At 47.7% G+C, this 141,343-nt stretch overlaps 3 protein-coding genes across 4 annotated transcripts; all 3 read left to right on the plus strand.

The window, feature by feature from the left end:
• The first annotated feature begins 4,027 nt into the window (after positions 1-4,027).
• Impdh1 (inosine monophosphate dehydrogenase 1) lies at positions 4,028-21,166 on the plus strand. Of its 2 annotated transcripts, none has more exons than XM_051151847.1 (15): positions 4,028-4,269; positions 8,265-8,366; positions 11,932-11,980; positions 13,713-13,814; positions 13,939-14,013; positions 14,255-14,461; positions 14,613-14,700; positions 16,193-16,392; positions 17,013-17,103; positions 17,257-17,352; positions 18,155-18,298; positions 18,426-18,570; positions 18,838-18,981; positions 19,128-19,211; positions 20,380-21,166. In XM_051151847.1, the coding sequence occupies exons 1-15, from the start codon at positions 4,100-4,102 to the stop codon at positions 20,399-20,401; spliced, it is 1,719 nt and encodes a 572-aa protein (XP_051007804.1). In that variant the 5' UTR covers positions 4,028-4,099; the 3' UTR covers positions 20,402-21,166. The 2 variants fall into 2 exon arrangements, with proteins under 2 accessions (XP_051007804.1, XP_051007805.1); XM_051151848.1 differs by having other exon boundaries at positions 8,268-8,366.
• Positions 21,167-52,922: 31,756 nt separating this feature from the next.
• Positions 52,923-63,919, plus strand: Prrt4 (proline rich transmembrane protein 4). Its single transcript, XM_051151834.1, is given in 6 exon segments — positions 52,923-53,158; positions 54,414-55,130; positions 55,247-55,351; positions 55,709-55,834; positions 61,586-62,445; positions 62,448-63,919. Coding segments are annotated over 5 exon segments (2,709 nt in total). The 5' UTR covers positions 52,923-53,158; positions 54,414-54,475; the 3' UTR covers positions 63,411-63,919.
• A 4,645-nt stretch (positions 63,920-68,564) lies between these two features.
• On the plus strand, positions 68,565-102,777 carry Rbm28 (RNA binding motif protein 28). The gene is made up of 19 exons (XM_051151846.1): positions 68,565-68,742; positions 73,027-73,185; positions 73,468-73,562; positions 74,301-74,376; positions 74,920-75,012; positions 76,112-76,183; positions 78,402-78,576; positions 78,735-78,874; positions 81,066-81,135; positions 87,516-87,625; positions 90,743-90,816; positions 91,902-92,037; positions 93,031-93,095; positions 95,034-95,192; positions 97,420-97,569; positions 97,850-97,924; positions 100,083-100,324; positions 100,482-100,584; positions 102,610-102,777. The coding sequence occupies exons 1-19, from the start codon at positions 68,625-68,627 to the stop codon at positions 102,742-102,744; spliced, it is 2,247 nt and encodes a 748-aa protein (XP_051007803.1). The 5' UTR covers positions 68,565-68,624; the 3' UTR covers positions 102,745-102,777.
• Positions 102,778-141,343: the final 38,566 nt, after the last annotated feature.

Genomic DNA, 141,343 nt, shown 5'->3' on the forward strand with positions numbered 1-141,343 from the left:
CACCTTTAATTCCAGCACTTGGGAGGCAGAGGCAGGAGGATTGTTGTGAGTTCAAGCCTAGCCTGGTCTACAAAGTGAGTCCAGGACAGCCAAGATAACATAGAGAAACCCTGTTTTAGGGGGGAAAAAAAGAGAAAGAAAAAGAAAGAAAAAATTAAAATAAAATCTCACTCTATAGCTCAGGCTAGCCTGGAATTTATTATGTAGCTCTAGCTGGCCTTGAACTCTCAGTGGTTTTCTTCCTGGGCTTCCTAAATACTGAGATTGCAAGGTTGAGCCATATGGTGGTTTGAATGAGAATGGCCCCAGTAGGTCCCCAGTTATTGGAACTGTTTGAGAAGGATTAGGAGGTGTGGCCTTGTTGGAGGGGTGTGGCCTTGTTGGAGGAGGTGTGTTACTGGGGGAGGGCTTTGATGCTTCAAAAGCCCATGCCAGCCCTAGAGTCTCTCTCTGCCTGCTGCTAGCAGATCAGGACATAAAGCTCTCAGCCACTGCTCCAGCACCATGCCTGTTTGCTTCCTGCCATGATGACAATAAACTAATGTTGCAGGATATTTTATCTCAGTGTGGTCCCTGAGATTGTGAACTGTTAAAACCTGTCTTTGGTCCCATTGTGATCCTGAGATTGTGAAGTGTAAAAATCTGTGGTTGGTTCCATTGTAATCCCTGAGACTGAACTGAAATCCCTTTTTCTTGTGGTTGAGCCCTAACCCACCTTTAATCTAAGAACTTCCTGTTTATTATAAACAGGTGATTAAGGTGTGGTTCAGCCAGCCTTACACACACCTTTAATCCAAGAGCTATGTGTACACAGGATTTAATAAAGTTAACCCTAGGTCAAGAGGCAGAGCAAGGGATTACAGAGTAGCAGGGCTTTGAGTTGAGAGGTATTTAAGACAGCTGTAGAAGTAGAAGGGGTTTTTGGCGCTTTAGCTCTTTAGCTTGGGATTTTACCTTCGTTCTCCAGCTCTTGAGCTCCTCAGCTCCTTGGCCTTTGGCTGTTTGAGCTTTGAGCTAGCAAGCCTTTGGCCTTGGGTTTTTTGGCCTTTTTCTGCGTTGTCAGCTGAGCTAGTAAGCTTCTTGGGCCTTCTCCATCGGGATGTGAGCTGAATAGGAAATTCAGCTGGGTGCTTGCTTCTCTGAACTAGCAGATTTTTCACCACAACATTTGGCTTCTGAGTCTTTATTGGTAAAGTAGACCGATCCGGGATTTTTAATTAAAACAACAAACTAACTTTCTAAAAGTGTATGCACTGCCCCCCCCCCTTGAATGCTTTCTTTTATGTGAGTTGTTTAGGTCATGGTGTCTCTTTACAGTAGTAGGACAAGCCGCCACCTTCTGATCTCTCTCTCTCTCTCTCTCTCTCTCTCTCTCTCTCTCTCTCTCTCTCTCTCTCTCTCCCCACACCCCCCCATCAGAAACACAAATACCTGCATACTTTTCTCTCCTATGCAGATTCTAGATACATTTATAAGTGTGTGTTACTTTGTATTGTAACTTTTTTGTTTGTTTGTTTTTCAAGACAGGGTTTCTCTGTGTAGCCCTGGCTGTCCTGGACGCACTTTGTAGACCAGGCTGTCCTCGAACTCACAGCAATCCTCCTGCCTCTGCCTCCCAAGTGCTGGGATTAAAGGCATGCGCCACCACGCCCAGCTTTGTATCCTAATTTAACAAATACTAAATCTGGACATGCACTCATCTCTTTTGTGAAACAGACTGAAAAGTCTGCCTTAGACAGGCATGGTCCTGTATGCCTGTAATCACCGCAGAATGGGGCAGTGGAGGCAGAAGGATTGCCAAGTTTAAGTCTGCTTTCTTTCTTCTTTTGTGGTTCACAGGGTTTCTCTGTGTAGCCCTGGCTGTCCTAGAACTCACTCTGTAGCCCAGGCTGGCCTCAAATTCACAAAGATCAGCCTGCCTCCTGAGTGCTGGGATTAAAGGCATGTGCTACCACTGCCTGGCTGTTCTCACTTTTTAATTTTAATTTTTTAAAGATTTATTTTATTTATGTATATAGTGTTTTGCCTGCATGTACACCTGTGTGCCAGAAGAGGGCACCAGATCTCATTCTAGATGGTTGTGAGCCACCATGGGGTTGCTGGGAATTGAACTCAAAACATTTGGAAGAGCAGCCAATGCTCTTAACCACTGAGCCATCTCTCCAACGTCTCTTCTCACTTTTTTGTTTTGAGACAGAATTGCCTAGGCTAGGGTTGTACTCTTATTGCCTCAACCTCTGGAGTAGTTAGTTTACAGTCCTGAACCACCAAGTGTGGTCATAATTCTCCTTTTTTTTCTTTGTTTCTTTCTTTCTTCCTCCACCTGCTCTTCCTCCTCTTCCTTTTCTTCTTTTTCTTTTTCTTTTTTGAGACAGGGCCTAACTGTATCCCTGCATGGACTGGAACTTGATGTACAGTCCAGCCTAGCCTTGAACTTACAGAGTTCATCCTGCCTCTGCCTCCTGAGTGTTAGGATTAAAGGCTGTCCTAGTTAGCGTTATTATTGCTGTGATGAAAAACCATGGCCAAAAGCAAACTGGGGGGAGAAAAGGGTTTATTTGGCTTATACTTCCACATTGCAGTTCATCACTGAAGGAAGTCAGAAGAGGAATTCAAGTGAGGCTGGAACCTGGAGGCAGGAGCTGATGCAGAGGCCTTGGAGGAGTGCCACCTACTGGCTTGATGGCCCTGGCTTGCTCAGCCTTCTTTCTTATAGAATTAGGGCCACCAACACAGGAATGGCACCACTGGCAGTAGACTGGACCCTTCTCCATCAATCACTAATTAAGAAAATGCCTCACAGACTGATCTTAGGTATGCACTTTCCCCTCGAGTTTTCCTCCTTTCAGATGGGGGGTGGGGTGGGTGGGGTGGGGAGAGGCCCAGAGTGTGATGCTAAGGGTGGAGCTAGCTTGTGTCAAGTTGACAGCATGAAGGCCAGGATTTTTGCTTTCTTGAAATGGATCTTAGTACCAGCAAATCACCCAATGTTTTTTTAAGTTTATTTATTTATTTATTTTATTGTATGTATGTCGGTGTTTTCCTGCATTTATGTCTGTGCAGCATGTGCATGCAGTGCCTGCAGAGTCCACAGAGGCATCAGATCACCTGGAACTGGAGTTACAGCCATGTGGGTACTGGGAATCCAACTAGGGTCCTATGGAAGAGCAGCCAGTGCCTTAACCGCTGACCTGTCTCTCCAGCCCCAAAGCATCCGTTTGTTTCTCAGATTGTCAGGTTTTGAAAAGGATTCAGTGTAGGAATTGTCATCTGTTTGTTTTCTATCTCCTTGGCTTCTTCAAACAGACTGCCTGAAGGCATTAACTCTTTTTCTTGCTTTCCGGGAGAGTTGCTCTATGAAAGCTGACAGCAGTAACAAAGCTGAAATAGAAAGCGGTTTTTAGCTGGCAGATGAGCAAATGTGAGTACCTTGTATGCTCAGCCCTATTCTCTTGAAAGGGATACTGAAAGCAAGACAGGACTAGGGTCTTTTCCTCTCAGGAGCCAGTAGCCTGTTGTTTGTCTTCTTTGGGTAGCAGTTGAAAGAAATCTCTCTTCTCATACATGGTGGGATTTGTTGAATAGGTAGGGTTTGTTAGAGTGCCCCCCTCCCCCCGCCCCTTGCCCAGGACTGCAGGCCGCGGTTGGAAGCGCTCCAAGAGGCCATGCAACGGTTCCATGGAAGGCCTAAGAATTCCTACCCTGCCATTTGCACACCTTTTCCTCAGATGAAGCCAGGAGAAACTAGAAGGTCCAAGAGACAGGGTACAGCGGAGGTCCTCTTCAGTTGAGTCTTTGGAGAACACAAACCTCGCTCCACCTCGCCATCTGCCCATCTACTCTGAGCCTGAGTGGCACTCGCAGGGGAGGGGCAGAGTGTGGTGCCAAGAGCCAAGCCCGATGGACTCCAGGACCCCCACCCCCACTCGCAGCTCCGCCAGAGCCCCGCCTCCAAGCACACAGCCACGCCCCTTGCAGAAGGCCCCACCCACGGCCCCGCCCCCTCTTGGGAAAGATTGGTGCTCTTATTGCCCGACCTGGTCCGGGAGCCTCCACGCGGAGAGGCTCCCGCCGCCCAGAGCTGCGGCCTCCGCATGGCATGGAGGAGCTTCTCTCACCCGCACCGGAGTCCGGGCTGTTCTCGCCGCTGCTGCAGGGAGGCGGAGCCGCTGCTGCTCCGGAGCCCGGAGCCCGGCAACACTCGGGACATGAGACCGCGGCGCAGCGGTACAGCGCCCGCCTGCTGCAGGCCGGCTATGAGCCGGAGAGGTGACGCCCAGGGCAAAGCGCGCGGGCGCATCCGGGGCGGGCGGCAGAGAAGGGTGCGGCAGCACCGGGAGACCGTGTAGCGCTGCGAGGGAGGCCAGGGCCAGGTCCCCTCCACCGTCTGCACGCCTAACTTCCCCAGACGCAGTTAGACTGCCATACACCCGACTCTGGCTGGCGACGCAAGCAGGCATCGTGCAAACAGTTCGGTGCTATGTTACTCCTGGAAGCAGGGGAGAGGGCGCAGGCTGTAATTTCGCTCCCTAAAATTTCATATCGGGATCCGAACTAGACTACACACTCAGTGACGCTTGGTGCAAGTGGCTCCAACCTGTGGGGTATAAATAGTGCGTGTTGGAGTCCCGGGTCCAACGTTGCTTCTTCCTCGGCTTTTTCTTCTCCCTTGAACTGTCTTCAGTAGGTGTGGGTGTCCGGATTGAGTGTCTCCCTAGGACCAGGTGAAGGGACTTGCTCTTCCTCACTAGGCACTGAGATCCAATGAGGCTGCAGCTGTTCACTCCCTTGGAAGAGTCAGGACCCCCGTGCAGGGGTATGAAAGGCAGTGAATGAGGATCTCTGGAGAGAGAGTGGGGGGAAGTGAACTGGGCCTCAAGGGAACTAGCTGAAAAAAGAGACATCGGCTAATCTCTAGATTGTATAGCAGTTTGAAATGCAATCCTACTGTCCTTCCGGTCCAGGGGATTTGGACTTCTTTCTCTACCCATCTGCTGGTGCTCAGCAGCTTGGAGAGGTGACCTGGCAGCTGGGCCCTGGGGGGAGGGGGGAGTGGTCTGGTGAATTAGCCAGGTAGTTCCTCCCAATGTCTAGTCGCTTATGTAAGAACTCGTAAAGGCTTTAGGGGCTACCGAGACCAGCCCCTCTTGCCATTGCAGGCTGACTCTTAGAACTGACCTAGGCTTAGACAATCCCCCGTCCGGTTTTGTTTTGTTTTGTTTTTTTGTTTTGTTTTGTTTTGTTTTCTATCATAGAAATCTAGGTTGGAGGGCTTGGGGTTATAGAGAGGCGCCACTATTTGGGAGGAAGCAGGCAGCGGCACTTGTGTGCTTGAGGGAAGCAGTGCTAGAATTGTAGAACGTTATTTCCAAGGCTGGGCAGAAGCATCCCTTCACCAGATGCTGCATCCAAGGGACACTGCCAACCCCACACCCTCCTGTCCCCAAGTAAGCTCGGAAGAGTCTGTGTAAACCTGAGCCCCGGCTAGGCAGTATGAGATTCAAAACCTGCTGGCTAGGCCTCCATCTGCCCCCACCAACCTGGAGCTGTAGGAAGAGGCAAGGTTTCTAAGAGAAGAGCTAGGCTTGAGCCCAGGGCTAGTGGTCTCTGGCTTGAACTCTGGCGATCCCTGCCCACTTTATGCCAACCTAACAACGCTAATGTTGTCATTACCTTTTCTCCCCTAAAAGTGTTTTTGAAGTTGTGTTCCTCTGAACAACCTCAGATCAGATAGAGTCCTCTGGGCCGCCTGCCTGAACTTTGGTGCCCTGCTGGACATAATTCCCCTATTCCCCTGAGCAGCTGGCTTGGACCTGCCCCCTGCCCTTGAAGCTGTGAGGTGGGGAGTCTCCGGGGACCAGTTGCCCTTCCTTGCTGTGGAAGAGGCCCACTGGTTGCCTGGTGTCTCCTCCCAGTGGAGGAAGCAGCTGGGGAATTGCAGGAAGAGGGAGGAGGGAAGCCGGAGGGGGGTGGGGGGGTGGATTAACTCTCTAGAAAAGGACAGCCTAACCCAGCCTTGAGCCCAGCAGCTTAGAGTAATGAAGAGCTCTGATATCGGTCAAAGCAGGAGGGAGAACCGGGGCCCTGAGGTCTGTAATCACCAGGAAGGTGACCCTCCCCATAGCTCAGCCTGCCAGTCTGCTCTCCTGAGGCCCAGACTCCTAGGGATGGGGCAGATGCCACATTAAAGTTATGTGAGGTGGTAGACCCCAGCTGCTCTCCTGGGCCCCAGCCTTGGCTGAACCCTGAACCAGAGCCAAATTTTGACTCATGCGGGTAGGGAACAGCGACCAGCAGCAGGCTCCTTAGAAACCCAGAGAGACCACTGAGGCGGGCAATGCTCACAGCCTATGGTTGACACGGCTGTTTCTTCTGTGTCCAGGAAGGGCAGTTCAGAATGACCAGTGTGTGTCCTTTAGCTATGGCTGGTCTCACTTCTCTGACTCTTGGTAGCAAGTGAGAGGCTCAGATGCCTGGCTCCCTATATGGCCTAGGTATCTAGAGTGAATCTCTTGAGTGTTGGAGAGCCAGAGGGCACCCCAGCAAGCAGATACCAATCCGTGCTTTGGCGGGAGCTGTAGACGTCTCTTCTCCTTTCTGATGCTTTCAGAGCTCACACTAGACCCTGTCCTCTAGGCTCCACTGGTGAAGGGGGCAAACTTGGGGTCCGTTGTACAACCCCCAGCCTCCCAAGAGCCGAGAAGACATGTGCAAATCTTCTGTAATACTTTGAACTCTGTGGGAGACTTCCTTTTCCCTTTGCACATGGCTGGAACCGCCTGTGTTTTCCTGGCAGGGTCCCGGGGGCACCACTGGGGAGGCTGGGTACCCCAGAGAGCCTGGTGGCTTGGAAGCCAAAGCTCCCCAGGGCCTGGCTGTCACCACACAGTTGAGAGGTAAACAAAGCCAGCCTTCCTGGGATCGGGAGGAAGGGAACCACAGGGCTCTCATGGCAGGGAGAAAATTGTCTCTGCCACCTGGTTTTCTTCCCAAACTTGTGGGTAGCAGTAGCAGGTCCTGCCACCTCCACCTTCCTCCATGTCAGTGGATTCGCTCCCTCAATATATTGTCTCTCAGACTGCAATCTGGGTCTTGCTGGCCACTCAGAACTGACCACCAAAGCTCTCCCATGGAGGGTGGGGAGGGGAAGGCTTTAAAACTGCCTGCTTCTATGCATATTTGTTTATGCCACTGCCTCAAACCTTTGAACCTCCCCCCACCCATGACATCCCACCCCACCCCACATGACAGTACCAAATAAAAACAGATTTTCTTCTCTATGGTAACCTTCCTGGTCTCTAGATCTTTCAGGACTGAGGATGAGTGCTCTCTCTCTCTCTCTCTCTCTCTCTCTCTCTCTCTCTCTCTCTCTCTCTCTCCCCCCCCCCCCCCCGTGTGTGTGTCTCTGTGTGTGTGTGTGTGTGTGTGTGTGTGTGTGTGTGTGTGTGTGTAGTCTGGGACCAGGAATTGCCTTTCTCCTTCTGAACCTTTGCACCTATGCATGAGGAGACCCAGGAATTAGATTTTGGTGTATATATGCTCATTTATGAAAAATGTTTTGAAGACTGCAAAGGACTCCAAGGCCTCTCAAATGTCAAGAGTGTCATTGTGGGGAAAAAAAAAAAAGCTTGCTCCTTAGGAATTGTGTAGGGTTGGGGCAAGAATAGGGTCTAGGGGCCATCTCCTATGTGTTGAGGAATTCTGAGTTCAGACTGATGGTTCGGGATTCTGGGATTTTATCAGGGTTGGGAGAATTAGGAAAAGCCAAAATAATGTTGGAGGGACCCCTTGGGTAGCTAACAGGGGACTAGGGCTCAGTGGCCAGAGGGGACCCAGATTAGAGGTGAACCCCGTGGGGTACACTGCTGGGGTTTGTGGGGAGCACGTTGAAGAGCAGTGAAGGGGGCGTGTCTCCTTTTGGCTTGAGGTCCCCTCTCTCTGGTCTCACATCCTCCCCGCAGCCCCCGCCCTGGTTGCCAGAGTGGAGGTGCCATTGCGGGTGATCGGGGCGTGTGTGCAGCGGCGGTAGCTGGGAGAGCCAGGCAGGGCCTTTGTGCGGCGAGGGGCGGAGGCAGCGGTTCTCGAAGGAGGGGCTGGAGGAGAGGGTGGCGCCCGGAGCCTCCCTCGGCAGCCGCAGCCCCCGCCCCTAGCCCACGGCGGCAGCGTGGCCTCGGTGCGCGTCAGCAGCAGCGGCGGCGGCGGCGGAGGCAGTGGCAGCGGGGCGGCCCGCGCGGGTGTTTATGTCGGGTCGCGGTGTCTTCCAGCAGCATGGCGGACTACCTGATCAGCGGAGGCACCGGCTACGTTCCCGAGGATGGGCTCACCGCCCAGCAGCTCTTCGCCAACGCGGACGGACTCACCTACAAGTAAGCTCAGGGATTGGCCCCACCTAGGTGCACGCACCGCCGCCCGGCAGTCCCTGGCCCCAGCCCCACACGTGCACGGCTGTCCCTTGCTGACGCCCTAATGCCCTCGCCCAATAAGAGTGACTTGGGGCCAGTGGGGGGCTGGGCAAGGGAAGGAAGGAGGCTCGCACCAAGAATAGAGAGGGACGTGGCACAGCGACATCACTGCCCAAGGAGCCTGGACCGATAACTGACTAGATCCGAGGCCAGCCTGCCCTCTTTGCTATTCTCCTGGGCGTCTTGGCCTCCCTGGGGAGGCCTGGGGACATGCGGGGAAACAAGAAATGGTCATTCTAGGGAGACTTTAACCAGCATGATCCAGGATGCCTTCCTTCCTCAAGCCTCACCGTGAAAGCAGGGAGATCCCAAGATCCCATCTCAGGCAGCTGGTTGAATAATAATCCTCAGAAGGGGGTCCCATCTGGCAGTAGGATGGCCCTTTCTTTCCCTGTCCAGTCTAGCCCACCTTCCACTTGTGCGTCTACCTGCCCACAGGTCAGGGCTGGTGCCTTCCGTGGATATTCTGTGCCCACCCTTCAAGTCCACTCCACGTGGCATTTGGAGAAAGGTAGAGACCTACCTGTCTGCGTTACGCTTAGTTCGCATTTTCCTGTGGGCCCTAGGCCAGATCTCCCTGCAGACCTGGCACTAGCTGTGTCTTCTGGCTGCAGGATGATGTCCCTGCCAGGAAGGAGCGTCAGAACCCTTGATTGGGGCAGAGTAGTGGTGCTGGATCGGCAAGAGCATCTGGCCTGTCATCTCTGCCTTGGCTCATAAGCATCCCTGTGTGTCAGGCAATTTCCCAGTCACTCTCGAGGAGGGTGCCCCCCTGCCTGCCCCCAGATGAAAGTGGGCCCAGACGCCAGTATTTCTTTTTTGGTCTCTTAAGTGAGCCACAGAGGGAAATGGGCTGCCAAGGGAGGCCAAAGTGGGATAAAAATTATTTGCTGTTGCTTTGGTAATCTTCAATGATGAAAGAGGGGCTACTATATCTTTGATAGAATTTTTACTGCCCTTCTAGGGAAATTTCAAGGAGAACTCTTAGAAGTTTCTTTTTAAGCCAGGAGGGGTGGCTCATGCTTTTTTTTTTTTTTTTTGTTTTTTTTTTTTTTTTTTTGGTTTTTATGAGACAGGGTTTCTCTGTGTAGCCTTGGCTGTCCTAGACTCCCTTTTGTAGACCAGGCTGGCCTTGAACTCACAGCAATCCGCCTGCCTCTGCCTCCCGAGTGCTGGGAGTAAAGGCATGCGCCACCACGCCCGGCCTCACGCTTTTAATCCCAGAACTCGGGAGGCAGATGTCTGTGATTTCGATGCCAGCCTGGTCTACAAAGACTGTCCTGGACAGCTAAGGCTACACAGAGAAACACTGTCTCAAAAAACGAAAAAACAAACAAAGTTTCTTTTTAGAGGTAGGGGGTTGTGGTGCAGGCCTTTAATCCCAGCACCCGGGAGGCAGAGCAGAGGCAGGCGGATTTCTGTGAGTTCTAAGCCATCCTAGTCTACAAGGCCAGCCCAGGATAGCCAAGGCTACACAGAGAAACCTCTGTCTTGAAAAACCAAAAAAAAAAAAAAAAAACCAAAAAAATTTAAAAAAAGTTTCGTTTTTAGGCCTGGCAATACATTAATCACAGTACTCCTATCTGCCCTGTGGCTTTTGTTTCCTGCACGGAAGTGCCTCCTGCTAAACTGGGCTCAGAATGTTTCTGAAGTCATGGCATTTGCTTTGGAGTGTGTCTGTCAAAGCTTGCTGGGACTTCAGCATCAGTGGTCTGTGACAACCTGTGCCTAGAAGTACCACGCAGGCCTGTTCTTCCTTCCTAGGTGTCACTTAACTCATGTTGACAGCTGCTGTGCTCTGGCTGGTCCCCAGCCGTGTGGACTTCTGGCTGTGCTTTCCCATGTGTGTTGGTTGCTCCTGTCCCAGTGCCTACCCTGTCAGAACATGCCCGTAGCTCATCTCTCTGGGGTTCCTCCAGCTGCTTTGAACCTGTGTGACTCAGCAGCCCCAGGCCCTGCGTGGCCCTGGCTTGTGCTTGGGTCATGTTGTATTGCAAACTTGTTTTCAGAGTCTGTGTTTTCTTTTTATCTTACAGTGCTGGGAACCAGACCTAGGACCTTACATGTAATCGGCAAATGCTGCATTACTGAGTTGTCCTCTCAACCCAGATTCTCTGTTATTTTGCTGTTCTTTCGTTGTTTGTGTTTTTCGAGACAGGATTTCTCTGTGTAATAGCCCTGGCTGTCCTGAACTCTCTTTGTAGCCCAGTCTGGCTCAAACTCACAGAGATCCTCCTGCCTCTGCCCCCCAAGTGCTGGGATTATAGGGATGAGCCACCATGCCCAATGTAGGTTCTGTTTTCTGTGTTGAATTATTGTTTGTTTTTGTCAGGACTAAGAACCCTCTCTCTCTCTCTCTCTCTCTCTCTCTCTCTCTGAGACAGGGTCTCTTTATTTTATTTTATTATTTTATTATTTTTATTTTTTTTTCAAGACAGGTCTCTCTGTGTAACCTTGGCTCTCCTGGTCTCATTTGTGGACCAGGCTGGCCTCAAACTCACAGTGATCTACCTACCTCTGCCTCCCGAATGCTGGGATTAAAGGCGTGCACCTGGCACCCTGGGTCTCTGTATATACTATTGGCTGGCCTAGAACTTGCTCTGTAGACCAGGCTGCCCCCAAATTCACAGAGATCCACTTGCCTTTATCTGGGTACTGGAATTAAAGGCGTGCACTACCACACCTGTCAAGGCAGAACTCTTAAACCTGGCACAATGGGACATAACTATAATCCCAACTGGCGGAGGCAGGAGGATCATAAAATCACAACAAAGCGAAACACTGTTTCAAAAGGGAAAAAGGAATCCAGGTATAGTGGCACATGCCTGCAATCACATCACTTGAAGCCAACGGATGAGTTCAGTGTCACCCTTGGCTATACAGCAGATAATCTGGCCAGCCTGGGCTACACAAGACCTGTCTATAAAAAATAAATAGATTAAGTTAAACAACAACGGATGTTGTTGTCTTCAACAGCACGCATTGTATCTACTGAGTGTGACCATCTAGGGCACCTCTGTGTCCGTTCACAAATGCTGGGGATGACCTCCAGATTGCCTAGACCTTCTGCCATTTTTGACTCTAGTTCTTTTTTGTTTTGTTTTGTTTTTTGTTTGTTTTGTTTTGTTTTTAGAGACAGGGTTTCTCTGTGAAGCCTTGGCTGTCCTGGACTCACTTTGTAGACCAGGCCAGCCTTGAACTCACAGCAATCTACCTGCCTCTGCCTCCCGAGTGCTGGGATTAAAGGCATGCGCCACTACGCCTGGCTTGACACTAGTTCTTAAGGTTGAAGCCGGCAGAACATTATGGGATGTGGTGAGGAAGACTCCTGATGATGTGACAGTAGGGTCAGTGGACCCCAGCCTCTCTGCTCCTCTACCCACCCCCACCTTACTGCCAACCCTAGAACAGCAGACCCTGACCCTTTCGGACATCCTGCTCACCACTCTTTCTTGTTCTGTCTTCACAGCGACTTCCTGATCCTCCCAGGGTTCATAGACTTCACAGCTGATGAAGTGGTAAGCGCCTCTTCCTTTGCCTCAGGGAGGGGACTGAATTCTTGTTCAAGGGCAGGCTATGGGAGAGGCTTTCCTTGGGAATGTGCTGTTGCTTATTACACTTAATAGCGGGAGGCTCTGGCAGAGTTAGGCTTCTGGGCTGCGGGAGGTACTGGAGAGTCCTGAGTGGCAGCCTCGCGTAGGCTTAGAGGATGCCCTGTCCATGAAGAAGTTGGAGGGTAGGCTCAGAAAAGGTCTTGTGAGGAGAAGGACTGGGTGTGGCTGCTTTATTATATGGGCAATCAGGTCTGAAATGCTGAGCAAGGACAATGCTCCGAGATTACGAGCACTTGGCGTACGGTGTGCAGTGGTCGGGCGCTGACCCGTAATGGACAAGACCTGGCAGGAGGGTTTGAAGGAGTAGGACTGGGGGTTGGGGCATGGTCAGGGAGGACTTTGGACCGATACAAGGAAACAATGCTTTGCTTTCCCGTGAGGGGCTAGTGCTGAGCCAAATCAGTGAATGGTCAGGAGGCTGGGAAGCCCAAGAAGAGATGAAGGCGTCTAGGACAGTTCAGAAGTGCAGTGATTCAATCTTGAACTCATGCCTGGTGAAAACCGCTCATTTCTGCAGCTGTGTCCATCTTCACAGATGGCCTGAGCGCCTATGCAGGCCTAGACCATTTAAGTACTGAGGAAACTCAGGTTTAGCCTGTGTGTAGAGAGCTGACCCAGGCAGACTTTACTTAGGGGAAATTTGGGTTCTTCTGGTTGTTCCGTCATGATAGCAGTCAGGAAGTTCAACAGGGTTTACTGTGCATCCTGGCTTTGTGCCAGACTCTGGTCTGCTTGCTAGGAAAAGAGGGGCTAGAAAGATCTGCCTAGTCATGGAGGGTCTCCTTGTCCTGTGGCCTCTGTCAGGAAGGTGTGGTGTATAGTGTGACATCTTGGGAATGGGCCTAAATCTGAACCAAAATTAATTTATATTGCATGTACACCTTACACACTGCCTGAGGGTAATTTTATACAGTACTTTTTCTGCATTTGAGGGCAACTTGTCATATGAGGTCATGTGTGGAACGTTGTAGTTGTGATCGTGTCTGTACTCAAAATACTTTAGTCTTTGTTTTTTGCTTTTTCAAAGCAGGGTTTCTCTGTGAAACAGCCCTGGCTGTCCTAGGCTGGCCTTGAACTCACAGAGATCCACCTGCCTCTGCCTCCCAAGTGCTGGAATTACTGGTGTGCACCACTACGCCCAGCTTTTGGGTTTGAAAGCATTTTGAATTTGGGATCTTCAGGTTAGGGTTGTACAGCTGCGCTAACGATTCTGATCTTTTCCTGAGCTTTAGAGCCTGAGCCATTTGTGTTTCTACATGGCTAATAGGTGCCTTCCTGGGCCTCCCTTTGCCACCAGCCCTTGTCACCTAGAACCTACTCACCATGTTCCTAGTGTCACTTGGCCTTGGCCTCCCCTCCCCCTTTTCTCTCCTTCCTGGTCTCATCTAATCCAGGCTGGCCTGGAATTCAATATTAGTCAAGGCTAGCCTTGAACTCTTAACCTTCCTGCCTCATTTTGGGACTATGGGCCTGCCACTCTTTGTGGCTTTCCTCTTCTGTCTTTCTTTTGAATTGGGGTGGTCAGTTCCCCAAGGGCTGTACTGCTCACTGCTGTGCCCCCAATGCAGCATATGGATGCCAGCAAATGTTTGTCCAGTAGATAAAAGCCTTCAGTGGGCCACGCTTCCATCCCTAGGACCTGACATCAGCCCTGACCCGGAAGATCACACTGAAGACACCACTGATCTCTTCTCCCATGGACACGGTGACAGAGGCTGACATGGCCATAGCGATGGCTGTGAGTCTCTTGCCTGGGTTGGGGGTTGGGGGCGGGGGCATACTGGACAGGAATGGGCTGTGCAGAGGGACAGGGCAGAGCAGGCTAGCCCTCCCTCTTACCCATACCTCCCTTCTTTTCCCAGCTCATGGGAGGAATTGGTTTCATTCACCACAACTGCACCCCAGAATTCCAGGCCAACGAAGTACGGAAGGTCAAGGCAAGTACCAGTCTCACCCTCAACAAGACGCAGCCTGCTGAAGCTCCTCTAACTAACAGATGTGGATCCTGGGTCCCCTGACTTACAATGGAATGTGGGCTCAGCTCTCTGTTTCCCATTGGCCCTTACCCCATCGAAAGCTCTCAGTGGCACATCAGGGTCCCCTTTGTACCTTGTGGCTAGGCTGCATGTCACTTTCGGATTTCTTGCAGCTCTTTCCTTCTTCTTCCTCTGTCTACAGAAGTTTGAGCAAGGCTTCATCACTGACCCTGTGGTCCTAAGCCCTTCACATACTGTGGGTGACGTTCTGGAGGCCAAGATACAACATGGCTTCTCGGGTATCCCCATCACCGCTACGGGCACCATGGGTAGCAAGCTGGTGGGCATCGTTACCTCCCGAGACATCGACTTCCTTGCTGAGAAGGACCACACCACCCTCCTCAGTGAGGTGCCTGCAGGGCAGGGAAGGCAGAGCTCAACACAGAGGGGAACGTCATCCCCAGGGTCCCAGACTGGTACCTGTGACCAGGGACCACAGGGAGGCCTGGCTCCTTCTCTCTCACCTGCCAACCCGCAGGCAAATGTTCCTGGCCCCACAGGTGATGACGCCGCGGATTGATCTGGTGGTGGCTCCGGCAGGTGTGACATTGAAAGAGGCAAATGAAATCTTGCAGCGCAGCAAGAAAGGTACCAATGGAGTAGACACTCCAGTCCTGCTTCCTGTTCGTCAGATTTCTGTTATTTCTCAGCCTCTCTTGTTGGCCCAATAATGATACTAGGTCTTGGGGGAAACTTGAACAGCCCTAAGCAGTCCGGAGCAGGATCCCTGATACTCTGCCACCTGTTTACAGAAGCCCGCTCCTAATTTCAGTGTCTTCCCAATGTTTTCCCACTAGTCCTGAGAGGTGCTCGTCACAGTAAGACCTTTCTGGTCTTAGAGGCCTAGGGGAACCGGGCGTGGTGGCGCACGCCTTTAATCCCGGCACTGGAGAGGCAGAGGCAGGTGGATCGCTGTGAGTTCGAGGCCAGCCTGGTCTACAAAGTGAGTCCAGAACAGCCAAGGCTACACAGAGAAACCCTGTCTTGAACCACCCCCCCCCCCCAAAAAAAAAGAAGCCTAGGAAAGGGGCTGAGGGTGTGGTCAGGTGACAGAAGGTGACAGAGTGCCCTTAAACATGGGTGGCTCTGGGTTTCCGTCCTTAGCAAAACGAAGGTCTGGGCAGCGCTGCTTTTATATCTCCATCCTGTGCAAATGATCAACTGTATGTCCATGGGGGCCAGCAAGGTGGGTCAGTGGGTGGAGATGCTCTGCTGCTAAGCATGACGACGGAAGTTCTAGGCCAGGGACCCACGTGTGGGCGGGGAGAGAAGTGACCCGGGCAAGCTCTCTGATTTCCACGCTCGTGGCTTAGCATGTACACAGTTTTAAAAAGAACTGCCCACAGGAGTTGAGGATTTCATCAGGAGAGGCAGGAGGAATTTAAGTACAAGGCTACATACTGAGACTTTGTCTTTAAAATTAACTGTTTAAGCCAGACATGGTGGCTTATGCCATTTGCCCAACACTCAAGGTGGGAGGCAGAGGCAGGTGGATCTGCCTAACGTTGAGGACAACCTGGTCTTCATACTGAGTTCTGGGACAGCCAAGGCTACACAGAGAAACCCTGTCTCTGAAAGAAAGAAAGAAAGAAAGAAAGAAAGAAAGAAAGAAAGAAAGAAAGAAAGAAAATTAGCTTCTCAAAGTCCATGAAAAGTTAAATGTATTTAATAAAGCTGCTTGTATAATAAACACTAAGTCCCTGTGGGTTCTTGCTTCCCAGGTCCCCAGTGGAGAGTTCTTTGAAGTTTGTAATGGGCAGGGAGAACCCATGTCCCTCCCTCAGGACAGTCTCACTTTGGGGCCTTGTCTGGGTACCTGGGCTGTGACCTAGCCCTGCAGGTGAAAGGCTGCTGGGGCTCCGGTTCTGAGGCTCCCACCACCCAGGCACCAGCACAGGAAGAGCCTTAGGAGCTTGCCTGGTTGGGAAGGTTCTTTGCTTCCTGTCCCTTGGAAGAGGTCCAGGTCCTGGGTGGGTGCTGTCACCTAGTGGCTGACTTGGGTACTTCAGTGGTCTCTGCTTCCCTATTCTCAGTCTATCCTCCTACCCACTTCCCTGCCTCTCTCCTTCCTCCTGGTCAGGGAAGCTGCCCATAGTCAACGATCAAGATGAGCTGGTGGCCATCATCGCACGCACAGACCTGAAGAAGAACAGAGACTACCCTCTGGCCTCCAAGGACTCCCACAAACAGCTGTTGTGCGGGGCAGCCATAGGCACCCGCGAAGATGACAAATACCGCCTGGACTTGCTCACTCAGGCTGGCGCTGACGTCATAGTACTAGTAAGAACGTGGTGGAGGGCTTCTCAGCACCAGTGAGGCCCGTTCACCTCTTTAGAGCCTTCGCTCCTCGCCTTGCCACTCTTTCTCTCTGCTTCTCTAATGTCAGGGTTAGGCCAGTTGTAGAGCCCAGACAAGCCACGCCCTCTTTCCAAGGGGCTCTCCTCACATATAAGTTCATTTACCCTGATGATTCCAACTCACATTCACGGAGGGCCCCTCCCCCCCACTTGTCAGGCACGGTGGCTCAACTTTAAGGTGGTCACTTTGTTGTTGTTGTTCCAGTTCCTTGAGTTGCAACGGCCATTCCTAATAGTAGATGACAAAACTGAGGCTCATTGTAGTTTAAGGACCCCAGTCTGCTGATGATATCTGTCATGGGGGTAGACTTGTGCAGGAAACAGGAATGGGCTACACCTGTGCGTTGACGCCAGCGTGTCCGTCCGTTAAGCTCTAAGATGGGCAAAGCAACTCCTTCTGAGAGAACCACTTGGAGTTGTCGAGTAACTTTCCAGGAAAAGAGATGGGTGTCTGGTTCCTAATTCCTAGGATTTCAGGGGTTCAGCCTCCCATCGTGAGGGGGCTTGGCTATCTAGCCTGAGCTTGTTTGTCCCTGCTCACAGGATTCATCCCAGGGGAACTCAGTGTATCAGATCGCCATGGTACACTACATCAAGCAGAAGTACCCCCACCTCCAGGTGATTGGGGGGAACGGTGAGTGCGGAGTGACCCCCCAGGCAAAGGGGGGAAGGGGTAGGATGGGCTTGGGCTAGCACTGCAGGTGGGGGGAGGTAGACTGAGATCCTAGGACATTCCTGGGCAGGGTGGGGGCAACCTCACACTCCTGTCTGCCCCCTCCACCCCCAGTAGTGACAGCAGCCCAGGCCAAGAACTTAATCGATGCCGGTGTGGACGGGCTTCGTGTGGGCATGGGCTGTGGCTCCATCTGCATCACTCAGGAAGGTGGGTATCCACAGGAGGAGGAGAAAGGGCTGGCATTTAGGACCACCCTGGTCTACTGTGGCCTCCTTACTCTTGTTCTATAGATGGCCCGGCTAGGCGTTTCTCAGGGGGCCGGGTTCAGGATGGCCTGTGCCCGGGCTTTACCCTGTCTTGAGATAGTTGTTAGGGAGAGGCAGATGAGGGCATGCATGTTTTGGGAGTGGACCAACCTGCTTCTCTGTGGAGACTCTGGAGGTCAAAGTTGGTGTGACGCTTTTCTATAAGGTGTGTGTTGGAAGATAGCTGAGGGCTTAGGTCGCATGTGTGACTAGATCATGCCTAAGGTATGAAGAAAATATGTCTCTGAACATCCAGGGGTAGTATGAACCCACATCGCTAAGTGTAATAGTAGAGTGGGACCCCAGGGGCAGGGCTGGGGGTAGGTGGGGAACGGGGAGGGGAGGACATAAGAGAGCAAAACAGTGTTCCAAAGGAGGCCATAAGAACCTGACTCTGGTATTAGCTGCTAGTGCAGAGGAAACTCTTTCTCCAGATGAGCAGTTGGTGCTAGCAACCGCCAGCCTTGAGGTCCTGTTTTCTGGAGGCTTGCACTGAACCCGATCCATAGCCCTTTACGATGTTGTTGCTGCTGCTAGTACTAGGATCAGGCACCTGGAGTTATGTGCCCCTGCTGTTACTGTTGGGTCCCACCTTAGGCCTCAGAAATACCATCTCTCACCATCCTTTCTCCATTGGCGGTGACAGACATGAGGATAAGGGACCACTGACTCACCTCTGCCCTGTACATCCCATTTTCCCCCAGTGATGGCCTGCGGCCGACCCCAGGGCACCGCCGTCTACAAGGTGGCTGAGTATGCACGGCGCTTTGGGGTCCCGGTGATAGCTGATGGTGGCATCCAGACTGTGGGCCATGTAGTCAAGGCCCTGGCACTTGGAGCCTCTACAGGTGAGGGGGAAATGCTTTGGATTGGGCAGATGAGGCTGGGAGCCAGTGGGGCGGTTGGAATACTGTGGTGGTAGAAGAGGAAGAGGAGGGGCAGGCGGCATTCAGCCTTCAACCTTGCCCTCTGCAGTGATGATGGGCTCCTTGCTGGCTGCCACCACGGAGGCCCCCGGAGAATACTTCTTCTCCGATGGGGTAAGGCTTAAGAAGTACCGAGGCATGGGTTCTCTGGATGCCATGGAGAAGAGCAGCAGCAGCCAGAAAAGATACTTCAGGTTTGTCCTTACGCTCTTGATGTCCCGCGCGCCGCCATTGACCTCAGATAGATACCTGAGATGGTATCGCATAAGTGGCAGGTGGAGGCTGACCTGGGATATTTGACCTGGGATGAGGTCACGTCTCTGCCGTAGCCTAGTATGTGGCTGCGGTTGCTGTGGGGATCCTCCTAGGTGGTATCCTCTCTTGTCTGTACCCTGGAGAGGCAGGTTGGGGGTCTTCTGAGCCTTGGGCTGCTGGGCTCAGCCTTTCCACCCTCCACACAGCGAGGGGGATAAGGTGAAGATCGCACAGGGTGTCTCAGGCTCCATCCAGGATAAAGGCTCCATTCAGAAGTTTGTGCCCTACCTCATAGCGGGGATCCAGCATGGCTGCCAGGATATTGGGGCCCAAAGCCTGTCTGTTCTACGGTGAGTGTTGTAACTTGAGGGGGCAGCAGGGGATGTTGGGAGATCTCTCTCTCTCTCTCTCTCTCTCTCTCTCTCTCTCTCTCTCTCTCTCTCTCTCTCTCCCTCCCCTGGGATGTTCCTGACCTATTTGCCGGCCCACCTCCCAGATCCATGATGTACTCAGGAGAGCTCAAGTTTGAGAAGCGGACCATGTCAGCCCAGATAGAGGGCGGCGTGCATGGCCTACACTCGTAAGTGGCTGGCCTCCTCTCCATTGCTGGCTGGTGCTGGGCGGGTCAAACTGAGGTTCTGGGGCGCGGCGGCCCACGTGGCCTCTCTGTCACCCAGTCCACCCTGGAACCTTGTCATGGAGCCCTCATGCAGGCTGGCTGCTCCTCACCCTCCTTTTGGGTGAGGTGTGGCTGCTAGCCCCATCCGGGCTCCCTAGCTCTTGCCTGCTCAAGAAGCTTGGTGGCTGGTAGCAGGGGCTGTTGGTGCTGGGCTCTTGCTGGTGGTGGCCCCAGGCAGACAGGCAGGCAGACAGGCAGAAAATGGGGGCATGAGCCCTCTGGTTGGGGAAACGGGCAGAGAGACAGATGCCAGGCCCAATGCTGGTGTGACTGTGGGTTGGGGGCGGACCTAGTTGGCAGCAGTAGTTGTAGGCATGCCGTCTGCCCTCGTCTAGAGGACCCATCCCCCTGAGCATAGGCGGGCATCTAACCTGTCTCTCTTTCTGCCCCACCTTCCCATAGCTATACCTTTCTGCCGTGTAAGTAACTGCGCTGCCGGGGCCAGGCGTAGAGTAGAGCAGGGGCAGTCCGGGTGGACCGTGGGCTGGGAGAGTGGGAATCGGGTGGGAGGTAGTTAATGCTGGAGTGTAATCATGGGGCAGGGACCCAGTTGGTCCTTTCTGGACCTCATTGCCAGCACACCATGGTGGAGGAGGCTAACCACGGCCCCTTCTCCAACCAAAACACACATCCCATTGTGGGATACAAAGAGATGCCTGTGATTACAGGCCTTGGGGCAGCTACCCCTGTGTCATCATCCATGCGGGGGGGGGGGGGGGCACAGTGGAAACAGAGTACCAAAGGTTGAGGTAGTGGAAGTCGGCTCCTTGAGGATGGCTGTGCTTTCCTGAGCTGTCTCTCCCTCCTGAGCACCAAGGAGAGCCCATTCAGGTGTGGCATTGGCCGGAAGGAGTGTAGCTGTCTCTGGGGCTGGCATGGTTTTTCATGGAGCCCTGGACAAAGGAAGACAAGAGGTCCAGGACCACCTCTGCCTCCTCTAGCCCCCTGGCTGAGAGGCAAGCTCTGCAGCCCCTCTCTGGGGGGGGGGGGGACCCATGGGCAAGGGGATGCTGGGAAGGGAGTAGGGTCCACACACCTTCTCTGAGTTCCCTCTTACTTGTCTTCACAGTTACGAAAAGCGGCTGTACTGAGGACAGCAGTGGAGGCCAAGGCAGTGGAGGCGGTGAACCCCGGGGTCCCACTCCAGGAACGGCCCCCCTCCATAACTGAGCGGTCCGCAGATTTGCACTATGGGTTTCCCAGTTCCTTTCCAGGGAGAGAAGTGGAGTCCCCGAGGGGACTGTGGCCCCTCTCAGGGCAACCCCACAGAGTCAGGTAGCTCCCTGTGCCAGGCTGCCCCATGAGACCTTCTGGGCTCCCCCCTTCTTCAGCCCCCTCCCCCTCCCCCGAGCCGAGTCAGCCTTGGCTCTCAGGCCCTGTGCCTGCCTCAGGTCTTTCTCGCTGCAGCCTGCTCTGGCCCAGTGTCCAACTCTGACCCCTGGGGAAGGTGGCCCCTCCTGGCTTCTCCTATAGGGCACCTCTTTCTTGTTGCCCCCTTCCCCCCAGGAAATGGTGCTCTCCTGACCCTGCCTCTGGCCCATCCCTGGACTGCTGTCCTCTCAGCCATGTGGCATTTGGGTTCTGGACCTAAGCTAGGGGGAGGTCTCTGCCCCCTTCCTCTGGCTTGAGGCTCCCATGGGCCCTGCCCCTCAGCCCACTTTCCCATCCCTGAGCTTGGGGAGGCCCTGACTATGACCACCTGCCCTTCATTCCTGACTCACCATCGTCCCCAGGTGAACCGTTTCTGCCCTCTCCTCTCAGCTGCAGTTGAAGGCTTTAACTTTGCACACTTTGGGGTCACAATCATGTCATTGTATATTAAATAATCCGAATAAATCATGCAGTTATCAATGCCTCTGGTATCCCGTTTCTGTCCTTTGTCCTCAGGGTGGCCGGCCCCTATCTTGGTAGTGACTGGGGAGTTCCATCAGGGCCTGGCCTCTACAGGAAGATGAGGGGGGCACACTTGAGGGGGTACTGATGTAGATGGGCCATATGATAGGAAGTCTCCCCGGGCCTGAGCCAGCTGTCCAGCAGTTCCTACAACTGGGGAGTGTCACAGAAGGGTTCACTGCAGCTCCCTCTACAACCCTGAGCAGGTGGGAGTATGGGATGGAGGTTGCCCTTACCACTCAAGACCTATGGCTTCACCACCTGAGACACCCCCCCACTCCGTGTGTACACAGTAGATGGGTGAGCTACCGCTGTTTACTGAGCTTCAAGAATGTTTGCAGCCTCCATCTCCCTGCTGAGCGGATGTTGCTCTCTGTAGGCTTCTGAACTCCCTCTAGGGAGCACACATGGATATTCTAGCAGGAGAATACATCTACTCAGATGACCTTGATGGCATCTCTACAGTTGAAGGGGGCGGGTCTTAAGACGTGCACTTTGCTTTACCATGCTGCTGGTAGAAGTTGGCAGGGGGTTGCAAAGCCACCCTATGTTGGCATAGTTACCACTCAGATGAGCAAAGAGGAAGGTACCCTGGGAATGCCCCAAAGGCAAGAAAGGTCAGAGGGTTAGGAGAGATTGTGGTTTGTGCTAATGATGCAAAAGTGTTCCTGTGACTACCAAGATGAGGTTCCATGGGGCTCTGCTGACTCGCCGTGAGAATGGTTGCTGTCACCCAGGTCCCACTTGCTGCAGTAAGCCTTTTGGCTGTGGGCCTCATGCTGTTGAACACTTGAGTCTGCACCAGGTGTTTGCTAAAGTGTCTTCCAGCTTTATGCACCTTCAAAACTGGGAAGGAAATCTGGGTGGCAAGTTGTTGGCTGCGTTAAGAGCTGCTGCCGTGGGAACTGCGTGGAGAGTCCCCGGAGGTCTTGTGCCCTGGAGTCTGTGGCTCTGTGGGCACCCAACAGTGAGAGGTGACCTACCTGGATGCTTGGATCCCATAAGGTGGTAAAATACGGGGCGATGGACGAATCAAGGCCACCCTGCAGGAGCAGCATGACCCATCCCACTGTTGGAAAGAGGTCCAGCCTTTTAGACAAATATCAAACCAGCTCCTTCTGAATCGAGCTGTTGAGCGGATCAAAGGAGGAGTTTCCCTTTGAATCAGATCTCGTTGACCAACAGCTGGCATTAGAATAGGCTGCTTGGCAAGCCAGGGAGCCCCAGTGGTCTGCAGTTTATTAGCACTGGCTGACCTTTCTAGAGGAAGTGCCAGCTCAGTTGGGATGAAATCCTCTCAGCCTAAAGAGGAAAGGGTTTGTTCCGGCTCACAGCTCCAGCGTGAGGTCCGTCATGGTGGGGAGGTCAAAGCAGCAAGGTCTTGAAGAGGAGAATGACAATGACCCTAAGCCTACAGAGGGTTGCTACCCACAGTGGGCAGGTCTTTGCACCTCAGGTAACCCCCCACAGACATGCCCAGAGGCCCATCTCCCGGGTGGTTCTAGACCTCGTTACATGGACAAATAGATTAGGCAGCATGCTAGGTGTGACGTAGACTATTCCAGAGAGCCAAGAAAGACCCCAGAAGTTCAGAGTCACCGAGTGGCCTGGGCCTGGGGCTCCTAATAGACATGGTGTCCCCAGCTTCTGATACTTCGCAAACTTTGAGAATCATTGTTGTGGAGGGAACTATGCATGATTTCTGAGACTCTTTTCAAAGTGTGTGCTGTAGAAAACAATCTCGGATAACTCAGTGCTCACCCTATGGCCTCATGACCAAAGGCTGTGGAAGAATGGCTGGGGGATTACGCAGATGCATGTGCACTCTGGCTGTAAATTCAACCACTGTGGTCAGTCTGAGAGTGGAACAGATGCTCTGGGAAGGAAGGTCATCCCAAGTATATAAGAGGCAGCTGGGAGCAGTGCCTGCTCAGCAGAACTCTGTTCCCATCAGGGTCCAGCTTGGTTGGCATGGTGCAGGTGCCTCTCTCTGCAACTCTCTGGTGCTATGTGGCCTAGGGTGCCTACCACTTGACTGTCATAAATGCAGCCTATTACAGCTGGGCGTGGTGGCGCATGCCTGTAATCCCAGCACTCCGGAGAGGTAGAGGCAGGTGGATCTCTGTGAATTCAAGGCTAGCAGTGAGTTCCAGGGCACCCAGGGCTACACAGAGAAACCCTGTCTTGAAAAACCAAAAAAACCAACCAACCAACCAAATACGAAACAAACAACAGCAAAATGTGGCTTATCAGAGACCAAGCTCTGGTAGCTCTCTAGATCCTCACTTTTTTTTTTTTTAAACAGGGTCTCTCTGTGTAGCCTTGGCTGTCCTGGACTCACTTTGTAGACCAGGCTGGTCTTGAACTCACATCAATCTTCCTGCCTCTGCCTCCCGAGTGCTGGGACAGATCATCACTTTGTGAGCAACAGCATTGGTGTGAAGGTGTAGCCACTCAGGGAGAGACCAATGGGCAGCCAGCCAGTGCCTCAGGCCCCCAAAGTAACACCAGTCTGAGCAACCCAAACTAGGGCCCAACATGGGCATGGAAAACACAGGCTTGGTACGCCTGTAGGTACTTGGCCTTGGCTGCTGGCCTCATCCCCAGCAAGGATAGAAAGATGAGTAGGGGCAGGGAAGGAGGCCCAGCTGAATCGTTCAGGAGAGTCACACTGCTACCAGGAGCTTTTTGGCCATCTCTGGTGCCCTATGAGGACAGATGGAAGAGGTATATTGGGTACTTCTTGCTTCTGCCCCACCCACCTCCCAGAGCTAAGAACAGGAGATCTCAAATAGCATGACCCAGGAAGGAGTTCAGGAGAGGCCTGGGCTAGCTCTCCCCTGAGGGTCATTTCAACTTACAGGGCCCTAGTGTCAATCAGAGAGTAGACAGCCCAGCCTGGGGAGGAAGGAAGGGACACAGGTGGCAACTCTACTGAGAATGACCAGCTACCCTTAATCCCTCTCCCATCCTTCTCCTCTTATCTGGGAAAGGGATCCAAAGAGGGAGAGGAACTCAGCCATGGGGGTATGGGGACAGCTTCTTCCACTGTCCTTATGCCCTTTGGCTGAGTCTTTGTTCTTTCAAATTCCGCTTTGACTTGTGAGGCCTAGAATCTGAGCCTAGCCTTACGTACACACAGGACCTAGGGCACTGGAAGGCCAACCCTTACCTCTTCATGCCCACAGTGACCCTTTTGCCCTTTACCTGGAATGTTTGACAGCAGAGTCTGGTCAGAAAGTAGAGAGCAGTGGGGTATGCGTGCTGAACCGAGCATACAGCTGTTGCATAGCAGGACTCTCCTCCTGTAAGGCGAGCAGGAATCACACTCCTAGCCTTACCTTTCTTCTAGCTCAGCTTAGACTGGCCTTGGTCACCAGTCTTCTGCCCTGTCCTCTTAGCTTCTGATCCCTGCCTGCCACAGTTGCTCCCGGCCCAGCTAGAGGTGGACAGGGGCATCTGGACAGAAAGCACAGATGGGACAGCAGCCAGACTCTCCCTCGGTTCAGACCTCAGTTTCCTTACTGGTGGTGATGACAGGGAAGGAGAAACACCTTTATAGAGGCAAACAGTGTTCTGTCTCTTGACTCAAATAATCCACTATGCCCTGCACTTTTCACACAGGTTTACCTCTGGGGAAGGAAAGGATTCTCAAGCAGGAATCACCTGGGAGCTATGTCCCCCCTGAAGGTGTTTGCTGCTATTTTCTCTTAGGGGTGAGGCAGTTCAGAATGACGCGGATCATCTGGCAATTGTCTTGTTGGAAAAGGACGGTTCTCCTCAGGGAGGATGAGGAAATCAGTAGTACTAGGTCTCTAAGAACGGAATGGCTTGGGAGGAGCACAGGAGGAAAGGGAATTTACATAAGGACCTTGCTGTGACCCCAACCGTCAGTCTCTCATCTCCAACTCTAGCATTTTCATCCTGGCTTGCACCCTCCTGGCAGACTGCAGCCTAGTGAAAAGCAAAATGCAACTCTGCACTGCGGATTCCGCACTACAGAAAATCAATTAAGGGGAGGGACTTCCTCCAGACCCCATTCCCTGGGTCTGCTTCCTCTCGCTCTTGGGAAGGACAAGGCTTTAATCCTCACTGTAGTCCAAAGAGAGACCGAATCTTTTGCAAACCTCTGGAGCCTGGGGGGAAATCTGGAGGCAAACGGAGTAAAGAACTTTTCAGTGGAGAGGTGCTGGCACGGAAAGGGAGCGGCCCCTGCTCGGGGAGAGGCTAATGGGGGGGGGGGGGCGGCGCGCGAAGGGGGGGGGGGGCGGGGTGCTCCCCGGTCTGGGTGTTTCAGAAGCAGTGTGGCTCTTCATCCAGCAGATGGCGCCAGAACCCACCGACTGCTGGTAGCCCTGGGAACGCACAGTGAGGAAGTTTCCTGGGCAACAGACAGTGTTTCTAAAAGCCCGGCCCTTGACAACCATTCCCTGGTTGCCGACGTCCATAGTAAATTTGGTTTCTGAAGGACAGGAAGAGCACAGAGAGCAAAACGATCTCGGAAAGAGGCTAGCTGGGGCAGCCCAGAAGAGTGAGGGAAAACCACTTTAACATGGTTGTTTATTTCTCCTCACCGGTACCTGCTAGAGTGTCACATCCTCAGCTACTGTACAAGTCAGTAAAGCAAGACGTCCATTATTATGGCTGAGGAGAATGAGACTGAGATACAGGAAGTAACCTGCAGCCACCAGCTGGTCGGACCCTGGGCCTGCCTGGATGTGGCTGCTCCTTCTGCTGTGTATGAAGTATCCAGTGTTAGGGCAGCTGGCAGTGAGGTTTGCCGGGAAACCCAGAGCAGAGCAGAGCAGAGCGTGTGTAAAGGTTAAGGGGATAGATAGAGCCTCTCCTGATCTAGTTCTGTCTGGTGGCATGAGTGGGGCCTTCTGCTCAGGGGCTTTGCTACTGTGAATGGGACTCCCTTATATCAAAAGCCCACCGAGGTGGAGGGAAGGGGACTTAGGCGTTCCAGGGGTTATTTGTGACATTTCCCAAATAATACAGCTAGCTCTCCAAGAAGGCCACAGAGCAGGAGCCTACAGCTGTTATGGGGAGAAGAGAGGAGAGTCAGGGTTAGGTCTTGGAGACTGTACAGAGGAGAGAAGCCAATTCTAATGAGTGGAGATACAGATAAGGTGTATTCAGGTCAGGTTGGTTCTCTGATCTCACCTGAGACCTCATCTCACTGCCCCCTTCACATCTCTCACAGAACATGAACGTCCATGAATTACCTCAGTTCTCTAGAGAAACAAAACCAATTATCTATGTATCTATGTGTCTACCTATCCACCTTCTAGATCCAGAGAGGTGGAGATGGGGAGACAGACCTATAGTCAGAATTATCGTAAGGATCTGATTTCCGTGATTATAGGGATTGGAGGAAAACGCAAGGTGCTGCAGTCAGCATTGTGGAGACCCGGAGTGCTGACTATTTTGAGCCAAAGTCCCTAAGCAGGAGGCCTATGCCTTGTCTGGAAGACAGCAGGCTGAGAGAGCAAACTGTTACTCACCTTTTGTTGTTGTTGCTCTATTAGGATCCTCTGCAGTTAGGTGATGCCCACCCAGCCATCAGCTCAGCTCAGCCTGTGGACACAAATGTTAACTTTGTCCAGAAACAGCACCACAAATGTTTTCCCCAGAACAATCTGGGCGCCCCAAGGACCAGTGATACTGACACGTGGACTTCTTCACCGTGCTTCATAGACCCCGCCTTCTTTCTTTCTCACACATGCATGTTTAACCCTGAGCAAGCCCTCTTGGCACTGCCTTCACCATGTAGCCTCCTGGGCCACTCCTAATCTCCTCGAACACCCCCGCCATGACCGTTTCTTGCCTGTATTACAGCAATGGGCCCAGTTCTCCCAGCTCCCACTGTTGCCTCCTCCTAGAGCCCTAAAGGACGCTCCTTTCAAGATGTAAGTTGGGGCATGTTAAGGCCTGGTAGTGGTTTTCTTAGGCTCAAAATAAAAGGCAGGCTCTTTACTGTGACCTTCAAGGTGACCTGACCCCTACACCTCAGACCTTGTTTGTTATTGCTTTCTCCTCGCCCTGAGGTGCACCCACCGTGGTCTCTTTGTTCTCTTCTCCTGCTCCCATCAGGCCCTTTTGGTTGACTTCTCCCTGATATCCCTCTTCTGTCTACTCCCCTGTCTGCTCCAGGCCATCTTGATAGTCCTCCCAACACGCACACTAGCAGTTTACCCACTCTCATCCCTACCTGTTTCCGCTGTATTGCTTTCCAGAAAACACTACAAGCATCTGCTTTCCCCAGATGACCATACCTCTAAGAGGCTGTCGCCCACAAGTAAGTGAATGAATATATGAAGCAGATTCCTCACCTGATATTTCTCAGTAGGCGTAGCAGTGCTGAGGACGCTGAGGTGGACAGAGCAGCATGTTCCCTTGATGAGCTCAGCACCTAGCAGCAGAGATCAGCTTTGATTTGTGTTGGTAACCAATTCAGGGCCATGTAAAGATGATGCAAAAGCCAGCAGTACTGGTGGGGTTTGCTCTACGTTGGCACTAAGAACATGGATTATGACACTATAAAAATCTGTGGGGTGAGCTGGGTGTGGTGACACATGCCTTTAATTCCAGCACTTGGGAGGCAGGGGCAGGCGAATTGCTCTGAGTTTGAGGCCAGCCTGGTCTACAAAATGAGTCCAGGACAGCCAAAGCTACACAGAAAGACCCTGTCTCAAAAAGCCAAAACCAAAACCAAACAAACAAACCAAAAAAACAAAAACAAAACCTGTGCGGTGGAGAATATGGCTTCCTTTCTAGAGGAGGATACAGGCTCAGAGAGTCAAAGTCATTTGCCCAAGGCCATCTAACTGCTCAGACACTGAGCTGAGGCAGTGTCCTCAGCCTGAGTCCCTTCTCGCACTCTCCCCGGGGAAGCCAGGACAGTGCAGAGATAGATTTTCTTTTAAATGAGAGTTCTGGGGAGCTTCAAGTGGAGCAGCAGAGAGAGTATTCCAGCACTGGGCTGCCTCCTGCCTGTAGCCTGGGGCTGACTGGGCTCCCTCCTGGACACCAGCCCTCTTGCCACACCCCCACCTTTGGCACCGCATTGACTACACAAGGATCCCTTTGGGGCCTGGTCATGCATACAACCACGGGCTGACAGGCGTCAGGGTGCCAGGGCAGCCAAGGGTGAGGTCACAGGCTGAGCACTCTGTACCCAGCCCCTCCTATCTCGCATCGCTGGCTCTGCTGGTTGCAGAATTCACCAGTGGCTCAGGCCCCATCGGTACTAGTTTCTAAGGTTTGAGTGCACCAGCTTCCTGTTGCTGTGGTAACAGATTACAACTCCATAGTTTAGGACAACATAGACTTGCTGTGGTGCAGGTCAGAGGTCTAGGCCTCATCCTTCCTGCTTCCTTTCTTCTGGAGGCTCCAGGGAGAACCCATTCCTTTACGCTGGGAGCTCTGGAGACCGCCTAAGGTCTACGGTCCACGGCCTCATCTTAGACCTTCAAAGCCAGTATCTTCAATGCTTCCTGTCTTTCTGACCTGTTTGGACTTTTCCCTCCTGCCTCTGCTCCAAGGGCCCGGGCTGGTCTTCCCATCTGCACATTTACAACCTAATCATATCTGCAAATGCCCCTTTCACCACAGAGTTCTAGGAGTTGACATGCAAACATTTTCAGAAGACCATCGCTTGGACCTCCACGCCTGTCTAGGATGCCCACCTCTATAAAGGGAGATAGAATATTTATAGGATGCTTAACAAAAGCTAAACAGTATGGACACCATCTGTTTCATTATCTTTAAGGAGTTTTATGCGGATCCCCACTGTACATATGGACCCTATTACCTCTAGTGCCACATACCCCAAGGCCTCATTCACAGATTGGAAAGCAATCTTTCTCTCCTGGGTCAGCATCCCCCAGAGCCTGTGTTTTGCAGTTTCATCTAGCCTGCAAGTTCTCAAGGTAAGATGGGGGTTATGTCATAGGCCCATCTGTTCCAAGGCCCCTGGCATAGGGCAGGAAGGGACAGGCACTCAGGCCACTGCAGGCTGGAAGCAAGAGGGTCTGTGAATGCAACTCTTTTGTGTATTTATCCATTTGGGGGGCGGGGAAGATGAGTGGAAGCCCACCATTAGGGGCTCAAACAAAACAAAACAAAACAACCCTGGTTTAGTTGAGAATGTAGTTGACTTGTTAGAATGCTAGCCTAGTGTGTACAAAGCTCTTGGTTTGATTGTAAGCCCAATACAGAACTGGTTGTATAATCCCAGGCAATAGGATCAGAGATCCAAGGTCATCCTTGGCTACATAGTAAGTTTGAAACCAGCCTGGCGTAAATGTGACCCTCCCTCAAAAGGAAAAGAGTAGGGGAAGGAGGTGGAGAGAAGAGACCCTGGTGTAGACAGCCTTTCCTGGAAAGTGGGCCCCTTCTCTTAGCCAGCTGGTCACCTAGGTCACTCTCAGCAGAGGGGAGGGAGTAGAGAGGCTGTTCCTACTGCCCCGTGTACCTGTTCTTAGGCATTCATTTGGTTTTGATTGGCCCTAGGGCAATGGGCTTCCTGGGATTGGCTGAGGACAGAGTTGGTCAGCAAGGTGGCTGATTTCTGTAAGAAGAGAAAAGTGGCTATAATAGTGCCACCTGGCTCTAATCTTCTCTGCTCACACCGTGTGACAGTCAGGGGCATCTTCTCCTGGCATGCAGATCTGAGTGTGCCATATCCACCTCTCTACTGAGCTGCCTAGTGATGCTGAGAGTAGCCCCCCCCCCAACCCCCGTGGACCACAGTTTGAGTACAAAGCCCTGGAGGGCTCAGGCCATATTCACCTAATCCTCCTCCGCTGCAATTATTCAGGGAGGTGATGCTCCTGGCACTGCCACCACACAGCGTCTGCTCTCTGCAATCCTCAGCCCCTCTCCCCGCTGCCTTCACTCTCTGGTGCTGGTGATGAGTGCTTGAATGGCAGCATCCACTCCAGTTCTGACATAGTCTGGTGCCTGGGGGTAGAAATGGCCTCACCTTGCTTCTGAGTTTCCATGTTCGTGTCTGCTCCAGACCTCTGTGTTTGTCCCACCCTGCCCAGTCTGCCTTTCCTGCTACTGGCATTCAAGGCCTGGCTTTACTTTCCTATCAGCTGTAACCAGACTAACAGAAGAGTGGAGCACTCTCCACAGCTTTGCCAGGGTGGCACCAGGAGGCAGCTCTCCCCCTTCCTTCAGGAGCCTGCTTCAAACACGCTGCTGGGACTTCAGGGTTTGGGAATTGGATGGAAGGTAATTTTGTTTTGCAGAACAGGAAGTGCATTTTTGAGCCATAGGGGAGGCCCTTTTGTTTTGTGCTTTGGCCTTTCCCCTGAGCCTTGAACCTGGAGTTTACAAAGTATCTCCTACAGGCACCTGACTTAGACTACAACTGTGGGATGGGCCAGGGTGGGCAGGTGGAGAGGAAATAGAAAAGAGACAAAACACGTTATCTGTCTCTTCTGGGGACGTGTTGAGGTGCTCCCAGCATCCCTGCCATTGCTAGGAAAATGCTCACATAATGGGGACACCAGACCCCCATGACTGCAGGCCTGTAATTGCAGCTAACTTAGGAGGGTGAGGCAAACTCAAGGCCTAGATGGGCAACTTAGTGAGGCACTGCCTTAAAAATTGAAAGAGGGGTAGGGATACTGCTCAGCGGTGAGGCATGTGCCTATGGAGTACAAGGGTGTAAGTTCAATCCCCAGTTAGGAGGAGGTTGGGGTGGTGGTGGGGGAGGAGGACCATAATGAAGGTCTCAGGTTCAGATGAAAAAGGAGATGAGCAGGAAGGTCAGTCAGGTCGGGACCAGAGGTTTCTCATGAGCCTCTTTCCTCACCACCACCTCTTGGGATCAAGAGACAGGAGGCTTGTAGAGAACCAGGGCACTAGCAGAGGACACTGAGGGACAGCATGGTGGCTCCCTCTAACCATAGCCATCCTGACCAGGCTTCTTGTGGATGATGACCTGGTGGCTCCGTTATCATCCATCCTCCCTCTTTTGCCTGCAGGAACAGGATCAACTGCTCCTGTTTTCGATCTCCAAGGACCTGAGAGATGGGGGTCACATCCGAGAGAAGAGGAGGTCCTGGGAGACAGGTCTGCTCTCCCCTCCTGTTGGAGGAAGTGGGAGTGCTTGCTGGGCACCTGTGGAAAGCCTTCAGGCTATCAGATGCTCATGCACACCTGAGGCTTGCTCCAAGAACAGTTTCTATGGGGGGAGAGGCTGGGATCTGAAGCCCCAGAGCCACCTTTCCCCTCCCTTCTGTCCCCCTCTATCCTCTGCTTGGTTTATCCATGGGTGTGTGGCAGGGCACAGGCACAGGGAGAGGTAGGGTGCCTCTTCTCTCTGTGGAAAGGCAATGCCTTTTCTTCCACTGACACGAGAAGCAGGGACAGTTTTCCCTGGGGCCTGCTCTGGCCTAAAAACCTTAAACAAATCAGCCTTGCAGATGAAACCGCTCTGCCACCTAGCAGCCTGTTTACCTCTCCTGCTGGTGAGAGGGCACCTTGTAGTCCATCCTCTGATAGAGAGCCTCCTCCGTTCACCACGTCATCTTTTTCCTGGTCCTAGCACTCCTGGAAATCCCTCTTTCTCTTAGGCTACTGTCCTAAATTCCTCCATCTCTCATTCCCACAAGGACCAGCATTTTTGTGCCCCCCCCGCCCCGCTTTCTCTCTCCCTCCCTTCTTCTCAGTTCTAGAGGTTGAAGCAAAGTCTTGTATGTGGGTGTGTACGTGTGCCCCCCTCCCCACTCTTACACAGCATTTCTATGTGCCAGGACTGTCATAGCAGCCTGCTCTACATTGGCTCATTTGATGACGATGTTAATTGGCTCATTTGATGACTATGTTAATTTGTGGGAGGATCACTAGTTTGCAAAATAGGAATCTTATACACCTCAGTGACTGAAGACAGGCACTAGACCCTCAAAGGCATTCGGGGGTAGCTGTCTTTGCCAAAAGAGTAAAACACGGATTTTTGTGTCCTGTGAAGTGCATGTGTTCAGTAGACTTTTGCCCTGTTCAGACCTTAATCTCCGAGAGATAGAGACAGAGACATGAAAAGCAGGGTTCTCTTGAGAGACTCTTATTGTTCTGAGGTAGCTCCGGGCCAGCAAGCCCAACAGATTGGAAATGGGGTGAGGGGTGAAGATGAGTGGGACCAGCCTCGATTCTCCAAATCCCTTCTCTGCACCACTATGCTTGCCCCTAACTCCAGTTTTCTTCATCTTTCTCCATGATGGGTATGGGATATGGGAGCCTGGGAGCAGGCAGCTCCTGGAGCTGAGCCAGAGGGGCCCTGTCCTGACCTGGCTGTTCTTGATGCTCCTACTAGGAACTCTTGTACCTTGCCCTCACACCCTCCGCTCCCAAATCACACTCCAGTCTCTGCTATAACCTGGGCATGAGACTCACAGGCCCGTCCCCAGAAGTAACTTAGCTCTAGAGGATTCCTAGAAGTCAGCTTGACTTACTAACAGGTGGGGATCTTATGCTGACATCTAGTTTGATGTCAGCTTAATACAAGCTAGAGTCATCAGAGAGGAGGGGAGCCTAGATTGAAAAACCAAAATGTCTCCTTGAGATTGGGGTACAGAGTGGAGATTCTGCCTCTCCGGGAGCGGCACATGCCTACAACCCCAGAACTTGGGGAGGCAGAGGCAGTGGGATCTCTATGAATTCGAAGCCAGCCTGGTCTACAACGTGAGTCCAGGACAGCCAGGGCTACACAGAGAAACTGTGTCTCAAAAAATAAAACAAACATGCAAAAAGATTGGGTGTAGGACTTACCTGGGCAGCACAGTAGAGCTAGACTTGGTTATAGGGTTATGGGTGAGCTGGCCTAAGGATGTCCCTGTGATGTGTGAGCAACGGAGATATGCTCTCCCCCTCCCCCTCATCTCTACCTATGGCAGGTGGGAGAGCTCGCCCCAACCTCTCCCCCAGGTCATGAGAGCTGTCCCTGCCCCTCACAGGCTTAAGCACTCTGGGGATTGGACACTGAACCTTGCCTAGGAAGCACAGTAGAGCAGGCCCTGTTTATGTGGCCCGGCCTGGAGGGCATGAGAGCAGGGCAGCTGGCTCTGCCCCTTGCCAGCTGCGGCATTGGGTGAGTTAGCTGGGGCAGTACTGGAGAGCTCAACCTACAGGTATAGGTTTGGGAGAGCTGACCAGATCAGCTACCACCCAGGCCCAGATCCACGGCTTTGAGTTGGTCCAACCCCAGTGTCTACCCCATAGATGAACTGTTGGCGTGGATGAAGGGGCGTGTCCTACGGATCCAAATCAGCAGGATCACATAGGGCAACAACAGGCCATCTGAGGGGAGTCCCGCTGAGGATCCGGTACTGATAGCTTAGCAGAAGCCAGAGGCCTCGAACCAGACCAATGACCTATTGCAAGGAACATTTGCAAGCCAAAGAGTGTGGACAAAAGGGTACACTGTGCGACACACTGTGACACACCACAGCTTCCACATGAGATGAAGAGAGATGAATGGGACTGGGGTACATGATATGAAATTCACAAAGAATCAATAAAAAGGTTAAAAAAAAAAAAAGATTAGGGTGTAGGCAAGTCTGTAGGGCATTTTCTTAATTGGTGATTAACGTGGGAGGGCCAAGGGCCCAGCCCATTTTGGGCAGGGGCCATGCTTGGGCTGGTGCTCCTGGGTTCTATAATGAAGCAGACTGAGCAAGCCACCAGGAGCAAGCCAGGAAGCAGCACTGCTCCACGGCCTCTGCATCAGCTCCAGCCTCCTGGGTCCTGCCCCGCTTGAGTTCCTGCTCTGCTGATTTTTGATGATGAGCTGCTATACGTAAGTTAAATAAACCCTTCCCTCTCCAAGTTGCTTTTGGCTGTGGTGTTTCATCACAGCAGTAGTAAGCCTAACTGAGACAAATCCCAACGTTGACCTCTGGCCTCCGGGTGTGCACACACACAAACACACAGTCGAGTGAAAGTAAATGAGGCCACTTGTCCAACACTGTCTGTGTAAATTAAAAGCATGTGCACAAATATGATATTTCACTGTAGCCGAATCCTCGGTGGGCAGGCCACACAATGGTGGGCAGACCTCTGGGTATCTTCTGTCCTCCTGTACCTCCCCTGATGACTAATTTTTTTTTTAATGTGTATGAGTGTTTTGCCTGCAATGTATGTATACTATATGTGCCTGTGGAGCCAGAAGAGGATGACGCCGCGGAACCTGACTGCCAGACTGTTGTTAGCCACCATCTGCATGCTGGGAACTGAACCTGGGTCCTCAGGAAGAGTAGCCAGTCCTCTAGACAGCTAAGTCATTCATTTCTCCACCTCCTTTCCTGTTGACCTTCACAGTTGTTTTTAGATGTATTTATTTTTATGTGTATGAACGCTTTGCCCACCTGTATGGATGTGAACCATGTGCATGTCTGTGCCTGCAGAGGCAGGAAGGAGGCTCGGATCCACTGGGGCTGAAGTGGCTGACAGTTGTGAATCACCCTGTGGGTTCTGGGAAATGAACTTGGGTCCTCTGCAGTAACAAGTGCTCTCTAACCACTGAGCCATCTCCCCAACCCCCAGCCCTCCCTCATTTTGGAAACAGGGTCTCTTTATGTATATTATGTATGAGTTTCAGAATACTTATTTTTTAAAAACTTAAAAATCATATTGTGGTCTGGATTGATGGCTCAGTGGTTAGGAAACAGTGGCTGCTTTTCCAGAGGACCTGGGTTCGATTCCCAGTACCACATGGTAGCTCACAGCTGTCTGTAACTCCAGTTCCAGGGCATCCGACACCCTCTCCTGGCTGCCTTGAGCCATGCATGTACACAGTACACAGATGTATATGCAGGCTACCTTAGTTTGTTGTTGTTTGTTTGTTTTCCTACTGCTGTGACAAAGTACCATGATGAGGTAACTTACAAAGTCCTCTTTTTTTTTTTTTTTATTTTAATTTTTGGTTTTTCAAGCCTGGGCCTGGGTTTCTTTGTGTAGAAAAGAAGGTGTTTGAGGGCCTGTTTACAGTTTAAGAGGGTGAGCCCATGACCATCGTGGTGGAAAGCATAGCATCAGGCGTGGTGCTGGAAAAGTAAGGTAGAGCTCACATGTTGAGACAATAGCCAGTAGGGTGGGAGTGTGGTGTGGTGGGGTAGCTAACTGTGTCTGGGGTGAGCCTTTGAAACCTCAAGTGACATATCTCCTCCAAAAAAGCCATACTTTCTAACCTTTCCCAAAGAGTTCTGCCAACTGGAGACCAACTATTCAAATACATGAGCCTGTGGGAGCTGTTCTCGTCAAACTAACGTAGAGGCAACACAGCCATACACATAAAATGAAATCATATTGATGTTTTAATTTGAACAGTATTAAAATATTAATCAAATTTGAAAGAATTAATGACCTTATAAAATATTGACATGCTCTACCCAGAAACGAGAGCTGTCTCTCCTTTGCTCTATTACCACATTTTCTCTGGCTCTCTCTCTGGAGAGACAGGGTGTATTAGCCAGGGTTCTCTAGAGGAACAACAGACCTTATAAGATGAATAAATGTACACCTATATAGCCCACATATAAATATATACATATGTAAAATATATACACATACCCAGGATTTATTGTAGTGGCTTACGGACTGCAGTCCAGCAATGGCTCTCTATCAGCAGAAGTTCCAAGAATCCAGTAGCTGCTCAGTCTCTGGGTGTCTCAGCTGCTCTTCAGTGTATGCTGGAATTAAATGCCAGGGACAGACTTGCTAGTGAGAACCAACTTCTTTCTTCCATGTCCTTTACAGAGGTTGCCAGCAGAAGTTGTGGCCTGGTTAAAGGTGGATCTTCCCAGTTCAAAAGATCTGGATTAAGTAAGTCTTCCCACTTCAAATGATTTAACTAGAGAGAGAGAGAGAGAGAAAAAAAAATTCCTCACTGGTGTGCCCAGCTGTTTGGGTTTTAGTTAATTTCAGATGCAGTCAAGTTGACAACCAAGGGCAGCCACCACACAGGGTCTCATTGTGTAGTCCTGTTTGATCTGGAACTGGCTATGTAGACCAGGCTGGCCCTGAACTCACACAGATCGACCTACCTCTGTATTCCATGTGCTGAAATTAAAGGCTTCTGCCACCAGGCCTGGCCCTGGTTTTGTCAAGTCTTCTTTAGTTCCAATACAATTTTGTATATCTGTATTTCTGGGTAAACATTCTCTAATGTATTTTTCCTACGTTGAATGAGTATTTTGCCTATTTTGAATGTTATTTTTCTTTGAATTGTTTCTTTGTTTTCAAGACAGGGTTTCTCTGTGTAGCCTTGGCTGTCTTAGAACTCACTCTGTAGATCAGGCTGGCCTCAAACTCACAGAGATCTGCCTGCCTCTGCCTCTGCCTCCCTGAGTGCTAGGACTAAAGGTGTGCACTGTACACCTAGCTGTTTTTATTTCATAATTACATGTGCATGTGTGTCTGAGTGTGGATTTGTGCTTGTGACTACGGTGCCCGAGGAGGTATTCCTCCGAAACTGTTGTTTCAGGCAGTTGTGAGCTCACCAGGAGTGCTCTGAGCTGAACTCCAACCCCTGCAGGAGTAATATGTGATCTCAACTACATGAGCCCCATAAGAAAGCAAACACCAGGCGGGTTGGTGGTGGTGTACTCCTTTAATTCCAGCACTCGGGAGGCAGAGGCAGGTGGGTCGCTGTGAGTTCGTGGCCAACCTGGTCTACAAAGTGAGTTTAGGATAGCCAAGGCTACACTGAGAAACCCTGTCTTGAAAAACTGAAAAGAAAAGAAAAGAAAAGAAAAGAAAGAAAGAAAGAAAGAAAGAAAGCAAACACCCAAGTCCCCACCGCACTGGGCCATAACTGCTTCCTCACCTCTTCCACCCCAGGGAGTGGTTTTCTTGACTTTTAGGTTAATGACCCTCCAACTCCTTTAATGGTGTCTGTACATTTAACGGTTTCAGTACTCCTACCAACACTAAGAGGAGTGGCCTAACCATAGAAGCAAAGAACAATGCACGAGACACCGACCTCCACAGAAGGAGATGCTAGACAGCGCCTTCAGGTTCCGGTATAGTTCCTGGTAGCTTCCCTTTGCTGGAAGCTTTTCTCTGGTGGTCAGTGGGCAGTGGGTGAAGTCTCGAGGGAGGGAGCACAGTGCTCCCTGTAATGAGGGCTTATTATAGTGGAGCTGTACTGTGGACCAGACCTTGGACATCTGGATAGAATACACTTAGGGCAGCCCGCGGTGACGGCGCAAGCCTTTAATCCCAGCACTTGGGAGGCACAGACAGGCAGATCTCTGTGAGTTCGAGGCCAGCCTGGTCTACAAAGTGAGTCCAGGACAGCTAAGGCTACACAAAGAAACACAGTCTCGGGGGTGGGGGTGGGGGAGAAAAAAAAAAAAAAAGAATACTCTTAGGGCAGTGGGCTGCTTCAGAACTTGTGTCTCCCAAGTGAAGCACTTCCTATGGGGCTGTAGCGCACGGAGAGAAGGAGCCTGTGACTCCTGAGCAACGAATGGTAGGCACAAACAAATGTCAAGCCGGGCTCGGGGCTCACGGGGCTCGTGGGGCATTCTGACCAGTGGTTTTAGAGATGCTAGTCGTAGCTGTCAGTGACCCTGCCTCCTGAGATGGTCATACCAAGCCAGTCCGAGCCAGCATCTCTTACAAAGAGTACACAACTAACACCCTGGGATCCTGTTTGCTACATTTCACGTCTTACACTCTTCTTAGCTTGCTTTGGTAGTGCCCGAGTAAGTGCTTTCTTTAGCAGCTTCTTCCAAAACGAAAGCAAACAGGAGTGCTGCATTCGTGGATTCGCAACAGCTGTGGTCCTCTGCACAAAGGCCTGCACCAGATCACACTAATCAACATGGCAGCTTGGAGATGGCAGGGACGGCGGGCGGGGGGGTTTGCGGGGGAGGAAGGACTTATAAACCCCCATCCTTAGCTGAGGGAGCTGTAGGCAGTTGATAGCTACTGGAGGGAAAACCAGCTTTCTTTAAGGCGAAGGCTACTGGCAGATTGTGCTCCAAGGTTGGCCTATTAGCATCTAAGCAGCTGAATCGGATTTAGTGGGTAATTTGAGGGGCGGGATGGGGTGGTAGTGGTGGTGCAGGGTTACGAGTGGATCTTGGAGGAGTTAGGATGAGGGTGAGAAATGGAGATTGAATATGATAAAAATATCAATGTATGAATTATCAAGAAATTAATACAAATATATTAAATATATATTTATTTTCTTTTTTCCCTTTCTTCTTTTCTTCCTTTCTTCCTTTCTTTCTTTTTGAGACAGAATCTTACTATGTAGCCCTGGCTGTCCTCGAATTCACTAACTAGACCATGCTGGCCTTGAACTCACATGCCTCTGTCTCCTGAGTGTTGGCATTAAAAGCATGTGTCACTATGCCCAGCCAAAAAGTATATATTCCAACCATTTTTAGGCTGATAGTACAAATTTGTATATAGTCTAGGTTGAAAGCAATTCTCTTCAAAATTCTGAAAGCATTATTTTTAACCTTTAGTGTTGTTGCTGAAAAATTCAAAGCCCTTCTGACAGCTGATGCCTCTGTAGTGGTTTTCTTTTATTTTTGTTTTGAAACAGAATCAATTATAGCCAAAGATGACCTTGAACTTGGTCCTGTGGCCTCCATCCATCCTTGGGCCTGAGAGGTGGCTCAGCCTGTGTATCAGTTCTTTTTTGTCGCAGTGATAAAATACTACGACTAAAGCGACTCATAAGAGATTTATTTGGGCTTACAGTTCCAGAGGGAGAGTCCATAACTGCACAGGAGGCATGGCAGCCAGAGCAGGAGGCTGCCTGGTCATGTTTCTGCCCACATGCGGGAAGCAGAGCGAGAGCAGCTGGAAGTCGGCAAAGCTGTAAACCCTCAAGACCCACAACGCAACCATGGGTGTACTTCCCCAGCAAGGCTCCATCTCCTAAGGATCCCAAAAGCCTCCCCAGATGCAGCTACAAACCTGTGTAAAATTTTTGCTGCAAAGCCCAGTGACATGAGTTTGATCCCCAGAACCCATGTAAAGAGGAACTAATTCGTTCAAAGTTATTTACTGAACCTCACACTGTGTCATGTGTGCCCTCCCACATCATACATTGTACGCATATATAAACAACAATATTAACTTAATTAAATAAAAATTTTAATGTGTGTGCTACCGCACATCTGACACTTCTAGCCCTGGGATCACTGGTATGTGAGCTACGGTGCCTGTCTCGATTTTATTTTGTTGTTTTGTTTGCATATTTTGATTTTTCTCTTCTGGTTAGAACATTTTCTGTATATGTGATGATCTTTGATCATGATTTCTTTCTTTTCCTTCTATTGAAAACTATTTTTTCTCACATAAGATATTACAATATTCCCTTTCCTCTACCCCTAGTTTCTTCGCACCTACCCTTCCATCCAGATCCACAGCTTTTCTCTCTTTCATTAGAAAACAAACAGGAGCTGGAGAGATGGCTCAGAGGTTAAGAGAACTGGCTGATCTTCCACAGGTCCTGAGTTCAATTCCCAGCAATCACATGGTGGCTCACAGCCATCTATAATGAGATGTAGTATCCTCTTCTGGCATGCAGGTGTACACGTGGGCAGAACACTGTATAGATAAGTAAATAAAGCTTAAAGAAAAGAAAAGAAAAACCAAATTAAAAAAAGAAAGAAAACAAGCTTCTAAAAGATAATAAAATAAAGTGTAATAAGATAAAACAAAAACGAACACATTGAAGTTGTAAAAAAACAAACCAACAAAAGGAAAAGAACCCAAAAGAAGACACAAAACCCAGAGACCTACTTATTCACACACTCAGAAATCCCAAAACACTAAACTGAAAGCCATAATATGTACTCAGGGGACCTGTGCAGACCTGTGCAGACCCTGTCGGTGCTGCCTCCGTTTCTGTGGATTAGTATGAGCTTTGATCGTGTTGATTCAGTTGTTTTCTTGATGTCCTCCATTCCCCTGTGGCTCTTACTCCTTTTATTTGTTTTGTGGGTTTTGGAGTTGTTGTTGTTATTGTTGTTTTCGAGACAGGGTTTCTCTGTGTAGCCTTGGCTGTCTTGGAACTCACTCTGTAAACCAGGCTGGCCTCAAACTCACAGAGATTCCCCTGGCTTTGCCTCCCCAAGTGCTGGGATTATAGGTGTGTGCCGCCCCGCCCAGCTGGCTCTTGGTCTTTCTGTCTCCTTGTATGCAGAGTTCGCTGAGCCCCAAGGGGAGGAGTTTGATGGAGACATCACTTTTAGAGCTGAGTGCTCAAGGTCTCTCACTCTGCCTAACGCCTAGCCGAGGGTCTCTGTACTTGTTGCCGTCTATTGCTGGGGGAAGCTTCTCTGGTGATGACTGAGCAAGGCACTGATCTGTGAGTATAACAGAATATCATCAGGGATCATTTCATTGCTGCTTTTTGTTGTTTTGCTTGTTTGTTTGTTTAGAACAGTAATATTTTGTTTTACTCTAAGTTCCTAGGCTATAACCAGGTTTTTGGCTACCCAAGCAGTTCTGGGTATAAGTTCTTGAAGTCAAATTAGATATTGGTTGGCTATTCTCATAAACTCTGTGCCATGGTTACTTTAGCGTGTCTCGTAGGCAAGTGCATCATTGTAGACAAAGGATTTGTGGCTGGGTTGGTGTTTATGCTTCTCCTTTAGTAATGTGCAGAATATCTTCCTGTACCCAAGATGCTAGCATGTAGGAGTGAAGGCTCTATGTAGGCAGCAGCTCAACTTATCCATATTCATCATGTTGTGTGGGTGTTATCTCAAGCAATGGGGCCTTCCCTTCATTTTGTAGAGAGTAACCTATACTCTTGGCAAAAGCCTGGGTTGTTGGGGGATTCCCATGGGACCCTTTGGCCAACAGCTCGATTAGATGTAATTCAATCTGGGCACTGGAAGCTTCATTTGCTGGCAAAAGATGGCCAATTATCCCCTGCGATTTGGCAATTTCCATTTAGACCGTTTTCATATATCTTTATACTTTAGGACGCTTCTTCTGTATTAGGTTTCCATACCACCACTCCAAAGGACCCTAGTTTTAGCTGTCTCTCCCCATATTCCCCTCTCTCCCCCAATTCCCCACTTGATCCTCCCATTCCAGACCCCCACCCCATCCATCTATAACTGTCTATTCTATTTCCCTTTCCTAATAAGATCCATCCCTTCCATCTAGTCCCTTACTGTATAACTAACTTCTGTGGGTCTATGGATGGTAGGTTGGTTATCCGTGACTTAACAGCTGTTATTATCCACATATAAGCAAACACATACCATATTTGTCTTGCTGGTTCTGGGGTACTGTTATGGAGTTGAGACCACTGGGGAAAGACCACCAGACTCAAGTTAAATTATAATTAGTCAAATTTATTAGGAATGCTAGTAGGGCCACACACCTCCAGCCCAAACCAGAAATGTGCCACCCAGAGGAAGGCGACAGAAAGACTTTTAAGGAGGAACACCTAAGATCTGTTCTATTCTACCAAGACTAGATGGTGAAGGTAACCTCAAAATAGTCCTTGAACCTCTGCATAAGCAGGTTACAGAAGCCAAACCAGCAGCCAGTCTTCACATAGCAAGCACATTATTTGGTGGGGGTCCAGAGTCAAGATTGTTGGGAACTTATCTTCCTTCTATAAACTGGAGTCAGAGACAAACAGCTCTTACATTTTCTTTATCCATTCTGCTGAGGGCATCTAAAGTTGTTTCCCATTTTGGGCTAGTTATGAGTACAGCAGCAATGAACATGCTTGAGCAAGTATCTCTGTGGTGAGACTCAGGGTTCTTCAGGTGTATCCCCAAGAGTGGAGTCGTTGGATCCTGAGGTAGATTGACCCTCATCTTCCTGAGGTACTACCGCACTGATTTCCATAGTGGCTATACAAGTTTGCACTCCCACTAGCAAGGAATGAGCTTTCCCCTCACTCCACATCCTCACCAGTGTGAGCTGTCACTTGTTTTCTTGATCTTAGCCATTCTGACATGTGTAAAATGAAATCTCAAAGTAGTTGTGATTTGCATTTCCCTGATGCCTAAGGATGTTGAACACTTCTTTAAGCATTTCTCAGCAACTTGAGATTCTTCTGTTGAAAATTCCCTGTTTAGATCTCTACCCTGTTTTTTAATTGGGTTATTTGTTTTCTTGATATCTAGTTTTAAAAATTCTTTATATATTTTGGATATTAATCCCCTATCAAATGTGGAGTTGGCAAATATATTTTTCCATTCTGTGGCTGCCATTTTGTCCTATTCATCAATAGGTGTCCTTTGCCATGCATAGGTTTTTCAGTTTCATGGAGTCCCATTTATTAATTGTTGATTTTAGTGTCTGTGCTAATGGTGCTCTGTTCAGAAAGTCTTTCCTCAGTGAGTTCAAGGCTATTCCACATTTTCTCTTCTATCACATTCAGTGTATCTGGTTTTATGTTGAGGTCTTTGAGTTTTGTGCTCAAAAGATTAATTATGGGTCTATTTGGATGCTACTACACACAGCCATGCAGTTTGGCCAGCACCATTTGTTGAAGATAACATCTTTTTCCCAGTGTGTATTTTATGGTTTCCTTATCAAGACTCAGATATTCATAAGTATATGGATTTATGTCTTGGTCTTCAATTCAATTCCATTGATCAACAAGTCTGCTTTTGTGTCAATACAATGCTATTTTTGTAACTATAGCTCTGAGGTGCAACTTGAATTCAGTTATACCTCCTACAGTTCCTTTATTATTCAGGATTATTCTAGCTATTCCAGTTTGTTGTTGTTTCCATAGGAGGCTGAAAATGATTCTTTTAAGATCTGTGAAGAATTGTGTTGGGATTTTGATGGGGGTTGCATTGAATCTGTAGATTGCTCTTGGCAGGATGGGTATTTTTACTATATTAATCCTACTGATTGGTGAGCATGGGAGATCTTTCCATCTTCTGATAGCTTCTTCAATTTTATTATACAAGTCTTTCACTTGCTTGGTTAGTGTTATCCCAAGATATGTTGTTATTTGAGGCTATTGTGAAATGTGTTGTTTCCTGATCTCCTTCTCAGTCTGTTTATCATTGTATCTAGGATGGCTACTGATTTTTGTGAGTTAATTTTATGTCAACTTTGTTGAAAATGTTTATCTTCTATAGGAGTTTCCCAGTGGAATTTTTAGAGTTACTTGTGTTTACTATCATATCATCAGCAAATAAAAATACTTTGGCTTCTTCCTTCCCAATTTGTATCCCCTTGATCTCCTTCACTTGTCTTATTGCTCTAGCTAGGACTTCAAGTACTATATTGACTAGGAGAGAGTGGACAACATTGTCTTGTGTCTGATTTTAGTGGAATTGCTTTGAGTTTTTCTTTACTTACATTGATGTTGGCTTATAGGCTTGCTGTATACTGTGTTTATTATGTTGGCTTATAGGCTTGCTGTATACTGTGTTTATTATGTTGGCTTATAGGCTTGCTGTATACTGTGTTTATTATGTTGATGTATGTCTTGTATATTCCTAATCTCTCCAAGACTTTTATCATGAAGGGGTGTTGGATTCTGTCAAAGGCCTTTCCTGCAACTAATGAGATGATCATGTGATTTTTGCCTTTCAGTTGGTTTATATGGTGGATTTCATTTATCAATTTACATATGTCAAACCATCTCTGCATCTCTAAGATTAACTCTAGTTGATCATATGTAGGCTTAGGTTTTTCAAAACCTACTTTACTTAGGGTTCTTAAACACTTCAACCTCATTTCTAACTCACCAACAAGAGGAAGGGGAGAAGGAATGCTAATAGGGAAAAGAGGTTGTGGATCCCTTTAGACACAGTTCCTTGGGCCAATTCCACTCTGCATCGTCAGGATACCAGCAGCCCAGTCTGATAGCCAACACCAAACAGCAACAAGAATCCGTGGCAGTGGCACGACCCAGCAGAAACCGAGAAGCTCTGCCAAATCCACATGAGTCCATGGAAGTGGCCAGAAACAGCTGGAGTCCCAGCAGATGCTCTCTGGAATGTATGTTTCTGCGAAGTGAAGACCAGCAAAGATCAGCAAAGTGTTGCACGGCATAGAAATGCCAAAAGTCCTGTCCCATTATCTGTGGCTCTCTTTATACTCCTTCCAACTATCACACACCCTCTCACGTGTCTGCTCTCAGCAAAACATCACATGCCCTCTCACAAGCCATCTTCCAGAAAAATATCACATGCCCTCTCTCACAAGACAGCTTTCAGCAAAGCACCACATGACACAAACCAGAAACTTCCTCTTTAGTCACAGTAGATGATCTTTTTATGTGTTCTTGAGTTTGGCTTACAAGTTGTTTTTTTTTTGAGAATTTTTGCATCTATGTTCATAAGGGAAGTTGACCTGTAATTCTCTTTCTTGTTAGGTCTTTATAATAGGGTTTGGGTATCAGGGTGACTGTGGACTCAACTGGGCAATGTTCCTTCTGTTCTTATATTGTGGAATAATTTGAAGAGTATTGGTGTTAGTTTTTCTTTCAAGATCTGGTAGAATTCTGCCATCTGGTCCCGGGCTTTTTTGTTTGGGAGACTTTTAATGACTGCTTTTATTTCACTAGGGGTAATAAGTCTGTTGAAGTTGCTTATCTGATCTTGATTTAACTTTGGTAAGTGGTATATATAGAGAAAACTGCCCATTTCTTTTAGATTTTCCGATTTGGTGAAGTTCAGGTTTTTAAAGTTATGTCCTTAGGATTCTCTGAATTTCCTTAGTGCCTATTGTTATGTTACCCTTTTCATTTCTAATTTTGTTAATTTGGATATTCTCTCTTCTCCTCTTAATGTGGATAAGAGCTTATCAATCTTATTGATTTTCTCAAAGAACCAACTCTTTGTTTCACTGGTTGTATTGGGTTTTCTGTTTGTTTCTATTTTATTGATTTCAGCCTTGAGTTTGATTATTTCTTGTCATCTACTCTTTTTGGATGTAGTTTCTTCTTGTTTTTCTACAGCTTTCAGTATGCTGTTAAATTACTAGAATGAGATTTCTCTGACTTTTTTTTAGTGTAGGCACTTAGTGCTATGAACTTTCCTCTCAGCACCACTTTCCTGTGTCCCAGAATTTTGGGTATATTGTGTGTTCATTTGCATTCATTCCTAGAAATTCTTCAATATTTTTCTTGACCCATTTTTTTCATTTTGTTTTGTTTTGTTTTTCGAGATAGGGTTTCTCTGTGTAGCCTTGGCTGTTCGGGTCACTTTGTAGACCAGGCTGGCCTCGAACTCACAGCGATCTGCCTGCCTCTGCCTCCCAAGTGCTGAGATTAAAGGCTTGTACCACCATGCCCGGCAGTTTTTTCATTCAATAGCTAGTTGTAGTGGAATTTTTGCTTAAGTTATGTAAACATGTTTTTTGTTTGTTTGGTTTATTGAGACAGAATTTCTTTGTATAATAGCCCTAGATGTCCCAGAACTCTCTTTGTAGACCAGGCTGGCCTCAAACTCAGAGAAATCCACCTGCCTCTGCCTCCCTACTGAGACCACCTAACATGTTTTTGTTTTGATCCCAAGTGTGGGATGGGAATCTGCCTTTAGTTTATTCACAACTGATAACAGTCTCATGAGAGAGTATGTGATCTTTGTCAGCTGATGTCAGCCCCACGTTGGGTGCCAAAGTGTTAGGGTTATTTTTATATAACTATATTTGTTTCTCTTTTCTTTTTATTTTTTTCTTTTTCTTTTTCTTTTTTCTTTTTTTTTTTTTTTTTTTTTTTTTTTTTTTTTTGGTTTTTTGAGACAGGGTTTCTCTATGTAGCCTTGACTATCCTGGACTCACTTTGTAGACTAGGCTGGCCTTGAACTCAAAGTGACCTGTCTGCCTCTGCCTCCCAAGTGCTGGGATTAAAGGCATGTGCCACCACCACCTGGCTATATTTGTTTTTCAATTTCTCTTTTAACCCAGCTGTCACACAAATAATTGAGACTTCATTATATTATTTAAATAAGCTTCACAGCACAAGAACTGAGAAGTTAATACTCTATTTGTAACCCTCTAAGATATTTTGGCTTCCTCCCAGCTTACAATCCAGAGATACTGGTACTTTGTAGTTTTTCTGCTCCAGTTCCTCTCCTGATGGCTCCTGGACCTCTCCCATGGCTCAACCCCCTACTTCCTCCTCTAGCTCCTCCTCCCCTGGCTGGCAGGAAGTCCTACCCTATTCTCTCCCCTGCTCAGCAATTAGCTGTAAGGTGCTTTATTGGCACATCAGGGAACAATTAGGGAGCAGTGTTTACACACACTGAGACAAGAGAGTCTCAGAACAAAGAGCATTCAAAAATCAGTATTTGAATTACACAATAACCTTATGTCTACAGCAAGTTGTTCGGTTTCCATGAGTTTGTAAGCTTTCTCTTATTGTTGGTCTCCAGCTCTATGCTGTGGCGATCACATAGGGTGCATGGTGTTATTTCAACTTTCTTGTATCTGTTGAGACTTGCTTTTTGTTGAAATATGTGTTGATTTGGAAGAAAGTGTCATGAGGAGCTGAGAAGAAGGTATATTCTTTTATGTTTGCGTGAAATGTTCTGTAATGTCTGTCAGATCCATTTGGTTCATAACTTCAGTTAGGTCCAGAATTACTCTGTTTAGTTTTTGTACGGATGACCTGCTCATTAGTGAGAGTGGATGTTGAAGTCCCTCGCTATCAGTGTGCGCAGATCAATGTAAGATTTCAGCTTTAGTAGTGTTTCTTGTACAAACTTGAGTGTCCTTCTGTTTGGTTCATAGATAATAAGAATTGCCCAGCACTTGGGAGACAGAGGCAGGTGGATTGCTATGAGTTCGAGGTCAGCCTGGTCTACAAAGTGAGTCCAGGACAGCCAAGGCTACACAGAGAAACCTTGTCTCAAAAAAAAAAAAAAAAAAAAAAAAAAAAAAAAGGCAATGTTCTCTTGGTGAATTCTCCCTTTGATGATTATGTAGTGGTCTCTCTCTCTCTTCTGATTAGTTTTGATTTGAAGTTTGTTTTGTCAGATATTTAAATGGCCATACCAGCTTGTTTCTTGGGTCCATTTGGTTAATATATCTTTTTCTGTTCTTTTACCCTGAGGTGATGGCTATACTTGATGTTACAGTGTGCTTCTTGGATGCAGCAGGGTGGATCCTGTCTTCTGATCTAGTCTGTTAATCTGTGTCTTTTTACTGGGGAATTGAGATCATCAGTGTTGAGAGATATCAATTAGCAATGTTTGTTGAAGCCGGGCGTGGTGGTGCACATGCCTTTAATTCCATCACTTGGGAGGCAGAGGCAGGTGGATTGCTGTGAGTTTGAGGCCAACCTTGTATACAAAGTGAGTAGAGGAAAGCCAAGGCCACACAGAGAAACCCTGTCTCAAGAAAAAAAAAAAAACAAAAAAACAAAAAACCAACAACAACAGCAATGTTTGTTGATTCTTGTTATTTTATATTTTGTTGTTATTGTGGTGGTGGTGGTGGTGGTGGTGGTTGCAGTGTGTGTGCATGTTTCCCCTCTTCTGATTTGCTGTTCTGGGAATATTATACCCTTTATTTTTTTGGCTGTGGTTAGGTTGGAGTTTTCTTCTAGCACCCTATGTAAGGTTGGATTTGTAGATAGATATTGCTTAAATTTGATTTTATCATGGACTGTCTCATTTTCTCAATCTATTATGATTAAAACTTTTGCTGGGTATAGGAGTCTGGTATGGCATCTGTGGCCACTTGGAGTCTGTAGAACATCTGTCCAGGCCCTTCTGGCTTTTAGAGTCTTTATTGAGAAGTTACGTATTATTTTATAGGTCTGTCTTTATATGTTACTTTGCCTTTTTCCCTTGCATCTTTTCTTATCCTTTCTTTGTTCTGTATGTTTAGTGTTTTGTGGTGGAGTGGTGACTTTCCTTTCTGGTCTAATCTATTAGGTGTTCTGGCTTGGTTTAATCTATTTGGTATTCTGTAGGCTTCTTATACCTTTATAGGATGTCCTTCTTTAGGTTAGGAAAATTTTCTTCTATGATTTTGTTTAAAATATATTTTAGGCTTTTGAGCTGAGATTCTTCTTCTATTCTTATTATTCTTAGGTTTGGTATTTTTCACAATGTCCCAGAATTCCTGGATATTTTGTGCCAGGATTTCTTTAGATCAACATTTTGTTTTACCAAAATACTCATTTTTCTATTGTGTCTTCAATGCCTGAGAGTCTCCCTTCCATCTCTCTCTTTTTTAAAAGATTTATTATGTATACAATAATCTTCCTGCATGTATACCTACACACCAGAAGAAGGCACCAGATCTCATTACAGATGGCTGTGAGCCACCCTGTGGTTGCTGGGAATTGAATTCAGGACCTCTGGAAGAGCAGCCAGTGCTCTTAATCTCTGAGCCATCTCTCTCCAGCCCCTCCTTTCCATCTCTTACAGTCTTGGTGAAGCTGCCTGTGAGGTTCCTGTCTGAGCTCCTAAGCTTTTAATTTTCAGATTTCCCTCAATTTGGGTTTTCTTTATTGATTTATTTCCACTTTCAGGTCTTGAAGTGTTTTTATTCACTCCCTTTTACTGTTTGTGTTTCATAGCTTTCTTTTGTTGTTGTTTGTTTTGTTTTGTATTTTGAGACAGGGTTTCTCTGTGTAGCCTTGGCTGTCCTGGACTCACTTTGTAGACTAGGGTGGCCTTGAACTCACAGAGATCTGCTTGCCTCTGCCTCCCGAGTGCTGGGATTAAAGGTGTGTGCCACCACTCCTATCTGTGTTTCATAGATTTCCTTAAGGGACTTATTCATTTCCTCTCTAAGGACCTTTATCATATTCATAAAGGCTATCGTAAGGTCTTTCCTTGTGCTTCAGGTATGTTGCTGTTCTCAGGGACTGCTGTGGGAGGGCTGTTGAGCTTCAGTAGAGACACCGTCCTGGTGGTTATGACTGGGTTTTTACATTGGCATCTGGGCATCTGGGTTTGGGAAGATTATAATTCTAGGTGCTGATATGTGGTCCTGTCTTTGTTGGATGGCTTTTTTGTTCCTTGGTTTCTGTTGGCCTCTCTAGTTTTCAGAGCATGGTGGTCACGGGTTGCGTGATAGGGAAATCTTCTGGAGTTCTGATAGGTGTGGCCTCTGGGAGTTCCGGGTAAAATGTGTTTCTGTGTGTCGGTAGATGGCACTTAAGAATGGGGATGGGGTCGGGCGTGGTGGCACACGCCTGTAATACCAGCACTCAGGAGGCACAGACAGGTGGATTGCTGTGAGTTCAAGGCCAGCCTGTTCTACAAAGTGAGTCCAGGACAGTCAAGGCTACACAGAGAAACCCTGCCACAAACAAACAAACAAACAAACAAGAATGGGATGGGCTTAGAGGTGGGTGAGGATGTCCACAGGAGGGGGCAAGCAGAGCATTCCAGGAGGATCTGCTTGGTGCCTGAGAATGGAAGGAAGGAAAGGCAGGTGGTTTGCTGCAGAGCTGAGGATGAGACTGGGGGGCTCGGGTTTTGGGGGAGTAGAGGGAGAGATGAAGGTAGCCTACCTGTCCCCAGCGGAGTGCCCTGCAGGTTTCCTGGGAATGCCTGGTGGGGCTGGGAAGGAATAAGGCAAATGGATGTTTGGAGGGGAAGATTCATGTGACCCATGGAGAAGAGGTGCTACCCGGCGGGAGGCAGCAGCAGGTAGTCTGCAACAGAGGGGGCGGGGAGACTGAGGGATTGGTGTCAGAGGAGGACCGGAAGGAAAGGTGAAGACCTCTGGTTAGCCTACCGGCTTCCCTGGTTGAAGTCCTTTGATCATGATTAAAGTTGGAAGAGGTGTGTGTGTGTGTGTGTGTGTGTGTGTGTGTGTGTGTGTGTGTGTGTGTGTGTTGCTGGTCAAGAACTCTGGGCGTAGTGGCACATGCCTTTAGCACTTGGGAGGCAGAGGCAGGTGGATCTCTGTGAGTGTGAGGCCAGCCTGGTCTACAGTGATAGCCTGTACTACATAGAAAGACGCTGTCTTTAAAAGACAGAACAAAAGAAAAAAGCTCCTGAGCCCCCAGGTTGGGTTTGGTATTGGATGATGACCCAGCTAGGCTGACTTGGAAGGATGCCTAAGTCTGCTTCCTTGAATCTTTCTCTTCTGCCTGCTGGAAAGCCAGCAGTAGAGATTTCCAGTCTCCAGCCTGAAGAGCCAAAGGGACCTGAATCCCTGCACTCAGTATTCCAGCAGCACCTGGGCTCCCCGCGGGTCCCCAGCCTGTTTTCAGTGTGGTGTCTCAGCTCATAGGGTGCCTGAGGCTCCGCCTGCCCCAAGCATCTTCTCAGAGGAAAATCCCACAGCACCCCCCACCCCCACCTCTGGTCGCGAGGAGGACCACTGTTTCTTTGTGGTTTGAGTTAGGGAAGAGACCTAGGAATCCAGCTGTGTTTCGATTGGTGTTTCCTTTAGCCTAGGCTCCCATCGTTCCCGGGGCACGTGGACTGCGAGCTCCCAGTGCTTTCTGAGAACAGTGTGATGCAAATCAGCTTGACTCCCAGTTTCCTTCCTTTCAGTCAGAGACAGCTTTTTGCTCAGGGCAGCTAAGTCGGTAACTGTTTGCCTGCCTGCCATCCTGCCCCCAAAGTCCTGTTGCTTTTGTCTCCTTTTATGTTCTCTCCGTCCATGTGGAGTTATCAATGGACGTCTAAAGTCTTCTTATTAAAGTTTTAATAGGGTTTTGGGAGGGAGTAAAATTAGAGGTATGAATTCAATCACCACCTTAATCAAGAGCCCTAACTTCCCCTTTCAATATCTTTGTAAAAATATACTTCTTGGGAATAGCCCTACTTGGTCATGGAGGATTGCACTTTTAATGTACTGGGATGTGTTTATTTCTGCTTTTTCACTTAGAAGTCTTTAAGTGAACATGGTTAGCAAGAAATGAGGCTTTCTAAGAGGGAGACTTAAAGGAAATGTCTCCAGTGGGATAACTTTTATTAAGCATATAAAAAAAATAGTCAGGATGCTAGTGTGATGCCTGTAGCAGCCCCTAGTGGCCTGGGGGAGAGGAGGAGACCAGAATAGTGATGTCCTTTAGGGACACCTAGGGCATGTCTTTCACAGTGCTTTGTGTGGGGATTCAGGATAAGTCCCAGACTCCATCATGGGCCGGCTGTGAGAGCTTGGTGGGAGGCCTGATTTGATCTTGTATCAGTCAGCAGGACAAGTTCTGTGATCAGAAAAGGAGTCTCGGGTGCTTTCCTGAAATGCAACACATTGCCTACCCCTCCCTTGACCAAAACACTATGCTAGCTAGCTCTCTGCTTTCTGGGGCAGGACTAGATAATTTTGGCCTGTGTGGCTGTTTATTGAGACTGGTTCTCATGTAGCTTGGTTGGCCTAAAAATCCCTGTGTGGCCAACTGAGGCTAGCCCTGCTTGGATCCTCTTGCCAGGTTAGGTTTTTATCATCTCACCCAGCAGGATGGGTAATTCTTTTGTGGTTTTGTCTGTCTGTCTGGTTGGTTGGTTGGTTGGTCGGTTTTGGTTTGTTTGTTTTTGTTTTAGAGATTATCAACCTGTAAACCTGGCTGATCTCAAGCTTTTAATCTTTCTGCCTTTGCCTCCTGAGTGACAAAATCACAGGACTTTGCTGCCATGCCCCCCCCCCTCTCTCTCTCTCTCTGTGTGTGTGTGTGTGTGTGTGTGTGTGTGTGTGTGTGTGTGTGTGTGTGTGTTACTACTAAACACAGCATTTTGGAAGAAGAAAAACATGAAGGGATTTAAATACTCCAGACATATAAACAAGCCACAATTACTCAGTCAGTCGGTGTGACAGGCTTTAGACAGCGCACAGGCTTCCTGACTCTTCAGGGTGCTTGTCCCTGCCCAGCTCCCGCAGTCCGGCGAGGCAGGGTGCTCTTTCTTTGACTCTACGTTCTCCTCTCTTGTTTTTGTGGTCCTCTTTGCTCAGCAGCTTGCCTCACTATACTTTCCCACTGACATTTTTTGAAGTTGAGTATTTTGGAACGATTTTAGCAAAAAGAGACGCTATGAATGGGGATTGACATTTGGCAGTTGGCCTGCGCAGCGTAGGAGGTCCTCCTCGGTAGCTGTATAATGTTTGCAAACCACCAGGTGGTGGAGAAGGCAAGCAGAGAGACTGAGTTCAAGTCTCCACCAGGCTGAGCAATCTTCAGCAATTTGGTAAATTCCGGGGACTTACTTTATCTATCTCTAAAATGGGAACACAGTGTTGTGCCATAGAATAAGTCTTTATCCATCTTAAAGGCTTAAGAGAGTGATTTGATTGCCTGAGATGCTATCCTATATCAGACTACCGTTGCATGTGGGCTTGCACTCGTGTGCGTATGCATGTGTTCATGTGTGTGCACGCGCCAGAGCGCGCCCAGTGCCCTCGCCCGAGGGTGTTTCCCGGGAATGGTGTGCTGGGGGCGGGGGGGGGCGGGTTGTGCACTGGGCGGCCCTTAGAGTGTGTGGCTGTTAGCATCAGGCTGAGAACGAGACTCTGGCTCTCCCGCTGCTGATTGGCGGCGCTGGGTGAATGAGTGCGCGTGGGGCCCAGGCAGCGAGGCGGCCTTGGCTAGGCTCTGCTGTGCGCGCCCGCCTGCCGGCCCGGGTAGGGGCGAACCGCGGGCGGCGGGCGGGCTAGGAGGAGGGAGAGGAGGGCGGACGAGGGAGGCGACGGGGAGGGCTGTGGAAGCCCGGCTGCCGCGGGGCCCCGGCGCCGGCGCTGGGCCGGGGAGCCGGGCTCACAGCCAGGAGGCGGCGCCGCGGGGAGGGAGCGGAGTGCCGAACGAGAGCTGAGCCCGGCCGCCCGCCGCCAGCTGAGAGCGCTGCGGGTCAAAGAACCGGCCAGGGACGGAACGGGAGCTTCGGGTGGGCAAGGCTGCGATCGCCCAACAAGCCGAGGGGGAGTCGGGGGCTCTTAGCTCGAGTTCCGGCTTTGGGAGCAACGGAGAGCAGGCTAGACTCGCCGTGCCTTGCTCAGCTGGAGCCCACTGAGACACGGCGCCCCTTCTCCCGGGAGTTGGCCCCCGGGACTCGCGGGAGCGCAAGAAGCAGGTCCGTCGGTCCGGACTGGGGGAGCGGGAGTGTGGTGTGCGCACGCGCGTGTGCATGTGTGCCTGAGAAGGGTGGGTGTGTAAGGGGCGTGGGGGGGAATGGTGGTAATGATGGTGTGTGGTTTATCTGTACAGTTGTTAGGGTTGTGTTTGCTTCTGATTGCATATGCGGGCGGCGGGAGCGGGGGGGGGGAGGGAGGGAGAGAGAGAGAGAGAGAGAGAGAGAGAGAGAGAGAGAGAGAGAGAGAGAGAGAGAGAGAGAAGAGCACGTAGGAGGTAGAGGGGCTCATCAGGGCGGAGTGTGTGTGTGCAGGAGTGTGTGAAGGGTGCGTGGGTGAATGTGCCACGGGTGCTAGGTGCGGCTGTGTGTGTGATGTAAGGGTACTGGGTGCACGTGTGTCCCTGGTTCACCCTCCCTTCCCCCACCAGATGTGTTCTGGGGAGGGGGTGGTAGCCTGCTGCAGTTGCCTCTAGCCCAGCTTTGCCTGCCTGCCTGCCCTCCTCTCCCAGGGAGCCAGAAAGGGTTAATCGGTCCCTCCCTCAAATATTCCTAGAGTCAAGGTGAGGGTAGCAGCAGGCCAAGCCCAGAGAAAGGAGCAAAAGTCTCCGGAAAGCCTCTGCCAGGCCAGAGACCCTGCTTCTCTGGGGTAGCCAGAGTAGCCTTACAGCTCAGAGAGCCCAGGCTTGTGCTCTGCCCTTCCTGGGGCCTTGTGCTCCAGCGGTTTCTCTCGTTGGGACTGGAGGTGGGGATCAGGATCCAACCGGGAGGGTGGTTTGTTTTGTTTTTGACCCCCTGTATTACCACTAGAACAGTCCTTGGCACACAGTGGGCCTCGGTGGATATTTGAGGGAGGAATGAAGCTGGGTAGAGGGGCGAGGAACGGGGGGGGGGGGGGGGGACGACACACGACTGTATCTGGGAGGCCAAGTTGATTTTCTCTGCTTTGCTTAAGGATGAGGCTGCTGCTCGTTTTAGTCAGACCTCAGTGCCCCTTGTGGGAAGCTTGGGTGCAGTGTGTGTGTGTGTGTTTGTGTGTGTGTGTGTGTGTGTGTTGGGGGGAGGGTGCAGGAAAGAGATTTGCGGGAGAGCCTACAGGTAGTGGAAGGGGCTGGCAAGAGTAACCATGCCTCTTTGAGGCAGAACATTTTGCTGCACCTGTTTCTCTGTGGTTAGAGCTTCTGCCTAGAGCATCTGATGCCGGAAAAGGGAAGAGGGTGTTGGAGGACTGGACTCACAGGACTTCTTCTCCCTCTAGGACCCTTGCAAAGTGCTGAAGAAGTGAGCCCCTGCCCACCCAGGCTGCTGAGCCAGGGAGCCATGGCAGGCCATGGCTGCCTGGAGCTGGGGTTGTTCTGCTGGGTCTTGCTAGCTGTACCTGTGGGTCCCCAGCCTGCTTCCTCCGCAGTGCCACAGGCCCCTCTTACTACCCTGACCCCACCACCTCAGAGTGAGGCCTCTATGCTGTCTCTCAACCTGGGACTTAACTTTAAATTCCATCTTCGGGGACCTGCTGCTGTCTGGGGGAGCCCTGTCACAGTGACTCATGCTCTCTCCCCTGGACTGGGGCAGGGCTCTGAGGAAGAGGTGGAAGGTGATCTGAAGACTGATTCCCTTTGGGAACTGCTGGTGGGTTCCCCTGGGAACTACCTCCCAGAGTGGGGTTCTGCTGAAGGCAGCTTTACACCCTGGGCTTCCTCCCTGCCTTCTGAGTCCACACACCCCCTCTCAGGGCCCACGAAGAGGCCTACTGCTCCCTCTCAGCCTAGGATGGGCACTGTGACCTGGGCCACGGCTCTGACAGCTACAGCACCTCCGACCAGCGCTCCCAGGCCACATCAGAGTGAGCTTGAGCTGAAGTTTGATGTGGCACTGAGAGCAGGGGCAGCTCCCACTCTCGCCCACCGGTCACTACCCCTGCTGCCCAGCCTGCGGGCCAGCCTAGCGGAGATTGCTGGGCGCTTGGGACCTTTTGGTAAGTAGCCACCCATTTGAGACGAATCCCTGCTGGGCTCCAGTTGATGAATATCTGATGTCCACAGCGCATACTCATCAACCGGAGGCAGCTTCAGCCGAGACTCCTTCCCACAGGGTTTTTTGGTACTACTCTGTCCCCTCTCCGGAACTTCTCAGGCCAGAGTTCCCCAGGCATAACAGCACATCCAAGCTCTGCTTCTGAAGTGTCGGATTCTCCAGGTGAGTATCGGATTCATTGTAACAAATATATACATGGTATCAGCTGAGCTAAGGGTCTGACCATCACCACCTTTCTTGGCCTGAGGCACATCTGCACTCCTTCTTTCAGGCTCTAGGGCAAGGGCTAGTAGAGTTGGTTTTTTTGGGGGGTGGTGGGGGGTGGGGGATAGGAAGCAGTCTCTTTGCTATATCGACTCTGATTTGGTACTTAGTTCATCCTGTACACGTGGCTACTGTTCCTGGGACAATGACTTTCTTAGGGCAAGGTCTGAGGAAAGATAGACTTTTCTCCAAAGCCCCAAAAGCCACTGCCAGGTGGTAGGATGACATTTGAGTCCCATAATACTCCTGTTACAGGGCTGTTTGGTACCACTTGGTCCCTACCCCCACCTCTCCCGGAAAGGAAGTTCTCAGGCCCAAGCCTGTTGGACTCAGTGGCCTCCCCAAGCTCTGCCTCAGTTGAGACGACACCAGTGCAACATGGTAAGCAAGCAAGTCATTTGTATTTGACACAGTGCATGCTAGACATTCAGCAGTGTCCTGGGACCTTTCTATGCCGTTGTCCTCATAACCATCTGCCTTTCTTTTCATCGTCAGCATGGAGAAATTTTACATTAATGAGCTAGCAAGCATTGACTGGGAAGGTACCACATGGAGTTAGGTTAAGTGTTTCTCTGAGATGTTTGCTGCCATAGGCAGAGTAAGGCAGAAAGAGGTAACCAGAGGCAGCTAGCGCAGAGCTACTTCCTGGTTTCTACAGCATCTCCACTCCCTCCTCACCCTCCACCCTGAGGGCCTGGCCTTCTTTCCCACCTCCACTCCACCCAGCCTTGGGGTTTCTCCTCTGCTGTTTGATCTGGCATGACGTGCTGTCAGACCTGGGTGAGGATGAGCTCTTCACTGAGAAGACATTAAAGAGAGGACCATGAACAAACAGGTGCCTCTTTTTTCGGGAGCCCTAGACAGGTGGATGGTGCCAAGGAAACATTTGACCTCTTTGAACCTAAGTCTTCCCATTTATCGAGAGCATCCTAGGATCTTTCTAACTCCAGTGCCATTTACATTATGCCATGTTATAGGGCTTCTTTGCACTGGGTCTCCTTTTCTTGGACCACAGCTTGTAATGATACTCTTTTGCCGTCTCTCGATAGTGTAAATCCTTGCTGGATACCAAGTAGAAACCCATTAAACAGTAGCTTCTTAACCTTGCCTTTTGCTCACACTGCACCCTGAATACACTTCCCGACTCAGCCTTGCTGATACCCTGGCCTTGCCCACCCTCCTCCCCCCGCCCCCGTGATGGTGAGATGACAGAGTTCCCAGGGCAGAGGACATAGGTGCTCAAAGACAGGCTTTGCTGAATGAGGTCATGGGGGCCATGGGTAGGGACTTCCAGCCCAACTTTACTCTACCAAAGACTTCCTGTGTCTGTGAAACATCTAAACCACCCTGTACTCAGCCCAGCTATGGACATATTGGCTTCTTTCAGCCCCAAACCTGACAGTATGCTGTATTTTATGGCTTTCTTCAGCCATCATCATAGCACTCCCTTTTGTGCTGTGTAAGGATGGCCATTCAGTGTCCAGTTAGTGTGCAGCAGTGTCAGGATCTGCTGTGGGTCGGGGGCAGCTCTGTGCCTTAGGGGATAGATGCTGGCTGGCATTCTGTCAGCCTGGGTAGCAGTGCTGGCCAGGCAGGTTTAATGAGTCTGGACAGTATCAGAGGCAGCCCAGCCTCACAACCCCCTCTCCCCACCCCTGCCTCGCTGGTGGCTGCAGGAGCCCAGTCTCTTCTTGTTGCTTCTCTTGCATAAACCCAGAAGCCTGGGTCAACCCTTGCTCATAAGGAGAGAGAGAGAGAGAGAGAGAGAGAGAGAGAGAGAGAGAGAGAGAGAGAGAGAGGGAGAGAGGGAGAGAGAGAGAGAGAGAGAGAGGAGAGGGGGGGGGGACCAAACTTGTAACAAAATATTCTGTTTTGTTTTGTGTTGTGTTGTTTTAAGATAAGAGTTTCCTGTAGCTCAGACTTGCCTTAAACTGGCTTTGAACTCCTGATCCTCCTGCCTCTACCTCACAAGGGGTAATATTTCAGGTGTGTCCTACCATACAGAGCATCCTAGGATCTTTCTAACTTAAGTGCCATTTATATCGTACCATGATATAGGGCTTTCTTTGCACTGGGCCCCCTTTTCTTGGACCATAGCTTGCATTCAACCCATTTACACACTGAAATTTTATAATGGGCTCTTCCATATCCAAGGACTTCAGGCCCATCAGTACATCCTAATGCTCTTCCCTCTGCTGTCTGACAATACTGGCAGGTCTGGGCTGTGAATGGCTAATACCATCCAGTTGTTAAATATTTCCAGTGTTACTGCTGTAGAGTATCAGTCTTCCACGATGCTGGGGTTGGGGGTAGGGAGAAGGACGTAGCCAAACCATTAAATGGGCTGCAGCTTCCAGCATCCAGAGTTGATTCCTCAGCCCTTTGATCTGGGCAGCTGGTGGATAATCAGACCTGGCTTCTCCTGGACCTAGCTTACTCTTTCCCATCCCCCTTCCTCAGCCAGCCCTGCCTCACCAATTACTCATGTTGACATCCCATCTTTTCTCTCACTCCTGAGGTCAAGGGGCCACAAGGACAGGATGGAACCTCCCTGAAGGGGTGGCCTGCTCAGGATCCATCTCCTGGGAACTTAGGGACTACAGGATCACTGTCTTTTTTGGGGAAAACTCGAGGTGATTTCTGAGGAAGCTACAAATGGAGAGACAAGAGATGAGGACAAGTGGACCCTTCACAGGCTGTCTTCTACCTGCCTTGTCCACACTTGGCCCAGTGGGGCTCCCTGGGCAAACTCTAGTCCTTAGGAATGCTGTTTCAAATTGATAAATCTGTCTCTACTACTTGAGGTGTCCCCCCCCCCCCATGCTTAGTCTATTTTCCATCCTGGATTTATAAATGTTGAACTTTTCTCTATTGGCTACTGTGCCAGAGATGAGAAATGGGATTTCATATAGCCCGTAAGTAAGAAGTGGGTGTGGTCTCCGAGAGCACTTGCCTGTGTAGTAAGCAAAAAAGAGCAGCATGACAGGTGCGGACAGACTGTGAGCTCCTGGGCAGGAAAAGGCCAAATGAAACCAAGGTAATTCAGTAACTTAGCAGTAGGTTAGACCAGGGCATCAAAGGGGGCCAGAAAATAAGGGAAGGTTAGGCTGATGGCTCCTCTGACCAGCAGGCTATCTGAATGGGTGTTAGGGAGAGGGTAGCATAACACTACGTTGGTGTCCTTCAAACAACTCAGGCTGAGGCAACAGGTTGATATTCATTCAGTGGACTTACTGTTGTCTTTCTAAACAAGTTCAGGATGTGCTAAGGGTTTTTTACACAGAGCATAGACTTAAGTTGTAAAACCAAGAACTACTCTATTGGGGTTGGAGACGTGACTCGGTGGTTAAAAGCATATACTGCTTTTGCAAAGGACCCTGGTTGGTTCCTAGCACCCATATTGGATAACTCAAAACTGTCTGTAACTCTAGCTACAGGGGATATAACACCCTCTTCTGGCCTTTGTGGGCACCTGCACTCACCTGTCAATACCCACCCCAAAACACATAATTACACATCAAATAGAGCTTTAAAAAAGAGCTAATTTGGAGACTGGAGAGCTGGCTGAGAGGTTAAGAGCACTGTCTGCTCTTCCAGAGGTCCTGAATTCAATTCCCAGCAACCACATGGTGGCTCTCAACTATCTATAATATGATCTGATGCCCTTTTCTGGCCTGCAGGTGTACAAGAAGGCAGAACACTGTATACTTAATAAATAAATCTTAAAAAAAAAAAAAAAAAGGAGCGAATTTGAGGTCAGACAGAACTGATCACGCACAAACATAAACTGATGATTGATCCCAGATGAACATTAGCCTGTCCTGACACTGGACAGTGTGATACATCAGATGATCCCCCGCCCCCCCCCCCCCCCCCCCCCCCCCCCCCTGCCCCCCCCCCCCCCCCCCCCCCCCCCCCCGCCCCACCCCAGGAACACATCTCATTCATCTTCACTGCTGTTCTGTGTAAGAGGTATTCTTACCCAGTTCAGATTTGAGGAACAGAACTGGAACCAGAACCAGAACCACAGTGCATGCTGCCCCGTGTAGCTGGCGTGGGGGCTGCGTTGAATGTTCTGATCACCAGCTTCATGCCTTTCCTAGCTGTCCAGTTCTTCTTTCCATCTCTCTCTGGAGCTGCCTGGGACTTCACTCCTTTTTCTTCTGTTGGGTTTTTGCTGTACCCAGCCTGAGGGAGAACTGTCTGGGGTGGGCGTTCCTCAGTCTTTCACTGTTGTTCAGCTGGGGCATGGCTGGGGCATGGGCAGAGGCAATTGGGGCAAGAGTGTAACCACCAGAAAGCCCCTTACTACTCCGTATACACTGGTCTCCTCCTGTCCTTCCCATCTTCCAGGCGATCTCTGTCCTTTGCTGCCACCTTTGCTTCCTCAGTGCCTGCAGCTGTAGTCCCGCCAAACCTTTGAGGTGCAGGAGGAGATCAACTTCTAGCATATTCATTTCTGGGTGGCCATGGGAGGTTCTCTGAGTCTTAACTTTTGTTTTTTGGTTTTTTTTTTTTTTTTTTTTTGAGTCCTCTTGCTTCAGGAGACCAGAACCAAGGGTCTTAATCTTTTCCACTCTTCACTGACTTCCCTTCCCCAAGAGACATGGGAGATGTTGGGACATAGGATGACGCCAGAGCCTGTGTTAGCAGACACCCAGCACACCTGAAGGGCTCACTTATTTAGATAGCATGCTTCCCCGTTATGATCCCCTTGATTTTTCCTCTGTAGGGAGTCCATGTCCACTCTCTGAGGCCCATCCCAACACCATCTTTTGTAAAATGGGAGTAAGTAAAAGACGCACCTATATCAAGAGCCTTGTACTAGAGGGTGTGAGTGTGGCTCTGTGGTAGAGCATGGGGGGCGGGCAGGGGAAAGGGTATTTAGTTTGAGCCTGGCATAGTAGCTTATGTCTCTAGCGCTAGCACCCAGGTAGCGGAAGCACCGTGATTGTTGTGGATTAAGAGGGCAGCTTGGCCTCCGTAATGAGTTGGAGGGCAGCCTGGAGTACAGAGACCCTATCTCATAAAAACAACAAAATGGGCTGGAGAGATGGCTCAGAGGTTAAGAGCACTGGCTGCTTTCCCAAAGGTCCTGAGTTCAATTCCCAGAAACTACATGGTGGCTCACAACCATCTATAATGAGATCTGGTGTCCTCATCTGGCAGGCAGGCACATGTGGGGGCAGAACACTGTGTACATAATAAATAAGCTTTAACAACAACAACAACAAAACATGTAACAAAAAGCCCTAGACTAATGGTTTTGTGGGTGAGTCAGGATGGGGTTACTGGGGGTTACTGCCTTTCATTGGCTGAGCATTGGTGTGTAGCCTTGGGAAGGAGACTTAGTAAATTGTGTTTGCCTTAGAACGACAGGGCAGGGGACTCTTACCTCTTTCCCTGCTCTGTGTGTGCATACATGTGTCCATGCATGTTCTGTGGCTAGGGACAAGAGAGTGTTGAAAAGGGACAGGTAAAGGACTATTCTAGTGCTAGACATGTTTAGGAGTTAGGTGTGTGTGTGTGTGTGTTTACACGCGCGTGTGTTAGGGGAAGAGAAGCATATTGGTACTGTGGGACAGTTTATTGTGGGACTGGAATGCAGATTCATACTCAGATCTGGGTCTTTGTCCTCTGACTATTTGTGACTTTGGACAAGTCCTTCTACAGAATCCCCGGTTTCTTCGTTTGGTAAATTAGAAGGGGTCATTTATTCAATGAAAACTACTCAGTGCCTCCCGCATGCCGCAAATCATTTAAGCATGGAGACTCCTGTGCATGCAAAGAAAACAAAAACATTCTTCTCGTAAAATGTCTTTTCTGGTGCGTGTGTGTGTGGATTGGTTTGGAGGGGACATCCACACAGTTTCTTCCAGTTGCAAAGTTCTGTAACTTCTTAAGAAAACCTCTCCCTCAACTCACTAAAATCAAGGCGTGAGGGGGTGGGGTGGGGCAATGAACAGATGGGAGGAGAGTGATCGCTGAAAGCTTCAGCTTGGAGGGTGGGGTTCTGGGAAGAGAAGGGGAGAGATGAAAAAACGGGTTCATAGAAGCATTCGGAGTTCTAGCTGAGGGTTGGGAGAGGGGGGCGGCTGCTAACGGCTTCTGCCAAATGTTTTCTTCCCACAGACCCCACTGACTCTTCTGGTCTAGATGAGCCCTCACCTGCCAGCTTCGGGAACCCTTCAGTACAGCCTGAATGTGAGCCAGACTATTGTAGTGAACCAGAGTTGCCCGATGACTTGGGGCAGCCCCCTGCCTCCCCTCTGCCTCTCTTCTTCTTGACCCTGGAGGCCGACTGGGCAGAGGCCAAGGCCCGTTGGGGCCTGGCCTGGGAGGCCCATGTTTATGGGTCAGGAGCGCTCTTTGGCCTGGTGGCCCTGCTGGCTCTGTTGGCTTTGGCCCTCTTGCCCTGGCGTTGCCCGCCCGGCGCCCCCTGCCTGGCATTGCTGGATCTGCTGCTGCTTTCGGCGGGGACCACCAGAGCCTTCCCGCTCTTCTACGACGCTTACGGGCACCGTGACCGGCTGCCGACGCTTGCCTGGCTGCTGCTGCAGGACCTTCCGCTGCCCTGCCTAGCCGCTGGCCTGGGCCTGGCTTGCCTGCTCCTGGCCCGGCCACGCACGCCGAGGTGCCCCGCCGGCTTGGCGGCGTTGCTGCTGCTAGGGCTAGGGCTGTCAGCTGCGGCCGCCCTGGGGAGCGCCGTGCACCGCCCGCTGAGGCCGCTGAGGCTCGCCTCCCGCGGGCTGCATGCCTTCCTCGCCACCTTCCTGTCCGGGCTCCTGCTGGCACTCTCTTGCTGGGGCGGCCGGCGGCGGCGGGCCGGAGCACCCCTGGGAGGGTCTGGCTTCAAAGGTGCTACGCCCGTCCCGCAAGTGCGCAGCCCCTTCGCCCCGCGGGAGTCTTGGAGGCGCGCAGCACGCACAGCCCCGGTGGCGGGTACATTTGGGCTACTGAGCGGAGCCCTGCAGGGCTACGAGGTGCTTCATGTGCCCTGGGATACGGCAGCCAAGCCGGCTTGGAGGGGCCTTGGCCCTGGTGGGCTTTCCAGTTAGGTCTGCGTCTGGGCGAGGTGGGCGTCGCGCTCCCGTTAGCGCTGCTGGGGCTCTACCCCGCACTCTGCAGCCCGCGCGTGCCGCGGCGCTGCTGGGCCAAGCTCTTCCGCTTGTCTCCGGGACACGCTGCGCCGCTGCTGCCGGGAGGCTGGGTCCCTGGGACACGCGACAAGGAGCCCTTAGGGAGCGCGATTGCGCGTGGGGACGCGGAGTTGCTGCAGCTATGTGCCCTAGCGGGCCCAGGCCCCGACCTCCTACTCCAAGGTGGCGGCTGCCGGGGCTTCGAAGGTGCTGGGGCCAACCCAACGCAGTCACCAGCCTCCTCCCCTAGCAGCGATTGTACCGTGGACTTCCGCCCGCCTTCGCCCATCAACCTGCGGCGCAGCATCGAGGAGGCTCTCTGCAGCGAGGCGCTGCTGGCTCCTGGTCTCTTTCAGGGGCCTGCCTTTGGAGAAGCCCTGCCTGGCCTCGGCCTCTACCGCACCATCTCACTGGGGAACAAGACAGGAGCCGGACTCAGTATGAGGTCGGAGAAGGTACCCGGATCCCCAGCTCCTCCTGAGCTCCCCTCTTCCGGGGCTTGGCCTGCAGGTAGTAGCGCCTCATCTGGCTCTCTGTGTGGACTCTCGCGGGATAGCTCCTCCATGCTTCTGTGTTCCAGCCCCGACCGGCCCTCGCGCTGTCCGCTAGTCTGTGTCCTCAGTCCCCCGCGGCCCTCAGGAAGCAGCCCCAGCCTCCCAGCCTCAGGATCCTACCAGGCTCTATCCCCACCTTCCCGCGACTCCCCTGAACATGCTTCTGAGCTGCAGGCTGAGGAGGCATTGCTGCGAGAGCAGTTCCTGGATGCCTGCCGACAGATTGACGAGCTGAGCGTGGGCAGCGACACCATAGACCTGTGATGAGGCGGCTATCTCACAGCTAAGCCGTTTGCCCCTTTTCTGGCATCTAATCTGCCCAAGACCTGCACACTGTAATAATTCCCCACTTTTGCCTGGTTCAGATACCACTCTCTGATTGCTCCCCATCCAGGGGCCTCTGGGTGGGTGGGTCGGCAGCCAGGCTCCGTGGATTGGAAATCAGTGCCAACTTCTTCAGAGTGGTGGGTGCTGATGGCCCCAGCTGCAGTTTTACGCTGGCGAGGGGGAGGGGTCCCACTTTCCTTGGCCTTCACCAGCAATAAAGCTCTAAGGTGCTCCACTCCTGACCACGCCCCACACACACCCCGATGCCCAGTGAGACAGCTATCCTCCGAAGACCTAACATCCTATCTGGGCTCCGTACTCACTCCTACCAACTCCTTTATGGAACCATTCCCCAAAGATGGATCTTTGGCCCATCCAAAAGACTTTACAGCAGCTGGGTGGGAAAGGAGTGTTTTCAGGGTCAATGTACCAATAAAATATTTTCAGAGGAGAATGCTCTGACCTTCTTGGAAAAGCTTGGAGGGAGCCACAAACCCAGCCCCTCCACCAAAAGTGGAAATGAAGTGGGTCTGCCTCAAACTCCCAGGGACCTTCACACAAAAGCGAGGCCTTCGTGGTTGAGTGTGTCCTGAGAGCCGCACCTGGAAGCTGCCGCTCTGATGGCCTGGCAAGTGTATTTTCCTAGAGGGGACACTATCCTGAAAGGTGGGTGGCAGAGACTCTTCAGCCCTTGACAAAATACCTTTGTTCCTAGGAGCCTGGTATGTGGGCACACACGTTAAAGGGTCTGGTTGCCTCAGGTTGGGCTATCCAATAACCTGCCTGCCAAATTCCTGTAAGAAGTTACAAAGAGGAAACTGCCTTTTCTCATCAACAGTGCCTCTTTGAGGCTCGTCTCACAAGGATCCAGCCCCATTTCCCACAGAGGTCTCTTCTCTGATCCTCAATGGAGAAAGTCTGTCTCTACTGTCTAGCTCTTGCCCCAGCCCCAGCTTAGTTCTCAAAGAGAGCTCACAGTGCAGGCACGCATGAGTACATCTAGCAACCAGCCACAGAACAGCTTCCCCTTCCTTGGAGCGTTTGGTCTCCAGTTACATATACTCTGCATTTGTCATGTTGGCTAAAATGCAATGGTTTACAGTGGCAAGGGCTTGGATCAAGTTTGAAAATGAAAAGCCAGCAGTGTTTGGCAGATGTCCTGCACATCACAGAGAGACCTGCAGAGGCACACATATTAGGTTCAAAGTGGGGGAAAAACAGGAACTTAGTGATCACATACACACACACACACACACACACACACACACACACACACACACACACACCAAACTTGGATCAGCAGCTAATGGCAATTGGAGAAAAGGAGGCAAGGTGCCAAGAGAGAAGCTAAAAAGGAGGTGAGGAGAGGCAGAGGCCCCTGTTTCCTGCAAAGAACATCCCTTTTGATTGAGGACAGCACCCAGGGCCTCAGAGGGAGGAGGGAAGTCAGAAACATCTAAGGGAGAGTAAGAATCCTGGTGGAGAAGAGAAATTGGAGGCAGTGCTGCAGGTGAGGCTGAGGGGTGGACGTGGAATGGTCCTGACCATGCCTCCTCCATCACCTGGCTCAGTACAGCTCAGAGATTCTTACTGCATCCTCACTCTGGGCTAAGGCCCAAAGAACTGCCAGCTTCCTAATTATAGGCATTTCTCACTGGTGTCATAGTGGCTGCAGAGGGCCAAGCGTTGGTACCGCATTGTGTCCTGCAAAGCATGCTTGTTGCTCCAGGAAAGTCTTCTCTTTCTTACCCCATTTTTTCCCTTCTAGCTGTTTCACATCTGCTTCCGCTTGTCCCTAGCTCCTCTGTCATCCCTGCCACATGCTCATCCTCTCCAGCTGCTCCTTCTTACTCTGTCTCCTCACTGCACCTGATTGGTTTCATGTAACCCTTCTCTGAGCACAGCAGTCCAAATCTGGAGCTTCCCCCATTCAGTCTGCCTCTGTTTGTCTCTCACAGACACTTGTTTTCTGTCTGAAAGCCCTGAATGCAGCCGATGAGGAAGGAGGCCAAAGGGATATTTCTTAGTACTCATCAGATCTAATACTCTGTGGATTTTCCTTCATAAGAGTTACTCCTGCCGCTAGAGAGATGTCTCAGCAGTTAAGAACTTTTTTTTTTTTTTTTTTTTTAATTCCAGAGTACAGTTCCCAGCACCCACATTGGGCTGCTCCCAATCACCAGTAACTTTAGTTCTAGGTGATCTGATGCTCTCTTCTGTCCTTCATGGACACCTCTCCACCACACCTCTCTCTCTCTCTCTCTCTCTCTCTCTCTCTCTCTCTCTCTCTCTCTCTCTCACACACACACACACACACACACACACATCCCTACACTCACACATATAAAAATAAATCTTAAAACATCCCTAGCCTCTTCAATCACAAAGGAGCCAAGACTTGGGTTAGCCTCACCTTTTTATCTCTCGCCTTATCTCTTACCCAAAGCAGGCTTCTCAGAAGGTATACAGTTAGATCCTAATGCACACATCCTGGTACTGGGAGGGACTGAGAGATTAACTTTCACTCACTCATGAATTCATCCATTCTCTTTAAAATATTTGTTGGATGTTCATAATATGCCAGGTGATGGAGATAAAAAGGCAAACAAGGACTCAGGAGGCAGAGGCAGGCGGATCGGTGTGAGTTCAAGGCCAGCCTGGTCTACAAAGCAAGTCCAAGACAGCCAAGGCTACATAGAGAAACCCTGTCTTGAAAAAAAGGGGTGGGGGTGGGGAGCAAACCACGAATATGTGATAGTTTAGGTCTTGTGGAGGAAAGACAAGCATCGATGACAAAGAGTCATTATAACTCAAGCAATTATTACAGTGTGAGAAGTGTAAAGAGTACGAACTATCTCATTTTATAGAAGGTTTGGCTTATGGGAAGAGTGAGGAATGGAGCCAAAGGGGTAGGGCCTGAGAAAGCTTGAGTAAGGACAGCCCAGGCTTCTCTTCCTTCATTTCTAGGCTTCAGCACAGTGATGGATGAGGGAGAGGCTGGCAGTTTATTTCCCTTGGAAGCCACCTTTCAGGGTTCCTTGACGCCCACGATTTAATAAAGAACACTGCGTGTGTCCTGAGTCAATGGATGAGCAAATATTCCTGGCTGGAGACCATGTGCCCTTCCTGATGTTCATGGTAGAAGGCGATGGGGCAGGAGACATGTGGTTTGCACATCTGGACAAAGGGGGGATAAAAAGGGCCAGTTTCACTGTGTATTCTGAGGGAATCAGAACCTGATTATGGCTATTTGCTGCCCCCTGATGGACAAAGGGAAACAGCTTAATCTTTGTAAGGAAAAAAATGGATTTACAGTATTTATAACTTTTTTTGTGGGGAGGGGGTGTTTACAAATGGATATTAAATTCTCTCCCCTTTATCTACCACTGCTTTGACTAGGTCCCCAATACGAGTTAGTATTTGAGGATAGAATTTTCTTTCTTTTCTTTTTTTTTTTTTTTGAGACAGGGTTTTTTCTGTGAAGCACTGGCTGTCCTGGACTTGCTTTTTATACCAGGCTGGCCTTGAATTTACAGACATCCTCCTGCCTCTGCCTCCTGAATGCTGGGATCAAAGGCGTGCACCACCAGGCCCGGCAGAATTGATTCTTAAGGTGGTGGGGTGAGGGGGGAAAGGATGTGGAATTCCAAACCAATTTTGTTTCAAAGAGTCTGCTTACTTCTTTTGCCATTTTACTTTTTATGTACAATGAGATTGACTTAGTAGTAGCCTTGATAATCTTTTTTTTTTATTTCAGTGCATTTTCTCCCCATTTATCTATATAAAGTATAGCTGTGGTATGAGTTCTTTTTCCAAAAGCACATATTATTTATTTGAAGCCAGTTAGGACTTCATAAATTTCATGCTTAGTGCCCACCCCATCACTACCAATAAATCATCCATCCATCCATCCCAATATATTGACGATGAATGGCTCTTGGTGTTTCATCCTCTGTGGTGTTTTTTACCTACCATGAGGCTGCAATTTAAAAGGACTTTAAAAGTTCTTCAGTTACTTTTTGCAGGTTGGCATTCTGCAATAGCAGCAGTTTTCCATGTAGGACAGACAGTGAGCTCAAATCCTGTGGTTAGCCCCGAGCCTGTCCGATAAACAAACACGAATGAAGATCTTTTGTCTCTGTGCCAGGCATTCTAAGTCTGTGCATATAGCTGGGTGTTATGTCTGACTTGGATGTGCTCTGATGTGATCTTACAGAGATTTTGTAAGAGTTTAAAATTAACATCTGTTGCCGGGTGGTGGTGGTGGTGCATGCCTTTAATCCCAGCACTCGGGAGGCAGAGGCAGGTGGATTCCTGTGAATTCGAGGCCAGCCTGGTCTACAATGTGAGTCCAGGACAGCCAAGGCTACACAGAGAAACCCTGTCTCGAAAAACCAAAACCAACCAAACAAACAAAAAAACCAACCCTCCCAACCCCCCCAAATAACATCTGTCTCTCATTCTAGACTCTATTTTATATAAAGGCAAGGACCCTGTCTTTTTCAGGCAGCCAATTTTATCCCTAATGCCTGGTATTTAGTAGGAGCTCATTAAATAATCATTGAAAATAAAATTTTATAGTATTTGTTCTATGCGAATTTCAGTAGATATAATTTGTCTCTGAGGCCAAGTGACATTTTGTCTCTTGTTTTCTGAGGACATGAGAATAGTCCAAATAATGTATGTTACATACTTGTGTCTATGACGTTTTGGATGAGTTTTTTTGTACGTGTAATTTGGCAATCTGTGGAGGCCCTTCAGAAAAAACTTATTGAACACCTATGTCAGACGTGGGCCAAGCTCAGGAGGAAAATGACTTCTGCCTGCTTTGGTGAATTTGGAGTCGATCTCCTAAATGAAAGATTTTGAGAGAGAACATTGTTGAAGTCAAGTTTCTCCTAGTGGCGGGCCGGTTCAAGGACTGCACATAGACCGTCGCTCAAGAAGCTCCGCCCCCAGGACGTCATCTGTCTTTTTGATTCCGGAACTTCTCTTTCCTTCCTCTCCGCGTTTTCTCTCCGGACTCTTTTGAGCAACGAATACTTCCTGTGTCTCTCGGCCCTTGGCGTGGTCTTCCTGCCCGAGCTTATCCTGAGTTTGCCTGCGCCGGTGTGGTTCACTCGTGGCCTCACACGCTCCTTCCCCGGTCTCATGGCCGGTCTGACTCTATTTGTGGGCCGTCTCCCGCCCTCGGCTCGCAGCGAGCAGCTAGAAGAGCTGTTCAGTCAGGTGGGTCCGGTGAAGCAGTGCTTCGTGGTGACTGAGAAAGGTAAGGAGTGGTGGAGAGGGCTGGGTGCTCCTGGGAGCGGGAGCAGGTCGAATTTCTGGGAGCTATAATTACTGTTTCTTTTGAGACATGGCTGTCACCCTGTAGCCCAAACTGGCCTCTGATTCGCTACTGGTAGCCCTCCTGTTTCAGCCCCTGACTCCTCTGATTAATAACGTGAGCCGTTCGGGCTATTGTCGTCTAGCTCCTTGTTTTCTCCAAAGGTGCGGGACCGGGAACTAAGTTTCTCTTCCAAACTGACTCTGCTGTAGGTTGGCCAATAAGGTCGATTTATCAAAGGCAAAACACCCACTTAACGTTTCTATTGCGTTTCCCCCTTTATTACGCGTGTTCAAATGCTAACCTATTAGCCGGGCGTAATGGCTGTTATCTCAGCATTTGGGAAGGCGGTGGGAGGACGATCGCTGGGTGTTTGAGGACAGTCTGGTCGATGTGAGAGCAAGTGCAGGCCAGCTTAGATTACATACCCTGTCTCAAACAACCCAAACTAACATTTTTGTTTGTTTCTTTCTTCTTTCTTTTTTAGTTTTCCGTGACAGGGTCTCTCTGTGTTAGCCTTAGCTGTCCTCCGCTTACTTTGTAGATCAATCTGGCCTTGAACTCACAGCGATCCGCGTGCCTCTGCCTCCCGAGTGCTGGGATTAAAGGCGTACGCCACCCACGTCCGGCCCAAACTAACATTTAATAAAGCACCAGTATGGCTTATTGAGAGTCAGACGATTGCTAGACTGGTAGGGTGTTTAGTTTGACATCGGTTAACTCATTTAATGTTCTCAACAGTCTCATAGGGTAGAGAGTCTTAATCCCATTTTTGAAAACAGGAATATAAGCTTTAAGGAAACTTAATGATCTGAAGTTTGTATGGCAAGCAAGAGGACTCAACTTGATTATCACATGTGAGGTCTTAATATGCTGTTCATTTATTTGGCAAGTACTTCTTGAATGCCAGCTGTCCTTGGGGTACCACAAATGTATGACACTAAATCACTGAATCAGATATTCTGTTCTTACATATTTATGGCTTGAAAGACTGCCAATAAATAACCAAGCTATATGTTGACAATGGTGATAAGTTCTAAGGAGGAAAATAAAAAGTATAGAGAGTTTCTCTCTCTCTCTCTCTCTCTCTCTCTCTCTCTCTCTCTCTCTCTCTGTGTGTGTGTGTGTGTGTGTGTGTGTGTGTGTAGGGAAGACCTGTTTTAGGAAAGAGTGAACTTAGACTTTCACAGGGATAGAACAGTCTGAATTCAGGAAGCAGAAACTTTGAGGATACTAAAGCAGGTATGTCATTGTAGGGGAAGAGAGTAGAGTGGCCCGGTGTGACAAGGGAAGTGAATAAAGGGAAGAGAATTAGAAAACAAGGACAAGTGTGCCAGGTCAGATAGGACCTTGTTGGCTATTACAGACTTTCATTCTGCTGGGGGAGTCATTGGTTTTAAGCAGGGAGCAGTGACTGATCTTTTAGACTTACTTTTGAAAGTCTTTCTGGCCGCTGTGTGGGGAATAGAGTTTTAGAGAGTAAAAAGAGGGGCCCAGTTGGTAGCAGTGATTTGGAGAGAGATTGTGCTGTTGGACAAAGATAATAGCAATGGAAGTGCGGGAAGTTGTTTTGTATGTAGACATTGTTAAGGTAAAATAGTATCTGCCGAAGCGTTAGGTAGTGAGTATGAGTCAAGGAGAAGTACGGGAGTCAGCTCTGATTCCAAGGATAAGGCTTGAGTCATTGGAGAGATTTGCTGGCTTGCTATATGCCTCAAATTCTCTTTGGCATGCATTGGATTGCCTACTATGGAGAGTTGGCTTGTATTAGAATGTGAAAGAATTTTGATGATTTTTATGTAGAAGCATTTATTTCCCAAGAACATCTTGATAGATCTTCATGATACCTAGAACATACATTTAGCTCCCTTCTAATTCAGCAGGCATTTGTCTAGGTAGCTGTCTCTGCCTTTCAACAGAGCAGCTGCTGAGAACTGGCATCTGGTAGACTCTTCTTTCCCCTCCATGATTTCTGAGTATGTGACTAGGGAGTCTGATGTGCTAACAATCTTTAGCTTCTATTTCTTGGTAACAGAAGTTATAGTTAGGGTTGTTAACACGGCTCTGACTGCTATAAGCCACAGCATCTGTCTAATTGCCGTCAAGCCTAACCACCTGAGTTTGATTACCCAGGACCCACCCCACCTGAGGGACAGAAAGAATCAACTCCTACCTGGTTATACATAAGTAAATAAATGTTACAACAGTAATGTGTGCCAGGAGTGGTAGTATGTGACTGTAATCCCAGCATATGGTAGGTGGAGGCAGGAAGTTGAGGCCCACGTGGGTTACATAAGACCCTGTCTCAAAGAAAGAAAATGTCCTTTTTCCTGCTGCTATTGCAGAGTTTTGTTTTGTTTTGTGGGGTGGGGGCAGAGTTCAGGTGCATTCAAGATTCTGCTTCACCTATAACCCACCGCCGTAGCCAAGGAAGGCATGGGTGTAATGGACAGTAGTACTGTTTCCAAGCGGTGCCAAAGACCACCCGCATCCACTGTGGCCCAGCATGTTGAACTGGAGAAGTTGCCAAAGCCTTAGGCCAGTGCCAAGCCCATCGCTGTGGAATATAACTTTTGTGTGCCCTTACCTTATATCTGGTGTTCTTGGTCTAAATCCTTAAACTTTCTCATACCCCTTAAAAAGCAACAAACAGACTTTCTTATCCAGGCAAGTGAGGTGTACTAGAAGGAAGTGTACTCCAGTGGTGGAGGAGGGTGGACATGGAGGTGAGATGGGGTGTTCCCTAATGGTATCGACTTGACACTTTTTATGATTGGGAAGATTCTGAATGTGTGTGGCAGTTTTTTGTTTTTGTTTTTTAGACACAATTATTGTATATGCCTTCATTTGAGCATATAACTTCACATTTGAGCAGCTTTGTTTATATTGTACTGATCGAAAAGAGGATCTTTATTGTTATTTTCTGAAAGACAAGTGATAGGCTTTTGTGAAAGGAAGTTCTAAGAGAAAAGAAACCAATCTTTGTGTCACAGTTTGCTTTCTGAAAGGTGCCATATATCAGCTGTGCAACCAGTTTATATAGATTGCTATCCTGTGCTATATCCTGTGTTGTCTGGAGGAGGTTTAAGTGTATTTGAAAAGAGAGTTGTTTCTTCTGCAGGTCATGGGCAGACATCTCCGTTGTTGTTTGTTTGTGTGTGGGAGCGTGTGCGAGAATGTGTGGAAGAAATTAATCACAGTTTTACTGTTAACCCCCACCCAATAAAGGGTCATGATGAATAATTTTCCATCTTTTTGGCCCTGATACTCTTCTTCATGTAGTCTCATGGAAGACCATGAGGCTGGCAAGGAGGAATTAACTTAGTTCTTTAAAAAATTAATTTCTTAACTTTATGTGCATGAGTCTTTTCCTGTATGTATGACTGTGTACCATGTATGTTCCTGGTGCCCTGGTCCCCTTGGAGGCCAGAGGGGTCATTGGATTCCATGGAACTGAGTTGTGGACCACCATCTAGATACTGGGACTCGAACCCCAGTACTGTGGAAGAACAGTCAGTACTCTTAACCACTAAGCCATCTCCTTAGCTTCTTAGCTTATTTCTTAATACTGTTTTGATATTTACTTATTTTTCTCTATCTCAAATTATTCTTTGGAAAGAAGGGATGGTAATATTTGTTTTACCTAGCTAGGAGAGTTCTGAAGCTAACGCAAGGCCAGGGATTTATACCTTCTTTGGAAATATTTAATTTGATACTGAAATGCTAAGGCCTTGATGAGGTTTCTGAAATAAAGTTTATTTTTTGAGATTCCTTTTTTTTTTTCCCCAGGGCCTTACTCACTTATTGCTAATATTTCCTAAGAAAAGACTGCATTATTATAATCTGGTTTTTCAAATCTACCATATGTATTTTTCCTACCCTTTCTGGTGATCTTTCATTGTTTGATGCTGAATTCTTTCTTCACTGAAGGCCTAATATATATCATGGGTACTCTATATTCTTAAGATTATCAGGGCTTAGGCAAGAAGAGACAGTAACAGCAAGATATTAAATTGGGAGGAAGAGGAAGCCTGGTAGTCCTGAGTGAAGTGGGGAAGGACCTGCCGATGCCAGCCTTGGTTCTTTGGCTTTTGAGAACTGTATCTTTGGTGGATAGCTCACAGGTGGCTGGGTAGAACACCTGCTGGCCTTGACTATGACGACTTTAGTTCAGTGCTCTTGGCTTCCCTTTTCACTCCCCTTCCCTTCCTTTGTACCTTGTTCTAGGAAGTAAGGCATGCCGGGGCTTTGGTTATGTTACTTTCTCCATGCTGGAAGATGTTCAGAGGGCCCTCAAGGAGATCACTTCCTTCGAAGGTTGCAAGATCAACGTGACTGTTGCCAAGAAAAAGCTGAAGAACAAGTCCAAGGAAAAGAGGAAAAATGGTGAGTTTCTAGTAATCCTCCAAGGGTAAGGGAGACACTGAAAATGAAGGTCCTAGAGCTGGGAGATAGTTTCTAGAACCTGAGTTCCCTAGCTTTCTTTTGTTGTCAAGACTCGAGTATGCTTTGATAGTCATTTGCTGGCATATCTTTCTGGGAAATCTGCTATTCCTGGATATTGCATGCTTGACCTCATGGCAAGTGCTGTCTGTCTTGGTACCTTTTCCACTTATGTCTCGCCTAGAAGTGGGTTTGTAGACTTATGCCATGTCTCTTACTTTTTAGAAAATTCAGAGTCTCCAAAGAAAGTGCCAAAGCCCAAAAAAGCCAAAGTGGCAGATAAGAAAGCCAGATTAATTATCCGGAATCTCAGCTTTAGGGTAAGTGATGAGGCTAAGTGTGCGTTCTGAAGGATGCAGGGACCATAGCATGATCATTGGTCGACCTCTCCACCAAGACGATATCTATTACTGGGCTAAATTCTTTAGGGAAATAAACCTTAGCCTGTTGAATTGGGGGTGGGGAGGGGGGCGGGGGAAGGACCTGTTTATTAAGGGGCAAGAAAGGTTGCTCAGTAGCTAAAGGTTCTTCCTGCCAAGGCTCATGACCTGAGCCTGATCTGTAGGTCCCGGGTGGTGGAAGAAGAGCACCAACGGTTGCCAAGTTGTGCTCTGATTTCCACACACATTATTCTACACCCCCATAAAATAAAAATTTAAAGAACTTATTAAATACATGAAATGTGAAGATGCTTTCTTTGGAGGAAGCTACTAGTAAGAAAAAGATCTGTGAATTCAACTTTGCTGTTCTTCCCTTTTTGAGTGAGACAGGGGCTCTTGTAGCTCATGTACACACACCTGATCCTCCTGACTCCATCTCTTGAGCTCAGAGATTATAGGTGTGGGAGGCCATATCTGGCATTTTATCTTTTTCTTTTTAGCTTCTTAGATACAAAGTAAGCGATTGTCTGTTCATAGTTTGTTGTTCTAGTCTTGAAAGTTAAAAAAAAAAAAAAAAGGAGTAAAATATTCAGACTTTTTCCAGAAAATGAACTAAGTAGTTGATGTTTCACATTTATTTGCTGTGATATCATTTTTTTTTTTTCCTTTTGGCTGTAGTGTTCAGAAGATGACTTGAAAGCAGTATGTTGTCACTATGGAACTGTTCTGGAAGTGAATATCCCAAGGAAGTCAGGTATTTGCCTACCTTCGTTTGATGAAGATAATTTTGTTGTTGTTTTGTTTTGAGACAGGTTTCCTCTGTGTAGAACTCACTCTGTAGACCAGGCTGACCTTGAACTCAGAGACCCCCCTGTCTCTGCCTCCCAAGTGCTGGGATCAAAGGCTTCACCACCATCACCTAGCTTATTGAGATAATTGAATGTGACTTTTTCCCTATTATTGAACTGGAAATAAATATTTTGTTATGTTCTTTGTGGCCCTAGACAATATGATATTTGCAAAGTGCCTGGGAAGTAGAGAGGCCAGGTGCTGGTGGTGTGCCCTTGAACTTACATTAGTTTTGTTAGACTTACATTAGACTCAGTTTTGCATTAGTTCTCACTGGTATTGATGCAGTGCTTTCCTAAGGCTGGAGTTATAGAGGACAAACTGTTGCTTTGGGGCAGCGAGCTCTTGGCTGATTGTCAGCCTGTGAGTTGTCTTGCCAGCCTGGGTTGCTAGGATCTTTCTGTTCGTTGTCCTGCTGCCACTAACTTTTTTGTATATTTGTTCACAGATGGAAAGATGCGTGGTTTTGCTTTTGTTCAGTTCAAAAACCTCCTTGAAGCAGGAAAAGCGCTCAAAGGCATGAATATGAAAGACATAAAAGGTAAGTCTTCCATGCTCATACCCTGACCTAGTGATTTCTGGTACTTGAGTGAATTAGCACAATAACCACCTTTTCCTCTTTCTTTTTTTGCCGGGGGGGGGGGGGGGGGGGGGGGGGGGGCGTGTATATTCAAAAGATGCTGCTGCTGCTTAGGATCTCATTGTTTAAATGGTAGCTTAGGTAGCCCAGAGTAGCCTTGAGTTCCCTAAATAGCTGAAGATGGCCTTGAACATCTGATCTTTCTGTCTCCACCTCCTATAGTGGGATTAAGCACACACCAGCACACTACAGTTTTTGGTGAAATTTTCTAGTGCTTAATCTTAGACTGAACTTGAAAGACCTTATGCCAGGAGTCTTTCCTTCATTTATGTGTCTCTAAGAATTCTTAATGGCTGTCCTGGGCAGAACTGCTAATAAATGCATGCTAGCACCTACGTTCCTCTGTTCATCAGTAGCCGTGGGCGGTGCTGGGCCGATGGAAAGGATCAGCTTACTGCTTCTTTCCTAACTTAGGAGCGGGATTTCCCTTTTCCCAGAGTGTCTGTAACTACAGCACATTTACAATTTTTTGTTTATCTTATATTATCAAAGGTGTGGTGGCTGTGTAAAAAGGCAGAATTTCTGTTGTTAAAAGGTTACGGATTGAAAAGAGATACTGGGAGCATTTTTAGTTTTGTTTTTGTTTTGTGACATCATCTTATAAGGTAGACCAGGCTGATCTGGCACTCAAGATCGTCTCGCCTCTCTGTCTTTAAGGACCAGAAGTTGGGGGGCTGGAGAGATGGCTCAGTGGTTGAGAGCACTGACTGCTCTTCCAGAGGTCCTGAGTTCAATACCCAGCAATACCATGGTGGCTTACAACCATGTATAGTGTGATCTGATGCATACTGTATACATAATAAATAAATCTTTTGGGGGGGGGGGGGAAAGGACCAGAAGTTGGGTTTGCTCAGCAGTTAAAGGCTTAGAACCAAAAAACCAACAGCCTGCAGAATTGGCATTCCTTTGTCTCCACTAGTACTGTGGCTGCCTTCTGGTGGGTGGGAAGTAGGACTGTTATAAGGAAGAACGAATCTGTTACCACCTCTCTGTTTGGCAGGTAGGACTGTAGCTGTGGATTGGGCTGTGGCAAAGGACAAATACAAAGATACCCAGCCTGCTTCTTCCCCAGGTAAGGTGTGTTGGCATTAAGTGGGAGGGTTGGAAAGGTGGAAGCAACTCAGTCCTGCCTGTCCTGGAATTTGCTACGTAGACCAGTCTGGCTTCGAACTTGAAGAGATCTGCCTGCCTCTGCTTCCTAAGTGCTGGGATTAAAGGTGTGGGCCACCAAGCCCAACAGGTCTTGTGTTTTGATGGAAGCGTATGAGAACTTTGCTGTTAGAGTAGGGATATTGAGCTGGAGATACCCAAACCATAAGATTAGCCCCCACCTCTCACCCTCAAAAGAGAGAATGCATCCTGGAAAATCTTGAGATCCCTGGGCTCAGGTCTGCTAGTCAATTCACAGTGGATTGTCTCTGACCTGGTCACTGATCATAGGAGTTTTGAGTCTAAACTCACTACTAGGGTGTGGGCATGGGTGAGGAGGGGCCTCAGTTTGTCCATTCGTCCCTCTGCTTAGGCTCTTCTCACCATCACATACACTGAATCATGAAGAAGAGAGAGCAGGGCCATAGAGCTCATCAGCTAAGACACTGGTTTCTCTTCTAGGGGATCGGAGGTGGACCCCTTGCACCCACATGGCACCTCACAAACACCTGTAACTCCAGTTCCAGGGCATCTGTGATACCCTCGCCTGCCTTCTGAGGGTACTGCATACTCAGGGTACATAGATACATGTACAGGCAGGACACCTTTATATGCGCAAAATAATACATCTTTTAATTTAAACAACTTTAAAACAAGAGAGAAACAAATGCTTTTATGCCACCAGTCTCAGATTATTACACATCAAAACTCAAGTTTGTGGAGGCCTGAGTGAGCAGGGTGTTGGCTGTTGTGTGTAAGTGGTGGTTTGTGGGGGCCAGAGTGAGCAGGGTGTTGGCTGTTGTGTGTAAGTGGTGGTTTGTGGGGGCCAGAGTGAGCAGGGTGTTGGCTGTTGTGTGTAAGTGGTGGTTTGTGGGGCCAGAGTGAGCAGGGTGTTGGCTGTTGTGTGTAAGCAGTGGTTTGTGGGGGCCAGAGTGAGCAGGGTGTTGGCTATTGTGTGTAAGTGGTGGTTTGTGGGGGCCAGAGTGGGCAGGGTGTTGGCTGTTGTGTGTAAGCGGTGGTTTGTGGGGGCCAGAGTGAGCAGGGTGTTGGCTGTTGTGTGTAAGCGGTGGTTTGTGGGGGCCAGAGTGAGCAGGGTGTTGGCTGTTGTGTGTAAGCGGTGGTTTGTGGGGGCCAGAGTGAGCAGGGTGTTGGCTGTTGTGTGTAAGCGGTGGTTTGTGGGGGCCAGAGTGAGCAGGGTGTTGGCTGTTGTGTGTAAGCGGTGGTTTGTGGGGGCCAGAGTGGGCAGGGTGTTGGCTGTTGTGTGTAAGCGGTGGTTTGTGGGGGCCAGAGTGAGCAGGGTGTTGGCTATTGTGTGTAAGTGGTGGCTGGTGTGAAGGGTTTCTGCTGTTTGTCTCATCCTGGGACAGTTAAACATTCAGGTGAGGACAAGAAAAAGAGGAATCTAATGTAGGTGGTGACGGCTTTGATGTTTTGTTTCCCCTTATTTCTGCTGATATCATTTGCCATCATCTTTTGGTGACTGAGGAATCAAGCCACAGGCTGCTCATATACTCAAATCCTCAGATGCTTATATCTCGTACAGAGTTAATGCAGTACTTCCTCCTTAGTTAGGGTTTCCAATGCTGTGAAGAGACACCTGACCATGGCAACTCTTACAAAGAAAAACATGTAATCGGGCTGGCTTACACGTTCAGAGGTTTGGTCCATTGTCACTGTGACGGCATCACAGTGTGCAGGCGGACATGATGCTGGGGAGGGAGCTCAGGGTTCCACATCAAGATCAACAGGGAAACTGTCCTGAGCTTCTGGCACTCAGCTCCTCCCCACCCCCTCTCTGTGGGCCATGGGGTCACCAGCCCCTCCATACATTTAAACTCTCTAGGTTATTTGTTAGCCTAGTATAATACAAAGCAACGTAGTAGTCCATATACTGAATTCTCCAGGGAATATTGACAAAAGATTTCGATACTCAATATGGACACAAACTGTTTTGGTCTGTGGCTGAATGAACTGGAGGATGTTGAATTTACTGATAGAAATGAAAGCCTGACTGTATAGTAAGAAAAAAATTAGGAAACCCTGAAGAACCAAGGAAACTCGAACTTGAGTTATTGATTATTCCTGTTAAAATGACCTTGATTTAGATAGGCAATAATTCCTTTCTTTGTCTTCCTCCATAGGTGGAACAAAGAGCCATGCGCAGAAGCATCAGGATTCAGGTAAAAAGAATGGCAGGGTGGAAGAGCAAGATGAGGAAGATGATGAAAGTGATGATGATGAAGAAGGTGATGATGACGATGTAGAAGAGCAGAGTAGAGGATTAGCTGTGACCACTCATGTGAAAACTCAGAAGAGGTAGGTGCACGTTCTGAGACACCAGGGGAAGACAGCATTTTTCCTGAGAGGGAAATACTCTTGTCTTTACCCTCTTCACTGCAAACCTGGCATATATCATAAAGCTCAGTAGCGTATGTGTCAGCCCAGATGATGAGGTCTGATCTGTCCTGTTGCAGAGCAGTGAAGAAAGCAGCTCCTGAAGAAAGCCCTGAGGAAGACACTTTTGATGAGGACAGTGACCTGGAGGAAGGAGGCAGCAGTGATGAAGAAGGAATGGTGCAGAGCGATAGCAGTGCTGAAGAGCACGGCGATGAAGGTTTGCTGGGATCTTCATAAGTGCCTTTCAGCTTTGAATAAACTACTAAGAAATGACCAAGCCTATTGCAAATAGTTTTCTATCAAATTTTTGTTAACTACGGAAAAAGGAACCTTTATTTTCATCCTTTCTAATGCTTTTCTTCTGCCTCAGCCCCCTATCCCCCTCCCCCTCTCTTCTGAGACAGGATCTCATGTAGTCCAGGCTGACGTTGACCATGCTCTCTCTGTAGTAGGTGATAAGCCAGAACTTCGGTCCTCTTGTCTCTACCTACTGAGCGATGGGCGTGCACCACCATGCCGAGTTGATGCATGGCTGGGGATCAAACACAGGACCTCGTGCACGCAAAGCGAGCGCTCCAAGTGTGCTGTGTCTCTGCTTCATTTTTAAAGATGGGCCTCCTACATCCTCAGCGGCCCTCACACTCAGTATGTAGTTGAGAATGACCTGCCTTCCCTGTGGTCTTATCCCCGTCTGGGGCTCCAGGTGTGCAGCTCTCTCTGGTTTACTTGTGCTGGGTTTGCACACTAGGCAAGCCTCTGCCTGCTGAGCTACGTTCTAAATCTTTTCTTTCTTTCTTTCTTTCTTTTTTTTTTGGTTTTTTGAGACAGGGCTTCTGTGTGTAACTGCTCTGGCTGTCCTGGAACTCTCTTTGTAAACCAGGCTGCTCTCAAAGTCACAGAGATCCACCTGCCTCTGCCTCCCGAGTGCTGGGATTAAAGACATGTGCCACCACGCCCGGCATGGAGTGGATTTCTTTATTCAACTGTTTTGCTTTCTATTCTGTAAGTCTGGTGTTTTGGTTTGGCCACATAAAAGACAAAGGAAATAAACTTTTTTGCTCATGAGCCTGGAATCAAGGCTTTTATACTGAAAGCTATAACTTGGTGTCATCTGTCTCCCGTCATGTTCTTTTTTGAATCTGAAAACCTAGTAGGATTCAAATAAGTTAAAATAAACAAACAAAAACCAAAGGTGCTTAATGTAGAACCCAAAAGTTCTTCACCAGTCCAACAATCCTACAGAGTAAACTTTTTCCCCAGAAATGTGAGTGTGTGCCCACAGCATGTGAGGGCTTTTCTTTTTTGTTGTTGTTTTTTTTTTTTTTTTTTTTTTTTCCTTTTTTTTCTGAGACAGGGTTTCTCTGAATAGCCTTGGCTGTCCTGGACTTGCTTTTGTAGACCAGGCTGGCCTTGAACTCACAGCACTCTGCCTGCCTCTGCCTCCCAAGTGCTGGGATTACATGCCCAGCTAAGGGGTTTTCTTAAATACTGTTTTTGAAAAGGTCTCACAGTGAAGTCCATGCTGGCCTTGAACTGCGATCTTCATACCTTGTCCTCAGGTGCTGGGTTCCAAGCATGAGACACCACATACCTTAATGTTTATTCTTCAAGCAGCTAGTTTCCTTTTTACCTACATTATTAACCTCTTAAGCCAGATTTCCAGAGACAGTCAGTATTCTGTTTCTTGTGTACCTAGAGAACATTTGAACACATTTATAAGCAGAAACACATGCATATACATGTGATATAGTTTAGTGTGTGTGTGTGTGTGCATTTACAGCTGTATGCGTTTTCTCTTTAAAGTTTCTAATTTATATGACCACAGCAATATGTGGGAATTTTACCTCCCACACCTTTATCACATTGGAGTCTATTGGTCTTTTTTGTTTTGCCAATTTAGGTAAAAAAAAAAAAAAGTATCTTGAGCTAGGTGTCCTGTGCGGCCCCCCTTGCTGCTGGGGATTGAACCTATGTCTTTGGTTATCTTAAATGCACATTCTACCTCTGAGCTGCTCCCTTAGTCTTGCTTTGCTTTGCTTTGCTTTAATTTTGACTTTGAGCATCTTCTTAATATATTTAGTTATATTTTTAATCCACTTAAAATTCAGAAAAATTTATATGAAATATTTAAAAAGGGACTAGAGAGATGGCTTAGTGGCTAAGAGCACTGTCTGTTTTTCCAGAGGTCCTGAGTTCAATTCCCAGCAACCATATGGTGGTTCACAACCATCTGTAAGGTGATCTAATGCCCTCTTCTGGCATGCGGGTATACATGCAGATAGAGCGCTTGTATACATAAATAAATATTTTAAAATATTTTAAAAGTTAGCTACATGACTTGCATTTGTCTTTTTGAGTTTTTTGTTTTGTTTGTTTTGTTTTGTTTTCTTTGTTGTTGTTTACATTAGATGTTCCCTCAAAGAAGAAGAAGAGGAAGCTACGCTCAGATGTGAACGAAGGGAAAACTGTTTTCATCAGGTATGCCTTCCTTATGCAAACCTACGCCCCCTTCAGGGTCCCTTCGCCTACCTCGCCTTCCTCACTCCCTGGCTCTCCTTTCCGCTTCCTGCTCCTGTCTCCCTTCCTCATTTCCTCTCTCCTTTCTTCATTAGTAAAGGTGATGCTATGAGATTGCTTAACGCATCTGATCCGAGAGACACCAGTAAGAATGTCAGACAAGAGCTTAAGGCAGGAGGTGAGTGGTAGGCAGGGTCCCTGTCATTTTTAGAGGTCATGCTTTGTAACTGGAGTGGCATCTTCTGAAACATCTCAACTCTTAGCTGGTCCTGACCTCTACTTTATTCTGAGGTGACACCATTTGCCCTAGATAATTTCTCTCTTTATGCCCAACTTCTCTTCTTCTTTCCTTCTCTTTGTTCTTTGTATTTTTGAGAAAGGGTCTCATGTTTCTCAGGTTGGCTTCAAACTTGTTATTTAGCTAAAGATGACCCTAAACTTCAGTCTCCTGCCTTCACCTCCTGAGTATTGGGACCACAGGTGTGTGCCACCATGCTAGTTTATATGGTGCTAGGAATCAAACTCAGAGCTTTGAATATTCTAGGTGTACATCGTAGTTTTCTGTCAACTTGACATAAACTAGAATAATCTGGGGAAAGGGATTATCAGTTGAGAAATTGTCTCCATCAAATTGTCCCATGGGCAAGTCTTTGGGGCATTTCCTTGTTTAGTGACTGATGTGGGGCAGCCTAGCCTCTGGGGACATGGTCCTGGGTTGTATTAAGAAAGTATACTGGCAGGGCTAGAGAGATGGCTCCGTGGTTAAGAGCGCTGACTGCTCTTCCAGAGGGCCTGGGTTTGATTGCCAGAACCCACTGGGAAGGACATAATAACTTCAAGGATCGGTATCAGCTCAGGACACCCCAAAGCCAAGTTCTTCTCAGCCCAAGGAGATTTATTTGCCTCAGAGGGACAAAGGACAGGGAATGAGAGACAAAGATAGGAGAATAGAGGATGAGGAAGAAGGAGAGAACAAGGGAAAGAGGAAGGGATGTTTGTTTCAGAGTGGGGGACAAAGGACTGCCTCTGGATAGAGAGAAGACAGACATGGCCCCATAGGGAAGTGACAATTTATAAAGGAAACCCTGTTAAGATGTTTGGATGAGGTGTTTGATTTTAACTGGGCATGCTAATTAGGTGAGCCAAAGGTGGCTTTTGAGTGCTGGACTTCAGTACTTTGATAGGTGGACCTTGGTACTCAGCCTCGGGGAGGAAATGGCCAAATACGGGAATAGAACCTGGTGGATGGCTTTAGGAATGTAATGTAATGTTTTTTAGCAAGGCAGAGGGGATGGGAGAGAGGAGCAGGGCTTGCAGAGCTGTGCTTTAGCTGGCTAGAGTCCCTCGTTCCCACCTTTTTGTTTTATGATTGGGTATTGAGTGGGTGTTGTTCTCTCTGGCTGCTTCCTGCTGACACTGCTGTGTCGTTGTTAGGGGACCCAAAAAGCTGGGTTGTTGGTCAAGGTTGTGAAGAGCAGGCTGTTTTGCTTGCTGTACCATAGGGAAGTGCAGTCTGTGAGGCTGGACCAGGATGTGGATTCTAAGGAAACAGCTGGGGTTGGCGCTGGAGTTGCAGGAGCAATCTGTAATTGATTTGAAATCTGCTGGGACAGAGGTAAAGTTAAGGAGTTTAGAAAAAAAATTATCTTGAATGTACATTTGAAATGTTGGGTTCATGGTGCTGGTAGTTGAGAAAAGGAGTCCAAGGCCAGGGAAAAGGTCTTTAGGAACAGGCAGTAGGCAGGAGAGCTTAGACTGTGGTGGACAGGAGTACTTATCTGGAGTCTGTTGGAGAGCTTTTGAGAGGAGCCAGGAAAATTTCGATTGGCTATCTGAGGTTGTTTGGGGAACCAATGTTATCTCAAGGCAGTGCCTCGTGTTGGGGAGAGTATAATTTGAGGAACTTTTGTTAATCAGAATAGTCTCTTCTGGGGTGTGTAGGTAGGCTCTGAAATTGAGATAGTTTAGGAACATGGATGGTTGGGGAAGCTCTGGCCAACTGATGAGAGGGATGGTCTATAACAGAGCTTTGAAGTTGGTGTGGAAAGGTTGAGAGAATTTGGCTTTAGTTCCCAAAGAGGGACATGGATGTTAAGGGGACAAGTGGTTAGTACTGGGGGTGGGGGAACTGGCAATTGGGGTGTCAGCAGTGAGAGGAACTACAGCTAATGAAGGGCTTTGAAGATAGGCACACAGAAAATATTGGGAGGCAGTGAAGGAGGGATCAATGAAGTTGAGAGAGAGTTTGTTGGATGACCTTGTCCCAAGTGAGAGCTTGGCATGGGTGTGTGTGTGTGTGTGTGTGTGTGTGAGAGAGAGAGAGAGAGAGAGAGAGAGAGAGAGAGAGAGAGAGAGAGAGAGAGAGAGAGAGAGAGAGAGAGAGAGAGAGAGAGAGAGAGAGAGAGAAGAGATGGCTATGGGCTTAGCTCTGTCTTGGATTGGGAGTGTGGGCTTTGTTCAGAGTGTCTGATGTCCGAGGGCATCTGGACAGGTAGTGAACTTAGGGGAGTCAGTTGGTGGTGGGTGTTTGGTGATTATTTGGGCAGAAGAAGAGTAGGAGTATGAGAAGATATGAGCTTTGTGGGGAACAAGTGGTCTTGGGGAACAGGAGCTGGAGGGTGAGGATGAATACATTAAGCAGGGCCTAGGAGAGTGTCATTGTTGAGGGAGGGTTAGGCTGTAGTTACTGGGTTATGTAGTAGGGTGGCCTGGAGGAATATGGGATGAGTTGTAAGAGTGGGGTGGTGGCCTGATGGGCTGTCATGTTGGTGCCATTATTGTCTTTACTGATAATGGAGACGTCAGTGTGATGTGGTCATCTGACAGGAAGGAGCTGCCATCCATAGAAAAAGTGCAGTCAGAAGTAGGTAAAGAACCCTCCTGTGTATGAGAGGGATGGGGAAGGAGGTCTCTGAGATGGAGGGATAGAGTCTGAGATGGTGGAAGAGATTGGGGCTGCAAGCTAGGAAGAAGGAGGAGGTCCAGAAGTAGCTTGGTGCAGGGAATGTGTCAGGAGTGAGTTTTTAGGGATCCATGAGCGGAGGAAATTGGCCATGAGGTGGAGATAAGGAGATGGGCAAGGTGGTTTAAAGTGAGGTGCTTATGGTTTGACATGAGAGAGGATCCAAGATAGTTGACTTGGAGAGAGGAGAGTTGAGCTTTGGAAGGTGTTAGGCGGTGCCAGATTGGCTATCTGAGAGGGAAGGGCTGTGAAGGAGGAGTTATCTATTTACTGAAGCAGGCAGGGAAAGAAGGCAAGCCACGTCTGTAGGGAGTGCCGGCCAGAACGTCAGGGGTGATCTCTCAGTCCCTGGGGGGAGTCCAGTCCAGTTGTTGGGATTGTTGCGTGTCAGGATCCATATGTGTGAAGACAAAAAGGTGTTGGAAGTGGACTCCAGGAGTATTGAGAATAACGTGTCTTCAAGATTTGGGACTAAAAAGTGGGTGGTGTTGTCAGGGATAGTGGAGAGGATAGCCTAAGGGTTAGAGACTTAAGAGATTAAAGGGACAACAGTTAATGGAGTGAAGGTCCTGAACTAGGTGGAAGATTCTGTTAGGATTTTTTGATTGTTAATATGAGAATATTATAGGATGAAGTGTAGGTACAATTTTCTTAACCAATATACTTTATTGTGAACTTACTAACTGAGCGTACGTCCCCTTGTAACCCGATTAACCGAAACAATAGGAAAAGAAGATTAAAGAATAACAAAACTGTAAGGATATCAGTTCCTCGGAATGATTTTTCTGGTGTAATCAGCAGGATTTCTTCTGCTAGAACCTGGAGTAACCAGAACCCAGAACCTCAGCAGGAGCCCGGAACCCCAAAGCCTTCCCTTGAGTGGTTCTCTCTAGGAGCGTCTCAAAGTGGAACGATGAACAGGCCAAACTATCCCAAGTCTCAAAAAGTCCCGCTTCTTGTTTCTGGCTCACTTATATATCTCCTCCCAGAGTCTGTTCACAGATCTTTTCAGCTGGCAACAATCGAGCTCCTGCACAAGGTGGTTTGTCTTCTGGTGGATTAACCTCACCTATTTTCACAAGACAGTTTGAGCCCACACTTGGGGTCATAACAAAAACAGGTTTATCTCCTTCAGTGAGGAGATGTGGCATAGAAACAACGGACTTGATACCTGGGCAGAGGCTGGTAAAGGGTAAGGAGTATTGGGGTTTGCAGACGCAGGCAGAAGGGTCTTTGAGTATGGTAGAGGCATTATGGTGTGCAGCAGAGAGGTGGCTGGGGTCTCAGACTCCTCTGCTTGAGAAATAAGAAGGCAGAGGAAAAAAAAAAAAAAAAAGAAGAAGGCAGAGGATTGAGGGTTAGGGTTTCAGAGAGAGAGAGTGCAAATAGGGCTGAGGAGTCCTGTGGGCTAAGGTCAGGAGACTGGGTGTCCCAGTGTCTCTCAAGAGGCTGAGAACAGAGATCTCTGGGACAGAGGGATGAGCACCCAGACTCTGTCCCCAAGAGAGAGACCCCCGTGGGCCTGAGGAAGAATCTGGGACCTGTCCATAGGGCTTTGGAGAGGAGGGCTCCAGATTCCAGTAGTACAACCACCAAAAGTGAAAGGAAAGCTTGCCAGCTTCATGAAACTGAATGGAGTTGCTTATCAGAAGCGTGGCAATGCGAGTAGTTTAGGGGAAAACTCACCATTAGCCACTGTTGACTGGAGAAGGCTGGCGTTTGGAAGTATGAGTGTGTGAGAACTGGGCTAAGGTGTGTGTGTGTGTGTGTGAGTGTGTGTGTGTGTGTGTGTGATGTAAATCGATATCTGAGTCATGGCCTCATATCTTCAACAACAGTTGACAACTCCAGTTACAGGGGAACCAATGCCTTCTTTGGACCTCTGTGGGCACTTGCATGCACATAATGCACAGACATACACACAGGCGAAACATCCATACTTTATCCAAATAAAGTAAAAATCTAAAAGAATGCAAATTGAGAAGCTATAAAGAACACTCCACCATGGTATCGGCTTCAGTTTGTGGCTTCAGGTTCCTGCCGTGGGCTTCTGTATGGCTTCCCTCAGTGATGGGCTTGTTGTAAGCTGTAAGATGAAACAAACCCTTGTCTCCCTAAGATACTTTTGGTTATCTTTATCACTGGAATAGAAAGCGAACTAGGACAGTAGGCAAGCACTCTGCCAACTGAGCTGCATTTTAAAGTAATGTCCGAAATACATAAAAACATGCCTTCTGTTTCCAGGGAAGTATACAGAAATGAGGCAGGTTTTCTTGCCTGTTGTTGCTCTTTCAGCCCTCCTGACTAATAAGTAGATAGGTATTTTCATAGGTCAGGTTAGTCTTACTACACTAGAGGTGGGCTGGTGAGTGAGATGGCTCGGTGGGAAAGGGGCTTGCCACCCAGTCTGACAAGCTGAGCCTGACATCCAGCACTCACACCGCAGAGCAGAGAACTAGAGCTCTGCAGGTTGTCCTCTAATGGCTGCCCGTGTTTCATGGTGCCATGTGCACACACACACTAAGATTTTAAAAATACATAAAAAAGCTTTATATTCAATGTATAGTTCCTGCTCTTCCCCTTGTTCTCCTCCCCTTTCTCCCTTCCCCTCTTTGTTTAGTCATCTTTACTGGGTCTTTCTTTTATATTATTTTGAAGGATTTCCCCCCTTTAGAACATTTTAACTGAAAGCCAGATTTCATATTAACATGGAGGGAAATATGTCTAATTCAATAAAGACACGTTTCTTAGTAGCCTGCTGTGAGAATTTCTGGTTGTAGTAAGAGAAATTAATTTCAGCCACATTTAGTGAAAAGAGGACGATTGGAGAGAAACCAGTTTGCTCATGGAGTCAGTGTTGTCAAGGTGCAAATCTCAGGTAGAGGGTGAAAATCTGGGCAGGTCTGAGACTTCCACTGCTAGAGGTTGTGAGTCTTTTCTCTGGGATACCATATTAAAAAAAATAAAGGCACAAGGTATTTGCGTGAGGTATAATACTTTAAGGCTACAGCTAAGCAGCACTTTCATGTATCTGTTCACACAACCACCAGGTCACGGTACAACATGACTGTATCATTCCAGTGTCTCTCAGCTGTAAGTCTGGATCTGCAGTTTTTAGTCTTTTTTATTTGTCTGTTTTAAGTTCTCAGGTGAGAGAATCTGATGATAAAGGAAGGTTAGTAAGTTGGAGCAAAGGGACAGAGTGATAGCAGAGGCAGAGCCACTAGGGGCCACTCTTGTGTGCTGTGCTGTTTTGAACAAGGGAGAATTGCTGTAAGCAAGGGAGCCCACAGAACTGATGTCTAGTTCATGCCCCTCACATTTAAACTCAAGGTCTTACTTTGTCACTGAAATTTTTGTGACCTGTTTTTCTTCACAGAAATCTTTCATTTGACTCAGAAGAGGAGGAGCTTGGGGAGGTCCTCCAGCAATTTGGTGATCTTAAGTATGTCCGAATAGTCTTGCATCCAGACACAGAACATTCTAAAGGTATTTACCCTCAGCTAACCAGGCCTAACATTAGGAAAGGACATAAATTATGCCATTCTGGTGGTACAGTCTGTCCAAGCTCTTTCTTGGCTTCCATAAAAGCCCAAGGACATTGTGAGATTGTCTCCCATCATGTGAAAGTCAGCAATTCAATGCATTTGCCAGCCTTAATTTTGTCTCAGCCGTTAAAACTTCTGCTTATTTACTTTAAGATAATGAATTCCATTTGTTGTTCTTTGCATTTCAAATGTGATAGCATCTCATGGGTATTAATCATTCTACATTGCTTGACATTAATGGGGAACTTTTTTTTTTCTTTGCTGCTTTTGTTGGAGGTAGAAACTGACAGAGAAACTTTGTTGCATAGCAACAGAAGGAAAGCTAGGTAGCAGGAGTGGGAGTGGTGCATGAGGTATTTTCCCCTTATGCTATTTACTTTACTCTTAAGGGTTAAGCACATTCTAGCACACGTTGTCTATTAAAATGTGAGTATATACACGTATATAGCATCAACCCATTATGGTCTTTTACTTCATGGACTGCAGTCATTCTGCTAAGGTTTGTATTACTTAATTTTTCCAATTATTGTGACCAAACACCTGACATTAAGAAAGCAAGATTTGTTTTGTTTTAGTTTCAGAGCATTCCGTCTGTTTTGGTGGGGAGGGCATGGCAGGACAGCTGAGATCTTTTCATGGTGGGCCAGGAAGCAGAGAAGCTAAGAGTCTGTTCACTCTCTTGTTGTTTCTTTGATTTTTGCCCAGGCCCCTAGATCATGGAATGCCACCCACCTTCAGGGACGCTCTTTCCTCTCAGTCGGTTTGGAAACACTTTCACGAACGTAGCCAAAGGCATGGCTTCAGTGTCTTGGATGGTTCTGTGTCCAGTCGGGTTGATGACAGATTAGGCCATCATAAGCACCGTTTATCATTTGTACTGATTCTTGATACCTTTGCGTTCTAGCAAATGCTGTAAGCCTCTCCCCAGAAGGATGCTATTTCTGAGGGTCTGTGGGCTTGCTGGGCGGGGTGGCACACGCCATTAATCCCAGCACTCGGGAGGCAGAGGCAGGCGGATTGCTGTGAGTTCGAGGCCAGCCTGGTCTACAAAGTGAGTCCAGGATGGCCAAGGCTACACAGAGAAACCCTGTCTCGAGAAAAAAAAAAAAAAAAGAGTATCCATGCTTAAAAACTTCCATTGTAAACCTTATTTTTCTTTTCTTTTCTTTCTTTCTTTCTTTTTTTCTTTTTTTATAAACCTTTTTTTTTTTTTTTAAGATTTATTTATTATTATGTATACATTATAGATGGTTGTGAGCCACCATGTGGTTACTGGGAATTGAACTCAGGACCTCTGGAAGCGCAGTCAGTGCTCTTAACCACTGAGCCATCTCTCCAGCCTGTAAACCTTATTTTTCAACTGATAAGAACTGATCAGAAAGCCATGCCTGGTGATGCACACCTTTAATCCCAGCACCTGGGGAGTCAGAGGCAGACAGATTGAGTTTGAGCCAGCCTGATCTACACAGTGAATCCAGGATAGCCAGAAGAACTGATTAGATAAGATTTGATCAATTTTTTTTTTTACCTTTTCTCAGTTAAAATAATGTAAGGCAATACTGAATAGCTCCCTGGAGGTTGGGATATTAAATTCTTGTAAGCTTAGGCTTTTTGTTTTTTTAAACCTATAAAATACTAAAATAATAAAATGTCTTTAGCTCTAATAGTCACACTTTTTGGACCTTTTTCATTTCCGCTTTGTTTTTCTAGAATGGCCGACTAGAATTTCTCACAATGCCCAGAGTAACAGGCATGATACTCCTTTACTTTTATCTCTTTTTGAGTGTAACAGGATATTAGATTAATAATTTTGCAATGTAGTCTGTAGTTGATTTCCTAAGTTTATTGTTGTTGTTCTAGTAATCTTAATAGTTAATGATTTTAAAAGCATAATTTTGCCAGATAGTGGCAGTGGCACACACTTTTAGTCCCAGCACTCAGGAGGCAGAGGCAGGGGGATCTCTGAGTTCAGGGCTAGCCTGGTCTATACAGTGAGTTCTAGGCCAGTCAGGGCTACACAAGAGAAACCCTGCTCAAAAAACAAAACAAACAAGATGTGTCAACATCTACCCATAGTAAACAAAAACAAATAGTTGTTCCATTGTTTCTAGAAAATGGCAAGTCCATGCGTGTTCAGTATAGACAGTTTCTCCCAAGTATTTTGTTTCTTCTGATTGTCTTTGTTAGTGCTCTGTGCTGTAGTACTTATTTGGGGAAGATGCTACCTTCTCAGTGCATGAAGAAACATGCATAGACCATGGGAGGGATTGAGAACACAGAAGTAGGAGAATATGGCCCTGGCACGGGGAGCTAGAGGACATCTCTTGAGTTGGTGACCCTTGGGCTAGCCTACTGTGTGTTTGCTATAGATTAATCTGATTCATTCCAGTACGGAGCAGAAAAACTAGCTCTGGGAGATGAGGTAGTATGAGCATCTGAGAGAATTCTTTTTGAGTTTTGAGCTGTACCAACAATATATTATACAACATATTTTTTTTTTGAAATGTACTATGAAATGAATTTGTACAAAGTCACTTTTAATCCATAGTAGAAAATCATCTGGAGCAGTTAGGCCTGTGTCTAACCAGTGGAAGGCATGCTTTATGAAGATCCTACAGCGTAAGACAACAGCTGAGCTGCTCATGCTATTTTCTGCAATATTCATACACTAGAGGCCTGTTTTACCCCAAGAGGCATATCTGCTGTTGTGTGATGCCTCTCAGGTGTCTCTAAGACCTGGAGGTGTAATTAATTTCAGGGTTAAATAGTTCTGCCTCATCCTTCACTTTTCTCTTAGGGACTCCATGCTGATGATTTAAGTGGTTAGCTGAATTTCCTTCTCCCTTCATGTGGGTATCATAAGGGGCTAGTTGATGAGACCAAATGCCACAAAAATGTGTGTGCTGTGCTTGCCAGCTGGCTTTGGTCCTTCAGCTCTTCAGACAGTACCTGTCCCATCCATGTTCCATCCATGTCAGGCTGTGGATGCGTTCGGTGTTGTCTTTTGTCTACTGTGGGAGTGAGGGAGTAGCTCACTAATTTTTATGTCTTTGTGCAGGTTGTGCATTTGCACAGTTCATGACTCAGGAAGCAGCTCAGAAATGCCTTGCAGCTGCCTCTCCAGAGGCCGAGGTAAGGAAAGCATGTCCCTCCCCTATGCCTAGGACATCATAGCTCCTAGTGGTGAGAGCTGATGCTCCCAACAAGTTATTGTTATTAAAACAGAGACTTGAGCACTTAGTATTTGTTAGGCAGTGAGCTTTGCATATGCTGCCTTCATCATTCACCCTTTGAGATGAGTGTAGTTACCCGTATTTCTTTTTTTGGGTTTTTCAAGACAGGCTTTTTCTTTGCAGCCTTGGCTATCCCATAACTTGCTCTGTAGACCAGGCTGCCCTGGAGATCTAGCTCTGATCTAGAACTCAGAGATCCTCCTACCTCTGCCTCCCAAGTGCTGGGATTAAAGGTGTGTGCCACCATGCTCGGTTTGTTACCCTTCTTTCTTTATTTTCCTTTTTTGTTTTTGTTTTTTTGAGACAGGGTTTCTCTGTGTAGCCTTGGTTGTCCTGGACTCTCTTTGTACACGAGGCTGGCCTCAAACTCACAGAGATCTGCCTGCCTCTGCCTCCTGAGTGCTGGGATTACAGGTGTGTGCCACTATGTCCGGCCCGCCCATATTTCTTAAGTGAAGAAACAGCCTTGATATTCCTAGTGCTCATTGTTTGTTGTCTGTATCAGCCTCTATTCTGGGTCAGTAACATGAAAAACTGGAAGAAGTATTAGGACCATCTGGAAACTGGATTTGTGTTTGATACACGTAATGTAGATATTGAGAAATTTTCTGTGCTTTTTAACAAAGTATGTGGTTTTTGAGATGTTATCCCGTGTTGTCATTGTCTCTTAAACATGCCTAGCATTTCATTAGCTTTAGAATACTACACACTTCCTTACAGAGCATCTTCCTCAGCCTGCTTTGAGACTGCACTACTGTGAATTTCTTACTGCTGATTGTCTTAAATACATATACACGTGACCTTTTGTACAATTGTAAAACCTACTGTGAGCCTCAAGGGTGCTTTGTAGCCAGCCAGGCGGCCGCATCCTGTGGCCTGGCTTTCCAGCATAATTACCGTGTGCTGATTCCTTTTCTTGGCACTCCTTGTGATCTACTCACTTTCTGCTTTGCTGTGCATTTGGAAAGTTGTAATATGTTTCAGGGTGGTGGGCTTAAACTAGATGGCCGGCAGCTCAAGGTTGACTTGGCTGTGACCCGTGATGAGGCAGCAAAGCTTCAGACAAAGAAGGTGAAGAAGCCGACGGGAACCCGGAACCTCTACCTGGCCCGGGAAGGCTGTGAGTAGTGGGAGAAGAAAGGAACCAGGCATCTAAGTAGCGGCCCTGTGACACGAGAGTGAGCCAGCAATGATGTTGTCATATGTGTTTCAAATTAAAAACAAAACCAAGCAGATTTCCTCCCTAGCAGTGTTGTGTCGCTGTTCTACTTCAGTAGCTTTGGCTTTGTTAGGAGTCGCCACCCATTGTGCAGTCTAATCAGCCCTGTTCTCTCCTTTGACTGGGTGCCTTAGGTATTCCCACAGCAGGGCTAGAAGCACAAAGGAGGAAAACTCACATTATTTGCTTCTCATCTTCATTTCTAATGAGTTTATTTTGTTTTGTGTTTGTTTTTTGAGACAGGGTTTCTCTGTGTAGCCCTGGCTGTCCTAGACTCACTTTGTAGACCAGACTGGCCTCAAACTCACAGCAGTCTACTTGCCTCTGCCTCCCGAGTGCTGGGATTAAAGGCATGTGCCACCACACCAGGCTGAGAAATTATTTTTTAAGTTAAAAAAAAAAAAATTCTAGAGTTTTCTGGAATTTATCCGCCTACTCCTGTGTAGATGCATAGTCCCAACTAATAATGTTCAGCCATCAGCCTTTGGCTCTAAGGCCTATGAGACCATAACTCTGTCCTCCATGTTGTCTCATCCAGTTGCTGAGTGATTGGTGCCTAAGTGCGCAAGGAGCAGCTAAGTTTTGGGGGCAGTTTGTTGGTGGAACATTCTGTGATCCAGATGCCTGGATTATAGCTGCTTTCAGAAGTTCTTCATGCATGCATATGATGCTGTTTTGTAGGCAGAGAGGAACAAAATTACAAAATGTTCCATTTCTTTAGAGCAAGTCGTAAGTCTAGAACTTAGCCCTGTGTAGCTATTTTCGGACCTAACTAACTGGCCAACACAGTCCTTAGGGCTCTGTGCAGAGTTTGCATCATTCAAATCACATTCTTCCTGTTGCCCAGTGAGCATTCCCTTGGTGACATCTTGGCCCTTTTCCCTCCTTCGGCAGTGATCCGTGCTGGGACGAAGGCTGCCGAGGGCGTGAGTGCTGCGGATATGGCCAAACGCGAGCGGGTGAGTAGACTAGGCATCAGCCTTAAGGTTCTGTTTGTGGCTACCTAAGTGAATCAGAAGCAATTATTGTGCCACGTGTGCTCATGAGGAGCCATGTGTGAGCACCACACTTTACCTTGTTGGAAGTACACAGGTGAAGAGAAGGAGCTGGGCGTTACTCCTGGGGTGGACCAGCGTTCTGTCCCATGTAAGAACCTAGGCTTACTCTCTGTTTCTGTAACACTCATGTGTGTACCATGCTGGAGCATGCAGTTGGTGTGGAGAAGGAGAGGTTGTGTGTAATTGTTAGCATAAGTATAGAACAACAGAGCGGAAGCTATGTAGGCGAGCTTCCTGGAAAGGGAGGGAATGGGGGTTTGGAAAGAGCAGCCAAGATGTCATTTGGGAGGAGGGGTAGTGTCTCTAAAGTATGCAATTAGTGTAGAACAGCTTCACGTTCAAGGTGTTCCTACCATTAACTGGTACATTTGCGGCTTATAATGTTCTCAGTAGTTATTACTTTTGCAACATAACTTATTTTTGTTGTTGTTTTGTGATAGTCTCGTGTAGCTCAGGCTGACCTCACTGTGTAGCCGAATGTTTCTGAACTTCTGATCCTCCCCCTTCCACCTCCTGAGTGCTAGGATACAGGCAGCTCCATCATGCCAGCTACATGGTGCTGGACCAAGCTCCAGGTGCTGTGTGTGCTAGGCAGGCCTTTCCCAGCTGTGCTGTATCCCCAGCTGTGCAGCTTACCTATAAAGAGGCAGCCTAGCCAGTGGTGGTGCGGTGGTGACAGTGTTTACCCAACAGCCTGGAACCCACAGTGGACAGAATCAACCCTGGACACTGTGTACACAGTTACACACAGACACATACCTAATCATGAAATCAAAAAGTAAAGTATAAAATGCCTGCCTAGAATGGTAAGCACACAGAGCAGCTGTAGGACCTGAATGTTCAGGAGATGCTGAGCAGAAAATACACTATCATGACAGGCAGCAGCAATATGTCTTCCCAGCATGGGTTTGATAGTGTTCCTAATTTTTTTTAGTGGTGAACATTTGGATATTATAGCATTTGGGGAAGCAATGCAGTAAGATGTGAACTATGTTTTAGAACTAAAATTGCTAGCCAAAGCTTACTGAATTATTTATGTGCATTACAAAAAGTAAGTTTACTTTCTTTAGGAAGGAAGCCCTAGACACATCCAGTTGTTGGGTGGGTGAGGACTGAGCATAAATGCTAGCTTCAGTATTACTATACTAATAAGAATATTTGTGTTAGCCAGGCACCGTGGCGCATGCCTGTAATCTTAGTCCTCAGGAGGCAGAGGCAGGTGGCTCTCTGAGTTTGAGGCCAGCCTAGTCTACAGAGTAAGTTCTGGGTCAGCCTGGGCTAGACAGAGAAACCCTGCCTCAAAACAAAACAAAAAACTTGTGCTGGGCCACATTTTGAGGTATGTGAGGTGTTTGTTTGTTTGCTTTAATCTCATTTGGCCTTGTGTCAGTGCTGAGAGTTAAATGTTGATCTGCAGTTTCTTTTGTGTGTGTGTGCGTGTGTGTGTGTGTGTGTGTGTGTGTGCGTGCGCGCGCGCGCAGCCTTGGCTGTCCTGGACTCATTGTAGACCAGGTTGGCCTCGAATTCACAGGGATCCTCCTGCCTCTGCCTCCCAAGTGCTGGGATTAAAGGCGTGCGCCACCACCGCCTGGCGAAAGATTGAATCTTAAAATTTGGTTTCTCCAGTTGATGACTCTATGGCTCAGATGTGACTCAGGGTTCATGGTCTTCCTGTCTCCCTGAGCCCTCCTTCCTCTGCTGGGTTTGTAAGGCAGCGGGTGAATCTGTGGCTGTGAATGAGGTTATGATTCCTTTTTTTTTTTTTTTTTTTTAAACAGAAATAGGAGGCTCCTTGCTGAGTGTACTGTATGTTAAGAGGTTCCTTTTCTCCCCTCTCAGTTTGAGCTACTAAAACATCAGAAACTCAAGAACCAGAACATCTTTGTCTCCCAGACCAGGCTTTGCCTGCACAATCTCCCAAAGTCCGTGGATGATAAACAGCTGAGGAAGCTGCTGCTCCATGCCACCAGAGGAGAGAAGGGGGTTTGCGTGAAGGAGGTAAGAGAGGCCTGCAGTCATGAGCACTCACTTCTGTCTGTGGTACCAGCATGTCAGCAGATTTTCTTTTGGACACAACACCATGTAAAGCTGAGTTTGGCAGTTTTCTTGTTTTTATTGTTTCTTTTGGGAACTGTCTTTCATGTCTGACTAAATTACAGCAAAATGTGAGGAAATCTCTGTCATGAATTAATTTAGCATTTATTCAATGCCTGCTGTATGCTCAGCATTATTGAGGTGTTGTGATGTCACTTCTGTCGCAGAGAATACAACTTATGTGGTTTGTTTCTTCAAAGAATGGTGTCTGTGCATGTGTGCACACACGTATTTGGGGTGGATGAGAGGAGGAAGGCTGTTTGAGGCATGCATTTTACCCATTCTGCCGTCTCCATAGCCCCTAAAACAGCATTTAACTCATATTAGTACCCTGTGGTAAGCACAGAGAACCATGTGTGTCATCAGTTGAATTAGAAAATTGGGTTCACACTAGTGCTCGGTTCTACTCTGTCTCTTTTGAATCTCTACTGTTACACTGACCTGAAACTGTTGGTTGTTTCTCCAGATGGACTGAGCTCTTTGAGGATAAATAGTATCTCATTATCCCCAATCCTGGGTGTAGCATTTGGCATAGAGTAATCTGCCATTGCCAATATTTTAGGTGCACTTTACTGTTTCATAGCTGTAAACTGTGTGCCTAATCCCCAGAAGCCTCTTTAACGTGAATTCTTTGGTATCGAGGAAACAACATGAGACAACATTAAAAGTCAGAACATGTCCTGACAACACTTTTAGTGATGGGTACTCACAAGTACTAGTGTGCACCATTTCGAACTCATTACACTTTAGTGCACTTCTGAATATCCTACAATATGTGTATTGGTTGTGTAACCAAGATGGAGGTTTTATCTTGGAGGGAAGGCCAGTTGGTAAAATTAGAAAGTAAAAAACTCCTCGAAGGCTCAGGAAGTCCCTGAAACTGAGCAGATACACTACGCCTCTCCCACCTCAAGCTTATGCAGGTAGTAAGGCCTGCTGAGTGGCACTCTTAAACAGGCTGGAGGAGGCGCAGGCTGGAAGAGGAAAAGACACTCTAGCCCGTTGAGCTGTCTGTAGGTTGTGCAGTTGCCTTGGGTGCCCATCTTGTGAGCTCTCACCCATACTAGGGTAGGCTTTTGGTGATGCAGCTGCCTTTGAGTCATTTCCACTTACATCAACCCACTAAGCCCATTTGTTCACCAGCTGCACTTCAGTGGCGTCCTTATCTTGATCTGTCTTTGGATCCCTATCTTGAGTAAGTAGATATTTGTTCATATCTTCCCAGGAATCATGACGACAGCATTATATTGGTTTTTATTTTATTTAATTCCTTCATTTGTGTAAGTACTGTGTCTCAGCAAGATGCCTCAAATGGCATTTTAAGTGAATGAGTATCTTGAAGTAAGGAATTTATTCTTTTTTTCATTCCCCTGCAATGGACAGACTAGTAGTACCTATGCATGGAGCAGGGTGTAGTATGTGTGCGTCTTTCATACTTAGATTCCTCCACTACAGAAGGACAACAGCTCTGGGGAGAAATACTGTATAAATGGTGAATTTTCTGAGAGTGTCTTCTATGTTCCTCGCAACCCTAGGGTACTTCCTGGGTCCTATCTAGGCATTTAGAGAAAGGTGTGCACCAAAGAGTGTCTGACTCCAACCCCACGAGGGCTGAAACTCGCTGTATTTGAGGCTGATCATGGAGGGGAAAGGGTGATCTTCCTCTTGGTAGATATGTCTTTCTCATGTAAAATCATCAGGGCCTCCCGGCTCCATCCGTTTCATTCCTGGGGGCTTTCTTCAGTGATGGGGTCTGTGGACAGTTCTCCATTCTCAGCAGTAACTTGCTGACAAGGTAAAGAATCACATCCTCTCAGTTACGTGTGCTATGGCAGTGAACTATTAGCAATTTCCCTTGGTGTTGAAGATGGATGGCGTAGTGGTTATGAGCACACACTGCTCTTGCCGAGGACCTGAGTTTGGTTCCCATCACTCATACCTCACCGCTCACAACTGCTTCCAGATGCAGGGAGTCTTTGCCCTCTTCTGGACTCCATGGGCACTGTATTCAGGTGCCCATGCATACACATATATGCAAGATTCAAAAAATAAATCTTTAAAAAGTACATTTTTCTCTATAAGGTTTTATTTCTTATAACTACTGTTTATTATTTTCTTTTTCTCCTCATAGTGTAGAGTGATGCGAGACCTTAAAGCAGTTCATGGAAAAATGAAGGGCCAGTCCCTGGGCTACGCCTTTGCAGAGTTCCAAAAGCACGAGCATGCCCTCAGAGCCCTCCGCCACATCAACAACAACCCAGACATCTTTGGGACCCAGAAGGTGAGGCTCATCCCCCAGGGAGACCCATTTTTTTGAGAGTCCCTGATTTTGAATGGTGGGAAAGAATACCATTGGGTGGAGGGGGCAAGTAGATGGTGGATCTAGGTGAGCTGCTTAGAAAGAGTGTAGACTGGGCAGACCGCCTGCAGACCTGGCCTTTAAAGAAGACATGAGGAGCAGCCTTACGGTTTACAAAGAGGAGTGAGTGGAGGAACAGCTAGGTCTGTTGCACCCTCGGACTATAAAGTCTCATGAATGGCGTTCTGTCTTTCTCTGACAGAGACCGATAGTGGAGTTCTCTTTAGAAGATCGAAGGAAGCTTAAAGTAAAGGAGCTGAGGATCCAGCGCAGCCTGGTACTGAGCCTAAAGTGTGTGTGTGTGCCTCTGTGTGTGTGTCTGTCTCTGTGTGTGTCTGTGTCTGTGTCATGTGTGTGTGTGTGTGTGCCTGTGTGTGCGTGTGTGTGTGTACATCTGTGTTCCTGGCTTCTGGAGGTCAGAAGACAATTGGGAAGTTGGTTCTCTCTCTCTACTTTGTGTCCTGGGGCTTGAACTCATGCCATCAGGCTTGGTAGCAATTACCTTTTGTTGCTGAGCCATCTTCCTGCCTGGCCCTTGTTTGCTTGGTTTTGGTTGTGTGTGACAGGATCTTACTCTGTAGTTCTAACTAACTCAGAACTCACAGACATCCCTTTGCCTCGGCTACTGGGATTAATTAAAAGTGTGTGCTGTTTTGGCTATTTTTTGTGTTTGTTTTGTGTGGTTTTTTGTTGTTGTTTTGATTTTGAGACAGGGTTTCTCTGTGTAGCCTTGGCTGTGTTGGACTCATTTTGTAGACCAGGCTGGCCTTGAACTCACAGAGATCCACTTGCCTCTGACTCCTCGAGTGCTGGGATTACAGGCGTGTGCCAACCTTGGTCGGCTGTTTTTGTTTTTGTTTTTTGTTTTTTGTTTTTTTTTAAGGGGCTTAATTAAACTTCTTTTCAATTTGTGCTTCTGCCATGTAGGATTTTCCTCAGTTTCCTAAGCCTCTCCTGGTGTTTTTCCTTTGCTGTCCCTCTTCTGAGAGCTGCATAGGAGAAGGGAAAAGAAGGAAAGTGAACCAGTGTTCTGACCCACCATGAGTTCCTCCGTGGTGTGGGGCCATGTCAAAGAGATGGCTGAGGTCAAGTTCCAGAATCATCATTATCATCCGAGACAGGGTCTCCTTTGTTGTCCAAACTTGCTTTGACTTAAAGTCCTCCAGCCTCAGTGCGACACATGTAGGTTTTGGAGAAGGACGGTCAGGAACTGTGGGCGCTGCTGCCTTCTTAGCTGCACGCTCCCTGGCAAGTCAGGTCTCTGAGCCTCAGTTTGTAAAGTGGGTTAATAGCATCTGCATTCCCCATCTAAGGAGGTCTGAGCTGCTATACCACTGCCCAGCTTGTAGTCAGTCCTCTCTTACCCATCTTCCCTTGGGACATGCTAGGCTATAGTAATTTGAGGCCTGTAATTCTTACAGCACTCATCGATACTGTACTAAGGCTTGAATGTGTAGAGAGCATTCATAGTGTTTGGTGTGTACTACAGTATTACAAAGAGAAGAGTGATAGCAGTGGCTAAAACCAATGGCTTTCATTGGAGAATCTGGGGTCTTACCCTTGTACATGACAGCTTTTTAAATACACGTTTATATTATTACACATATATACAGTACATTACCTACAGCAAGAAGAACCATAAAACAATCAGGAATTATATTAAGGTTACATTCATAGTGTTTTGGCTATTTGTATTTGGCAGCCTTGAAGAAAACATCTTTCCTATCTTGGTGCATTAAAATTCTGAATGTAAATCAATATCTATCATAGCTCATCATTATCAACTTAAGACAGCTATCCAGACCTAAAAGCATTTTAACCCCTAAACAACTAAGCTTAATTGCAAAACTAAACTATCTGGTTTTCAGCCCCATCAGGGACTTGAGAAGGAATGGGGGTATTTATTGTGTTCATTTTCTCTCAGCTCTTAGGTCTGTGGCTTAAGGCCTGTCTCTGGTCTTGAAAATTTCCAAGCTGTATTACATTAAATAGTTTTCAGTCATTTTGTTTCTTCTGCTTGTGTTTCCCTTTTTTGTGTGATACTCTTTTGGGGGCAGGTGTCTTTTGAAAAAGGTCTCCTATAGGCCAGGCTGGCCTCAAACTCCTGATCCAATCCTTCCTTCCATGTGCCTAGGATTCTAGGTGTGTGCCTGGCTCATGTTTCACCTCTGACTGTTGTCCCTTCTTACTGGCTTCTGAATCTTGGGCTGCTGCTTGTTCCCTTTTCCTGGTTTTTGTGTCTGTGTTCCCCGCCTAGAAGTGTCTTTACTAGACAGAGCTTATAAAGTGCTTGTGTTTACTTTTCTGTAGTCTCCAGCTGTGTGGAGGGACATGTTCCTCTTTCCCCAAGCTCACGCCAGGTGCCTCCTTTGCTGAGTATTTCCAGTGAGGAGACCTCATGCATAAACCAGGTGGCAATTCCTTGTTGTATGCAGCAAAAAGCGGGAGCTAAGCCCGAAACCAGTAAGCCCGGAAAGGAGCAGAGGGAGCTTGGGACAGACAAGCAGCAGAGGGCAGCTCAGAGCGCCGCAGCGCAGGCTCACAGCAAGGCTTTGGCCGGCCCCACCTCCTGGACAGGCTTCCAGACCAAGGCTGAAGTGGAGCAGGTGGAGCTGCCTGATGGGAAGAAGAGAAGAAAGGTCCTGGCGCTCCCTTCACACCAAGGCCCCAAAATCAGGTGTGATGCATTTGTTTTGATGTAACTCTGTCTTTGTAGCGCTTGCTTGGGTAGAAGGGGCATTTTTGCTCCCTTCCCCCATGGGAGGTTAGCAGTGAAGGCTTAGCACCAGCAGAGAAAGGATTCTGTGTGGCATTTACCTGCTGTCTCATTCCAGGCTTCGGGACAAAGGCAAGGTGAAGTCCCTTCCTTCTAAGAAGCCAAAGGCCCAGTTAGGCCAGCGGAAGCAAAAGCAGCAGCGGTTAGCTTCCTCCCTGCAGGTGAGTGCTGTGGGGCATGTGGGGCAGAGCATACTTTTGGAGTAGACACTAGTGCCTCTCCATGCAGGCCACAGCTCTTCAGAGGATGAGGTACCGCAGTGAAAGTGGAGAGGAGTAAGCCCACGTGGCTTGTCAGTCTGCTTGAGCAGTCAGCCTGTTTCCTGTTTCCTGTGCCTGCTTTTCCCCAGCTAGGGTGTATAAAAGCAAATCCTACTTTACATGTAAATTATGTCTCAAGAGATAGATTGCTCAGGAAACCTTCAGACTACATCTCCAATGGCCAAGTCTTCATACAAACACACATGCCCAGTGTCATTATCATACCTGCTGAGATTAATCAGAAGCTTCTTATACCCTCTAATATGTAGCCCTGTTAACATTTTCCTAATTGCCTCAGAATGTTTTTTATTTCTAGTTAGTACCGGTAGGATGCTAACAAAGTCATCACTCCCTGGCTGCATTTGTCCTTGAGGATGTATTTGGTGGTGAATTCAGCCGCTTACTTCCTTATGGTACCTCGTCTCTGTTACACCGTATATTGTTGGAGCTGGTTCCTTGCACAGATTCAGTGCTACATTTCGGTTGTTCAGTTAGTAATGTCAAGCCCAGTGAGCAGGTGTCAGAATTGTCTGCTTCATTGTTCCATCTAGAAAATCCCCCACCAGCTTTTCAGTTACTTGGTTTGTTTTTTGCTTCGCAGAGCTAGGTATCGAACCCAAGGCCTTTCCCATGCTTAGAAAGAGCTCTGCTAGCCAGGCGTGGTGGGGCACGCCTTTGATCTCAGCAGTTAGGGAGGCAGAGGCTTGTGGATCTCTGAGTTTGAGGTCAGCCTGGTCTACAAAGTGAGTTTAGGACATTCAAGGCTACACAGAGAAACCCTGTCTCGAAAAACCAAAAAAGAAAAGAAAAGAAAGTTTTCTGTTGTTGAGTTGTGTCCCAGCTGTGTACTCTAGCTGGACTGTTATATAGACCTGTTATTTCATTATGGGCTATAGAATGGTGATTTTCCAATCAAGTCAACCCCTTTGTACTTAAAAGTAGTCTTAACATATAGGGAAGGCAAGTTTACATGATTGATTTTTTTTCTTCCTCTTCTTGCTGTATCAAGTTTGCAGAATAGTGAACTGTTGCCATAGCAACCTGCTCTGGTGGCCCATGAGACTGCTATATTAGTATTATAAAGTTCCCAGTTCTCAGATAGCTCTCGATGTCCAGCCAAATGCAGCCATTATTCTTGTCCAGTCTAAATCAACAGAAAGGTCTTCGGATTAGCTCCTATGTCCTTCTGAAATGACCTTGTCTACTCTAGTTCTTTTTAATAGAAAATAATGGTCCTGTGCTCTTTATTTTTTTTTTTTAAACAATTAAAAGCATTCTTTTACATGATGGGTATTTTGCCTGCATGTATGTCTATATACTAGAGACATGCCTGGGGTCCACAGAGACCAGAAGAGGGCATTGAATCCCCTAGGTCTGGAGTTAAAGATGGTTGTGATGCAGTGTGCATGCCTGGAATAGAACTCAGATCCTCTGGAGGGGCAGCCAGTGCTTTTAACCTCTGAGCCATCTCTCCAGCCTCCAGTCCTGGGCTCTTGAGCATTTAAGGTCAAGCTTTCATCTCCCTTCCCTAAATTTAAGAAGAAAAGAGTCATTAGCATTCCATCCTACTCAAATCTGGATCTGGGAATTTTCTGACTATGTCATATTATATTGTAGAGATCTAGCCTCTGAAACTTCGTAAGTGGAATTCTTGTCAGGGCAGGAGCATAGTGAACATGATCTTTGTACCTACTTATTTTTGTGTCTTGGGGAGCCTTACAGTAAGTTTGACGTTAACTAGGCATGGTGGTAGCACTCGGAAGGAGGAGAGATAAGGGTCAGGAGTTCAAGGTCATCCTGAAATACATAGTGCGTTTCAGGCATGCAGAGAAGACGGAAGGCAGGTAAGAAAGCTAGTGGGAGGGATGGAGAGAAAGGAAGGACGAGAAAGGAGAAAATGTTGTCTATGTCTCCTTTCTTTCACAGGCACCCAGGAAAAAAGCTAAGGAGAGTAAGGCAGAGGCACACTTCAGCCAGCTGGTTGAGCAGTACAAGCAGAAGCTGCTGGGCCCTTCAAAAGGAACATCCCTTATGAAGAGAAGCAAATGGTTTGACAGTTGATGCCACCTTCAGACTTCCACTGAGGAGAACAGGATCCCAGGTGATCCCCATTTCCTGGGGACCCTGCAAGTTGTGTACATTCTTGGTTCCTTCTTCAGTGTGCAGTTGGTTAGCCACAAAGGAATCTTTGAAAAACACCATGGAGTTTTTACAACCTACCCAAATTATTGCTGAAGCTGTGTGTGTGATTGCATATCATTTCTAGTCTCTTCTCAAATGGAAACTATTGTAAAAAAGTGTTTTGGAGTGCTAAATTTTAAAGATGTGTATTTTGTTATGGAGTCTGTAAATGAGGAATTGTGACATTTTTGGATGTGTCTCATTTTTAATATACACAAATACATTATTTATGAGTTTTTTTTCTAAATAAACCTTTTTTAAAAACATTTTTAATTTGGTTATATAGTCTGTAAGAGCTCAGAACAGAGAAAAGTGCTTAGTAACGTGGTCTCTGAGTGTGGAGACACCTGGAAATGACTGACGGCATGAGACTAACACCCACCAGCACCTGAGAAGTGTCTGCCCCTGCAGGGAATGACTGGCTGGGGAACAGATTGCAGGCTAGACACCAGCCTGACTCCCTCAGGGCACCTTCTCCCAGGGGCCAGGAGTGAGCACCAGGTGCTAACCTCAGTGCCCAGGAGGTAGGAGTCTGAGTCTAGTTTCCTAAAGAAAGAATGTAGCTAAGTGTGTTCTTATTGTTTCCTGGGTGTGAATATTAGAGAGTCAAGGCCCACGGGGACCCTGACGGTATGAAGAGTGGGCTGTTGTAAAAGATGAAATCAGTGGAGACAAACAAATCCCCGTGCTGTACACTTGTGATACAAGATGTGGGATAGATTAACTCTGCCTCCCTCAGAGCCTTGGCCTGGAGAGATCTCCATTGAGCCATCAGCTTTTCTGGTGCTTCCTTGGGTATCTGACGGAAGGCTCTTTCCTTCCCCCTACCCTATTCCTAAGTGGATTCTCCTACCCTGATTGTTTCCTCTGGTCCTAGTCACCATCTAAAATTGTCTCCCTGTTAAAACATCCGCTTTGAGAGAGACTCTCTCTTGTCCGCCACTACTCAAATAGCATCTCCTACCAACTCTGGCACACAGTGGGCATGGAATAAATGTCTATTGATGGAAAAAATAAGAAAGGAAAAGGAGCAGTGGCCTCTGTGGGAAGGAAAATGTGGAGCACAGCTTGCTTGACCGTGGCCTAACGCAGTGCTCTAACGCCGTGCTCTAACGCCATGCTCTTAAAGGCTTCTATCCCAGAACACTGCTGACCCAGGCACAGAGCTGTTTCGATATCTTGGGGAAACCAGTTAGTACTTCAGAATGTCCTTGCTGATTTGGAGGTTTGAAGAAGAAATCATGAAAACATTTAGACCCTTTGGAGGAATTGCAAGGATAGGTGTTGTTTTTAGGGTCAGTTCAAGACAGTGACAGGAGGTTTGAACATTCTTACAAGTCCCCAGCAATAGGAGAGTGTCAGAATGGCCACAACCTGCCTGTCAGTTGACCTCTTCTCCCTTGGCTGACTCTGCTTGCCGGACACCTCTGCTCCAAATATATATAGATTTTCCCTAATATTTAAAAATGTATCTCAACAGTTAGGGTGACAAAAAAAAAATGCTATTCTTTCAGAGTGTTGCCAGATTCTCCTAGATCCAGATATTTCTCTAACGTCTTTAGCAACCCTGTGTGTTAAAACATCAGTCAGTTGCTTGGAAAGTTATTGCACAGTTCTTTAAATGAGTGCTGTGAGGACGAGTATCCTGTTTCTCAATGCCCCGTTTATGGTGTCGTCTTTGAGAGACCTTCCCTTGGGCTTCTCAGCTCCGTGACCCCTTGCCATGCTGGTGGCAATGCAAAGGGAACTGTGCTTCACTTCCTAGCCGGCTGTCTCAGGAAACGGGGTTTCTCAATTAATATGAGGGTTCAGTTCACATGGCCTGGTTAATAAGAGGAAGCATTTTTGTTAGTGTCCAGGACTAAAGGTCATAGCGAGAATGACCAAGTTTCATCTGACTTTTCTCATTTGATTAGGCACTAGGCTGGCTCAGAGATAAGACCTCTAAGCAGAGAATTCTAAGTGGTGTGCAGCCTTTCTGTGCCTTTTCTTTTCTTGGTTAGATGACGTTCATGAGCTGCTTCTCTGGAGTCAGCCTGTGGCAGCTATTGTAGGAACAAGAGCCATGGTTTCCTTTGTTAGAATCCTAGGGCATGTGATTCCTTGCAAGACAGTCACACGTTTCCGACTGTGGGACTTTACCAGCCCATTTTGTCACTTGCATGTACATCACAGAGCATGCTTGGACAAACCAGGATGGCCATGATGATGCTAGGTGATACAGCCTCAGGGACAATGCCATGGGTGGTCCTTTATTGACTGAAGTGTTAAGTGACACACAGCTGTATATCCAAACATCCTTTTATGCTTTGTCTTTGTTTTGTTTTTCAAGACAGGGTTTATCTGTGCAGCCCAGGCTGTCCTGGAACTCCCTCTGTAGACCAGGCCTCGAACTCACAGAAATCTGCCTGCCTCTGCCTCCCAAATGCTGGGATTAAAGGCGTGCGCCACTGCCTCCGCCTCCACTGCCATCACAGGGCTGTTTTTGTCTTGAAAAGAAGTTTTTCTGGCTATAATTTAGAGCCCAGAACCCAAGGCTCCAAAGAGCGTCTTCTCATCTATTTGGCTTTCAGCTGTCTGAGGAGGCCGATGGTCAAATGTGCCACGGTGAGCACAGACACTGTCACCTTAGTAAACGCAGATCGGGCATCTCAGCTCTCTGGCTGCCCTAGTTAGCCAGCTTTCTGCTTAATGTTATTTCAACTCATAGTGACATCTGTGACAGGCACCTGTCAATTCTGTCATACAAGGAGCAAGTCTGCTTATATAACTTAGAATGTTCCTTCACTTTTTCACAGTGTGCTCTTTTATGACTAGATCTACATTGTCATGGGGCTGTAGCTGACACAAGTTTGTATTTCACTTCCTCTCAGCCCATGCTTTCCTCTAACCTCTAACTGGCTTGTTAAGAGTCAGGGTTAGGGTTTCTCTCCAGCCAAATAGAGATTTTCAGGTTTCTCATTGACTAGTGTGGCAGTGATGCGCACAGATGACCTTGCTTTGGTTTCTCTCTGTCTTAGTTCTGCTTCGTTCCCAGAGTCATTTGCAGAGCCTGAGCTAGATCCCGCATGGACGGGGTGTCATCTGGCAGTGCAGACTTTGGGTGGTATTAAGACATAGTCTACAGAAGCCTCGGCTTCTGATTCTGAACTGGTGATTGGCTGCAGATGGATGATGCTTCCTTCCAAGCTGATGAAGGAGTGTCATGGGTAGGCTGTTGGATGCTTCCTGGGAACCAGTTCTGAGAAGGAAACTGCTGAGTTGCCAAAAAGCCCTGTGGCCCATCCTAAATAGAATGACTTGCTAAACATCAAATCTAGTAGTCCTTAGCTATGTCTGTGCTGCCCAGGACAGCACAGTGGTGGGCCTTTGCTGCTGCAGAGACATCTGATAGGGACACCATTTTTGTCCCTGAAAGCAAGGGTTATATTTTATGTTTTACTCCAGATGCCAGTGCCTTAGCCATAGTGGGAGCTTATGCGATCTGGGAGCTCTCTAGGGCCCGGTCATTCCAAGGCATAGCTGGGCTTGTGGGAGGACAGTGGAGTAGGGAGCCTCGAATAAGTGAGCAATAATGGTAATAGTGCTCACGGTTTGACTGGGCTACCTGTATCCTTTCTGCTGCCATTTGTCTGTAGCAAGCTACCTTACTCTTTGTCCACTCAAGGCCTGACTTGTCAGGGACGTCAGCTATCCAGGGCATAAAGATCAGTCAGTAATCTAAGTCACTGGCATACTTACTGACTGGCCTGTCGCTCAACAGCATATGCTTGCTTGTCTTTTCTTTGGGCTTTGTTTTTTCCCATGAAAACTGACCTGGCACATAGCTGTCCTTAGTGATAGATTACTAAGGATGGTTATTGAGGCAGTGATCTTTCACACAAACGTATATACACACACATAGTATAGTGTGTATCCATATATAGACACTATATATGTATGTCTTTATACAAGATAGATAGAGAGATAGATAGAGAGATAGATAGAGAGATAGATAGATAGAGAGATAGAGAGATAGAGAGATAGAGAGATAGATAGATAGAGAGATAGAGAGATAGATAGATAGAGAGATAGAGAGATAGAGAGATAGAGAGATAGAGAGATAGAATTTTCTCCTCTTAGCCTTATTCCCCTTGTATTTGGTACCTGGAAAGCACCATTTCCTTTCTTTCCTTCACTGTTGCCTGGGCCCCTGTCTTCCAGCAACTCCTTCAGACGTTGCTTAATTTGTGTGAAGAGCTGATCCCATTTCCATCTTACTGTCACCCAAAGGAATGCCAGCCCGTGAGTCCAGGGCTGGATGGGGAAAGCTGAATGCAGGCAGCTCGGCCAAGTAACCAACTGTCAAATGTCTCTTCTCGCAGTCACTCTCCTCCGATCCCCTTTTTCCTTTTCTTCTTCCCTGAGCCTTTTACACACATTATACTTCAGCCACGAGAGACTCAAAAGCTATGCTTTGCGTGCTACCACAGGAAACAAACTTTCCTTGAGCTCTGGTCCAATTTGAGAAGATGCTGTCACAGCGGGTGAGATGGTACAGACTGAGTTTTACAAAGGATGGGACTGAGGTGTTCCCTCCTAATGTGATGCACGTGAAAGTGCTGGCCAGAGGGTCCTTGCCCTCCAAACATTGCATCTTAGCACCAGGGTTCTGGAGAACAACGCGTGGGTTATTTCAAAGGTGGACTTTACTACCAGGAAAACAAGCAACTGGCCAGATAACATCAGCAAGAGGAGAAACGAATGCGGCCAGTGCCCCTGGAGGCCCATGCCTTGCCTTTCTTGGGACAGTGGCTGAGGGGTGGTGTCCCCATGCGAGTGACACCCCCTGGACAGTAGTATGGTTCTGAGCCTATTATTGGGAAGGAAATTACTAGGTTTTTTTTTCTTTTTTCCAAAAGGCAATTAACTCTAAACCATTTCACATGTCCTCTCCTGACCTGTAGCCCATACCATTCAATGACTTGAGCGACTGCTAAATCAGTAGGAACCAAACATTTAATTGTTGTCTGACTGTGTCACGCCATGGACGAGTTGCACCCATGGGTTTCCTGCAGACACAAGAGTGACAAATGACAAAGGCATCCCATAAGAATTGACCAACTATACAGAATTTCAATAAAAAACATTGTATATTATGTACAAATTGTATGTAGCATATTGTTTTTAAAGATTAAAAATTTATGAAAATATGTCTAAAATTACAATAAACATATTGCATACATTTTAATCCCAGAAATTCTCTTTTTAAACATTGAAACACCAGTGCTATAAACCCGTTTTATTTAGGATCTTACTGTGTGGGCCAGACTGGCCTAGAACGGAGGATTCTCCTACATTAGCCTCCCAAGTGCTGGGATACTGGCACATGCCTCCCCAGGGCCTGTGGACCCTTGTCTTCTGCTCACACTGGGTCTGGTTTTGGCCAGCCCACTGCTGTGGGGTACCACATTTCTATTTTTCTCATAGTGTTAGTTTTTGACCCTGCCCTGGAGACTGGTGTTTGGTTGGGGTGTGGCTCAGTGGTAGCAGGCTTCCCAAGCCCCTGGTTTCTACCGGCAGCTCCTCAAGGGGGAAAGGTGCTTTGTTCTGCTGAAATATTTGCCAGCTGTGGATTTCAGCGCCAGGCCTTGACTTCCTGAGGTTAGCTCCAGACATGTCGTGGGTGTGTAGAGGCGAGCATTGACCCTACCAGGTGAAACCTGTGGACACTCAACCCTTTTTCCTACAGATTCCCCTCAATACACCGTTATAGGAAATTAAAGTGAGATGCCTTGACTTCAAAAGAAACTTTCAGTCAGGAAGGGTTTGGAATCCCTTTTCAAATTACACCCAGCGTCAGTACCTATGGGTGGGGCTCTATGTAGTGGGCCATGAAAGGAACTGTCCAAGGTCAGGGCCCTGGTGACGTATGCTGAGCTGAGCAGTGCTTTCATTATATAAAATCTGGCCGAGTAAAGCTGCCTGGGTTAAAGCCCTTCATCGCTCCAGTCTTTGGAGCACTTTGCCATCAAGCCTGGTGAAAGGAATTGAACGAGCTAGGTCCCCTGCCCTGTGTTATAGCAGAGAGAGACGATGGTAAAGTCTGAATCTGCCAAGGTGTTTTTGCCACCTCGGCTATGATGGTTCATTATCTCTAGCGGCTACTTAGGAACCTGAAAACATATCTTGTTAGGTACTAAATGTTTTGGGGGTTGAAGTGGTTTCTCTTTCAAATTAGGTAATTAAAAAAAAAAAAAAAAAAAAAAAGGAAAGGCAGGCCCTCTTTATTTGAGACAGGTCTGTTATCCTAGGTTGGCATTGAGCTGGCTACAAGGCTAAGAGTGACCTTGAATTTCTGATCCTCCCAAGTGCCAACCAAGGTCATTTGATTACAAGCCTGCTGCAACTCACCTGGCTTGTTTGGTGCTGTGCATAGAGCCAGGACCTCATGCATGATAAGCGAACATTACCTGCTGTGCTGCACCCTCAGCCCCAGGAAGAGCAGTTTCAATGTCATGCTCTTCAGAGGGTAAAGCCTTTGAAAATGTCCTTTTGTAATTTAAAGTTTTTATTATAATTCTCAATTTGAAAATTAAGCCCTTTGCTTGGCCATCTTATCACCCTGCCTCCTTCTCCCTTAAGTCGAAAGAAACTACTTATAGGTATTTATAAAAATGTGTCCCCACCAGGGCTGGAGAGATGGCTCAGTGGTTAAGAGCTCTGCCTGCTCTTCCAGAGGTCCTGAGTTTAATTCCCAGCAACCACATGGTGGCTCACAACCATCTATAATGTGATCTGATTCCCTCTTCTGCAGATAAAGCCCTCATATACAGTAAGTAAAATTTTAAAAATGTGTCCCTACTTTTTATGCTTTCAGAAGCCGTGGTGTGTGTGTGTGTGTGTGTGTGTGTGTGTGTGTGTGTGTGTGTGTGTGTGTGTGTGTGTAAGAAGCGTTTGTATCCAGAATATATTTGTTTAAAGATTTTCTTCACTGTGGCCATGCTCTGTATTTTGGCTCACCACAGAGTTGCCCATACACAGCTGGTGTGGATCGGTTCCACTTGCTTTTATAACTTTCTTTCCCAGAATCCAGAATCCAAAGACATCTCCATTCCCCTGGAGGTCCAATAATGGCTGTTGTCCATAGTCAAGAAAATCTCCAGGGAGAGCCATGGCAATTTGACAAGGGCTATTAAAGGGACATTAGGCTTGAAGTACCAGCACAGGGAATCACATACCTTTGAACCCTACTGCAAGATCTGCAGGACAGCTGCCAACACCGACCAGTTGGGAGTCTGGCCCTCCAGCCCTGCAGCTGTGTGTGGATGCTGCTGGCGTCCAGCCACTGGGAGCAGTCCCATAGAAGGAGGCAGGCTCTCGGAAGGGCTGCTTGCTTCTACTTTACCTTCACAAGGGAACAGGCACTGCAAACAACAGTCACTAATAACAGTAGCAATTACCCTGCTTACTGCGACACATGTGCTAGGACTATCTCAGTGAGTAAAATGCCCACCTGTCCCTGTCCCCTCAACCCCCCCCCCCCCCCCCCCCCCCCCCCCCGTTCTCATGCCCAGAGGCCAAAGGAAGAGAACAGAAAGCAATGTCTGAAAGGTCGGTAGTCCTTACCCTCCCTTCTTCAGGCCTGTGGCAGAGACTCACAGCCCTGCCTGGGTCCCTCATACATTTTCCCACACTCTGGGGACTCAGCTAATTAGCAGAGGTTAAGGAAACCCTCTACAGAACCATTTGTAGTCACTTTGGCTCTCCATGCAAATGCGCTCTTCTTTTGTCCAACTTGGGAATATACTTGCAAACAACAGGCACTTAAAAGTTACTGCAGTGTTACAGGTCTCCGTGGGAGGCCCCAGCACAGGGTTTTGGGTATCCAGACATTTCAGGAGCATGCACAGGTAGGAGTGTTGCATCTCAGACCAGGACAGAGCCCATATGTGTTCCCAAGAACCTGCTACAGGACCTCTTGGATTTTGAACCTCTTGGTGATACTGAGTCTTTTTTTTTTTTTTGGTTTTTCAAGACAGGGTCTCTCTGTGTTAGCTTTGGCTGTCTTGGACTCGCTTTGTAGACCAGGCTGGCTTCGAACTCATAGCAATCCGCCTGCCTCTGCCTGTGATACTGAGTCTTAACTAGAGTCTGTATCCTTTCCTGCGGAAAGTGGGATGGAGGGGGGAGGCGGGGCAGGGGGCAGGTCTTGAGCCGACTGAGCTACCCAGGAGGGTAAGCAACAAGGAGAAAGAAAAAGACAAGTCACTCAAAGTGATTCCAGCTTCTCCAGGGCAAGAGTGACAGATGAGGCAGGACTGCTGGTCCTGCACCTCCTGGGATGGACTCAGCCTCTACTTACCTTCGTATCCCACCTCCCTGAAGAAGCTGGGGTGGAAATGAAGGTAAAGGTCAAGGGTCAAGGTGTTGGACCTCCAGTCTTTCTGAGTATAAGCTAGGGAGTGAGAAAGCCCAAACTGCAATTGTCAGCAAGCTCTAAATAAAACGGCTGGTGTCAAGATCTTGGAGGTCACTGGGGATGGGGGGGGGGTGTGATAAGCTTGGAAGAAGGGTCTCTCTTGCTCTTTGGCTCCAGTACCCTGAGTGAGTTCACAGGGAAGAGGATAAGCAGCCAAGGTGATGCCCACCTTCAGGGCTGTATTGACTGATGTCCACTTCTTCAGTAGGGAGAGCTTACCTTCAGGGATAAACAACAGAGTCCTGGGAAGGCTGTTTGTCCTGGAGGTATCACTAGCCCCCCCTCCTCAGGTCTGTGCAGGTGCTCCAGGATGCCTGGGAGAGGCTTTGCTTCCTGTGTCACTGCCAGGGAGAATGGATCGTGTTCTCTTCATGTGTGACCTGCATAAGGCAATGCCTGTATGACATGAGCAAGTTCGGCCATAAGGAGTATCAGTAACCATCCTCATGCTCCCTGTATCCCACCCAGGAGGGACCTCAGCATCCTTGCTGGCAGTTCAGTCATACCAGACATTTGTATATGAGGTGACACCCACCTGCCAATCTTGCTGTATGGGAACAGGCTTCTTTGCCATAGCAGGGGATGTCACCACTGCCTTTTACTGGGCTCACGCTGAGTTGGTGAGATGGCTTCAGAGCCATCAACATCACTCATCCTCACAACAGTTCAGAAATAGATACTGCTAGCAAGTACATTGATCAGAAAAGTCAGGCTCAAGGCAGATGTGCCTGCAATCACTCGAAGAGTGTAAGGTGACTGCCCTATGTCCTCCACAGAGAGGCCCCATCAGCGCCCCCAGAGGAGGGTGGAGGCAAATCCAGAGGTCACAGCTTCTGGTGAGACTGGCACTGTCCTTAGAATTGTCCCTCCAGTGTGAGTTTCCTGTGAAATGGTCACGGAAGAGAAATATGTGCTCTTGTGTGCTTCCCAGTCTCCATCAGGTTCTCACTGGGAAACCCTGGAAGGATATCAGAGAAACAGCCTCCACACCATTTTTTTTTTTTTTCAGTAGGAGGAGCTTGGTTGTGGCTGTAAGAGTTTGAATTTAAAATAGAGGCACCCCCAAAGAAACTTCTTTTTGGGAATTTTAAAACGAATATTTGTCAAACACCGAAAACCATTTCGATGTATTTATTTATTATTTGTACAGTATTCTGTCTGCATGTGTGCCTGTGTGCCAGAAGAAGCTACCAGACCTCACTATAGATGGTCATGAACCATCGTGTGGTTGCTGGGAATTGAACTCAGGACCTTTGGAAGAGCACACAGTGCTCATAATCTCTGAGCCATCTCTTCAGCCCCTTAAACACTGAATATTAAAATACAAATTATATTGAATAATGAAAGAATTATTTTATGAAGGTAGTGAAAACTCGGATACTTTTAAATAAGACTTCGTTAATGGGCTGGAAAGATGGCTTAGCAAGCAATGGTGCTTGCTGGCTAGCCTGATACCCTGGCTTTGATCTTCCAAACCCACAGGGTAGGAGAGAACCAGCTCCCACTTGTCACCTGACCTCCATAAGCATGGTATGAGCATGCCCCCCTAATACATGCACACTAAATAAATAAAAGTAAAACAATTGTAAAGTAAAAAATCCATTTGGTTCAAGTAAGATAGGAGGTCATAACAAAAATGTGATCATTGTAAAAACATATGTTGTGACTTTATAAGAACAAAAAATTAGCATTAATTTTATCATTTAAGGTCCTGGGAAACAAACTCAGAACCTCTGCAGGAGCAATATAAGCCTTTAACCACCAACCCATCTCCCCATCCACAGAGGGTGATTTTGTGGAACCAGTTCACCTACTTTTACATGAGTGTTGGGCGTCAGACTCACATGGTTAGACTTGTATTGCAAGCTCTTTACTTGTGGAACCATTTTCAGGCCCAACAGTGGTGTGTGTGTGTGTTTCGAGATGGGTTTCTCTGTATAGCCTTGGATGTCCTAGACTCACTTTGTAGACTAGACTGGCCTCGAACTCACAGGTATCTGCCTGCCTCTGCCTCCAGAGTGCTGGGATTGCCCTGCTCAACGGTATTTTTTTTTTTTTTAAAGATGACCATTCTAGACTTGACCAGACCATGAGAAATGAGTTTTTCTTTTTTAATTATTTACTTATTTTTATGAACATTGGTGTTTTGACTGCATATGTCTGTGTGAGGATGTCAGATCCTTTGGAACAGGAGTTCCAGACAATTGTGAGCTTTTATGTGGGTGCTGGGAGTTGAGCCCAGGTCCTCTGGAAGAGCATCCAATGCTCTTAACTACTAAGCCATCTCTCCAGCCTCTGAGAAACATGCTTTTCAAAAGAGGTATTAACAGTCCAAAATTATCCTAAACATGTTTATATTCACATACATACACATTGAAGTTAGTCATGCCAACAACCATAACTGTAGCACATGCAAACATAGGTGGCCACAGCTCTTGCCTTTGGTGGACAGATTGCTGCTATTTTAGACTTAATATGGCATGTAAATCAATCGCAGGAAACAGTGAGCACAGAGTGCATTTCTCAGCAAAAGAGAAGCAGAGAATTTTCATCTATATCTGAGATAAAGAAAGGCTCAAGGAAGAAAAAAAAAAAAATCAAAAGTTGAGATTTGTTCTGCAGAGAGGCCAACAGATTTTTTCCCATTTTCATTTTTATTAATATTTTTTGAGACAGGATCTCACTAGGTAGCTGTGACTGGCCTAGAACTTGCTTTGTAGACCAGAACTCACAAGGATCTCCCTGTACATGCCAGGCAGATGCTCTACTACTGAGCTACACTCCCAAAACTATAGTTTCTCTGTTTAAGAGTAAAGCTGCAGAAAGCCAGACACCCTTACAGGTAGGTTTTCTCCTCCCCACCCTTCTTCCCTCCCTTCCCCTCCCCTCTTTTTTTGGCGGTGTTTCATTATGTCACCATAGCTGGCCTGGATCTCACTATGTAAAACTGGCCTTCAACTCACAGTCTTGTTTTTTTTTTTGTTTTGTTTTGTTTTATTTTGTTTTTTGTTTTTTGGTTTTTTGTAAACTACCCATTTTATAATTTTTAGAGGCTTTTTAAATTCCACTCAAAGAATGTGGTGGCAGACACCTTTAATCCCAGTACTTGGGAGGCAGAGACAGGAGGATCTCTGTGAATCTGAGGCCAGCCTGGTCTAGACAGTGAGTTCCAGGACAGCAAGGACTACATAGAGAGACCCTGTCTCAGCAAACTAACAACTAACAACTAACTTGTCACCACCACCACCACCACCAACAACAACAACATAAACATTCTATTACCCAAGATTTTAGTGTAGCAAAAACCTAATTTAGGGATATCATTTGTTTACCTCTGAGGAAAGTATAAAGCAAGGTTTACCTTTAGGTAATTTCCCCATTTCCCAAATACTTGAAAGTTGAAACAACTGTCAAGCATAAAAACAGAATAAAAAAATGGTGGTTCTTCTGCCAGCATTCTTTCCTTGAATCTGTATTTGATTTTCTTCTGAAAGTCCAGGGCTCCCCGGTTGCAGAGGGCTCTGGTGTACATGCTGCTGGCAGGAGTAGTATTCCTGGCCTCCAACCTGAGGTCAGGTCCTCCCACTGCGTCTCAGGCTTGTCCTGCACATCCTACTGGAACACAAAGCGGCCCAAGACCCTGCGTGACCAACCTCCTGTGTCTTTTCCCAACTGGGCCAGTACAGTTCTTTGCAGCCCAGGAAAGCTCTTTTGTTGGGCTTTCCTACGAGACAATCATATACATGGAGTGTTTGGACACTTCCATCCTGTTGGGCAGCAGGAAAAAATGCCTCTTCAGTGTCTTTATGATCAAGTGATCATAGAATTATTAATCTAAAGCCAACAAGGCTGCATTAAGCGTGAGAAGCTATTGAGAAATGCAAACTTGTGCGGCTGGATAGACGGCTCAGTGGTTAGAAGCCTAGAAGATAAGTTCAGTTCTCAGTAGCCTTGTTGGGAAGCCCACAATTGCCTGAACTTCAGCTCCAGGAGGCTTGAGATCCAACTCCCTCTCCTGGCCTCCATATTCACTTGTACATACTCACACATAGAAACATACACATATGCATAATGTTTTAAAATGCAGAATTGTAGCTGGGTGTGGTGGTGCATGCCTGTAATCCCAGCACTTCTAGAGGCAGAGGCAGAAGCAGGGGGATCTCTGTGAGTTTGAGGCCAGCTTGGTCTACAAAGCTAGTTCTAGGACAGCCAGGGCCAGCTACAACAGAGAAACTGTGTCTTGAAAAAAAAAAATGCAGAGTTGTATTTTGGAGGAGTGGCAGAAGAAAGATCAAATGCTAGCAACTAAGGTGGACCTTTTGAAAACAAAAATACACTAAATGCTCTGAAAACAAAACAGCAATACATCAAATCAAAATAATAACCAAATAACCATCCAGAATAAACCAGCAGATCATAAGCTAAACCAAGGATGGACTGACCCTCAGAAAGGACTCATCAGCATCCACCCAAGGAGGCAATGCTGAACACTTGGCCACAATGGCTCATGCAGGTTCTTGGTACTAATTTAGCCAACTCCTCTGATGAAAGTAGATCTGCTTGAGGTCCCGTATTGGACCCCAAATTCTGTCACTGCAAAAATATGACCCTCACTGCAAGGAAAACAAGACATAGTTTATTCTGGAGCAAAATATGAGCAACAATGACTTGAGGTACATAGATATTGGTTACCCCAAATACTGTGTTCCAATGTGGTAACAAATTTATGATTTTTTTTTCAGAATCAAAAAAGAGCTATAAATCAAGATACTTAAAAATACATTGTTTTTCATGGTTACATTACAGTTGATGGCTTTGATATGCCATAATTTATTTAACCAGCTCCATATGTGCTAAAAATTTCCTTGGTTTCTGTCTCAGTTTTTTTTTCCTGTTGCTATGGTAAAATACTCCAACAAAAGCAACTTAAAGAGACATTATTTATTTGGCTCACTGTTCCATGTCACAGTCCATTGCTGAGACAGTAGGAACCAGAAATACTTTGTCACACCACATCCACAGTCAAGAGCAGACAGCAATAAATACGTGCATGGGGGTGCTCAGCTTGCCTTCCCCTTTTCATTCAGTCCTGGACCAGCCCATGAAACTGTGCTGCCAATTAGGATGGGTCTCCCTACCTCAGCTTACTCAATTAAGAAAATCCCTCACAGGTGTGTGCAGAGGCCTCTCTCAGCTGAGTCTAGGTTTTGTCCAGTGGACAGCACCTACCTCCACAGTTTCTGGACTCCGGTATTAGAAATTCTATGAAGCGTGACCTTGCACTCGTGTCTTTATATAAGCCACATGTTTTGTTTACTGTGCTTTGACATCTGAGGACCTTCCTGATCCCGAGGAGACAACCCCCACATGGCTAATTAGCACCTAGAGCAGTGATTCTCTGCTCATCATGTTGTGGTGACCCCCAACCATGCAATATTTTTGTTGCTACTTCATAACTATAATTTTGCTACTGTTATGAGTTGTAACGTAAATATCTGTGTTTTCTGATGCTCTTGGGTAACCCCCTGTAAAAAGGGTCATTCCACCCCAAAGGGGTCAAGACCCACAGGTTGAGAACTGCTGACCTAGAGACACTAAACAACTTGCCTGTGAGTTTGCCTTTCATATGCAGAAATTAATTCTGAGGTCAGATCCTCAATCCCTTCCTTTATCTAAGCCTCCTACATTAAGCCAATATTCTCCCTGCCCTAAATTATTCCCAAGCTGGCACTGGGCATCGAGGAGCTATCCTGCAAGCCGAGAGCCTGATGAAACTATTCCAGCTCATCCTTCTGAGTCGTGTGAGCGCTCACGGAAATCACAGTAACGTCTCTGGCTTATGCCTTCTCTTATTCTACTTCCTGTGGCCCCGTGTGACCCTTTCCTTGGCAACTGTAAATAAGAGAGTCTTGTTTTAAAAGACACAGTTGTGGGCCTAGAGATGGCTCTGCAGTTGGCAGTGTACACTGCTTCTGCAGAGGACCCAGTTTGGTTTTTAGCATCATCACCAGGTGACACACAAACGCTTTGACTCCAGATGCAGAGGGTCCATTCTTCTTCTGGCTTCCTTGGGCATCCATACTCCCATACACACAGCCGCACAATTAAAAATAAAAGAACGTCTTTTTTTTTTTTTTATCTCAAAGGGGGAAGAGTTGTCTTTGTCACCATAGCTAATCAAAACAAATCCTGGGCACATTTAAACATAGTCATTTGCGAGTCATGATGACCCTCGAGAGGCAGAGGCACGTATTGTTGTAAGTTCAAGGACAGCCTGGCTTATGTCGTCAATTCTAGGCCAGTTAGGGCTTCCTAGAGACACCTCCTCAAACAAACAAAATCCCCAAGCCAAACAACAAATAATGATCTGTGGCATGGCTCCAAGGGAACTGAGGCTTAGGATATACAGAAAGAAGAAAGGAAAACATTGGGATGCGGGATGCCTGTGTTGGCTCATCCCTGTCGTCGCAGCACTCAGGGCACTCAGGCAGGCTCTCTGTTGAAGGGAGGAAGGAAGGAAGGACAATACGGGGAGGAACTAGGGTGATGTCTCAGTGAGTAGCAGTGCTTATTTCACAAGCATAAGGACCAGCGTTCAAATCCACAGCACCCGCATAAAAGGCAGGATGTGGGTGTGCGCATGCCTGTAACTCCAGTGCCACCAGCCTGGCTCCAGGTTCGCTGAGAGGACACTGTTTCAAGTAATAGAGCAGGGCACCCAATGTCCTCCTCTGGCCTGGGGGGAAAAAGGGCCTCAATAGGAAGCATTTGAAAAAAAAGTACTCATTTTTTTCTGATTATAAAACATTGTATGTTTAATAGAGAACATTTTTAAAGTGTAAATTTATAAATCATACAGTCTATGAAAGTTTAAACATAAAATTACCATATGATCCAATAATTGTCCTCCTTAGTGTATCATTTTAACCCAGACCTGTTAGCATTCAAATAGCCAAGAGGAAGAAACACTCTAAGCATCCATTGCAAAGGAGGTTTAGGTGAATGAAGTGTGATCTGTACTTAGGTGTAAGGACGCATTACTCAGCTAGGATGACCAATGAGACTCTGAAACCAGTGCAACGCAGATGAACCTTGAAAACATGCTGAGTGAAACAAGTCAGGACTAAAAGGAAAATGTCGTGTGAGTTCACTTCCACCGTGTCAGAATAGACACCCTGCAGACAAAGAAAGCACAAGTTAGCAAAAGAAACTGGAGGCTGAGAGTAAGGGGACTGGGGAACTAATGCTTAAAGGGAATACTGGGAACATGGGTAGAGAGACGAAAGGTTCTGAAAAGTAAAAAACATCCCCCAAAATCACAGTAGTGAGGCTTATACAACATGCGAGTCCACTTGATGCCACCGAGTCACACACACACACTTAAAATGGCCACAATGGTAAATTCTGTGTGTATTTTATCAGAATAAAAATAAAACTATCAGCTGGGCGTGGTGGTACATGCCTGTAATCCCAGCACTCGGGAGGCAGAGGCAGGCGGATCGCTGTGAGTTCGAGGCCAGCCTGGTCTACAAAGTGACTCCAGGACAGCCAAGGCTAACACAGAGAGACCTTGTCTTGAAAAACCAAAACAAAACAAAACCAAACCAACCAAACAAAAACTATCCCCTTATCCAAGGTTTGTAAGTCTCCTCTCTCTCTCTCTCTCTCTCTCTCTCTCTCTCTCTCTCTCTCTGTATGTCTTTCTTACCCTGAGGTATGCATTTTTATAAAATTTGATGTGAAGTATATATGAATTTATTCTCCTCTCTTTCTCTCTCTGTCTTGGGAATTGAACCCAAACTTTCATGTATGCTGTGGTGGTTTAAATAAGAATGCCCCATAGGTTTGAATCTTAGTCATGAGAGAGTGGCACTACTTAAGATGATAAGGAGGTGTGGCCTTGTTGAAGTGGGTGTGGCCTTGTTGGAGTGAGTATGGACGGTTGGAGTAGGTGTGGCCTTGTTGGATAGGTGTGGCCTTGTAGGAGGAAGTATGTCACCGGCGGCCGGCGGGCTTTGAGGCTTCAGAAGCCCAAGCTGTTGGATCTGCGTTTAGAACCCATGCCCGCCTACAATCCACCAAGCTCGCTGCCACGAGGACAGGGGACTAACCCTCTGAAACTGTAAGCGATCCCCCAATTGAATGCTTTCTGTTATAAGAGTTGCGGTGGTCCGGTTGTGTCCCCACAGCATCAGCACACTGACTAAGGCATGTGCTAAGCAAGTGCTCTACAATGAAACAACACACATTCCCTCCCCAATAATTAACCAATTGTTTAATTACAAAATGCTTTCCTATCATTTAAGGGGTACAGAGAGACGTGATTCCGTCTGCTCTGGGCAGGCTCTTCTTTCCCTCTGGCAGCTGCTGGTAAGTATCACCCACCAATGTGTGTGCTCATCACGGGTCATTATATGTTCGCAACTTCTGCTCTATTGTAATCTGATAAAGCAAACTTCCTTCTTTTTCTATTATTATTATTATTATTATTATTATTATTATTATTATTATTATTATTATTATTATTATTCCCGTATACATTTGTTTTTGAGAGAGGATCTCACTACTTAGCACTGGTTGGTCTAGACTTTTATTTAAGCCAGGATGGTCTTCAATTCAGAGATCCATCTGCCTCTGTCTCCTGAGGGCTGGGATCGATTGAACGCTGGGGTTGAATGCTTTCACCACCAGACTACCTATACAACTCTCCTTTCCTTTAATTGGAGCATGTTACCCCTTCAGGGTGTTCATTCTACCTTCCCACGTTTGAACACAACACGTGTTTCCATTTAATCATGTTGTGAGATTTCAAAGTTGAAAATTTTGAAGAGTGGCTTTCCCAAGTGCCACCTTGCTGGGGCCGCAGACCCTGGTGTTTCCGTTGCTGTTGGCGTCTCTGCCTCCCTGCTTGCTTACTTTCATCGTATCTTTTAATGGGTGTTGCTGGTTGATGAGGGAGCTATTGTATTTGCACCCAGCTACTTTATTAAATCCTCCTGTTAGCTCTAACAGCTTTCCAATTTATTCCTGTGGGCTCTCTGGAGCCTTTTCCACAAACCAATTCAAATGAGTAATTAACTCTCCAACTGAATCAATGACCTTACCTAAATCCGGTCCCTTGTAAATGGAAGGAATTCGGCTGATGGGGAATACCGGGTGAATGTGGTGTAAAAACGGAAGGCTTGGAGCATCCCCGTAGGCTTAAGTATGGTCACATTCCCCAATTCATCATTTTGCTGCTGGAAATTCATCCTGAAATAAGCAATCAGAGCTGCGGGTAACAGAATTCAAGACCTTCATCGCAGTGCTTTGTATTTATAGTGATGACAATTGCAGACCATGTCTGGTTATTCACATTAGCAGATGGGTAAGTAAGTGTCGGCCTGGATCTCACCTCAGCTGCCTTTCTCCTTCTCTCGTCTACCCACTCCATCAAGGTCCACTCTTCCCTGTTGAGTTTTGCTTTGCATTCTCTGTTGCTTGCTGGAGGCCTCAGTCTATTTTGTATGCTGTCTTACCCACCCTCTGCCCCATTATAGCTCCGCCCACAACTGTGGTCAGGCACCTGGGAAATAGGGGAAGAGACACCAATGTGGGAAGTGGCTGTGAGGATACCTGGGAACACATTTCTCGGGGAAGCTGAGGAAGTGGAAGTTTGAACTGCAATGCACCTATCAACTATGACTGATCTGAGGGACCTCAGAGCTGGCACGGCTCTCTGGAGTTATTGTAAGTGGTCATAAATTGACTTAAGGGAGCTGGGCTCAGCTCTCTCAGAAAATGTCCTCCTTTAAGCAGGAAACCATTACTGGGCAAAGAGCCAGCTATAAGCAGCTAATACTCCCTCAGAGAAGCAAATGGCTCCATTCTGGGGAGAATAATGGGTGAGTCGCCATCAGATTAAATATGGTCACAGATACTTTTTAAAAAAGATTTATTTATTTATTATATATACAATATCCTTCCTGCATGTGTGCCTTTCTGCCAGAAGAGGGCACCAGATCTCATTATAAACTGCTGGGAATTGAACTCAGGACCTTTGGAAGAGCAGTCAGTGCTCTTAACCTCTGAGCCATCTCTCCAGCCCAGTCAGAGATACTTTGCTATCACTTATTTCTACTCAAAGATGGAGCTTGTCTTTCCTTTTTCCTCTCTCTCTCTCTCTCTCTCTCTCTCTCTCTCTCTCTCTCTCTCTCTCTCTCTCTCTCTCTCTCTCTCTCTCTCTCTCTCTCTCTCTCTCTCTCTCTCTCTTCAGGATGTACTCTTGCTGTCTTGGAGCTCTCTATGTAGACCAAACTGGTCTTGAGCTCACAGAAAACCACCAATCTCCACCTCCTGAGTCCTACGATTTAAAGGCGTGCACAACTATGCCTGGCCCTCCTTTTGTTAAATATGAGATAGTCCTGTGACTTCTTTTAGCCAATAGAACGTGGCAGAAGTGACTTTGTATAATTTCTGAGGATGGAGCTTGGCAAGTGGACAATATTGTCTGTCTTTGTCTCTTTGCGGACATTTTTGGAGGCCAGAGGCCAGTCTAATAAAGAGGTTTAGCTATTCTTTTTCTTTTCTTTTCTTCTTCTTCTTCTTCTTCTTCTTCTTCTTCTTCTTCTTCTTCTTCTTCTTCTTCTTCTTCTGTTTGTTTTTTGAGACAGGGTTTCTCTGTGTAGCCTTGGATGGCCTCGAACTCACAGAGATCCTCCTGCCTCTGCCTCCCAAGTGCTGGGATTACAGGCGTGCGCCACCACGCCCAGCTGAGGTTTAGCTATCTTAAGACCATGCTGTGGGAGCCTGAGATAGCCACATGGAGAGGACCATATGGGAAGGCAACAGTGCCTGGGCACAGGAAGGGAGCCTGTTAGCCTGGCCAATGGCTGGATGCAGCTAAGCAAGTGAGCTCTCAGCAAGGTTCTATCCTTGTTGTCCGTTTCTTGGTCTTTAGAATCATGAGAAACACATAAATGAAAATCGCATTTTATGGAATGTATTTTACAACTAAAACTATTATTTCCAGTTCTTGGTTTATTGACACCATCTTGTTATGTAGTCTATGTGGTCTTTGAACTTGTGATCCTCCTGTCTCAGTTCCCTGAGTGTTGCCACGTGCTACCATCCCTACCTAGAAAGTCTTTTCTCCGTGCAATCCCGAGTTAGGGCTGGGGGACTGTGAACTGGCTGCCAGCCCCATGTATAGCATTCACCTTAATCTCCACAAAAGGGCCCCATCTCAAGAAAGTGGCATAGTACCCTTTTCCTTTCTACTTCCTTCCAGCCCAAGTGCTTACCAGGCTCCTGACTTTGTAGTTTAAGTTCAGGAACCCCAAGATGAGAATTTGGGGGCCTAATACTGTTATTCTATTCACAAACACTCTTAATTTTTCATAGGCCTGGCATACAGAGCACTAACGCTAGTACTGATGTCCAAGGTGTGGGATTTCGTTGCTACGCTGTTTGTGGCTGTGTGACTCAGGGGCTGTAGCATTTAGAGCACATAGTATTCTATACCTGGAATATTCAGTTTCAGTGTTATGTACAGTTTACAATATTTATTATCAGAAGTACTTAAATTTAGTGTTCTTTATTGCCTGTAATATTTAGCACCAGAAGTATTTAATTTCAATGTTACACAATGCCTCTAACATTTGCTATCTTAGTGTTTAGTAGACAGAATATTTAGCTTCATGGCATTTAGTGGCCTTAGTACTTAGTGGCTGTCATATTTGGGATCCATCCTCCTTAGTGGTCACATTATTCAGAGGCTGAAGGACTTGGTGGCCTCCTGCAAGCCGGGGTTGAGCACGTGTTCTGAGTCTCCTTTGCTGCCTCTGGACAAAGCATGCTTCCAGCAATTCTTCAGTCTGCCCTGTCAGTTCAATGCTCCCTCAGCCAATGTCCTCTGCTCATAAGCAATTTTTCAGTCCCCTGGCACAGCTTCATTTGAAAACGCACTTTTCTGCAGTGCATGAGAGATTTTTCTTTCGTTTTTCAAAGTTCAGCTGTTTCTAAATCATCTCTCTCCTCTCTATCCCGCCACCCCCACCCCTGCCGCCCTTCCTTTGCTCCCAAAATGGAGTACTTTTCACAAAGGGAACTATGGAATTTTCCATGCTCCGCCTCTACCTGCAGAACAAAAAAGTTAATTGGCACAAGCTTTCTGAGCAAAGAGGGCAGGTGTTTATCTAAAAGGATCAGTGTGCACAAATGCCAAGCAAGTGAGAGGAAGACAGTAGCTTGAACTAGGGTATGTGGTAGACCACTGCAAGGTGGTGGGCCTAGGCCCACTTCTGGCCTGTAGTGTCACTGTAGGGCCTCTCTGGATTTGTGAGTTTTGCGCTGGACACAACAGACTTCTCTCCTCCAGGGGAGGCTGTCTAGTGGGAACATGCTTGAGTGGAGCGGATGCTCATGAGGTAATTAGCGATGGCTATATGCATGGCTGGCTGCTGCAACCTGCCAACCAGGGGTGAGGGTATGCTGGGTTCACCGGGGAGAGGAGGGAAGCTGTCCTCGCCTTTCTTCTACCATCTCCACCCAGAGTTTAGACTCTTCCTCATAGAAGGCTCGATACACTCTGAATGGATTAGTCGAAGCTCTCTGTCCCTCCCCCTTCTCGGTTTAGTTGCATTTAGCTCCGTAAACGTTTGTCAAGTATTTCAGTCTGTAAGCGTTGCCTAAGCACCCGGCATGTGAGACAGTACACAGTCTGTATTTGAGGAAGAATGACACAGCTTCTGCACCGTGAAGGGACTGCTGTGATTCTTTTCACTTCTCAGGTGCAAGCAAATTAAATCCTTGGGTCTACATTTGGGTCTCCATGGAACTCAGACTTTTCTGAGGTTCAATTCAGCCTCCTCCGTCCCAGCTCAACCCCCTTTGCCTGGGAAACTTCCTTCTCCCCACTAGCCAGGAGCAACTGAAACATGGAGAGTTAAAGGCAGTAGGAGAGGGAGCCTCTCACCTTCTGGCTTGCTGAGACTTAAAAGAATTTCAGCACAATTACCAAATGTGCCGTGAATATTGCCTATACAGAGACAATATTCTTCTTATAGAGAGATAATTTCAAATAAGAATGTCAAAATAGCTATGAACCGTAAAGGTTCATACTAAAGGTCTCAGCACGATGGCTTTACTCTTTTCCCAGATATTTTCTGGAACTCCCTACAAATAGGACCACTAACTTTTTTGTTCACAGTAAAAACACCTTCACTTCCATAGATTGCCTGTGACCCAGGGTTTTACTCCATCTGCAATAATCCCGTTCACTGCAAACCAGGAAGCACTTTTTGGTTCCTTTCACGGAGATAGGACCCTCTGAGATGAGACTTCAGAAGATACTTGAATATGACTGTCTTTCTGTGCTCAGCCCAGATCTCCTCTAATTGCCTCTTATTGGGTCAGCCTGAAATTATTTTCTACAGCAACAGTCGTGGCTTCACCTGATCAGAGGTCGGGTGGCAGCATGGAGCGGGGTGTCTCCAGCCCTGCCCCACTGCCCTGACACAGCCTCTGAGGGCTGAGAGCTGTGGAGGGATGTCAGCAGGGCTGGTCACTGTGACCTGAGAAGACTATCCTGGCCACTCTTCATTTTCATAGGTAACCTTTGTCTTGTCACTTGGGACATGCTCTGAAAAGTCTGACAATTTCAGACTCTTATGACAATTTAAGAATTATAAAGGCTGCAATTTAGCCTGGCCTCTAGGGTGATTTAGACTTTTAGCTAAGACCTTTAGCTCTTTTGATTAAAATAGAGACATTTGATATCACCAACGGTGTCCCAAACTCCCTTCAGCTTTCTACATTAATTTTCCTTTCTTGCCTGGGCTAAGAATGAATTTTTTTTTCTCTTTGGCCTTTTCTCTCTCTCTCTCTCTCTCTCTCTCTCTCTCTCTCTCTCTCTCTCTCTCTCTCTCTCTCTCTCTCTCCCTCTCCCTCTCTCCCTCTCTCTCTTTAAACCCCCTCTCCTTTTCCCCTTTTCTAGTGTCTCTTCTCCCCCAAATCCTGCCTCAACCAGAGGAGGCATCAGGCTCCCTGGAAATAAACCAAGTGTATCCTGGATCCTGACTAATGGCCCTAATCTCACCCTTAGGGCTCCTCTTCGACCTCTGGTCCTCACCTCTGCTTCTGCGCCTCTCTAGGGCCATGTTGGAGACGCCTAGAGATGACGCTTCTACCATCACCCCTCAGACTCTGACCAGTGCCTCATAGCAGGGTCTGGAGAAAGTATCGATATAATGTTTGCCCCATTCTCATGCTGTAAGTGCTCCCATTGTAGTCTGTTGTAAGCTATCAACATGGCACTAGCCAGACACCACAGATGTTTACAACAGATGTCAATTTAAACAGCATTGATGCAGTGAAACAGGAAGTTGTATGCTTTTAGGTATGATTAAAAAAATACATTGATTAGTAATCCTACTATTTAAATGTTGCGATACTCCCATATTCGCGTATAACTGTAATAAATAACACAGAAGGCTGGCGAGATGGCTCAGCAGGTGAGAACGCTGGCTGCTCGTCCAGATGACCAGACCTGGGTCCCATTCCAGGTACCCACATGCAACTCACAGTCTATCCAGTTCTGGAAGACCTTATGCCTCTCTGGCCTCTGAGGGCACTGCACATATAAGATGCGCAGACACATGCAGGTAACACATCCATACACATAAAATTAAATTAAAAATAAAAGAACATAGAGATGTCTCATGTTCTTTAGCCAGTGATCACATCTCATCCAAAAACCAAATCTCATCCAAGAACATAATACTGATGTGCTCATCCACTTTGCTCATATTCACATTTCATCTGCTGTCAGCTGTGTGTGCAGCAGTGTGGTCCTCCTCACGTGTGTCAGTTCATGTGACTTCCACTGTTAGGAAACAGAACGGCTGTCACAAGGAGCCCCCCAGCTGCACCCTTACAACCTAGTTACTGCCCCTGCCCCCCACTTACCCTGCATTTTTGTTGAACTCAGTATATAATTTTGTCAATTAAGTATGCTATAGACATGAAATTCTATGGTACAAATCCCCATTTAACTATAACTATAATTAAAATTTGAGTTAATTGCAGAGTCACATGGAGTTGTAAGGTATAATACAAAAGGTAAGGAGTGATGGCTTGCAACTACGATCCCAGTACTCGGGAGGCTGGGAGGAGGAGGAGGATGTCTGTGACTCTGAAGCAGGCACGGATCAGATACGGTGAACTGCAGGCCACCCTGGACTACAGTGTGAGACCATCTGACAATAGAAATGCAAAGAGATGCCTTAGGCCTGTACCCAGCTTTTCTCAGTGGTGACAGCAGGCAGAATGCTAGTCACAATCAGTATGTTGACTCTGACACAGGCAGGACACAGGACACAGTCTTTGCTCCTTTCATCCCTCACGCCTGGCAACCGTGAGTCTGTTCGTTCTCCCTTTCTTTCTCTTTCTTTCTTTCTTTCTTTCTTTTTTTTCTTTTTTTTTTTTTTTGAGACATGGTTTCTCTGTCTAGCCTTGGCTGTCCTGAACTCACTTTATATACCAGGCTGGCCTTGAACTCACAGCGATCCACCAGCCTCTGCCTCCTGAGTGCTGGGATTAAAGACATGCGCCACTACGCCCGGCCCTGTTCTCCATTTCTTTAATCATGATGATTAAGTAACATTAGACAAACAAAACCTCATGGCCTGTGACCTTTTAGGATTTGGCTTTTGGGCCATTAAGTTGATGCCTCTGCCAGCCTGCTCTTGTTGAGCAGTGTTCTGAGGTATGGATGAGGTTAAAACCACGGGTCACTGAATGGTTAGCCACGCCCCCCACCCCCACCCAGGACTTGCATTCTAGTTTTCAACATACAAATACAGAGCCCCGAACAGGAAGTACAGGTTTTTGCATAAGCATTCATTTTCAGTCTTGAGTGCAGTGTTGGGTCATAGACACTCTTAGGTAGGGTGACCTTGCCGTTTTTTGCGTTTGCCGCTGTGTGTGCGGTGGGACGTCGCTGTGCGGTGGAACGATGTGTGCGGTGTGATGATGTGTACGGGACGGGGGCGGGGGCGGGACATCGCTGTGTGGTGGGACGATGTCGGGGGGGGGGGGACGTCGCTGTGCGGTGGAACGATGTGTGCGGTGTGATGATGTGTACGGGACGGGGGCGGGGGCGGGACATCGCTGTGTGGTGGGACGATGTCGGGGGGGGGACGTCGCTGTGCGGGGGGACGATGTGTGCAGTGGGACGATGCGTGTGGTGGGACGTTGCTGTGCATTTTCTGATGACTAGTGATGTTGCGTGTTTTCCGTGTGCCACGTCCCACACGACATTCTAATATCTGTTCATGCCTTTTGCCCTTTTTCTAATTGGGCTGTTTATTCACTGTTAGATTTTTATAGGCTCTTCATAAGCTCTGGTAAATGAGTCCCTTGCCAGATGTATAATAAATACCTTCTTATCCTCACAAAGTCCTTCAAGAACAGAAGGCTTCAGTCTTGCTGCGGTCCAAGGGCTATGCCATTTGTAGGAAAAGCTGACCTCTCCTTCAACCCTTTTGAACCACTGAGATAGGAAAGTGACAGGGTTCAAAAAAGTAGACTCTGGGCTCTTAACCTGTTACCTATGGAGAGTCTGCTTTAAACAGAGTTGTCATAAAACACCAGATTAAATGGTCACAAGGCCAGAATGTTTACAGACAAGAAGCCCTTGTGACTAGACTAAACCAAAGCCAGTGGCCTTTCAGATGGACCTCCAAGTGACAACGACAAAGGGGGATGTTACTGTTTCACCAAAAGCCCTTGGTAAGCCCCTGAAGTCATCCCATTTATCAGGACAAAAATCACAGTATTTGCTCTTAGTTAACTTAAAAAAAAAATCACTAATTTTGGAGGTCACAGCTGAGCAATGCATCATTAGCTTCCCACGAGCTTGCCAGAGATAAAAACCTCTGATGTGTGGGTTCTGATAACAGTTGCCTTGGTTACTTTGCAGCAACTTGAAGCCTGCTTTCTCTAAAAAAACAACCCCCCCAAAAAATACCAAAACACAGCAACTCTTTGCTTAAACCTGCAGACATCTGATGAGAGACTAAGTATTATACAAGGATTGGCATTTCTGCCTTCATAATGTGTCTGTCCGCTTTGTTGCCCTAACCCATGAGGTCAGGTTCCATTGAGCTCCGCAGGTGGACATGTTGAATATTTGAGTAGTGGTTTATCCAAAGCCCTAACAATAAAGGGTTAACTCGGCCTGCTTCCACTCCACCCTATTTTGTGCTCAGGCCTAGAGCAGTGGTTCTCACCGGTGGGTCGCGCATGAGATGTTTACATTGGACTCATACGGGCAGCAAAATGGTGAAGTGGCAACAAACATAACTTTATGGTTGGGGCTCAGCACAACACGAGGAGCCAGCTGTGTTAAAGAGCCCCAGCATCAGGGACGTTGGGAACCCCCAGCGGTCCAGAGCAAATCACAGGCTGGGACTTTAATGTGAGCAGTTCAGCAGTGATTGGGTTAAGTCACTGTCCATTTAGCCCACCAACCTCAAGGTCAGAATGCTTAGCCACAGAAGGGAAAAGAAATCTTTGAAACCATGCCCATGACCAAGGGACGATTAGCAAACTTCAGCCTGGCCCAGAAAAATCAATAAGAGCTGGCTGGTCTATTGTGAAGAACACAGCAGCCTGACCCCTCTCCGTTGCTGCTGAAATGCCTCGCCTGGAGCTTGCCGAGCTCCCACCGAAACCCCGGTACGGGACTTCCTCTTGGTCTGCCTGTCCTGTGTGACTTGCTCTCATTTCTATCTTCCCACACCTCAAGGTCTGCTGCCCCGCTATCACCGCGCTCACAAAGGAGTTGGAGACGCTTGTGGGGATCTATTCTAATTTGATTTTTCAATAGCCGTGTTTAACAACTTGTTCTTCAGATTCTCGGAAATTCAACAGCCATCTCTGAGCAGGTTTTGACACACGCTTTGTCAAGTCCCTTTAGTTTTGCCTGCCGCCTCAGTATTTGATCTTGTCTCCTGCTTCAGTGTCAAAATAAAAGCCATGTGAAAAATTCCCTTTCCTCATCTCTAGGTTTGTTAGGGCCATGTCCCAACTATATCTCAATCCTGCCCCTTCCTTTATTTATTTATTATTTTTGTTTGTTTGTTTGGATTGGCTTTTGGTTTTTAGAGACAGGGTTTCTCTGTGTCATCCTGGCTGTCCTGGACTCACTTTGTAGACCAGCCTGGCCTCGAACTCACAGAGATGCACCTGCCTCTGCCTCCCAGAGGACTGGGATTACAGGCTTGCGCCATTCATTGCATGCCTGGTTTCTTCCTTTGTCTTTTATCTACAGAGGAAGGCATCCCCACTTGGCATCTCAGGCCAGGGTCCTTGGTACCAGCTCAGCTGGTGGCCCTCTTCTGCAGGCCTTCAGAATTCAAACACATTGGCTTCCCTCCTGCTTCAGCCCTGCCCCCACATCCCTCCTTCCCAGACTCTCTTCCTCCTACACCTCCCCACTTTCTCCTCAGTCTTCATCTCCCTTCAGGCCCGCATCATGGATACCATGTTCCGCAGTCTGCAGAACCTGACCTCTCTCTAAATCCTTTCCCAGGTCCCATCGAGCACCCAGCTCACTCCACCATGCCCTTAAGACACTCCCCCTCCTGCATCCCTGCATGCTCCTCTTTTCCTCCTGGTTGTTTCCTGGCTTCTCCTCTCTCATAAGCCAGAGCATTCCAGGTCACTACCCGGCTCTCTCACTTCTGCCTTCCACACCCACTCAGGGTGACTTGCCCAATCTCAAAGTCTTGGTGGTGAGAGCCCAGCGGCTACCCTCCCCACATCCCCACCCCCGCACCACTGATAAGCCCCTGGAGTTTCATGCAAATGTCCCTGACCCCCAAGCTCTCATCCCAATAAGTGGCTCCTAGTCCTGTTTCTTCTGGCACTCTCGCCTCCGTCCTGGTCACCGCAATCATTACAGGCTCTTCCCTCTTCTCACCCATTCTCCAGCCCCACCCTAATCCCTGAGCTCTGGTCTCTCCGTGAAGCCTGGTTTTGTCCTTTCACATCTGCCCCTGGTTCTCACCTGGAGAACAGCATCTGTCTTCCCACTGGTCACCCCCTATAATGTATCCTCCTTGAGGCAGCCACCTGAGGTTCCTAGAGTGCAAGTCTGACTACGTCACTCTCTGGGTTAACACCCATTGGTTTCCATGGCTCTTAGGGTCAGGCCTGTCAGAAGGCAACTTGCCCTCCTATGCCAGGTAAATGCAGTGCAGTTGCTCAGTGGACCTCAGAGCCATACTCTCTTTAGCAACACTGGACTATATAAACTATATACGGTTCATCACCTTGTGTGTGTGGTATGTGTACACATATGTGCAAGGTGACACACACAAGATACCTTGTGGTGGCCACAGGAGGGTGTTGTGTGAGTTCTTCTATCACTCTCAGCCTTATTCCCCTGAGATAGGGTTTCTCTTTGAACTGGAAGCTTGTCATTTCAGCTAGGCTGGCTAGCCAGCAAGCTGCTGGGCTCCACCTGTTTCTAGCTCCCTACTGCTGGGGATACAGGTGCGTGTGGCCATGCCTACATTCTTATGTTAGTGTTGGGGATTCAAGCTTCAGGCCTTGGCTGGTTTATGCTAACTTGAAAGAAAGTAGAGGCACCTGGAAAGAGAGCCCCTCAGCTGAGGAACCACTTCTGTCAGACCGGCCTGTGGGCCTAATCTGTGGTGCATTTTCTTGATTAATGGCTGACACGAGAGGGCCCAGCCCACTGTGAGCGGTTGCCATCCCTGCCAAATGGTCCTCAGTTGTGTAAGCTTAGCAAGCTGCAGAGAGCAAGGCAGCAAGCAGCGTTTCTCTGTGGTTCTGTTTTGATTCCTGCGTCCAGTTCCTGCTTCAGTTCCTGCCCTTCTTCCGTGAGTGATGGGCTGTTTACTCGGGAGTGTAAGACAAACAAACCCTTTCCTCTCCAAAGTGGTTTTGGTTAGAGTTTTATCACATTAGCAGAGAGGCAAACTCAGGCAGGTCCTAGCTCCCAATTCACCATGTTAAACTCTGAAAGTCATTGTTTTGTCTTTGTTTTTGTTTTTCAGTGCTGTCACTAGACTTGCAACCATCAGGTACCACCTAGTTCGACAACATGGTTATTATCCCTCAAAAGACAGTTTTACTCATTGCACATTCCCCTGCACAGTGCTGGCAACTGTTATTTTCCTTTTCCATAGGCCCTGGATCCTGGATGTATGGAGTCATATGACACGTGGCCCTTTGTACCTGGTTTCTTTTACCTAGCATGCTTCTGAGGGCCTTGCTTTTCCTATGCAAATTTCAAAACCATCATTGCTTCTGTCCCTCAGTGGCACCCACCACCCTATGTGCTCAGAGATTCTCAACTTCCCATTCTTACCCATTTTTTAAAGGGCTTATTTTGGGCCCCAGATCTCTGTTCCCCTATGCTGGGTTGGGACCCCTGTTTAGGTCATGGCAGCCCCACTCTCCCCATCATAAGCCTCCCTCATGCATCACTGTTTTTCATCCAGCTTGCTTCCCAGCAGGGCAAAGATTTGTCCTATTAGCTCCTACCTCCTAGAGCCTTGTCCAGGCTTGCTGTAAAAAAGACTCCTCAGTAAGCATATGCTATATGAAAAATGCATTAATATTTATTGGTTCGTGAGATGTGCTGGCACATGACTGTAATTCCAGCACCAGGGAGCAGAGGCAGGAGGACCAAGAGTCGAAGGTATACCCTGGGCTGCACAGAGACAATTTATCTCAACAGACTAACAACAACAACAACAACAACAACAACAACCCCAAAACAACAAAAATTGCATTGGCTCATTGGCATGCAGGAAGAGTGCACTGGTAATTTAGCACTGGTACCTTGCAGTCTTGCTACGTGACCACATATTCTGTCCCTTCTGTGATGCCGGGTTGGACTTCGCAGTGAATAGCAAAGGGATCTGAACACAAGTTTGTATCTAGGAGATTCTGAAGAACTGAGGTTGGAGGGTTCTTATGGAAGGGGTTCAGGAAACACAGGTCAGCCTGTATGTGTTCTTGTCACTCCATCCCTGGCACTGGTGGAGGAAAAGCTGTCCCACATAGGCCTAGCCAGGCACTCAATACAGAGGTCTGCCTCGGTGCTGGGGTTTTCATCTGGGAGTGTGTCATTTCCCATCGTCTCTGTGCTGGAGGGGCTAGGGCTTTGTAGTTGTGCCCAGGAGGACTTGGGGCACAAGGAAAGGAAGTGGGAGTGCTAGAGGCTTGCCTAAGGACTCCCTAAACTCTCCATCAGAAAGTCAGCTGTCATTTTGAGGATGTAGTCAACCCCCAGAACTCTCCTAGAAGGGGAGATGCCTGCCTTCCTGGTTAGCAGTGCATCAGAAAGCAAAACTGGTGGCCTTCTCTCTAGAATGTTCCATGTTGGGAGGGCCCACTTGGACACTAACTGTTGTCATATAGGGCTCTATCAAATGACTCCTGGAAAATGTCTCTTACAAAGTGAAAGTATTGCCTATGAGGCCCCTGAACTAGCCATAGGGGACAACGGGAGCCGAAATGTGGAAGATCTGCATGTTTTACCCACAGTGCATTCTTGGAACATTTATGGCCTTTTACCTGACTCTCGCTATAATGAGGCAGGCTAGGGATACTTTACCAGGAAGAACAGAGGCGCTCTTTTCTTGTCCTGCCCGTCCAGGAGACCAGGGTCCTGTTGGAAATTCAGCACTCACCTCCTAGCTAACAGGGGATGGAAGTGACTTGGCATGCTGCCCTAGGGCTCTCAGGCTCCCTTAAACACAGCCCTTTCTCCTTTTTTCTTTGTGTTTTGTTTTGTTTTCAAGACAGGGATTCTCTGTGTAGTCCTGGCTGTCCTGGAACTCACCCTGTAGACCAGGCTAGCCTCAAATTCAGGGATCTGCCTGCCTTTGCCTCCCAAGTACTTGGGACTAAAGGTCACCATTGCCTGCTGGGCAGATAAACAATAGGTACATTTATTTGAATGTAAGTATATCCTTCATATTGCATGAGATATATTTACACTTTTATAGTCTCCAGGCAGGGAGGCTTGTTTCCCAGGCCTGACAGGAAGGGTAGCAATGAATTCAGACTTAGAAATCGTAAACAATGTTTAGACCTCAATTTTGAGGAATATTTCTGTGGTTGCAACCTTCCAAACATCCTCTTCAAGTATCAGTGCTCCATTAAAAAAAGAAACCTGCTGTATTTCTATACTTCAGAAAAGGATTTATTTTATTATTTATGCATGTGTGCACATGTGAGCAGGTGCCCTGAGCGGCTGGCTGAGGTCCTTTGGTCTCCTGAGCTGGAGTTAATGCCGGTTGTGAGTCGTCTCTGTCATGGGTGCTGTGAATTGAATTGAAGTTCTGTGGAAGAGGCCCCAGGTTCTTAAGCCCTGAACCGTCATCCAGCCAGCCCCTTTGTTACACTTTTATTTATATCGCTTAGTCTGACTATTGGTAATAACAATATCAAGAACGTAAAAGTACCTGCTTACAGAAAAAAAAAGTGAGAATTAATGAAATTTAAAAAATAAAACAAAACTTTATCCCTCCTGAAAGGGACGAAGTCACACTTTGTCAGAGCTGGGATTCTAGGAGCAAGGAGGCAAAGGGACTTGCCACAAATAACCGCAGCTGAGCACGCCACCCAGTGGGTACACACACCACTTGCCCTTCCCCCTGGACCTCAGGGCATAGTGGATCCTGGGCAGAAAAGTGAGGGGGCCACTTGGGATTGAACCACAGATCAAACTGGGGACACCTCGGGCGCAAATTCACTCTTTTCGGAAATCCATCTGCTTCTCTGGGCTCACGTTGCTGACGAAGTGAAAGAAGGAAAAGAAACCTGGGAGAAATCGAGAGGCAAAACAAAACAAAACAAAACAAAACACAAAAAACAAAAACAAAACAAAACAAAAACAATAAATAAAAGTCCGCTGAGCCATGGAATTGTTTCGGAGACACCGCGCTGCCGCATCAATGTTACAGGGTGATGCGCCTGCGCGGTAGGTTGGAATTGGCTGCGAAGGAGACTCATTTTGGACCAAATTCCACGTCAGAGTTCCCTTAGTCCTGAGAATGGAGCAAGGGTAGGGAGTGGAGGACACAGATCCACGGCAGTTTGGATGTTTCTGGATAGTGTGTCTTTAACCAACTTCATCCTATCCTGTGGAGATTCCTTGTCCGCTTCCTTGGGAGAAGCTGGGCAGGCAGCTGGCATAGTTTGGAAGCTGAGACAAAGATAGCATGGAAGGGTCAGCCCCTGTACCAGCACATCTTCCATTTTTTCTCCCTGATTTCCATGTTCTTAGCTGACCCTACTGGCTACCCACTGCTCTCCCAGACCCTCACGGTAATTTTCTTAAACAATCTCGCCGCTCCTTTCTACCCCGGACCCCTTTCTACCCTGGACCTCAGCTGAGATAGTCGAAGATCACATCCGTGAGCCTGCTGCGCAGATGCTGGGATTACAAACGTCTTTCTCAGAGTGCTCAGCTCTGAGCGCTTGACTGTCCGACCACCTGCTGGAACCCACGTGGTTTCGGACTCCTCAACACAGAACTGGACAGGACACAGGGACTGAAGCTGTTGTCCAAACTCTACCGTGCCAGTGGTGCGGGACCTCAGAGGCAAACCATTGTGGTTTCAGGGTGACTTGATTAATGGCCACCCACCTGGCTCGCTTATTCATGGGACTGTAGATTAATAGATATGGATTAGAATTTAGCTATACAGTACAGGATCCAGAATTGTCAGGGAAGAAAATGGAAGCCTAGCGAAGTAAACGTATTTGCTCTGTTACCCTAGTTACTTATGGACTATAATTTAGCCTGCCTGGCAAACATCTAATATTCTCTCTCTCTCTCTCTCTCTCTCTCTCTCTCTCTCTCTCTCTCTCTCTCTCTCTCTCTCTCTCTCCTCTCATCCTCTCTCTCTCTCTCTCTCTCTCTCTCTCTCTCTCTCTCTCTCTCTCCCCCTCTCCCTCTCTCTCTCTCTCTCTCTCCAGCCCCTGCCAGCCTCTTGGATGTGCATAGTGGCAAGGGAGGCCTCAGGATTCCTCTAGAGATGGATTATTTTATTTTATTTTTATAGTCTGAGCTCAAGCGAAGACTCTGGAAATTCCTTAACCATCTATTGTGGATTGGGGTGAAAACACTTGGCTTATTTGCTCTCTGCTATGTCTATGGAAAGGCATCCAGCAGTCAGCTCCCTGGCCAGCCTGGATGGAGTAGCCCCACACCTCTAGAATGTTGCCCGTTCTGCGCCAAGGCCTCATCCCTCTACCGACACCTCCTCTCCCAACCACAGCAGCTGCTTGTCTGTCTTCTGGGCCGGGGACACATCTGCGTGTAGCAGTCAGTGCCCAGCTAATTCCTGGTGGCCTTCCCTACTGACTATACAGGAACTGAGCAATTTCTCCAGCCAGCCCCTGGGGGGAAACAATTCAATATTCCTGCAGCCAGAGTCTTTACTGGCCAGGCAGATTGTGGCTGGGTCTGGTTCTAGGAAGAGTGAGGCCAGTTTGTGTTCTTGGGAGAGCAGGAAGGCACCGAGGGATCTCACAGCTCCCTAAACAGGGCAAGTGGGGCAAGCCTGTTGGGCCGGATGATGCAATATAAATAAACAGAGATAGAAGGGAATTGGAGAGAGGAGGGTTCTGGAGGAGGAGCCTTCTTGAAGAGATTTTGTTTATTCCTAATTCTCTTTGAAATGAGACTTCAAGTGGTACCCAGAGGGAAAAAGCAGGAAAGAAAACACATCAGAGGCATCAAGCAGTCGATGTGTGCCTCATTCCTGCAAGGGGGCCGGACTTGCTCCATGCCCAACTCCATGCCAGAGGACTGGGTGCCAGGATCACTGCACCCTGGGGATGCAAACTCATGACCATCAGGGTGCGACTTTCTGGGCAACATCTTACTAAGAGACAATGTTCTGCAGGGCAGGGACATGCTCTATGGACCATTTCTGTTTGTTTTGCTTGTGTGTGGGGGGGATGAGGGGGTGGGGTGGGGGTGCCTTAGCACACTTGTGGAGATCAGAGGACGTCTTGAAGCAGTTGGTTTTCTCTTTCCTTCTGTCCTACAAGTTACAAGGATTGAGTGCAGGTTGTCAGGCTCAGCAGCAAGCGCCTTTGCTATCAGGGCTCTTGTGTTGCTGTTGTTTTGTTTTTTGCCTACTGATGAGGTTTCACTGTGTTGCTTAGGCTGGCTTTGAATTCTACTCAAGCAACCCTCCTGCCCTCACCTCTCAAGTATCTGAGACTAAGTCATTTCTGTATCTACAGAGCCTGGTGTATAGTACTTGCTCAATAAACAGTAGCCATGTACTATTATGATGTCATTCTGTGTCCTCATTCTCTCACAGACCAGAAGATGAATGTTATTATTTCCGTGCTGCAAGAGGAAAAGTGGCAGCGTGAAGATGTTATAAGGTCCCACTCAACATGAGAGGGTTTGAAGTGGTCAAACCGGGCTTCAAACCCAGGCAGGCTGATTTCCATGCTCTCTTCCTGTTTGTTGCTCTCTTCTCTCCCCTACTACACTCTTCCCCCTTCCTCCCTCCCTTTCTTTCTTTTTCTTTCTTTCTTTTTTGAGACAGGGTTTCTCTGTGTAGCCCTGGCTGTCCTAGAACTCGCTCTGTAGACCAGGCTGGCCTTGAACTCAGAGATCTACCTGCCTCTGCCTCCCAAGTTCTGGGAATAAAGGCGTGCGAAGCCACTTACTGGCAGCTCTGTAGATTCTTGAAAGAGAGAGCAAAAGGAAGAAAAACTAGACCTGATAAGACAGGAAAGACATTCACTTCAAGCTGGACAAATACAAATAGACAAACCACTATGACTGTAACATTTATAGAACTCATGATTGTCACATGGTTCTCCTGCTGTATGTAGTTTGTTTTATAAATGTATTTTTTTAAAAAGAAAAACTTGTAAGTCACAACAGTGAAATGCTTAGTGGACACCACTTAAATCCTATTCCAAGCATTTACCAACTAAGGTCTATCGAGGAGACCATTGGTACCAGCTCAGTGGCATGACAGAGCTGAGGTTTAGGACTCAAGTGTCCTGACATCCAACCTCAGACGCTCATCCCTCCAGGAAGCTGACTCCAGCTGGCTTAGGCAGGAGCTGGCCCTCTGATCTGGCTCAGAAGCATCTGCCCCCCCCCCAACTGCCCAGCATTCCGAAGCACCACCCTCTCATCCTGTGGTAAGGCTGGCTATGCTGGGTGCACTTGAATTTCTTCCTGTTAGCCTTCATAGTCCAACCCAGCAGGAAGGTGTCAAGGCTGGAGTTCCTCGGGAGGCAGGCAGGTAGGCAGGCTTCCCTGGGGGAAACCGCTGAGGCCAGCCCTCAGAAATCAGGTCTCTGTCTGAGGTACCCAGGCCTCTGGGGCCCAGTGAGGAACAAGCAGTGTCCGGTGCGGACTCTCTGTGCTTGGGTCATTGCCAAAATTCCTGGTTCTTTCGTAATCTGAATACTTGATATTTTCAGGGTAATTTACTTTCCCAAGGCATTTGTCCTGGATCACTAATGTCTGGTACATGAGATATCATTTTTGATTCCATATATTTAAACCTCATTTTTCCCCCTAGACAAGACAAATTGAATTTGTAGCTTCCCATATGGGCCCTTTACGGAAAGATTGGGGCTGGGATGCCCTGGGTTCCCAGGCTGATGTCGTCTGATTGGCCATGACAGTCCTTTCCCACTTCAGGGTATGAGGGAGTAATTGCAGTCACTCCAACTGGGAGATGGCATGATTGGGCTTTTTTCCTAAGGGGGTAGCGGGGGGTGGGGTGGGAGAGAAAGAGATCTTAACAGATGGATGAGTTTCTGGCATTCGCAGTTCTCTCTACTGCCTGGAGGGCCCTTCTAGAATAGAAGCCTCAGAAGCCTCAGAGCAGTACACAGTTTCACCATCCACTGAGCCCTTCCCCGTGGGACAGAGAAGGCAGGGCTGTCCTATGTGCCCGGGACAATGCTGGGAAGCTAACAGTACAGTCGAGGATGGACAGAGAAGGTGAGGTGAGAGGGGCAGTTCCTGAGTGTCACCCTGGGCTTCCCCTTCCAAAACCAGAGCTCTCCTCTCCCACCAGGGCTTATTCAGCTTGCCACTTTCTTCTGGTGACAAAACCCCAGCCCTAGCTGTGGCTCCTGGCTAGCCTACCTTCAGAAGAAAGAGAGAGTTGGGGAGGGGCGGGGTGAGCCATAGGTGGTGTTCTTGTGTGTGCAGAGAGGCCTGAGGTACAGCCCAGGGGCCTGGTATTGACGCTCAAGTATGAGCTGCAGCTGAGCTCGGGTGCTGATTTCTTCTCCTGGCTCTGGTTGGCTCAGTGTCTGAGCTATCAGAGTCTGTACACTGCAGTAAGAACCTGAGCTAGGGAGTTGGCCCTGACCAGCTTCGAGGCGCTAAAATCTAATCTTGTTAAATAAATAAAGCCCCGAATATAACTTACTCCTTTCCTGCAGCCCAAGGCTACACAGCTCTGTGACCTTGAGTCAGTTGGTTAACCTCTCTGAATCTGTGTTCATAGCTATAGAAAATGAATATAATACAAGTTGCTTTCCTCCACCCAGGTTATTGTAGGTGATCAAAACTATTGATGTGTGTGAGCATCCTTTATAGATGACAAGGTGCTGTTCTGCTGTAAGGGATGATTATAATCATCCTGTCTATTGTAGAGGGACAAAAATAGTTATTTCTTAGCAAGGCCATAGCAACACGAACTCTATTATGATAGGTGAAGAAATAAGCCCGTTTTCCCAGTGGAACAGTGACCCCAGACAGAACCCCAAATGAGAACAATGTGAGTGATTTAATATTAAGGCCCACTCAGGTATAGTCAATAACAAAAGTGCTCTTCAGGGACAGCAAGATGGCTCAGTGGGTAAAAGGTACTTGTCACCAAGCCTGACAACCTGAATTCTACCCCCTGGACCCACATAGTAGAAGAAAACAAAACAAACAAACAAACAAACCCCTGACTCCCTCAAGTTGTCCTCTAATGTCCACACGTGCACGAGCTCAGATACACGAAAATAAATAAATAAACAAATAAATAGTAATGTGACAAAAGTCTTAAACTGCCCTTCATTCTTACTAGAAAAATGATCAGAATCAAGAACAATAAATAGTTCTAGCCTTTCCCAATTCTGGCATCAAACATTATCTTCTGAGACAGGTTCCTGATCTTCCTGTCTCTGAGACTGCAGTGTGAGCAACCACGCCCACCTCCAAACCCCCTGTTCTTTTGATATCATTTAACTGGAGAGCTGGTGTTGGTGTTCAGGCGGAATAGCTGGGCGGTGGTGGCTCAGGCCTTTAATCCCAGCACTCAGGAGGCAGAGGCAGGCGGATCGATGTGAGTTTGAGGCCAGCCTGGTTTACAAAGTAAGTCCAGGACAGCCAAGGCTACACAGAGAGACCCTGTCTCAAAAACAAAACAAAAGAAAGTAAAGAGTCAAAGTGAGTCTCCTCTCTCCAGTGGCTGAGGAAGACACCCACGCAGGGACCATTCTTGTTTCAACTGGGGTTGACCCTGGTTTGACTAACCAGAGCGCTACATTCTCCTGGGAAAGGTGATTGGCTCAGCAGAAGGCAGAAAGTCCAAACGGACCAAGGAGAGCCATCCCGAAGGAGCTAGCAGAGCTAAGAAAAGCAGGTTCTCTCGCTCGTGGAGAATTATCAAGGTGCACGGTTTACGCTTAGAGATTTTGGGTTTCTCGTTGTGCACCTGCTAAGAGTGCAGGGCTGAGAGACGAAGTGATTCCTACGGACGCAGTTCTCAGAGCTGGAAGAGACAAGTTGAGGCAAAGCCAGGTGCCTCAGTTACTTTTCTGTTGCTGTGACGAAAATACCTGACAGAACCGACTGAGGAAAGGAATAGTTTATTGTGGCTCACGGTGAAAGAGTGTAGTCAGTCCATCATGGCTGCGGGAGCGAAAGGCAGTGTCTGGTCACATTGCATCTGCGGTCGGGAAGCAAGCTCCCAATACCTCAGCCCGTGGACCGGTGCCGCCCACGGGTTCGGTGGGTCTTCCTACTTCAGCTAATGTAACCTAGTTCCTCACGGGCACCCCTAGAGGCTAACCTAAACTTCGAGGATCCCTCACAAAATTCTCAGAGGCTAATCTCGCAAACTGACGATATTAATCATCATATAGAACAATCAGGTTTAGGATTGGCAAGGCCGAGGAATTGCAGTGGGCCACGATGCTCAAAAGTTATCTAGCTGGTTGTCTGGTACCTCGCCCTGAGATTACGGCAGGGGAATTGCCCTGAGTATAAGAGCCCCATAGGGAAGTGGGACCTAGTGGCTCAGACCTAAAATCACACCTACCCAGGCAGCCTAGCTAGGAGGATTACAAGTTCAAGGACCTTTCTCGGGGTACAGAGTAAGTTTAAGGTTAACCTTGGCAATTTAGTGAGACTCTTGTCTTAAAACAAAAAGTCAAAAGAGAGCTGTGGATGCAGCTTAGTGTCGGAGAATTTGACTAGCACATGTGAAGCCGGGGTTTCAATTCCTAGCACTAGGCATTTAGGGCCCAGCAGAGGAGGTGCTTGGGGGAGTATGTTTTGGATTGGGCTGTTTCTGTGTGAGCTGTTGCTCTCTAAGAGAGAGTCAGTTGTCCAGGTGTCAAAGCCTCAGAAAATAAAAACCATGATTATTGCAGCCAGGATGGCAGCTCATCTTCTTGGAGGCCGGTCGGGGCTTGTCACAGAACGGTGGCAGGGCTTCCCGGCAGCAAGACAGGACAAGGCTCTGGGTACAAACTCTTTCTGGCCTCTCCTGTGTATTGTTGGCCATCGTCTTGTGGGACAGAGCAAGTTACTTGTCCAAGCACACAGTCCCCCGGTGGGAGGAGACTACAGTGGGGGTTGGAGCAGAACTAGGAAAGGCCCTTTACCTGGAGCCCATCACTGCAGCCACCTGCCCGTTAGGCCATTGGAAATGTGCTGTCCCTGGTGCTGGCTGCAGTCGAGGACATCCCCGCCCCACTTAGCAACTTCCACTC

The sequence above is a fragment of the Acomys russatus genome, chromosome 10, assembly GCF_903995435.1.
Source record: "Acomys russatus chromosome 10, mAcoRus1.1, whole genome shotgun sequence".
Classification (NCBI taxonomy): domain Eukaryota; kingdom Metazoa; phylum Chordata; class Mammalia; order Rodentia; family Muridae; genus Acomys; species Acomys russatus.

Bases quoted from the DNA above. Each gene is read 5' to 3' on its own strand.
- Impdh1 (XM_051151847.1), top strand. From the start codon at position 4,100: ATGGAGGAGCTTCTCTCACCCGCACCGGAGTCCGGGCTGTTCTCGCCG. The intron at 16,393-17,012 runs GTAAGAACGTGG...CCCTGCTCACAG, and splicing joins GCGCTGACGTCATAGTACTA to GATTCATCCCAGGGGAACTC. The intron at 19,212-20,379 runs GTAAGTGGCTGG...TTGTCTTCACAG, and splicing joins GGCGTGCATGGCCTACACTC to TTACGAAAAGCGGCTGTACT.
- Rbm28 (XM_051151846.1), top strand. From the start codon at position 68,625: ATGGCCGGTCTGACTCTATTTGTGGGCCGTCTCCCGCCCTCGGCTCGC. The intron at 75,013-76,111 runs GTAAGTCTTCCA...TCTGTTTGGCAG, and splicing joins GAATATGAAAGACATAAAAG to GTAGGACTGTAGCTGTGGAT. The intron at 100,585-102,609 runs GTGAGTGCTGTG...TTTCTTTCACAG, and splicing joins GGTTAGCTTCCTCCCTGCAG to GCACCCAGGAAAAAAGCTAA.